This window comes from Macrosteles quadrilineatus, unplaced genomic scaffold, assembly GCF_028750875.1.
Source record: "Macrosteles quadrilineatus isolate MER2022 unplaced genomic scaffold, UCM_ALF_1.0 Scaffold_1__1_contigs__length_201487025, whole genome shotgun sequence".
Classification (NCBI taxonomy): Eukaryota; Metazoa; Arthropoda; class Insecta; order Hemiptera; family Cicadellidae; genus Macrosteles; species Macrosteles quadrilineatus.
This window is the reverse complement of record NW_026542594.1, coordinates 25,959,131-26,103,309: the sequence shown is the minus strand read 5'-3', so window position 1 is coordinate 26,103,309 and position 144,179 is coordinate 25,959,131. Positions and strand designations below refer to the sequence as shown.

Sequence of the window (144,179 nt, the reverse complement as noted above, 5' to 3'; positions counted from 1 at the left end):
ATCCCCACTACTAAGCTGTCAGTGTTAAGTCAAAACGATCATGGAGAAGAACAAGTTAGAGACCCTGACGACTCCATGGAAGGTGATGATGCACCAGTAGCTGATTAACAATATGACACGTGGTGGTAACTACCAGTTTTCTTGGTTGATTTTCCTCACAACTTTAACATGAGACCCAGACTCATGATCAATTTTGTAATAGGTGATTGATATTAATTAACTGGATTATTTTACCTTAATTAATTTGTCATATTTAGTTTTTCATTAATAAAATTAGTCTTTTTCTTATAAACTGTCGGTTTTATTGCTTTTATTATGTTCTTTTTCGATTCTGCATCCTAAGAAACATAGAAAACGACACCCCACTTGCTTGGATCCCATAAATAAACATTTTCTCAAAATCACTACCCCTATAAACTTAAAACCCCATAAAATGGTACTTCCACCCCCACAATCACTAGGGACTCTTCAGATTCCAATACCTAATGGTAATTACTACGTTTCCTGCAAGTTTCATGAATGGACTAATTTTTATGTTTTCTACTGGTTTTTTAGTATAATTTTACCTGTACTATATATATATGTGTAATTATATTAAATTATCAAATGGTAATACAAAATACTCTTATTTATCTTAACATAGCTTTCAGTTCACATTTACTTTATTTGATAAATTTATTATTTGTGTTTTGCCACACCACTGATTAAATTAAACCAAGGAAAATATCATAAAACTAAGCAGTACACAGTGTTCTTTTGTTTATAAAATAAATAAAATATCTGTTACTACGTTTACTTAATGGTAAGTGTGAAAATTTAAAGGCAATGGATTATGGAACTGATTAAAACTGGTTTGTAAGTTGTTTGTTGATATTTTTGTAGAGTAGAATCAGAGATGCAATGAAACATATACTGTATTTGCTATTACATTTTTAGTCCTCGACGCTTTGATAATCATATTTGTTTTGTCTGCTGTCTTTAGTGCTAAATTATTTGTTAAAATTTTTTTTATAGTATAGATATAGTTTCTTTAATATTTCAAAAGAATGTATTGATAAGGCACAAGAACATTTCTAAAGTTTATAACAGCTGACTTAGTTTGGCTGGTGATTTATTGTGAGTGAAGAAACTGAAGATTGAAGGATTTGTTATCTTTTATACTTATAAAAGGCAAAGCCCTCACTGACACACTCACTCACTCACTCGCTCGCTCATCACTAATTCTCCCACTTCCCATTTACCTAGGAGTCTGAAATTTGGCACATTGATTCTTTAGGCATTAAATAGGAAAACTAAGTAGTTTTTATTCTGATCGGACTCTCGGGCTCCACCCCAGTGGCTCTGGAGTTTCCCATGTTAACCTTATGTTTTTTTCATATTTAAAAGGATTAATGAATCTTAACAGCTGTTTCAATTAAACAAGTTGGTTCTGTTCTATGATGTTCAATAGCATTAAAGTTACAAGGATTACCAACAGGGTGCAGCACTATTATTTTTTTTTATTTATGACAACAGCGCGAACGAACTTCTACCTGGAGGCGAGTTAGCGTAGAGAACGAGCTAACCTGGAGGCAAGTGAGCGCAGCGAACGAGCTCCAACCTCAAGGTGAGTGAGCGTAGCGAACGAACTTCAACCAGAACGTGATTGAGCCATGCGAACGAGCTCATCTTGAAAATTTAAGAAGTTAAACGGGGCAAAGCCGGGTACAGCTAGTTTAATATGAAGAAGAGTGAAATTTAAAAAAATTTCCATTTAAATTTAATAATAAGTATTTTTGCAACTTCAAAATTTAAATTTATAATGCCAATTATAAATAAAAAGATATGTAATTAAGGGAGATGAAGGTAAATCGTATGTGAAAGTTTAATTCGAAAATTTGGTCAGTTTTTCTCATAATCAGCCTACACAAGATTTAAAATTAATCAAAACCAAAATGGTGGTATCCACTACTTACGAGATTTAAAAATCATAACTTAAACGTCTCTATTAAGGCCATAAAAGTTTAATTTTGTTTCTAAAAGCCTTGGCGGATGTGTAATTATTATATGCAACAGATGTAAAGATTAAAATGTTTCTATTTTGTGTCCTCTTCCCGTTGCAAAGCACGGGTACAACAACTAGTATATATATATATATATATATATATATATATATATATATATATACATATATAAAAATTTGAACGAATGGTGTTTTTGGCCTCTGGAGACATCAAAATGAAAAAGTAAATCGGTCCCGGGCCTAAGTCTTACCATGAGACCTACGGTAATAGCTACTTCCCTATAGGGAAATTGGCTAAAACAAGTTGATCTGCCTAATTTGATCATTATACAGTTTATTTAGTTTTATTTTTCTCTGTAAAAATAACATAAGCATTTTAAATGTGCAGTGTTTTGAAATTTCTCACGTAGCCTTTAATCATACAACAACGCTTCAATACAGTATATAAAATTATTTGTTTTAAGCTCTGCACGATTTTTAAAATAATAAACAGTATCAGTGATCTGACACATGCTTTTCCCCATTAGCCTGTTAACAATCTGCGTGGGTAAGCGATGGGAGTACAGTAACTATGATGTGTTATGGCGAAACTCACAATGTTGTTGTACCATTTGGTTTGTAGGGCCATAACTTACTGTAATAAATTTTCATTAACTTAGTGGTTTGAGCCGTTCTTTCTAAAATCTTACTTTTTGGTTATTTTATGTTTTTATAAGGAAGTCGCATGAGTACAAAAACATATGAACCATTATTGTTACAGCAATGAGGTTGTCCCATTTTGTTTGGGGTTTAAAGGACTGTACATACTAAATTTTTATCAAAATTGTTCGGGCCGTCCGTTACTATCAGGTTTTTATCGGAAAACCAAAACTAATTAAAAATCAAAATTTCAAAAAATGAAAACACGCCTGGAAGTAATATGAATTACTATCCACCCACATAACGAATTTAATCGAAATCGGACAACAGGTGTGGTCTGTAGCTCTGTACACATCCTCAACAAAAGGTCTTTGTCTAGAAAATTATTTACAGTCAAGAGACTCAAAAATTAGTAAAACTAAGTAAAATTAGAGTTGAGACGGAAGGCTGGCTGGAACCAACTGACATATAGTTTACTGGAATTGCGGATCCAACTCAGACGGAACTGGTACGAGACGGTACTGTGACTGGACTGATGTGTGGTAGTCGACCTTTAGTCATTAAAGACAGGATACAGGACAGGCCTACTCCCTTGCTAATTGGCCGTAGTCAGAAATAATAGCACAACATAAAAATTCTGTTTGTACATAGTGTTTCAGAATGTCCTACAAAAATGCTTGCAACAAAGCCCAACGAGATTGGCAGAGAGTTCTGTAATAACTGGTATAATAATTTGTTGTTTGGATAGTAATCAACGAAAATAATATAATGGCTTCATAATTCAATCAGTATTGTGATGTCTCAAGCCAATAATGCTTTCTTCGTGGTAGACTAGGTTGCAGTAGTCTATTATATCAAACAATTGTATGCAACATTCAAAACTGTTGGCAGGTTAAGGAAGTGATTTTTACTAGGCTAACTAAATTTTAAAAATTAATCATTTTGCGTGAAGACCACAATTTGAAACTCTGAATCGTACATTCAATAAACCTTTATACTTTGTACGGTATGTCGTAGCACTGTCGTAGCAACTACTCATGGTTAAATTGATAAATTTAACTAAACTGTAAAATTAATTATAACAACTAATTATCTTGCCAGCTTAACCGCCCAGTGCGTATGATGATAATTTAATCTTTCAATTCGAGCACGTGATGTTTCGTCTAATTTATTTTGGTTATTTCATCATTCTTGCATCATTGTCACCTAGCAGCTGTCCCGTTTTGAACGTGCCGCCGTCGCACGTGCGAAGATATCTTATCACCAACAGCCGATACTCAACGATTTATCATTTATCGCTACAATATAAAGCCCCGCACGTTGTAATGCCTTTGGTTGAGATACGTTTTCACCTGATCTCTTGATTGCAATTATTTTAAAACTCTATCCCGGTTATTCAATAGTAATATGACCTACAATAGTTCTGCAGTTTCATAATCAATACTTCTAGGTTCAGACGTGTATTTGCGATTGGTAACCCACAGAAATTTCCGAATTTAAAGACTTTCGTTTTAGTCCTTTGAAGCTCTTGAGTTTTGAGTTATATACAGCAATGACATTTTGAGTACAGAACCCTTTCATCGTTATATTCAATCGCTATATTCATTGTTATATCCAGTGTTATATTTCATCTTTATGCGACATAGTTCGAGATTTCATATCATTATTTCAATTATTTGGGTTTCATTTACTTAAGTGATTTTTATAAATCGTCTTACAATTACTGAGAATATTAAAAAAATACGTCTTATAACACTTGAAACATAACAAAATTATCAATTACAAGTACAGTATACATGATATTTTTCCTCAAATTTCTTAGGCAATTTGTGGCCCATATTTATCGATTTTTCAATTTTTTTTTATTTAAAGTAGAATGTACAAGGTTTTTATGGATTCTACTGTATGAATGTTCAAGCACGACGTTTATGAAATTTGGTACAACAGTGAACCCATACGTTTAATCAAACGAATTCGCGAACCGAGTCCAAGCTTGGTTGGATTTTGTAGGGTTATTTGGGGAGTAAATGGGGCTGTTTCCATTTTCAACCCTCGAAACGTAAAACTTTACAATATATGAATCATTTTGTAGAGCTTAAAAAACAAATAAAAAAAGCTGTGCATTTTAAATTTCTATGACAATAAGTAAATTATTGGTTCGGCCGCTTAGAAAACGACCTGCGCGCTGCTAAACCAATGCTGGAGGAGGTCGTTTTCTAAGCGGCCGACCAGTTTGTTCTTGCATGCATCTTTATGAAATTTATTTATTTCATACGAAGCTATCAACTTTTTCACAAAACACACACTTCATTACCTTTCCTGTGATTTTTCATTATGACAGTGTATACATTGTTAAAATTGTTGGGAATTCAGTACATGGTTTTTGTCTAGGATTCTGTGTTTCCAAGTTATTAGGTTCGTAGTCATTGTTACACGTGTTCGTCTCGGTTGAGTTATCCTGGTCTGTGACGCGACTTAAAAATATAATATATTTTAATAACCCAATGTCGTGTATTAAGCACCTAAAAGTAGGTCATACTATAAGACAAATGATTTAAGGTAGTTAACTAAATTGTTTTTTTATAACTTTTTAAATACAAGTTTATATTTCATAATTCGAGGTGTTAGGATGGCATATTCCCGGCCTCTTGGTTTGATTGGCTTTAACTTTGTACTATATGAAATCTATAACGAGTTATAGTGTCTTACTGGTGTTAAATAAATCGATAAAAATAATCTTTATCATTGGATTTTGAAGGTCCCTCGTATTTTCTAAATTATAACTTGATAAATATACGAAGATGCAGGTAAGCGTAGTACAGTAGAACTAACACAATAGCAATATCATGTTATGTATACAATAAAATAAGTCTTTTGAAGTATAAATAAAACACCTTTGAATTTTTGTTATAAAATTGTTATGTACATTTCTTAAACGAGAGTGGTATATACATTAAAAAAATATAAAAAAGTCAATACTGGTACAAAATAGCATATATACAAAAATAAGATTCACATTTAAATATAAAAAATTAAATGAAGTACAAAAAGAAAAGAAAATATATTCACATGAGACGAAGTCAAAACTTTAAACAAGTACAGGCAGTTTGTTGACAAATCTTAAAGTCGTAACACGCATACAAATTCAATAACATTATATAAATCTCCTAAAATATAAATACGAAAGTGAAAATGAAACTGTTGTTATTTTTTTCAATCGTATCTTTTTAGAGTTTTAAAATATTGACGTAAAATGTTAAGTAAGAAATGGGAATCAGAAGTTCCCTGTTTTTCTCTGTCTACCTGACCGAACCGTTGTGGCAAATTCACTACTTCTACACCTCCTAAAATGGCCCTTATAATAATCCTTACTAATTGTTGTGACATTTTCATTATGTCAGAGGGTAGGGGTTGTGGCAATTTATCTGCCCTCTAAGTAAGGCCACTTCCTCATAAAATATATTCCAGATTTAATACGAGACACCATTTGTGCGACAAATCACTTGTTTGTCAAACAGGTTGATGTTAATTTGTAATTAATTAAATAAATAAATACGATAAACGATTTTTTACGAAGCTCGTTAAGAGCAAGAACCCCGATTTACAAATTGTGGAAGAAATCGAGGATTTTTAAAAAAGATTAGGTACTTCAGTGTTGTTAAATTTGAAATACAAAATAGCAAGTAAATAATGGTTTACTTAATAATGGTGTTTTTTATCTTGAAGATCAATTATAATAAAAATAATAACCCCACCGCAGCAAACCTGCCGACTAAGTGAATTTCCATTTGTCTGAATCGATTTGCAATTAAATCTATTTAAATAACATTAGGTTTAACGAGTACATAGGTTTGCTGCTAAAAGGAAACTAATAATGTGTGTTTTTAGTAAAAAATGTATAGTTTAGTACAAAAAAGTTCAAAGGGTGATCAAAATAAATTCATAAACAAGCAAACTACAACATTTTACAATATTCTCCATAAGAATAACATAGGAATTTTAATTTTACTATTTTTTAAATTTTCTTCTTTACCAATAACCGTACTAAACACTTTGATATGCTAATTTTTTGTTTTTAAGCTCTTTAAAAAGGTTTAGAGAGAAATTGGGAAATTTTATGTTTTAAGGGTCAAAAATGAGAAAACCCTATATTTGCCCCATAAAACCCCCCGTAAAACCCCGTTCCCATGATCTGATCATGCTGGATCACGAACTCATTCAAGGTTATCTCGCCTTACACCTTTAAACCTAATTTCATCAAAATTTGCCAAAAATTACTCAAGTTATCGCGTTTACGGACACACACACAACTACACACAACGGAACGAATGGTGTTTTTGACCTCTGGGGACTTCAATATGAAAAAGTCAATCGGTCCCGGTCCTTGGTCTTACCATTTGGTAATACCTACGGCAGTAGCTACTTCCCTATAGGGGAATTCGCTAATAAACTTAAATGTCGTTATTTTAGCTTGATCAGACAAAAGACAGAAATCTTTTTGTCGTTGTTATTTTTGGTAGGAATTTCTATCTTTTAATTAATGCCATTTAAAACATCAATCAGGACGGCGCGGCGTTTCATAGATCTTTTAATATATTATTATATTAGGTCACATGTTGGTCTGACGTGAAGTACTACTAGTTCTATAGTTTTGGTGGCTATTTAGTTTCTAGTTTGTTGTAGTAATATTGGTTACAACTAGATGGAAAACGGGTTTACAGTATAAATTTAGTTTAATTTCGTATGAACTAGTTTGAAAGTAAGTACAAACGCTAAAAAAGTGTTAAATGGCCAATCTTTGATCTCAATAGCTAACGATAACGACAAGTGGCCGTTTATTAAGTTATCTAAACTGACTAGTTAATCCTAATGTGTTGTTTACAACTGGATTCCCAGATATATTATGACAACAGTTTTTTTATAAAAACTGTAAGAAAAATTGCTGTTATGTTTAAAGTTAATAAACATTTTTATCTACGACCGTTTTTTTAAATGTAGTTATTTCAGTTCAGTTCTTAGAATTGAAAAGTTTCTCATAACAGCATTGTTTACACGAATTATACACGAAAACCTAACCTCTCTTAGACGTTATGAGTAGTGATTGTTAGTAAAAAAAAAACTGTCGAAGGTAACAATACGAGTGCGAGTGTAAATAGGTAGGAGGTTGTGTAAGTAGAGTCACAGTTCTGTGGTAGAGTACGCAACTCGTGTAAATAGTCTCAACGCGATCGTAAACTAAATACCCCCGCCGCAGCAAACCTGCCGACTAAGCGAATTTCCATTTGTCTGAATTGATTTTCAGTAAAATATATTTTAATAACATTAGGTTTAACGAGTACCTAGGTTTGCTGCTACAAGGAACCTAATAAAGTGTGTTTTTGAGTAAAATATTGATAGCTTAATACAAAATAAATAAATTTGCCAAGTTTGATCAAAATATATCCATAAACAAGCAAACTACAACATTTGACAATATTCTCCATAAGAATAACATGGGAATTTTAAATTTACAATTTCTTTAATCTTCTCCGTTACTAATAATCGAACAAAAATACTTTTATATGCTAAATTATTTGTTTTTTAAGCTCTTTAAAAAGGTCTTAAGAGAAATCGGGAAATTTTGTGTTTTGAGGGTCAAAAGTGAGAAAAACCAATTTTTACCCCATAAAACGCCCCGTAATGCCCCGTTCCCATGGTCCGATCGTGCTGGTTCGCGAACTCATTCAAGTTTATCCCGCTTTACACCTTTAAACCAAATTTCATCAAAATCGGACAAAAATTACTCAAGTTATCGCGTTCACGGACGTATATATATATAAATCTATATATATACATATATAAAAAATTGAACGAATGGTGTTTTTGGCCTCTGGGGACATCAAAATGAAAAAGTAAATCGGTCCCGGGTCTAGGTCTTACCGTGCCACCTACGGTAATAGCTACTTCCCCCGCCCTCGCCTGGAAGTCCCTCCTCGCCAGCCCAGCGGCCCTGCCCGGCAGCCCAGCAGCCCAGCCCCGCAGCCCAGCAGCCCAGCTCCGCAGCCCAGCAGCCCTGCCCCGCAGCCCAGCCGCCCTGCCCAGCCTATCGAGCCGGCCTCAACCCCGGCCCAGTCGTCCAAGAGCCCGTCGCAGCAGTCTGAGCTGGCTCAACTCATCTCCACGCTGAGGAGCATGTTGGTCGTCGTCGAGCGACTTGTTGACCAGTTGACCCAACATCATGCGTAGACTTCGCATCCTCACGTGGAACGCCGACGGGCTTGCCGACAGACGCCATGAGCTGACACAACTCCTCACTGACATGGACGTTGACGTTGCCCTCATCCAGGAGACGCATCTGCGCGGTGGGGACAGGTTCAACGTCCGAAACTACTACACTCACCGGACAGACAGGCCTCTGCAACAACGTGCCAGTGGTGGCTCGGCGATACTGGTTCATCGTCGGGTCACCCACAGACCGATCGTCAGGAACCTCCCGCCTGGCATCGAGGTGACGACCATCGCCCTCCAGCACGACGGTGCAGAGCTGGAAATCTCCTCTGCCTACAACCCCCCAGGGAGACGCCTCGATCCCGGACTCCTGGACTTGCTGCTGCCCCCCGACACCCCGGCGCTTCTGGCAGGCGACCTCAATGCCAAGCACCTGGACTGGGGTTGCAGGAGAGGAAACTTCACTGGAGCTGCTCTCAGGCGCTACCTCACCGCCCACCCTCACATCAACGTGGTTGCCCCGGCCGACCCCACACACTACTCCCGTGCTGGACACCCGCCCGACATCCTGGACATCGGACTGGCTGGCTCGTTCGATGGCCCGATTGAAGTCTTCGTCGTCTCCGACCTCTCTTCTGACCACGTCCCGGTGATCTTCGATCTGCCGCAGGGAGGAGTCCCCGACCGCCCTCCGGTCCGCAGGAAGAGGGTGAACTGGGTGAAGTTCGCCAACCTCCTGGCCAACGCCCCTCGACCGCCTCCCCCGCCACCTGAGACGGCAGAGGAGCTCGACCAGCAAGTCCTGGACCTGTCAACGCTGCTGCATGACACTGTGGTTGCCGCCAGCTCTGGCGTTGACCCGAGGGCCCCCCCACCACTTCCCCAGGGGCTGCGGGAGGAGATCGCCCTGCGACGTCGCCTGAGGAGGGCGTACCAACAGTCCCGCTGCCCTCGAGCGAAGGCGGACTTCAACCGGCAGGCCAGGAGGTGCTCCCGACTGCTGGCTGAGCATCGGTCCCAGGAGTGGGAGGACTTCGTCGAGGGACAGGCTGACACCAACGACGGGATCTGGAAGATCGCCAAGGCTCTGCGCGGCACGAAGACCCACAACAGGCCGCTGCATGGGGGACGCGGGCTCGTCTACTCGCCCGAAGACCGTGCAGAGACCTTCGCAGACTCGCTGGAAGACCAGTTTTCCCCACACCCGGACGTCTACGACGAGGACTTCTGCGAGGTTGTTGACGACTTCGTAGAGACCTACGAGCCGGACTCCGACGACGAGGACATCCCCCACGTGACCGTCAGCGAGGTGAAGGGCCACATCGCTCGACTCCGTCCGAAGAAGGCCCCTGGACCGGACTCCCTCGGGACTCCAGCACTGAAGAACCTGCCGGCTTGGGTGATTGTTGTGATCACCTGTCTCTTCAACTCCTGCGTGAGGCTGGCCCACTTCCCTGACACCTGGAAGTTGGCGAACGTCATCCTCATCCCCAAGCCCGGCAAGGACCACATCTTCCCCGAGAACCACAGGCCGATCTCCCTCCTGCCTGTGCTCTCCAAGATGCTGGAGCGGATCATCCTGGCGAGATTCCCCGAGGAGTTCTTCTCTTCGATCAGGACTGAGCAGTACGGCTTCAGGCGGGGCCACTCCACCACCCTCCAGCTGCGGCGGGTCCTCAACACCATCGCTGGAGCGATGGAACGGAAGCACCACTCGACCTCAGTCCTGATCGACGTGAGCAAAGCCTTCGACCGGGTCTGGCACGAGGGGCTTCTCTACAAGCTGGCGTCCTCCCCTCTACCCGGCTCGATCTACAGGCTCGTCAAGAGCTACCTGACCGCTCGTCGCTTCAAGGTCTCCGTTGGACGGGCGACTTCCACACCACGGCCAGTCTCTTCGGGTGTGCCACAGGGGTCGGTTCTCGGGCCGATACTCTACCTGTGGTACACCAACGACATGCCCCTGGCGCCGAGAGTGCAACTCTCGCTCTATGCAGATGATGCGCTCTTCACTGCCACCTCCGCCAACCTGAGGATGTCCAGGGTGTATGTCCAGCGACAACTGGACATGTTGCTGCCGTGGCTGACGAAGTGGCGAGTCAAAGTCAACGCTGACAAGAGTGAGGCCATCTCCTTCACGAGGTCGAGGAGGCAGGACGATGGTCAACACCTCCACCTAGACGGGGCCGACATCCCATGGAAGCGCCGGGTGAAGTACCTCGGCGTCCTGCTGGATCAGCGACTCACCCTGACTCCCCACGTCGAGAGGGTCTGCGACCTCGCCAGGAAAGGTCTTGGCGCCATCCGCCCGCTGCTCAGGTCACGGAAGTTGTCGACGGCTGCAAGAGTCCGACTCTACACGGCCCTGCTTCGGCCTGTCCTCACGTACGCAGCCCCTGCATGGTACCACCTCACCTGCAGAACCGCTAGACGGAGACTGCTCGTCGTCCAGAGCAAGGCTCTTCGGCAGGCGACAGATTCACCCTGGTACGTGAGGAACTCCGTCATCAGGGACTCCACAGCAGTGACAACTCTCCGAGACTTCGTCGACGGCCTTCGAGCGAGACTTGAAGAGACGGCGGATGACTCTCCGTGGGAACACATCAGGGACCTGGTCGCTGAGGATGTTCCCCAGCTTCGCCCCCGGATCGACGACTAACTCCCAGAACGACGTTGACGTCTACAGGTAGCTGAGCTACCAGGGCTTGGACCCACAGCAGACCGGAAGTATATGCTCCCAGCGAGCAGGCACTTCCCCCAGACGTGGCGCTAGTCGCCACAATCATATGCACTTGGACCTATAGGGAAATTCGCTAAAAAAGCTATCAAATACTCAGTAGGCCTACTGTTGGATGTGGTCGCTGGTTGGATCGGACTGTAGTTCTGTAAACATTACATTTACAACATTGTTTTGACTAATTGTTCTGTAGAAGCAAAACAACCAATGTACGAGTACATACTTAGTAAAATTTCATTGATTCCAGACCAAATAAAATAGAATGATGAAATAAATTTATCTCACACATAATAAACCCCAAGGAATGACGTGAAACGGTTTAATGTTTTCAAATAAAGAATGTTTTTAAAAATTGAAGATCACTAATTCGAATCTCAGAATTATCAAATACAAACATGCCATATTATTCATATCCGAATTTACTACTTTTATTTGTTTCAAAATGGCGGCTCTTTCAGCATACTCATGCCACAGCAAACCTGCAGACTAGGCGAATTTCCATCTGCCCGATTGGATTTTTCATTAAAATATCTCCTTAAAAATGTCAGTCTCATTCTCTATTTCAATTCCACTAATGAGATGTAGGGAACCTAATAAAGACGATTTTTAGTAAAATGTTAATAGCTTAGCATGAAAAATTGCTAAATAAATTAGCAAAGTTTGATCAAAAAATAAACTATGAACAAGTTAACAACAAAATATTACTTATTCTCCGTAAGGATAGTATGTAATTATAAATTTACAGTTTTTAAATATACTCCGTAACTATTAAGGGTCAAACAGCTTTTCGATGTTCTAAATTATTTGTTTTTATACCCTACAAAATGCGTTAGAAATATTTTTTTATAATTATTTTGGAAATAATTGGAAACCCCAATTTTTACCCTATTAATTATACACCGTTCCCATAATCCGATCATGCTGGTTCGAGAACTCGTTCGAATAAAAATAGGTATACAATGTTGTGTATCATTTAATTAAATTTAATCAAAGTTGGATGATTTTTAATAATGTTATCGTGGTAAGGGGTGAATTTGAATGGATTGGGTTTTTGGCCTCTGGGGACATTAAAATGAAAAATGAAATCCATCCCGGGTCTAGGTCTTACCATGAGACCTACAGTTACAGCTCATTCCCCACATGAAAAATTCCTTATAAACAAACTCAAGCGAAAAAAATCGCTTTAAAATATTTATTTTAAGATTGTTACATCGCGATAACTCATATAGCCTATTTCAAAATGGCATAGTAAAAGAGCATGATGATATTTGAAAAGTGCCGGTATTGAAATTCCAAGCATCTACCAAAATTTAAATTTTATCCATATCTCTTTTGGTTTTAAAATAAGTTTATCTCCCGTGAAAAATATTTGTAACAACTGGGAATAATCATCGGATGATAAAATAAACTAAACATTTCATGACATAGTTTTAAAGCCGCTTTCGATAAATGTTTTGTCTTCAAACAAATACACCTTGAAAGGAATATTGTGTTTTCTTGATTTGTAAAAAAGATTTACTCTCAGAGTGAAACCCAGCAAAATGGTATTAAGAAATTCGGGTTTCCCGCTGCTTACGAGGCACTTTCTCGCTGCTGAAACATGGACACTTCACTTCACCTTTCCATTTCAAGATATTCCATTGATCACAAACATTGGCCTTGGACACTTTAAACTAACAGCTAAACAATTCAGAAGCTGTCTGCAGTCATTTCACATATTGACCAGTAGTATGTTGAAGGCTTAAGCATTATTATTGCTTGTAATTTTTGCTAGTGTAGTGACATAGTTGTATACTGTATCACTGTGACGTGACTCCATAATCTCAGTCTTTCAAAGTTGTTTAAAATATGGTTGACGACTTTGTGGGTGTCATACTTGCCACCATATGGATATGGTGTGAATAACAAGTTCCAAACAAATGGTATCTGATAAACAAAAAGCTCAAACTGAATTTCTATAAGAATAGCATTGGAACATTGAGGGGTTTAGGGAATAGTCCTTTGGTAAATTCTTTATGAATCGTATTTACCTTTCCTATAGTTAACCTGAATAAAGTATCCCGAAATTCGGCCTTCTAACTAATTCCGAAAGTTGTAGAATTGGAGATGAATCAGTTAGTCAGTGATTGAGGGGTTTGACTTTTTAAATGTTCATGTTATGTTGTGTATATAGTAATTGTCACTTTTGAGGGCTTCTGTAATTAATGTCCATAAAAACCTTAATCTCCGTTTTTTTTTTCAAAAATATTTGGCAAAAGGTACTTTGATTTCTTTCTATACATCAATATATCACTAGGGAATTTTAATATTATTTAGACCTAGTATTTATTTATTTATTATGTAAATATTCATAGTTTATATGAAATTTATTCACTCAACAAGTAAAGACTTATACTTTAATTGGTTATATAATTTTATAAAAAAGTATATTTGTTTGAATTTTTTGTAGTACAAAATTAGATTTACCTGATAATGGTAAAATGTTGAGCGCACCAACTTGATTTCTTAGTCCAACTATATTATTTTATCAATGCTAACACACAGCCGCAAAATGGTTTAAAATAGTTTTAGAGAATTTGCCAAACTATAATAGTTTCCATCTTATCAACGAGACAAAGCTCGTATTTCGTAGTGTAAACACGAAACATTTGCCATAGTAGGTTCCATTTGATTGATCGTCCGCAGCCACTGACCATTGACCCCTGATCGGTAAACACCCAACACCTACACCAGCTGATTGGTAATCAACAAAACAGCGATCAGCTGGTCTACTGGCCGGCCACGTGACATTCAACAGCCGGGTTCAGTTTAACATTCTGGACTGGTTACACACCGCATCACTTCATCTTCAATAACGGACGTATTGTTCATTGGTGGAGGGACAGGCATTACACCGATGTAAACAGCTCAACCTGACTCGGGCGTACAGTAGTTGTTCATAGTTATTTTACCATGAATAGTTATGATAGCCTACTCGTATAATAAATTGCATAAGCTACTTTATAGTCTTAGCTAATATTTAACTTTACTAATAAAGAACCTACTTGAATTATAAAGACAGGAGGTAGTGGTTTATGGGTGACACCACAGTGTGCTAAGCAGAGAGCACAGGATTAAGGCGGCAGTTTGGCCTCCAATATTACCTACTTTACTATTTTCACTTTAAGATATTTTGATCAATTTGTCTTTGCTTAACAACATAATTGCACGAAACGTCTTGTCGATCAAATTGAACTCATTTTGCTAATATTTTGACATTGATCAAACATGTGGGCGTAGCTGACACATTTGTATCCACTTAACCTTAGTTAAGTCAAGGATGGTTAAAAATAGCGACTCCAACCAATCAAAGCTCGATTGATTTGGTCACAAGGAAGTTATCTCTGTCATAATTTCCAACAAACAACATCATACTATAGATTGAATGTTTTGTTTGTTTATTTCTGAGATAAAGATTCGATCCGGATTGAATAATGTCATAATTTTAGTCTTGAACTTATTAAGGCTACATACACTAAACAATAAAATTAACCTTATTACCTAACTTCTGACACTTTGTTTGCAAGATATAAAGAAGTATGCGTTTACCCGATTTTTAAAATTGCGGAAAAGAAGTAGTGGTAAACCTAAATAGCAATACGCAATTTTAAATAGTCTATAGTTTAAAACTATACTTCCAAAATACTGTACTACACTTCAAAACTGTATATATAGCTGAATCAAAATGGTGGATAGTTAATACAGTACTACTTTAAAATAATTTGCTAATGCGTCAGATATTCAGTAAATCGTGTTGCACTTGTGTGACTTGTAGCTGTGGTCGAGTAAATTATTTAAATTAAATTAATCAAATAATTAAGTAATTCTACGAATTAAAATTCTGTAAATGTCATATAATTGAGTACCATGATGAACTAAAGACTAACAATTTTAGATTAACAGAAAAACTAAATAATTCAACTAAAGTAAAAGTGTTATAAATATCAAAATGTATTCTATTTCGTGTTCTCGGTCTTCCCGTTGCAAAGCACGGGTACAGCAGCTAGTAGTTGATAAAAGAATGAAAGAGAGGATGTTCTTTTATTATGACCAGAAATTAACCAAACTGTAAAAGTAAACAATTATCGAATGATCTATTTAAAAAATGATGATGATTATGATCTATTAATGAAAATTAAAACAATCGAGAAAGTATTAAGTAATATCAGAAGAAGTAGTAAACTCGTCGAAGCAGTGTTGTTTTTTTATCTTATCAACGTAGCGGCTCCAACGATTGTTTATCTCTGTGAAATTGTAATGTCAATAATATTTTTAGCTTCGTAGTCAACAGCCGCAGTTTTTCCAGTTTCCAGCAGTAACTTCCAGAGTTCAGTCAAGCACTTACAATACCGAAAACTGCGTTGTTTCATAATCTGTTCATAATACAGTATCAATAGTCTCATAGCAACAACGGCACTGAGTGTAGGCTACTCGAACTATCTATGTTTTACTGTAATTATTGTGGACTATTTGATTTGATTGAGCTTGGTGTAACCAACATACAAACAAAGACCGAGGATACTATTATAAAATGTATTATCACTTTATTATACTGTATATTGAAGGGAATTAAATAACATGAAATAAATAGAAGACTTTTTGTTTTAGCTAACACATAACGAGGATAAATCTGTTAAGAGGATGTTTATTGTTCAGTGAATGCTACAACAGTATCCAACGTTGGGCCCGATACAACCACACGCACAACCACAATAAACGTGTCTGGGTCTAGTAGGCCTATGTTGTGTACCGGTAACGACTTCATACTCATCATCTAGTCGCTTGCAAAGTGACATTTGGGAAATCCATCATGTATATTAGTAACTATCCAAACGTTTACTCTAGCCATTTTACAAGGGATTGGCCAGTAGTGAACTGATCCTAAAATAGCTCAACTGATAGATACCTTCATTAACTATATCGAACATTCTTCGAATATTCTACTGATACCCTAGTTCTGGGAACAAAGATATTCTCAAATTTGATGAGAAATACAATGTGTTGAATGTCAATGTATTTATTACCCATTCCTGATACTCTATAATGTATTTTTATTTTGAGCTCTTCCAATTGACCTATTTAGTATTTTCGTTGGTTACTCACACATCCTCATCGTGTGTGCACATATTTTTACACACAGTGCAATTAAAAATGCCAGTCACTAGACCTACGAACATTATGAAAATGACATGCGATAAAAACGAGTGTTTGAATATTTGAGCTTACGTTAAATTTAATCGTCGTTTTAACTTAACTGACTGTATACAATTTTGATTTTATAATCTCTTAGAACCTAGCTAGTGAGCATTGTTCGTAACAAAGTAAAACAATAATAAAGAACCAGATATCCCAATATTACGTTTATTTTTAGCTGACTAATTGAAATAATAGCTTTGTTTACTCTGGGGAACCAGTTAGGCCGTTGACTTAGGCCTAGTGATTAGTCTGGTCGATAATTGAGACTTAATTGGTCGACTAAGAGCTGTAGAACTAACCTAAATACCTATCCGCCGCAGCAAACCTGCAGACAAAGCGAATTTCCATTCTTATTGGATTTTCAATAAATGGAATCAAATCAAATCAAAATATCTTTATTCCCGAATAAATTTTTGATTACATAAATACAACATGTGTATACAGGAAAAATGATTCCCAAGTAGGTCTGTGTTTGGTAATGATAGGAGGATGACCGTAGCTTGGCAACCTCCTTGCCTTTAAGCATACTTAAGCATACTTCATAAAACAGACCTGTTTTTATTTTGATGAAGCCGACTTTTTGTTTTAACGTCATTACTTACACACACACACACATATATAAAGAACTATGATAACTATGTGATATAATATTAAAATAAATAGTTATTTATTTGGAGATATAGCCTCTGGATCGTTATTGAACATAATTAAATCTAAGGCTTACCATACGATACAATTTATTTTATAGTGGAGACCTAGGTTTGAGATGGAAACTCCAAGTAAGAGATGGAAAACTAAAAGTTTAGCTAGCCTATGAGCCAAAGGACTGACGATAACGTTTAGACGTATAAACCTAGGTCTCCATTATAAAATAAATTGGATCGTATGGTAAGCCTTAGTTAATCTATCTATTTTATATTATTGAAGTGATACAATAAAATTTTATGTAAACGTTTAAGGCCATTTATCATATAGAAATATAGGCATATGGCACATCAAAATGAAGCTTAGAGTGTTTAGATTTGCCGAAAAGTATTGAAATGGACGAATTTCCTAAGGGCTCTGCCCCACAGGCTGATTTCCAAAGGGCTACGCCTGGCATGCTTTCAATGTTTAAATGATTTAATTTAACTAGTGTACATGTTGCTCGAAATCGAGCAATTGCAAAGAAGTACAGGAGTTATTTATAAACAAATGACTTGTTTAAAAACTATAATAACAGTCATAATTTCCGATGATTTTGAAAGAGTCGACTAAAAGATTATTAACTAACGGAAATACTCACAATTAATTTACATAACAGTCCTATTCCAGTTTAAGGGGGTTAAATTTTTTACTAACAAACTGCACAAGGGCGGGAAAAGGTAGGCTTACAATATAAGTCAACGAATAAAGGCTGTCAGATGTTATAATGTACCTTACCTAAGTTATTTAGCCAATTTGTAGACAATAAGGTCTAGGCTACTTTAAACTCTACAGAACAGAGTTAGGCAAAAACTGGCAGAACTCTGAAATGGTGTTATTTATCATAGGCATACTCATATGCCAAATCCTTAAAATAAAAATTCAATAATTAATAACTTTATCATTAAACGCAAACCAACAACCAAAACTTTACACATTTTTAATACAACATAGATAATTTACGCTTTGACTGTTTACAATTAACATAATGTTCTTCTTCTCACCTTCAAAACCGGAAAATCTGTTTCATAATCGTTGAAATAGATTTATAATAAAATAATAATCTATCATAAAGTTTAAGATTGAATAAACCTACCACATAGTTGTTTTTTTTATCAACTGTCTGAAATTGTGAAATAGGCATTTGACAGTTCTGGTTGTTTGCATTTAAATGTCAAAGCAAATGTAAACATTGTGAATTTTCTCATGTATCCATGGAGACCAATTTTATTAATATTCCATTTCTAACAACAGCTGGAGTTTCAAAACAATGTTTGTTTTCCATGTTAATCTTATGGAGAAATACGAAACTTTAAAGGGCCCCAGGGCCTCACTCTCTAATTATTTACCTAAAAAGAAAGTTTCCTGCACAACTTCACGTTACGCTCTTTCCAATGACACAAAAAACATGTCAATCAGTTCAGTAGTTTCGGAGGAGTAATTGTCACAAAAATCCTGCTTGCGTATTAAATAAGTACTAGAGGTCATCCAGTGGTCGAAACTCGACCAAACATTTGTAATGTACAGACTTCTCTATTTTCACCCCACACTGTAAATAAAACATGTGATTGGTGTTTCTTCAATTTGTTTTGATTTTCTGTTTATATTTCGTTGTTATTTCGTCACCAGCATGGAAACCCGTAAAGCTCATGTTAATTTTTTTCAAATTTCAAATTCATATCTTGTGCTTATTTCTGAGCCTATTTTAATTTTAAAGGGATTCTGCACACCTACAGAAAAATATCTTTCTAACAGTATGCGAACATTTTTCCTGCGATGCCCACAAGCTGAGAAAAAAGGTTTTAAAGAAACATGCTTGTCTAATTAATATACAGGGTGGTAAAAAAGTCCCTGGACAGTTGAATATTTTAAAAAATAATGCAGATAGAGCTATAATACTTGGTACAAAGTTACAGGGCATAAAACTCTATTTTAACACATATTCAGTGATCCAATAACCCTTCAGGGGGACGGTATTCAAGGAGTCAGAAGAAAATCTTTAACAGAAGCATAGGTCAATATGCACATCAAATTAAAGGTATTTTTTTGTAGAATACAATGCCGCAAACCGCACTTCAAAAGGTTGATCCTGCGCAAAATGACAGTTGTTCAAAGATTCATTTAATTTACATTGCTATTATACGCTTACTCCTCAGGGGCACAGCCCTAAGAATCGGAAGAAAATTGTTAACGTAAGCATAGGTCGATATGCACATCAAATTAAAGGTCTTCACTAGTAGATTACGATGCCGTAAATTCAAGCTCAAAAGAATGCCTGAGTAAAAAATGGCAGTCGTTCAAAGATTCAAAATGGCGGATTCAAGAAATCTTTGAACATCTGCCATTTTGCGCAGGATCAACCTTTTGAAGTGTGGTTTGCGGCATTGTATTCTACAAAAAAATACCTTTAATTTGATGTGCATATTGACCTATGCTTCCGTTTAAGATTTTCTTCTGACTCCTTGTGGGCCGTCCCCCTGAAGGGTTATTGGATCACTGAATATGTGTTAAAATAGGGTTTTATGCCCTGTAACTTTGTACCAAGTATTATAGCTCTATCTGCATTATTTTTTAAAATATTCAACTGTCCAGGGACTTTTTTACCACCCTGTATAGATATGATAGATTTAGTTAATGAAACAGCTGGTCAGTACAATGAACTGGCGTTTGTTTATTTACTCGAAAAATATGTTTGTGTTGTGAGCTATGTAGATTGAGGAGGGTTATGTTTGGTTTTAAAGTGAGGTTGTATACGTTTTGTAAAGTATTGCTCAAAGTTTCATTTTATAATTTAAGAGTAAGCTACATGTCAAGAGGCTTGACTAAAATTTAAGAATTAAGGAACCATGTTATTCATGAAGCATCAATATGAAGCAATTGATGGTATTGCTACAAGGTATGTTGCCATATTTTTAGGGATCTATTAACATCAAAAGTAGGGGTTTGAAAGTAAGTAGGTTTTCGCTGTTTACGCCTTTAAATCAGTTTATATTTTCAAAGAGTTGCTGTATTTTAAAACACACATCATCACCACTTTAATAGCTCTCTAGGTCACATTTTCGTCCCGTTGCAAAGCACGGGTATAGCAGCTTGTATCTATCTATCTATATATTAATAGGCAAGCATGTTTCTTTAAAACCTTTTTTCTCAACTCGTGTGCATCGCAGGGAAAATCCACGCATACTGTTGGAAAGATATTTTCCTGTAGATGTGCAGAATGCCTTTAAAAGTTAAAATAGGTTAACAAATAAGCACAAAAAATTAATTTGAAAACTTCAAAAAATTAACATGGGCCATATGGGTTGCCATGATGGTGACGAAATAACAACAAAATGTAAACAGAAAATCAAAACAAATGGAAGAAATTCCAATCACATGTTTTATTTACAGTGTGGGGAGAAAATAGAGAAGTCTGTACATTAATTATTTTTGGTCGAGTTTCGACCACAGGACGATCACTAGTACTTATTTAATACGCAAGCAGATTTTTTGTGACAATTACTCCTCCGAAACTACTAAACCGATTGTCATGTTTTTGATGTCATTGGAAAGAGCGTAACGTGAAGTTGTGCATGAAGCTTTCTTTTTAGGGAAATAATTATAGAGTGAGGCCCTGGGGCCCTTTAAAGTTCCGTATTTCTCCATAAGATTAACTTGGGAAACAAAAATTGTTATGAAACTCCAGCTGTTGTCAGAAATCAAAAGTGAGAAGAATAGCACATGTTAATTGTAAACAGTCAATAAGTTTGTTAATTTAACAGTTTGCTACAAATATTTGCTGACTTGGTTGATATATTCGTTAACACCAGTAATACTAAGCAATTGCTCGAATTCGAGCAACAGGGACACTAGTTATATATAAATTGTTAGTTTCATTGTTTCACTTAACACTGAAGTACCTAGGTTCGATAAAGAACTTAGATATTAGCAAGGTTACTTTACAATTGGCACAGACAAACAGTGATTATATACATTTGCGATATCAGAAATTCTCAAGATGAGGTATTGACCTACATATCATAAAAGCTGTTCCACATGTTCATAAATGAGATTCTTTCAAGAAGATCTAGCTTCTTCTATGAGCCTTATGGATTGTATTACAATTCACATATATTATTATTAAATTATAACTAAATTGAGCGATGCGTAATTACGTATAAAATGGTATTTATTCTTGCGTAAGAGTATATATTTAACAGACTATTTTTTTACAACTGTCTTTTGGTCTAAATATTACCTAGATCCGTTTTATTATAAACCATACACATTGAGAAGGACTACGAGTCAAGCAACAGATTTTAAGAGCCATACAACACTACTGTATATCTCTCATACACACGAAGGGTTAACTCGTTATTGATATATTCATGTAATATATAGGACACATTGAAGTATACTCACTATTTACATGTACATTTTTTAAACATACACTTTATAATTTAAGTAGGTTCTTTATCAGTAAAGTTTTAAGCGTAGGTTGATAAGCACATTATACTTGTTCTTAGTGACTTAAAGCTTAAATGTAAAATGACCTTTTGATGTGCTTATTGACCATCCTTACATTTATGAGTTTCTTCCGACTCAAGAAGTCAAGTGACTTCAATAGCCTCCATCTTGGTTATCTTTTGGAATATCCTGTCTCGGGACGTGTCCACCCTGTATGCATCCTATTACAGCTCACAGTTGTTTGAGAGTTGAAACAAGATACAATAATCAGCGTTCTAGGAATTGTGCTTCTGCTTCCGCTAATCTCAATGCTGCATAATCCCACCGTTTGATGACTAGCCACTCCAAGTAATGACTACGGCTTCTTTGAAATCTTCGAGAGTCATGGGAAACGTAGCATAACGTAACATGGCGGTTTACTAATACGTTTGTGTTTTGAGTAGGTAAACTACATTATGTAGTTTATACATTTATTCTCTAGGCACTCCTGTACCCATCAGTAGACCTATTCATGTATGTGTAATGTGTTGTCTAATCATGTAGGTAAAAAAAGCCTCAACAACTAAATCATGTAATCTTTGATATTAGTTAATTAGGTTCTGGCGTTTTGCACGCCCGTGACTGTATTTGTGTCGTCGACCAACCTAGGAAAGCGTTTAGGCCATATCTTCATATGCATATCAAGATGAACCCTATCACGGTTTTATAGTTTTATATCATACTACTAGGACTAGGTGATTTTGGCCAATCCTACGTACGGGATTTGGTTGTAAAACTGAATACAATTCAGAACAGTTACCTCATATTTCTATCATTCTATTATAGGCATATACGATATGCACTTTTAACCCGATAATTTTGCAATAAAACAGCAATTTCGACTATTTGAAAAGCCTGTGTTAAACACTTCCCTTAACTCTGAACTCTCTCAAACCCAGCAATAAGGTTTTTCGATTCTTTGGTACTACTGAGATAGTTATGGTGTGGTATAAATCTATTTTGGTTTATACTGACACCCTGCAGCTTATTGGACAGATTTCTAGAAACCTACTACACCAGTTGACATTTACATTACTAAGCAAATTATGGTCTGCCGACATAGGTACTCACATTCGAAAATCGAGAAAAAAGTATCAACTCGTAAACCACTATCTTGAGTCCTTGGAGGCTAGCTAACAGCTGCTGAAGAGTTATTTATCGTCGAAAAATATTTGTTCAAACACCAAAGTGATTGTAATTTTAATTTCTAGTAAATTGTGGTATTAGAAATGTTCTTTGTAGTGTTGTTATGTTTCCCAAGGAGTCCATGGAAGCTAACTGCCATCTTGGATTTGCCGCCATAAGATCAATGTTAATTTCGTTGATTTCAAACAGCCGCTAAAGAGTTATACATACCATCTGCAAAACACACAATTAAAACTAATTTCAGCATTAGGCATTAGGACTGGTTTTAACATTATTTATTGTGATATAAATACTAAATATTTTAATAATGTAGGATGTGAATGTAATCACCATTATTTATTTTTTCAATGGGAAACTCACAAGATTTGGCTATTTTTACTCTGTACTAGTATGATACAATTTAGGTTAATCATATAACATCACTGGCTTTCGCTATCTACGTCATTCTCAGCATTGATGAACAGTCATTTTACAAGGTTATACAAGGTAAACAAGCTGTGAAATGCGCCACAGAACTTATAACCTTCAAATAGCTTACTAAAACAGTAACACAAAGACAAAATATTACTAGCAAGTTGGTGAGAAAATTATTATACGCAGAACGAGTTTCCCCTCCACCACCGAAGCGCTTTGTGTCGGTTACATCAGAGTTGTCTGGGTTTGCCGCTTGGCGTCTCTCTGTTCCAGCCACAGTAGTACTGGTGTTGGTGTACTCGTATCTCGTACTGAGTCTACTACAGTGTTACAGTCCAGTTGCCTAGTTGCTAGTCGGAGGTGTTCTGTTCTGTTCAGTGTCCAGAGAGCCATCAGAGTTGTTTGCAGTTCCAGACTATCCAGTGTTGTGTGTAGGGTACGCTGCCTACGTGACTTTTACCACGCGATAAACAGCTGTTTGCAGGTCAGCAATACACTTTGTTTTAGAGAAATACTTTATCACATTTTTATTACTGTACTTCTGTAAGAAAAGCGTACGGTAAGCAAATAAATAAACACACCGTGTAGAATTTAACGATAAAATCTAAATAGTATTTTGTAAAAACCGGTACAATTTTAGGCAAAATTGCATAGTTTTAGGAAGATTTTAAATTTCATCGATAGTATTAGCATAGATAAAACATACCTACTAGTCTATGGTATTAGCAGATAGTACGCCTTGGTATTAGCTGTGTGTCATTTGTAAATTTTGCAATGGATTCTATTAGTGATATTTTTTTATCGTATTTATTACTATTTATTATAATTTAGTATTAGTAGTTTTTAGCGAATTTCCCATATAGGGAATAAGCTATTACCGTAGTACTCATGGTAAGACCTGGACGCGGGACCGATTTTTTTTTTCATTTCGAGGTCCCTAGAGGCCAAAAACACCATCCGTTCAAATTCATATATATATATATATATATATATATATGTGTGTGTGTCCGTTAGCACGATAACTCGAGCAAAAATGATCCGATTTTGATGAAATTTGGTACAAACGTGTAAACCTACGTTTATTCGAACGAGTTCGCGATCCAGCATGATCGGACCATGGGAACGGGGGTTTACGGGGGGTTTTATGGGGTAAAAATAGGTTTTTCCCATTTTTGACCCAAAAAACATAAAATTTAGCAATTTCTTTCCAAACTATTTTGTAGAGCTTAAAAAAACAAATAATTTAGTATATTGAAGCGTTATTATGCGCCTAATGGTTACAGAGAAAATTCCAAAAAATTGTAAATTTAAAATTCCCATGTTATTCTTATGGAGAATAAGTAAATTGTTGTAGTTTGCTTGTTTATGAACATATTTTGATCAAATTTGGAAAATGTTTTTATTTCTTACTAACTATTAACGTTTTACAAAAAAAAAAACAGTTTTACCCTCCCTGATGCAGCAAACCTAAGTACTAGTTAAATAGAGAATAAATGTTATATTTTTAAGTAGACATTTCAGTGTAAATCCAATCAGTCAAATGGAAATTCGCTTAGTCTGCAGGTTTGCTGCGGTGGGGGTATTTAGTATTTATAAATATAAGTTACTGCGTGGTGTACCTTTTATCATCTATGGTGCTACGTGAAAACTTAAAATAAATAACATTCAAGATTAACCCCCTTATGATTAGGTACTTTGATTTGCGACAGTTCAACTATAGTATTTTCTTCTTGACCAAATCTGCATATACCTATTAAAAATCAGTAGGCCTACAAATTGGCTGCAATGTACAACGATAAATATTATGTACTGTACTATTAATGCCAGTACTATTGCAACTCTTTCCTATCATTCTAATGGGTTTTTCGTAACATTTTCTGTTTACTTGTGATATGGGGAATAACGTGCCGGTATAGTTTTTATTGGAAAGTAATCCCAGTTACTTCTACTCTGTAAGATTGCAAAACTAAATACTGTTCCTAATAACTAGGTAGACGGGCTGTCAGACGACAGATATAAACACAAGCGGTCAAGAACAACAACGTTTGACTGATAAGAGAGTTATTTGTTATCGTTCACTACTCCGTATGGTGCAAGGTCACACATCTTGGCATAATTTTATCAGTGAGTAGTAGCAATTGGGTGGATAATACCTCTTAAGTATTATCATTATATCTACCCAAGAGCAACATTCTGAGATTCTGCAGTCGCAAGTTGGATCAGCTACTTCGCCAATATCATAATTATTTAGCAAACCTAACTATAAAGCTATTGATGTTTTTGTTTTTTACCTGATTTCTCTAGGGAAGTAGTTAGTATTACCGTATGGGACACGGTAATACCTAGGCCCGGGACCGATTTACTTTTTTATTTTTATGTTTATAGAGGTCAAAACACTCAATGTTCGTTTAAATTGTTAACGTGTATGGCGACATAATCTTTAATGAGATCGCGAACTAGCATGATCAGGTCTTTGGAACTGGGTGATATGGTGTTTTAAAAATAATTGTTGAAAATTGGGGGTTTAAAATGTTTAGGCTACCGGCCTTGAATAATAAAAACTCCCAATTTTTATTACACCCATCGTTTAATGGGCTTATCCCAACTCCGCGCGGTGGTCACTTCAGATCCCTTGCGGCACATGTCCAACTCCGTGCGGTGGTCAATTTTGGCTCTCACAGCCCTGACGGCTGAGAGTTTGTATTTGAAGTTTGAAATTTTTATAAATATGCATAATTTAGAACTGTACGAAACCACTGTAACTAATTAAATACATTAAATAAAGTTAACCAGTACAAAAGAGAATAGGCCTACTTATGTTTAATTTGAATTAACCTATCATTAATCTAACCTAACCAAACCTCAAAAAGTAGCTATGAACAAATAAAAGTGTAACCGGAGTTTGACTGGACCCTTCGGGGGCTATGAAAGTTTTCCTCGTTTAAATCTGACCACCACGCGGAGTTGGGCTATCCCCCGTGTAATAAATTGCGTAGAGGTTAATAAACAAATAATTTTCTATATTGAAGCGTTGTTGTACAAAATTAAAGGTTACGGAGAAACATTTCAAAAACTGTAGTACTACATTTAAAAATCTCCTGTACTCTCATTGAGAAAAAGTTAACTCTGTCGTAGTTTGTTTGTTTATGGATGTATTGTGATCAAATTTGACATTTTTTAGCGAATTTTCCATATGGGAATAAGCTATTACCGCAGGTCTCATGGTAAGACCTAGACCCGGGACCGATTTACTTTTTCGTTTTTAGCTCCCCAGAGGCCAAAAACAATATCCGTTCAAATTCATACAACGTTGCGGAAAATAGGGTACATTTAAATCAATATCAGGAGAAAAGTATACGGTTTAAACCACCACCACCACCACCACCACCACCACCACCTCCACCACGCTTTGCATTGAGTGTGCTGATGGAGAACTGCAAATACTGTAGTAGGTCTAGCATCTCGGGTACATTTTCAAAGGATTTTCCATTTCTTTTCCATGCTGACACAAACCTTTTTGTGCAATTTTTCTTCATCAAGATGAGTTTAGGAAAGTGGATCGAATGTCTGTCTGTGGGTTGTGGGTCAAGGCGGTTGACCATGAATGGAACCAGTCCAAACCAAACCCAACCCAACCCATCGACATCGCCCCAGCAACACTACCCATCTTACCCATCATGCAGCACTGCAGCAGTCTCGTCTGTCGCGTCGATATCCGACAAAATAGTGTTGTTTAAATAAGTATGGAAATTGGTTAGTTCATTATGCAGTGTGTATTAAGGAAAAAACAATGCGTTATTGACTTGCAGTGCTAAATATGGCGGCCTTACTGCGATTTGCCGTCGGAAGGACCAAATAGCCTCCGTCCGGTAGGGATAAACAAAGTAATTAATGGAATATAATAAGCCTTCACGAGGAAACAGCTGCTTTAATCATAGGGTGGAGTAGGTTTATCATATAGTTGACTGGAGCCGCCATATAGTCCAGTGCTAGGGCAATCTAAAAATGTATTCATTTTACAAAATCCTTCATACAAAATTTGGTTTTTAGGTGAATGCTATATGATTTTCTTGTAGCATATTTAATGATGAGTATATTTAAATTTTGATACTGTATAATGAAAATCTAGGTTGTAGTCTAAATCTTATGTTTAAAAAAATTATGGGTGTTCTTTTCCGAGTTAGTTTGGCTCTTCTATCCCACAGATTTTCATGGTTGAGGTCTCAAATTGCACAACCAAAAGGAACTCAAAATGCACGCACAGATTTCACATAAAGCATCGGCATATATTTATCTACTGTATTACTCGACCAAAAACATATATTTCATATTATTCATTCTGATAGCCCCTGGACTACGAATAATGACTTTATAGGCTTACCTCCCTCCGTCAGTAGTCCAAAATTGTGTCTTAATTCAACTAATGTTGATCAAAGCTGACATGTTTCGTTGCATTGCAACATCGTCGGAGCACAGACAATATAATACTTTGCATTGTCTGTGGTCGGAGCTTTACTTCAAAAACATCAAATAATTTAAACATAAAATACAACACGGGACACGGAACATAAACACGAAATAACACGATAGCGCTATCATGACACCGACACGGCTTCAACAACCGCTTCCGTGCCGTGTCATGATAGCGCTATCGTGTTATTTCGTGTTTATGTTCCGTGTCCCATGTTGTATTTTATGTTTAAATTATTTGATGTTTTTGACGTAAAGCTCCGACGATGTTGCAATGCAACGAAACATGTCAGCTTTGATCAACATTCTGACGGAGGTAAGCCTATAAAAACATATATTTGATTTATTTTCGAATTCTTACTTCAATTTAAGATGTATTTTACCAGTTAATTATATAATCGTTTATATTTTGGTCTAAGAACCTTTAGGGATATACCGGCTTTCATTTAAGCTATTAGTTATCAAATCAGATGAGTTTCAAGCAAACGTAAGGTGAACGACCAACATTAAAAACTATTTTTATAAGGGTTTTCTATTATTAAAAATCAATAGCTCAAGTATTGTTTATGTTTTTTTATATGTTTTAGACTCAAAATAATCAGTAAATTATAGGCTTTAATTTGAGCTATTGGTCGTTTGAATCATTTAAGTTCAAGATCTCGTTATGGAGCTCTTTCAAAAATCTTAAATTTGATTTTTTTCTCGGGTATGATACTTATTTTAACGCTGCGGAGCAGCATGGGGCCACTAGTTTTGTTTTAATGTAGTTTGGATTAATTATTGTATGACAATGGCTCAGCTAGTCAGCTATCTTTTATTATCTTACAAAATCTTATCGTCAATATCTTTTGCGTCATTCATTGATAGTGTATTAACGTCTGCACCGGCGGCCTTATAGGTACTTACGTATTATCACAGAAAACATATTACTATAACCGTATTATGCCGACCACACCACACCTAAGTGTAACCTCTCATAATGAGGGCATCACAAACTAATTGCAGCATATTGTTTCTCACGGTAATAGTAACACCATAGTTGAGTTGGTTAGTAAAGATTTACCTACTAGTCAGTGGTCCATTGTTTATAATTGTTATCACGAATGCTGTTAAACCGCTCGCACTGCAAAATACAGCTAGGCTTGCGACACGCAGAACCAATGTTATCACACACACACCGCTGGAGTTGAGCAACAGTGTATCTGAGAAGGGCGACTTTCTATGGCAAATATGTTTTACGAGGAGGCAGAAAATTATGAAAACAGGAAAATTAATGCCTGAAGAATTGTTTGGGAGGGTTCAGTTTATTTATTATTTATTTTAGTTTATTTTTTGCGAATTTCCCATATAGGGAATAAGCTATAGGTAGGTAGGTCTCATGGTAAGGCCGAGACCCAAAACCGATTCACTGTTTTTGTTTCTTTGTTTTTGGATTCCCAGAGGCCAAAAACACCCTCCTTTCAAATTCATATATATATATATGTCCGTTAGTGGGATAACTCGAGCAAAAATAATCCGTTTTTGATTAAATTTGGTACAAACGTGTAAACCTACATTTATTTATTCGAACGATTTCGCGAATCAGCATGATCGGACTATGGGGACGGGATTTTATAGAGACTTTTATGGGGTAAAAATTCTTTTTTTCCCGTTTTCGACCCTAAAAACACAACATTTCACAATATTTCTAAACAATTTTGTAGAGATTAAAAATAAATAATTTTGTATGTTGAAGCATTGTTGTATGCCTAATGGTTACGGAGATACCTAATTAAAAAAATTGTAAATTTAAAATTCCCATGTTATTCTTATGGAGAATAAATAAACTGTTGTAGTTTGCTTGTTTATGGATATGTTTTAATCAAATTCGACAATTTTGTTTTATTTTCATACTAAGCTATCAACACTTAAATAAAAAAAAAACACCTCAATACCTTCCCTGTAGAAGCAAAGCTATGTACTCATTAAAATTATTGTTATTTAAATAGGAAATAAATCTGAACATTTTAAGGGAATGTTTTAGTAGAAATCCAGCCAGATCAATGGAAATTCGCTTAGTATGCAGGTTTACTGCGGCGGGGGTATTTTTATTTTTTTCTAAAAACCGGGTCCTTATATGCGTGATAAATCATGAGACATAACCCAAGCTTCATAAGTTAATATTAACTGTTTAGCCTTAACGGTTTGCTGTGTACACAAGAAAGTCTGTATTTTGATGTAACACTACTTCTCAAAACTTATTATATTGTATAATACCCCACTGCAGCAAACCTGCCGACTAAGCGAATTTCCATTTGCTTGGATTGATTTTCAACTAATCTACTAAATTAACATTTATGTTTGACGAGAACCTAGGTTAGATTCTTCAGGGAAACTAATAAAGTGTGTGTGTTTTTTTTATAGAAATATCAGTGTAAAAAAATCCGCCAAGTGTTACTAAAATATAACCATAAACAAGCCAACTACAACATTTTACAATATTCTCCTGAAGTACAACATGGGAATTTTTAATTAACAAATTTTAAATTTTCTCCGTAACCAATCACCGTAAAAACACTTATAATACTTGATAATATACTAAATTATTTGTTGATATACTAAAGCTCTTTTAAAAGGTCTGGAGAAAAATTAATAAATTTTGCGTTTTAAGGGTAAAAAATGAGAAAACCCCATTTTTACCCCATTAAACCCCTCGTTAAACCCCGTTCCTATGGTCCGATCATGCTGGTTCGCGAACTCATTCAAGTTTATCCCACCTTACACCTTCAAACCATATTTTAACAAAATCGGACAAAAATTACTCATGTTATCGTCTGGACGGACACCCCCCCCCCCCACACACACATATATATATATAAATTTGAACGAATGGTGTTTTTTGTCTCTGAGGACATCAAAATGAAAAAGTAAATCGGTCCCGGGCCTAGGTCTTACCATGAGACCTACGGTAATACCTATTTCCCTATGGGGAAATTCGCTAAAATGTAGTTGAAATCTCACAGAACTGCGAAATTTTTTACGTACATTTTTAATCATAGAATAGAACACTAATTTCAAGGCACGATTTTACAATGTGGGAAGTATAAAAAAAGTATAGTATAGAAATATAGAAGAACCAACGTTTATAATGTTTTGAAAAGAGAAATAATTTATGGCACATGGTCTTAATGTGACGAAATGTTAAAAAGATAACAATTTTTGCTCGTCTTCACACGAATCATTTTTCTAAATAGTCTCCGACGTGAATAATTAGCTAAGCATTTTCCTTATATGTAATCACGAATGTAACGTAAAAAAATTAGTTTGCTGTAATAAAAAAAAATTACAGATATGGCTATAGGTATATTTTAAGTTCATATATTAAGTTAGTTATTTTTTGCTTTAATATTGTTGAATTTGTTTACAGTATAGCACCAGTTAAGTTAATTAACGATTCATTATTAATTTATAGTAAAGGCCTCAAACACTATAACCTACACCGGGTCGGGATGGATATAAGTCCAGTGCAGTGAGACACTGTATAGGCTACCCAGGATCCAGAGCAAGTGACTAAGTTTCAGGTTATGTTTTTCTGTTGCAGATGAGTGCCTCTGGTATCGAGAGAGCGGCGAGTAGATACAGATAGCACGTGCCGCTATAAGAGTGCCACAGCCTCTGAGATTGTCATACTCTGTGAACATGTCCACCAGTTCACTGTGCGTGTGCTGTGTGTCAGCGATGCTACTTCAGCTTCAGTCTGCCTCAGCTGCACCCTTCATGTCTACCGGTCTCAGACAAAGTAAGTAGGCCTACTGTACAATATTATCTGCTCTTACAAAATTTAAACCTGGATAAATGTACTTACTTGACCTATTGTTAGCATAAATTGGATGGTACCTTCAACTCACAAAACGATCCAAATTTAGCTTATATTCAGTAAGTACCAAATAATTGTGTAAATGTGCTAAATAATAACAGTTCACAACAATATTTCTTTCAGGAGGATTAAAATGTAGTTAACAAACTTGGAATGATATCGATGTTTTTGATAGTCTAATACTTAAAATTAATTTTCAATCATATTAAAATTTTACTAAATGTAAACATATCATTCCATAACATTATACATACCATTCACTTGAATAATTAAGTTTGGCAATACATTTAGTCTTTTATGAAAAGTAAATGTGATTTGTTATTTGTTACCATTTTATCCTGAACCTCTCTTTCTGTCTAGACCAGTAATTTCATCAAGTCGTTTGTACAATTTTTGGTAAATTGATATAATTAATGCAGTAACTATTTGCCTTTATAAAAAAAATATAATTTTGCTAACTAAGAAATAAAAAATACATAAGAATAAATAAATAAATAAGAAATACTTAATACATATGGTAATTTAAAACCTTTTAACAAAAGCTAGATAAAAGGCCTTTTGAGTTTGCTTAGGCAACTAAATGGTTAAATTTCCTTGTTTTTTAGTAGTGATTTCTATATACTGTACCCCAATGCATGTATAGGGTATCACGATTTAGTTTGCTTAGTTAGTAAATGGAGAAAAAAACATAATTTTTTTTGGATCCGTAAATTGTTGGAATGATAAGAGTTGTATTTAAGTATGTTCCAAAGTAACCTTTTCCTGTAGTTGTTATGTCCCAAAATGGTTTAAATATTTTCAGTATTCATAATATTTTTATACTTTATCAACATTTTTACTTTCTTTATTGAAATACCTACAACAGTGGGGGATCTAGAACAGTCACAAAGGGGGGCGAACCGGGGGGTCTGGGGGGTTCGAGGGTACCCCTACCCGAAAAAGTTGTGTAAACTAAGTCTCCAAAATGGCAGTTTTACCATTTATTTGTCCAAAGTTAGTGTGACAAATTATTTTACGCAATGTGTTTGCACTACTGTAATACATGCAGTAAAAAATACATATATGGATGCCCGAGAGGGGGGGGGGCGATCGCCCCCCCTCTGGATCCGCCACTGGAATACAATGCAAACCCCCTATTATATTACACACCCCTATTATACACTTAAAATATAGACACACTATTCTACATACCGGTAATGAAAATATACCATCCTTGCCTTCAACAAACCAAGCTCAGCAAAGTAATAAGTAAAGCCCAAAAATTGAATTACAATACAACAATTTCAAAGAAAAAATATTGTCATCAAATTAAAGATTTAACTGGAAACTAAAGTCAGTTTAAGTTGGTCATGAAAGTTGTAGAGTAATTGAGTCATTTATTATTAAATCATTGCAATTCAGTTAACAGAATGAGTGTGTGTTATGTATGTGCATAGACAAGTATGTGTCAGGAAGACATTTATGGATCACCTGCCAATAAACTATCTGATAAGTTAAAACTTCATATTCAATTGTTTGCAATTGGCTTACACATTAATCCTGTCCTATGTTTTAGATAAGAATAATTGAGTGTTTGTATCAATAAGTGTGCAAAAAACCCACTTGTAAGTTTCCTTTATGGATGACAATTTTAACAGTGAAAATTTATATGTTAAACTGTTTACCATATTTAATACTATAATTGTCGAAATTGCTGTAAATTGCAAAAGGTTTGAACTTACTGTATTTTGATTTCAATTTTTGTATAGTCATCGCATAGTCATTAAATCAGTCTTTAAACAATACAGTAAATTCACTTGTAAATGATGCTGCATTTCAGTACTAGCAAATATTATGAGTAGTGATAAATTATTTTGTTATTCATAATTTCAAATGAATTAATTGTGAATATATTTTAGAGTACAATGAGGTTTTTTTTCTTCATACTACTTTGATTGTATTTATTTCCATCAATTCGTATCAACTAATTGTCTTGTAGAGTGTAGTTCTATAAGTCTCTTATTGATTCGTTTGTTTAATACCAATGCTTCTTTTAGGTTTGCTGAAGACCACAAATGTAACAATGGAAACAAGTAATAACTCATGGAATATTCTAGATGAAAATAGGAGCGCAAACACAACAGGTAATTTAATGTTTTTAGTTAATGTTCTGTAAATAAATGCTTTTTGGAACAGTTTTGGAGATTTTGAAATTATTAAATCACTCCCTACTGAACTTGTCATGCAATCACTTTCTTTTTAAATACTTAATCCCTTGCAACAACATTATTGAGCGTATTTCTACTACATTTCAACAGGACTGATATAATTCTCATTCATACAGTTAATTCATTACAGAGCAGAGACCATTTCAATATCTCCAATTGTAATTAGACAATATGTGAGTCAGTAGTATTAAGACCAAAGCATAAAACTTGTCTTTGGATATCAGTAAATTATCATATTGCTCTGACCGTAAGTACTGTATTTATAAATTTTTTTTCAAGCACTTAATTTCCTAAATTTTAAAACTTAAGGTAGGTATTACCAATTATTTTAATTTATTTGGCAGTTTTCAGAAGTAGTCATGTATAACAATAATTTGATATTTCAGTGTAAACTAACATTTAGTTAAAAATGTTGTTGGATTTAGTAGATTATATCACTTATCTCAGCTTTTTAGTATAGCTTTTTAGTATAGCCCTAACCATATTCCTGGAGTTAAAAATGTAAAAATGTGAGTATACATCAGATATCTTATTTGAAATAAACTCTAAATAGTTTAGCTCTAAATTCAACTCTTAAATGCAGTATAAAGATTATGTATAGTTCACATTTCTTCTTCGGTGCAATCAACCCGCATAAAATTCTATTCAAGTACTCATTAAGATTATTAACTTTATTTTGCAAATTAATTGTACAAGCGAAAAATTAGCTTCCAAACAGTATCTATTTGTATGATTCGTCTTTGACTATATAAATTATTAGACATCCCATTCCCATCCCCGTAAAGGTTGTAGCTGTAGTTTCAGAGTGAACATGGAGGTAGTTGAGTTCAGCCAGCAGAGTGTGCTCATGTCAATTATTAATTGCTATCCTTTATCAATACAGCATATTGTAAACCATAGAATCTTTTATTTTGTAACACAAAATATCAGCCCATACACAAGAAACAAATCTAATGTTTACAGTGTAGTAAACTCTTTAAAGGTCCATTCTACCAGCCATTCTACTATGTTATATTATAAGTAAAAATTGGCTACAGCTGGAACTAAAGATAGAATATCTACTGATTATCCAAAAATCTAAGTTTTCTTACACACATTTGAGCTTGCCTTCTAACAGTTAATGCATTACATTCACAAGTTTTAACTTCTGTATTCTAACGGTATTTTTTTAATATTCAGCTCCGTGAGGACCCAGGCCACCCAGGACGGAGGCTCGTCTACAATTAAGGTTTAATATTCATACTCAGAGCTTTCAAGGCAGACACAGTGGTAGTTGATCTCTCGTTAGAGTGTTGATGCCGATTTGTAAGTACAATCACACAATAGATTGGTTGCGTCACTGGTTATTAGTCAAAACAGTCAATTTGACTTCTGTCATCGCTCAACTCTGAGAGATCAAATACATACTGATGTTGCTTTCTATTTCTGTTGCTTATAGTAAGTAGAATAGAATAATCATTTGGTAAAGTGTTTAAAATCTAGGAGTGTTTTATCAGTTTTGCATGACAATTAATTTTTATACTTTTGCATGTAATTTGTGAAAAAAATAGTATTTTTACATTACGAAGATATTTGCCTGCAAAGATTCACTTGAAACATTCATCTATTTTGTTAGCCCTTTTTACTTTGAAAATAAAGTTGGATTTTTGATCAAATGCTTTGTAGGCCTATGTTTTATATTTTTCTAAAAGAATGATCCTCTCTTGATCAGACTGTTAGGATCATGCATTTTATAGTTTGGATTGAGAATGTAGTACTCAAAATAGTGTTTTGTATGTTACAGATGCTGCTACAGTCCATGAGGTCGTGGACATGTGGTCTGTGATGTGGTATCTCGGAGCTTTTGGGGGACTTGTGACGTTCTTTCTCATAGTCACCTGCTCCGAGTGGTGCTTCGGTAACCACATGTACACCAGGCACGGCATCAACGAACTCTACATCAACGCTTACCAAACAAACTTTCACGAGGCGAGAAGAGTGTCTGACTCCCCTCCACCTCCATACGACCTCTTCGCACCACCGTCGTACTCCGACCTCTTCGGAAAAGTTCAAGACACCAGGAGAAAGAGCAAGATCAGTGTGTTCATCATACCCATTCATAGAAGACAGAGTGCGCCGGCTGTTTAGACCTAGGAGTGATGATTGCTTAGACCATTGATTCTCAAGTTGACATCAGCGAGTGTGAATGTTGTGTGAAAGAATAAGCCATGTGTATTCTAGTCTTCTACAGCTGTGTAAAGAGTGGCCTTAGCAATAATATTTTAAGTATTTAAACTGTTTGAGGGTGTCCTCGATGTTTAAAGTTCCTTGTCATGGTTTAATATGATTGTAAAAATTAATAATATGGTTATAGCTTTAAAATAATTAGCTAATCATCCAAATGTAAATAGGTGAAAAATCGCAATCAATTCTACTATAGTCAAAGATTTTTATAAAATTAGTTTATTTGAATAAGTGGTTTTGTTTAGGACTTTTGTGATAGCCTTTTATCCAAACAATCCAATTAAACCATCTTCTCTGTTGCCATCTATTTAAATCACAATACTAAATAAAATGCAAACTGAACGAGAAAAACTGTTTTAGTTTTCATACACTTTCTTACTTTTCTATTACCATACATTCTACTACTACTTTAATTATGTTTAAAATAAAAGCAATTACGAGATATCAATTTGTTTAAATATTTTGGCCCAACATGATTTTCCTTAACTATAAATGACATTCAATAAGATTTGTATGAATTTATATAAATTATATCCTTCTGTATATGATTGTAAGTTAGTCCCGATTGTGTTTAAACTTCTACTATTGTTTCAGATCAGTTCATTAAACAGGTATACTACTTTGTTTATAGAAAAAGTGTCTTATTAAAATAAAAATTGGTTTTCATAAACTATTAAGAACTATAGTTAGATACCAAAACTCTATAAGTTTTTTCTTATTGTCTTGAGATAGTGTTTCTACTGTTTCCTATTTCTACTTGTTATATCATCCTATATTTAATGAACTCGTTGTAAAATGCAGTGTATCATACCAAATTATTCTATTTTTTTCCAAAATTAGAAAAATGTTACAGAATATCCATAATGGATACACTACCTTATACACTATCTTATATTTCTAAAAATAACCTTGGCAGCATGAATCATACTGGGGCTTATATATTTCCTTTTTATTTGTATATTTTCTAATACAAATACCAAAATATGTTCAACTTTACACACAATTGTATGATAATATTTTATTATGTGACATTAACAAGTGACGATAAAGCAACTAACTTTGTGGAAATCTGTTTAAACTTTTCACAATCTCAAAACTTATAAAGTCTGATCAATTGGTGGTGGTATGGATTTAAATGTTTGTAATTTTAAACTCTCTTTAGTTCTAAACAATAAAGTGTAGCCTATATTAGGCATTATTTTATACTAAACAAGACTAGTAATTTATTTATTCCTTGCCATTATGAATAGAAAAGTGTGTTATTATGAGACCAGAAATCAGTATTCAGTGCAACAGTTGTCAAATTTTAATAAGGTATTGTCAAGTAAAAATTAGAGTTATAATAACTTTGGTCTCAATAAGCTGTCCACTTTTGATAAATTGATTATGAGGTTTTAAAAAATGAAAAAAATACCCCCGCTGCAGCAAACCTGCAGACTAAGCGAATTTCAACTTGTCTGATTACATTTTTACTAAAATATATTTCCATAAATAAGACATATTTATTCCCTATTTAAATAACATTAGATTTAACGAGTGCTTAGGTTTGCTGCTACAGGGAAGGTAAAAAGTATTTTTTGACCATACGTCAATAGTATAGGGTGAAATAAATAAATTTGCCAAATTTTATCAATATATGTCCATAAACAAGTAAACTAGAAACAATTTTTATTTTCTCCATAAGAATAACGTGGTAATTTTAAATTACACTTTTTTTAAATTTTCTCCGTGACCGTTAGGCGTACAACAGCGCTACTAAATTATTTCTTTTTTTAAGCTCTACAAAACGGTTTAAAAAGAAATTGCAAATTTTTTTGTTTTTAGAGTCAAAAACGGGAAACCCCCATAAAACCCCCATTCCCATGGTCAGATTATGCTGGATCGTGAACTCGTTCGAATAAACGTAGGTTTACACGTTTGTACCAAATTTCATTAAAATCTTATCATTTTTGCTCGAGTTATCACACTAACGGACATATATATATATATATATAAATATTAAGAAACTATATATATATATAAATTTGAACGGATGGTGTTTTTGGCCTCTAGGGACCTCAAAATGAAAAATTAAATCGGTCCAGGTCTTACCATGAGTACTACGGTAATAGCTTATTCCCTATATGGGAAATTCGCTTAAACATCTCATCTGTATAGAAGACTATAGGAGGGTTTTTTAACTAAAAAAATTGAAAGAATGTTTAAAAATGTGAAAAAGTATGATACAAAATAGTATGGTGATATTGAGAACATTTCACAAATTTAGTATGGCCCATACTACATCTTTAAAAAAATTATTTTTAAGATTTTTTAACAATCTCGCTCTCCCCTTCATTTTATTTTGCAGTCATTAAAATCTATAACTCACCCCCGCCACCCACACCAAACCGGAAAACAAAATAAATCTCCATGTGCCTGATCAAATTTCCACTAAAATATTCCATGAAACATGTAAGATTTGTTCCCCATTTAAATAAAAAACTATAGGTATAGAGAGTACTAGTAATTGCATTTGCTACCTAGCCTACTACAAGGCATGCCATAACAGGGCTGATGCCATAAAGTGTGCTTTTATTATAAACTAGCTGGCCCGACAGACGTCGTCTTGTCCTGTGGTTTTATGTCAAACTAGCTGTAACCCGCGGGCTTTGTCCCGTTTAACTTCTTAATTTTCAAGATGATCTCGTTTGCATGGCTCAATCACGTCCTGGTTGAAGTTCGTTCGCTACGCTCACTCAACTTTAGGTTTGAGCTCGTTCGCTACGCTCACTCACCTTTAGGTTAGAGCTCGTTCGCTGAGCTCACTTGCCTTCAGGTAGGCTCGTTCGCTACGCTCACTTGCCTTCAGGTTAGCTCGTTCGCTACGCTAACTCGCCTCCAGGTTGAAGTTCGTTCGCTATGCTCACTCACCTTTTGGTTGCAAATTAGCTGTCATAAATGTAAAAGAAATAATAGTGCTGCATCCTGTTGGTAATCCTTGTAACTTTAATGCTATTGAACATCATAGAACAGAACCAACTTGTTTTATGAAACAGCTGTTAAGATTCATTAATTCCATTTCTCATAAGGTTAACATGGGAAACTCCAGAGCCACTGGGGCGGAGCCCGAGAGTCCGATCTGAATAAAAACAACTTAGTTTTCCTATTTAATGCCTAAAGAATCAGTGTACCAAATTTCAGCCTCCTAGGTAAATGGGAAGTGGGAGAATTAGTGATGAGTGAGTCAGTCAGTGAGGGCTTTGCCTTTTATATATATAGATGCTTGTTCATTTTCAAGATCAGCTCGTTCGCATGGCTCAATCACGTCCTGGTTGATGTTCGTTAGCTATGCTCACTCACCTTTAGGTTTTTAGTGTTTTCTACAAATGTTTCCCACTCATAGCCGCATTAGGTTGTCTATAATAACGATTATAAATGAAAAAAAAAACATTATTTCTATTTCTATTACTGTATGCCTACTTGGTTGTGTTCTATGACTTTCCTATGTTTCCATTGTTTGCAAATCGGCTCTTTCAATTATTGTTCAAGAAATGTAGCACAGTGTTAACTCAGTTTTATTTTTAGTATATCAAAATGTCCAATATTTCTCGCTTTTTTCCATTGTAATTTTAATAATTACACCAACCAAGTATCGTCTACAGATGCAATACGCCAAAAAATATCGTCTACGTGCAATCTCTAAAGAAGTGGTAAAAAAAGGCAGAAACCAACTTGTACAATAGATATAAGTTGACTCCATAAGAAATCATTTTAAGAGTTACCGTGATATTAGGATTTTCCACTGATTTGGTAATAGAACATTATATTGCAAAACATGGCACGATTCAGAAACAAAATCGATTTTAAAATCAGAAAAAAACCATTGCAATTACGTCATTTTGACAAATTTAGTAAATCACAATTTAAATATTAACAGCGGTTTCTTTAAAAAGTAGTGTTAATGTATGTATATGGTCGTAATGTAAACAAATCTGAAGAGGGAACTTTAAATGCCACTGGGGCAGAGCCCCGAGGGAATTTACCACTTTTCTCTTTTGATGGCTCATCTACAGACCAAGACCTTTCTTTAGAGACCACTACCAAGTTTCTACGCCCAGCCGTTCTCTGTAATTAGCTGTGACAAAAACCTGTTTTCCTCCATAAGAATAACATGGGATGGGAATTTAAAGGCCTCTGGGGCAGAGCCCAAGGAAATTTACTACGTCTCTCTTTTGATGGCTAATCTACAGACCAAGCCCTTTCTTTAGACACCGAGTTTCAATTGGTTCGGTAGTTTTCTAGTTATAAACGCTGTAACTAACACAACTTTCTTTTATATATATTACAGTACTAGCTGGCCCGACAGACGTCGTCCTGTACCCTAATGTGGTTTTATATCAAATGCTCGTTCAATTTCAAGATGAGCTCGTTCGCATGGCTCAATCACGTCCTGGTTGAAGTTCGTTCGCTACGCTCACTCACCTTTAGGTTGCAAATTAGCTGTTGTCATAAATTAAAAAAATAATAGTGCTGCACCCTGTTGGTAAACAGAATCAAATTGTTTGGTTGAACCAACTGTTAAGATTCTTTAATTCCATTTAAATATGAGTACTTATAAGGCTAACATGGGAAACTTCAGAGCCACTGGGGCGGAGCCCTTTTGACGGATCTGCACCAAACTTCACACAAACCACCCTTGAATAATGCTTAACAATGCCTGAAAGTTTCATCACAATCTGTCGAGCGGTTTCGGAGTACATAAAGGATAAACAAACAAACATATACATTGGATTTTATATAGGCTATATAAAAGATACACACCATAAATAGCTTAGTTTGAAATAAATAAATTTACCAAATTTGATCAAAATATATCCTTCAACAAGAAACTTTTTTTAAACTAAACATCCCGAGGTCGCAGGATTGTGCGAGTTTATTAAATTACGTAGTACAGTTTCCGAATGTACCTAGGTGTTTCTAAATACTGTACTTAAGGACGGCATTGCCCCATAGGCAACCCGGCAACCGATATATTTGGGCATATTTTGGTAATAACCGATACGCCCAAGCACGCAGGGCTACAGATCAAGCACGTTATAATCCCCCATTTCCTCCAATTCTCTGTGAACGTCAAAGCTTATTTTAACGAACCTGGGGCCCTATTTTTGAAATGTTTGACAGTTGAGTCAATCGTCAGCACTCAACTCAACCAACAACAGGATTTGGTATTTTTGATATCCAACAGTTTGGAAGTGAGTTGGGAATCACTAGTTGAGAGCCTCGTTTGGGAAATGTAGGGCATACTGTGACCGCACGAAATTCAGATGACGTCATTTTGAACCAATCACAATGCAGAGTTCTTGCGATCTTCAATTTAACCTATTCTTACTCTAAAATCTGGATCAGCTAATCTCAATCTACCACATTTCGAGACACTGAGGTAAACTGTCAACTCCGTTCTTGAGAGATTGAAGTTATGTCTTGCTTAATCTTAGTGATTGCAAAAGTACCTTAACTTATATAAACTTAAGTATTAAAAATAAAATTTACTATGGATGTTTGTTTTAGGGTGTAGCTAATTATAAGTTTAGGCATATCCCAAATACATTATTATTTGCTTTCTTCGTCTCTATTTCAGAACACATCACCTTATTTTAGTTTCCTTCATCGTTTTGTTTCATGTTATTTTTAATTGTGTTTTTATTTAGGTTAAAGCGGCTATTTGCCATTGCACTGAAAGCATACCGTATCGTAACTTAAATTAATTTGATCCCTTTATTAGGTGAATGGTATTAAAACAAACTATGATATTGTTTCTCTCTACCACAATCTTTATACCTCAACTTACATCATAGGTCTAATAACAATAATTATCTTATAATAAGTTCAATTAGTATGCCTAGTCTATTTAAAACATACCAACAAGGATAAAACCCTTCAGTCTAGTATTGACACAGTAAATAAAATTAAAATGCAATTTAATTATTCTACAGAAAATAATCGCATAAAGTATTGGGTGCTTGCTTAAGACATTGAGAACAAATACATAACCTCTAAATTGCAATTAGTATATTAAAGCAATAACAATATGGCGTCGACTCAAAAAGAGCAACTATTTGCCGAAAGAGGAAGAAGAAAGTGCAGTCAACCGTCCACTCAACAGCTCGATAGGTGGTGAGTAGTGTAACGTCTCAATGACTTAAATCTGAATTTCATTTAATTGTATTTATTTTATTTTGTATTTTTATCAAAGTTTCTCAGGGATGGGTTCTTTGCCACGTGACTGATTTTATCCTAACTGCAGAATGTGTGAAATGTGAGATATAATGTTAAGTTATACAGAGCCACTATGTGTAAGTGTTATTTGGTCGCAGCACTCTTAAAATAAGGTGCCAGACAACTACCATGCGTGCTTGTTTAGTGTTAAGCCGCAGCACCAGCGGTCAGCCGGGGCCTGACAAATGCTTTGTATGGAGTTAAATTGTTTAGTGCCACTACTTGTAAGTGTTATTTCGGTCGCAGCACTCTTTAAAAAGGTGCCAGACAACTACCGAATGTGCGTGAGTGTCAGTGTTGAGTGTTAAAGCCGCAGCACCAGCGGTCTGCCGGGGCCTGACAAATGCTTTGTGTGTAGGCCTATTCTAATTTCTATCCTACTTACTTGTCTAATTCAAATTACCTTATTAATATTTCAAATGAGTACACAATTGGGACTGACCTTATTCTTTGTTTTTATTTTCTTTCACAAATACAAATTTGATTACTATTAATTATTGTTTTATTTGCGCCTGGCAAATGGTTTACACCCGCAGCGCTGACTGTCAACTCGTGAAGTGAAGACTGGTCCGTGGACTGCTGTATTTATACCCGATTTGGTTGCTATGGTGACCATGGAATGTTCTAGAACTTTAAACCCAGATGTTTCCACCAAAAGTTATCTTCCTTTTCCGGCAGCCTGACGTCATCGCTGCCCGCTTGATCGTCGTTGATCCGACAGCTGCTGTCGGCTGGAGCTCGAGCTGTCAGAGAAGCTATAGTAGACTAATAAACAAACATTCAAACAAATGTAATACTGTAAATAAATATGTTTTAATTATTTAGTTAGTTGTTATATTTACATGTCTATCCCTTTATGTGTGAAATAAAATAGTAATGTATATTTATAACTGTAATTGTGTTGCTGAAATATTTTCAATGGATAACCTAACCTAAATACGGTAAGTGGGTAAGCTAACCTAGGTACGGTAATTGGGTAGAAATATTATTGGTTACACCTATTTACAAAACAAACTATTAGAAACATTATTACATTAGTAATTTAATAAACATTAAGAAATATTTAAACTATGAAAAATGCGAGATAGGCCTACTTTTATTACAATTGATCTAACGAAAACCTAACCTAGCCTAGGCATAACATAGCCTAAAACGGTTACCGGTAAGTTAAATTGAAACATTACAGTAGTTTTGGTTGGATAAGTCCACCGTCAATCGTTTCAAAAATACGAAACGATTGGAAATAGAGTGACTCAACACTCAACTCAACAGTCAACCATTTCAAAAATAGGGCCGCTGGAACGAACTCAATGGGCTCACTGCACTGGTGTAATAAATACAAATTTTTCTACAGTCGCCCAACAAAGTTGGCTTCCTTGTACTGATTATAGTACAGAAAGCTGCTAATTGCTGTATTTACTTACTTTATTACACCATTTTTATACTTTGGTGCACACCAGTATTCCAGTATTCCATCCAACCATACAACACAAAAAGCGTCGTTTTATTATGCACGTAATCCGTGTACCGCGTGTACCCTTGGAAGTCCGCACGAGTGAGTACTACGACTATCTGCAGTACTATCCTGATATAGACCAAATCGTATATACCAAGGAAAATGTGGTTTGGATTCCACTATAAACTGTAGGTCACTATGTATGGTCGCCATTTCATTGAACAGTATTAACAGTAGGTTGGCAATACTTAAAGATTCTACTACTATGATCAGCTGATTGACTTCTGACACTACGTGTTTATATTATATTTTCGATTTTCGTTCAACGTTTTGGTTTGAACATAACCAAAAGTGTAGTATTTGAAAGAATAATTATAAGTGGGCCTAACATGTTTGAAAATAATTAACTCAGTGAAAGTTATTGTGAATACCATGTGTACACCAGAAGAAATAGTAGAAACTGCAAAACATGTTTCATAAACCTATTACCTGAAAAATCACGAAAGAAGTATGAACGAGCATACGAACTGTTTTCTGCTTCTTGGTGAGTAATGTAAGAAAGTTAAAAAAATGTCAGTATAGTAGGCTAAATTATAAGTTATAAAAAAAACACCTGATTACATACATGTTTATTCTGTTTATACGTGTACTCTCTTGAGAATAAATAGCACTTAAAGATACTACGACTACAACAATCAGCTGGTGCGCAGTGTTTCCCATTGGGAGCGTTTCATAAGGTCCAAATTTCATAAAGTCCAACGTTTTTAAAATATTAAATAAACAGGGCGTTTCACAAGGCCCAAATTTCATAAAGTCCAGAACTATAACATTCAAATAATCACCGTTTCATGATGTCCAAATTTCACAAAGTCCAACGTTAACATATCAAATAAACAGAGCGTTTCACAAGGTCCAACGGTACAGTCTGGGCCAGAAGTCTCTACAGTGGTTGCCACAGTCAGATAGCAGGCACCGTCCGCCGGCGCTCAACTACTGATTACTGACGTGCATTTAATGATTGGAGAACACTTATCTGTGTGACTAACCTGACTAATTAAGTGGGTAAGCTAACCTAGGTACGGTAATTGGGTAGAAATATTATTGGTTACACCTATTTACAAAACAAACTATTAGAAACATTATTACATTAGTAATTTAATAAACATTAAGAAATATTTAAACTATGAAAAATGCGAGATAGGCCTACTTTTATTACAATTGATCTAACGAAAACCTAATCTAGCCTAGGCATAACATAGCCTAAAACGGTTACCGGTAAGTTAAATTGAAACATTACATTGTCCCCTAATTTGAAAAATAAAAAAAATATTTACATATATACAAAACATTAGACAATACATAGTCCTTTTTTATTTTGAAAATTACTCCTCTATTTCCATATAAATTGGTCTTAAGTCCAAAATGTCTTCGTCGTCATCTTCATCTATTTTTATCAATTTATACTCATTGATTTGTGGCTCAAGCCAGTGCACTAGATTCACATTGAGAATCATCTCTTCAAATATTATTCTTAGTTCTTCATCATCTATCCTTTTTAAATTGTTCTTTCCTTCTTCTTCTCCTTTCTTCATTTCTGCCTTCTCTTGTTCTTCCTTCTTCTTTTCCACTGTGATTTTCCTTGTAATCTTCTCTTCTGTTCTTCAACTTCCATTCTTTTCTTCTCTTCTTCCAATTTCTTCTCCTTTTCCCTTCTTTTCATCTCTTCCTCTTCCAATTTTCTCTTCTTCTCTTCTTTCATTCTTTTCTCTTCTCCTTTTTTTTAGTTCTTCTTTCTTTTTTCTGAGTTCTTCTTCTAACATGTTCACTACTTTCTGGGCTGTCTTAATTTCTTCATTTTCCATGATTTCTGCAAATTGTTCAAATTCTACCTTCCACCCCAAATTTTCTTCTAATCGCTTCATCATATGTTGTCGTTGCAATCTTGCCTTTTCTCTTTCTTCAGTGTAAATCTTCGGGCCAACACATTTTACTATTGTTTCTTCTGACACTTTTGTAGCCTCATGCTTTTCTTCTAATTGCTTCATCACACTTTGTCGTTCTAATCTTGCCTTTTCTCTTTCTTCAGTGTAAATCTTCGGGTCAACACATTTAACTATTCTTTCTTCTGATGCTTTTGTAGCCTCATGCACTAACATGGCAAAACTTCTGTCATTATGTTTCTCCCACATCTTTCTTCCTCTGTCTCGGTGCTTCCCAGCTCTTCTACTTCTTTTAATCTTGAACATCTAAAAATAAATGTAAAAAAAATTAGTTTGTATTAAAATTTAACAGGTAATTATTTTTCAATGTAAATGTGTGGGATAGATATATTTCTTTAATAAATTTATGTGATATGGTCCTTTAAAATGCCCTGTGTAGTCGCAGAACAGTCTGTAAGTATTTTGACCAATTTTTTCTACTACTTCATAAGGTCCTTCATAAATGTTAAATAGTTTAGCTGTTTCACCATAACCGGCATTTGATGTTAAATTATTTTTTAACAGAACTTTGTCTCCTTCGTTGAAACTAGTATGTTTTATCTTTTTATTAAATTCGTTTGCTCTATTTGTTTGTTTCTTCAAAATCCTATCTCTTGCTATTTCACACTTTATTTCCCAAGGTACATCTTTGAGTTCAGGCATATTTAAAATATCTGACCAAAAACGTTTGTTTCGCTCATTCAGTTGTAATTCATTTGGTGTAAAACCCGTTGTTTCATGAGTTATTTCGTTCAAAAATTCATTAATAATAGGTATATGATTTGCCCAGTTGCTTTGATTAGAATGACAATATGTTCTCAAGCATCTATTCACTTCTTTATTTATTCTTTCAGCCAAATTACTCTGTGGTCTTCTGACTGCAGAAAAGATCGGTGTAATTCCATTATCCTGTAGAGTTTCAACCCATTTTTTACTATTAAACTGTGTCCCATTATCAGATTGTATCTTGTGAGGTGTCCCATATCTAGGGATGTAATCTCCAAATACTTTTAGCGAATTTCCCTATAGGGAAGTAGCTATTACCGTAGGTCTCATGGTAAGACTTAGGCCCGGGACCGATTTACTTTTTCATTTTGATGTCCCCAGAGGCCAAAAACACCATTCGTTCAAATTTTTATATATGTATATATATATATAGATATATATATATCTAATATATAAAATTCTCGTGTCACAGTGTTTGTCTGCAAACTCCTCCGGAACGACTTCACCGATCGTTATGAAATTTGGTGTGTAAATTCTGTAGGTATGCGAATCGGACGTAAACTATTTCCCGTTTCGAAATTCTTAAAAGGGCTCCGCCCCAGTGGCTCTGGAGTTTCCCATGTTAACCTTATGAGAAATGGAATTAATGAATCTTAACAGCTGTTTCAATTAAACAAGTTGGTTCTGTTCTATGATGTTCAATAGCATTAAAGTTACAAGGATTACCAACAGGGTGCAGCACTATTATTTCTTTTACATTTATGACAACAGATAATTTGCAACCAAAAGGTGAGTGAGCGTAGCGAACGAACTTCAACCTGGAGGCGAGTGAGCGTAGCGAACGAGCTAACCTGAAGGCAAGTGAGCGCAGCGAACGAGCTCCAACCCAAAGGTGAGTGAGCGTAGCGAACGAACTTCAACCAGGACGTGATTGAGCGATGCGAACGAGAGAGGCGAGTGAGCGTAGCGAACGAGCTCCAACCCAAAGGTGAGTGAGCGTAGCGAACGAACTTCAACCAGGACGTGATTGAGCGATGCGAACGAGAGAGGCGAGTGAGCGTAGCGAACGAGCTAACCTGAAGGCAAGTGAGCGCAGCGAACGAGCTCCATCCTAAAGGTGAGTGAGCGTAGCGAACGAGCTCCAACCCAAAGGTGAGTGAGCGTAGCGAACGAACTTCAACCAGGACCTGATTGAGCGATGCGAATGAGATCATCTTGAAAATTAAACGTAACGGTACTTTCTTTCCATCGGTCTGTCTTAGGGGAAACCTATAACTTAGGCGATACGAAGTTCGCCGGGTCAGCTAGTAGATTTATATATATATGTGTCCGTGAACACGATAACTTGAGTAATTTTTATCCGATTTTGATGAAATTTGGTTTGAAGGTGTAAGGCGGGATAAACTTGAATGAGTTCGCGATCCAGCATGATCGGACCATGGGAACAGGATTTTATGGGGGGTTTTATGGGTTAAAAATTGGTTTTTCTCACTTTTGACCCTCAAAACACAAAATTTTCCAATTTTTCTCTAAACCTTCTTAAAGAGCTTAAAAAAACAAACAATTCAGTATATCAAAGTGTTTTTGTACGGTTATTGGTTACGGAGAAAACAAAAAAAAAATTAAATTTAAAATTCCCATGTTATTCTTATGGAGAATATTGTAAAATGTTGTAGTTTGCTTGTTTATGGATGTCTTTTGATCGAACTTGGCAAATATATTCATTTTATACTAAGCAATAATTATTTTACTTAAAACACACTATTTATTAGTTTCCTTGTAGCAGCAAACCTAGGTACTCGTTAAACCTAATGTTATTTAAATAGACAATTGAAAATCAATTCAGCCAAATGGAAATTCGCTTAGACGGCAGGTTTGCTGTGGCGGGGGTATTTTTATTGCAATGTCGGTTGTTGCCCTTTTTACTGGATATAACTTCACAAACTTTGTGAAAATGTCAGTAATAACCAAAATATATTTTACTCCACCTATGCTTGTGGGGAAAGGACCAGAAAAGTCTATGGCTAATTGATCTCCTTTCTTGTTACATTTTATACCCTTTATAACACCTTGATTTGTATAATTTGATGTTTTGGCTTTTTGACAGGAATCGCATGAGGATAATAACTTCCTAATTTTTCTACCCATATTTTTAAATATGAAAGTTTCTTGAAGTATCAGTAAGCATTTCTTCGCTCCACAGTGCAAGTGGTATAAATGACATTCCCATATCAGTTTCTCTTCTAAGTGTTCAGGAACAATTATTTTCCATTCATCTTTATGTTTCTTAAACAACACTTCATTATATAATAAATATTTATCATATCCTTCACTGTTTGATATTTTTGAATCATATATTTCTTGTAGTTTCTGATCATGCCTTTGGTGTGTCTTTATATCTTTGAGCTCTTCAATCATCTCCATATTGACTTGTCTCTGGATTATTGTAATTGCTAACCCAGGATCTATTTTCATTTCATGCTCACTGCTTGTTTTCTGTCTGTTTGTTGTATCTGCCACTATGTTTTCCTTTCCACTACAGTGTTCTATAGTGAAATCATACTCTTGTATTGCAAGTATCCACCTGGTTAAACGGGAATTTAAAAGTTTACATGTTTTTAGAAAAGTTAACGCCTGATGGTCGGTGATAATTTTAAGCTTTGCTCCTAAAACTAAATATCTTGCTTTCTCTAAACAAAATACTATTGCTAATAATTCCTTTTCACTTGTATAATAATTGAGTTCACTTCCTTTAAGAGTTCTGCTCATTACCTAATTGCTTTTTTCTCTCCAATGTCGTTATATTGGTAGATGTGGCCTCCAACAGCATAATCTGAACTGTCCGTTTGTAGGATGTATTCCTTGTTTGGATCTGGGTGTTTGAGTATACATGTATCCAGGAATAATCTTTTAGTATTTAGGAAAGCTTGTTCTTCTATATCGGTCCAAATAAACTTATTCTTTTTTGATGTAAGTTTTAATAGTGGCTGTATCGTCTTTGAATATTGGCCAACAAACTTGCTATAATAGTTTATCATTCCAAGGAATCCTTTTAATTGTTTTGGGTTACGAGGTCTTTGAAAGTTTTCTATAACTTCAAGCTTACTGGGATCGGCTTTAACTCCTTCAGTGGTAATAATAAATCCTAAAAATGGAACTTCTTCTCTGCAGAATAGTGATTTATTAAACTTAATGGTCATTCCAGCATTTCTAAACTTAGTAAATATAGTTCTTAAATGAATAAGGTGATCTTGAAATGTTTCGGAGTGGCATAATATGTCATCAATGTAGACCATAGTGTAATCTTCAACTTCATCTCCGAGTACCAAACTTAGTGCTCGCACTAAAGCTGCTGAAGATGTAGCTAATCCAAATGGTGTAACTTTAAATTGGTAAACATTTCCTTGAAACATAAATGCTGTGTATTTTCTAGACTCTTTAGCCAGTGGTACCTGCCAAAAACTTGAAGTAAGATCAAGTGTAGTTAGCCAACTTGTGCTTCTTCCTTTTGCCATTATTTCATTTACTCCTCTATTACATTCATGGTCTGGAATAATCATACTGTTTATTTTTCTTGCATCTAAACATATTCTTATTTCATTATTCTTCTTTACAACTACTACAATTGGGTTTATGAATGGGCTATTACTAATTTCAATAATGTCTTCTTCAATCACTTCATTTAACTCTCTTTTCACTTCATCTTGGTACTTAAATGGTACCGGATAATTCATTTGTTTAAAAGGTTGATTCTCTTTTATTTCAATTGAGTGTTCCTTACATATTGCATCTCCCAGACCTTTCTGAAAATATGTCTCTAAATTCCCAAAGTAAGCCTGATAATTGTTTCCTTTCTTTATCATATGTCTAATTCTATTAATTTCTTCAGAAATTCTTTCTGTAGTTAATAGATTGTCTTCCTTCTCATCCATACTTTGAGTGAATTCTCCTGTTTGTAATATATTGCATCTTATGCTTTGAATGAAATTATTGTTAAATTTGATGTTTTCTTTTCTTATAGTAGCATAGTTTTTATTTAAATTTATAACCATGTTCAGTTCTTTCATCGTATCGATTCCAATTATTATTTCCTTAATCAAGTTTGGTATAATCAAACATTGAATTTGTGTACTTATTGAGCCTATTTTTGCATTTATTAAGATAATACTCTTAACTCGCTGGGACTTCTGATTCACTGCTGTAGTTATTATAGTATTTGTTAATGGAAATTCTTCATATTTTCCTAAATTGTGTTTATTTTTTAAAAACCATTCCCTTTGCATACAAGTAACAGTGCTTCCAGTGTCTAATATACACACTGTACTTACTTTTTCAAAATTAATGTCAATTTCTGGTACATGATACATGTGTTTAGTTTCTTCAACATTATTGATGTTGTCATTTAGTAAGAATTCTTTGTCGACATAAATATTATTTATAGGCCTAATATTTTCTAATTCATTTTGCACTGAAAATTTATTAAGTGTCTTGTCCGGTGATGTCAAAATTTCCCTTAGGCCTGCATTATTTCCAGTGCTATCTAGTTTAAATATTTTTGTTTAGGTTCTTCTCGGTTACTATCCCCTGGTTTTTGATTGTGATTGTTACATATTAAATAAAAGATTGGTAAAATAAAATAGGTGTATTCTGAATTGAATCCTAAATAACAATGATTGTAAACAAAAACAAAGTTAACTTATTAAACATAACATATGGTATTTTGTTAAACATACAGTATGTTAGAAAAGACACATCAATTTTCCCCCTTTAAAGTCTTGATCGCAGCATTTGATCTACATGTCGTCTGCATGTTACTCCGTTCTCCAGTTCAACGTTGTAATGTAGATTTCCATAGATCAAATGCTGCGGTCAAGACTTTAAAGGGGGAAAATTGATGTGTCTTTTCTAACATACTGTATGTAAAAATACCATATGTTATGTTTAATAAGTTTACTACAAGGGTCAGACAAAATGGAGTTTCGGAAAAGTTACATCAAGAGATGGAAATCTACATTACAACGTTGAACTGGAGAACGGAGTAACATGCAGACGACATGTAGATCAAATGCTGCGATCAAGACTTTAAAGGGGGAAAATTGATGTGTCTTTTCTAACATACTGTATGTTTAACAAAATAACATATGTTATGTTTAATAAGTTAACTTTGTTAAACATAACATATGGTATTTTGTTAAACATACAGAGTATGTTAGAAAAGACACATCAGTGATCATAGCTGTTTTTATTTCCATAATTATTTTGGAAATGATCCCTCCTATTTTCATTTTCCTTTTCAAAATAGTGTCTGTCCCCTGATGGCCTGTGATTAAATGAACCTCGTTGATCCATGTTTCTTCCTGATGGTCTGTGACTGTATGAACTTCTTCGTTCTACATTCCTTTCTGCCTCGTTCCGTATAGATTCGTTAATTTCTATCGTATCTTCTCTACTTAACAGTTCCTCCATTTGATGTATTGAAACTATGTTTTGCACTCTGGAGGCCTGTTGAATTGTTTCGTCAAAATGTCGAACAAGGCGACGAACTATTTCCCTCTCTGTGAATTTTGGTGTCATATTTTGCAACAGTATTACTCTGTCGATGAAATACTCTGTTCTTGTCAGTCCCCTCCTTGGTATGTATTTTTCTAAGTCTAATTTAGTTTTAATCCCATCTTGAATCTCCTCATTCCAATATTTGTTCATAAAATATTTTTCAAAGTCTTCAATATCGTGTACTGAAGTCCTAACTAGATCCCACCATCGTGCTGCAGTTCCTTCCAAGCATATATCTAAGATTTCTTCTAAATTCAGTGATTGTTCATCCTGTGAAAGCCTTCGTTCATTTTCCCTGTTATAATAGTTTTTCAGCCTAGAAAGGAATTGATTTGGGTTTTTTGATTTTCCATTGAATTTTGGTAAGTCTTTAGCTATGGTGCTAGGACATGTGATATGTAGGCCTACTGGTTTCCCACTATTCCCAGCTTTTAACTTTGCCTCAAATTCCTTATTGATTCTTTCCTGATTCTCTTGAATCATTGCGATTCTTTCCTCAATATGGTTGTGTACTTCTTCCCTTAATTCTGTTATTTTTGTATCAAATTTGGATTCGATTTGTCTTATTTCGATGGTCAGATCCTTCCGAACTTTTTCTATTTTTTGTTTAGTTTGTTTAAATTGTGACAATACTTGTTCTTTAAACTCTTCAAGTGTCTGTAATATAGGCCTAATTATTGTTTGGTCCATGTTTGTGTGCTGTGTTCTACTGGGACTTGTTACATTACTATGATTTAGATTGTCGCCAGACGCTAAATTTTGATTGTCGATACTGTATAAGTCATCTCCGGGATTGTCATTATTAGGGTTTAATAATTCTTCCATATTGATTTCGTCTAATTGCCGGCTCATATTTAAGTGTGCTTCTTGTGCTCTAAGTGTAGGTGTTATATATTTTCGTAAATTATATCTCTGCATTAAATAATCTATAGCCGTGATAAAATCAAGCCACCTAGTTGGGTGCCAATTTGTAACGTCTCAATGACTTAAATCTGAATTTCATTTAATTGTATTTATTTTATTTTGTATTTTTATCAAAGTTTCTCAGGGATGGGTTCTTTGCCACGTGACTGATTTTATCCTAACTGCAGAATGTGTGAAATGTGAGATATAATGTTAAGTTATACAGAGCCACTATGTGTAAGTGTTATTTGGTCGCAGCACTCTTAAAATAAGGTGCCAGACAACTACCAAATATGCGTGCTTGTTTAGTGTTAAGCCGCAGCACCAGCGGTCAGCCGGGGCCTGACAAATGCTTTGTATGGAGTTAAATTGTTTAGTGCCACTACTTGTAAGTGTTATTTCGGTCGCAGCACTCTTTAAAAAGGTGCCAGACAACTACCGAATGTGCGTGAGTGTCAGTGTTGAGTGTTAAAGCCGCAGCACCAGCGGTCTGCCGGGGCCTGACAAATGCTTTGTGTGTAGGCCTATTCTAATTTCTATCCTACTTACTTGTCTAATTCAAATTACCTTATTAATATTTCAAATGAGTACACAATTGGGACTGACCTTATTCTTTGTTTTTATTTTCTTTCACAAATACAAATTTGATTACTATTAATTATTGTTTTATTTGCGCCTGGCAAATGGTTTACACCCGCAGCGCTGACTGTCAACTCGTGAAGTGAAGACTGGTCCGTGGACTGCTGTATTTATACCCGATTTGGTTGCTATGGTGACCATGGAATGTTCTAGAACTTTAAACCCAGATGTTTCCACCAAAAGTTATCTTCCTTTTCCGGCAGCCTGACGTCATCGCTGCCCGCTTGATCGTCGTTGATCCGACAGCTGCTGTCGGCTGGAGCTCGAGCTGTCAGAGAAGCTATTGTAGACTAATAAACAAACATTCAAACAAATGTAATACTGTAAATAAATATGTTTTAATTATTTAGTTAGTTGTTATATTTACATGTCTATCCCTTTATGTGTTAAATAAAATAGTAATGTATATTTATAACTGTAATTGTGTTGCTGAAATATTTTCAATGGATAACCTAACCTAAATACGGTAAGTGGGTAAGCTAACCTAGGTACGGTAATTGGGTAGAAATATTATTGGTTACACCTATTTACAAAACAAACTATTAGAAACATTATTACATTAGTAATTTAATAAACATTAAGAAATATTTAAACTATGAAAAATGCGAGATAGGCCTACTTTTATTACAATTGATCTAACGAAAACCTAACCTAGCCTAGGCATAACATAGCCTAAAACGGTTACCGGTAAGTTAAATTGAAACATTACAGTAGTTTTGGTTGGATAAGTCCACCGTCAATCGTTTCAAAAATACGAAACGATTGGAAATAGAGTGACTCAACACTCAACTCAACAGTCAACCATTTCAAAAATAGGGCCGCTGGAACGAACTCAATGGGCTCACTGCACTGGTGTAATAAATACAAATTTTTCTACAGTCGCCCAACAAAGTTGGCTTCCTTGTACTGATTATAGTACAGAAAGCTGCTAATTGCTGTATTTACTTACTTTATTACACCATTTTTATACTTTGGTGCACACCAGTATTCCAGTATTCCATCCAACCATACAACACAAAAAGCGTCGTTTTATTATGCACGTAATCCGTGTACCGCGTGTACCCTTGGAAGTCCGCACGAGTGAGTACTACGACTATCTGCAGTACTATCCTGATATAGACCAAATCGTATATACCAAGGAAAATGTGGTTTGGATTCCACTATAAACTGTAGGTCACTATGTATGGTCGCCATTTCATTGAACAGTATTAACAGTAGGTTGGCAATACTTAAAGATTCTACTACTATGATCAGCTGATTGACTTCTGACACTACGTGTTTATATTATATTTTCGATTTTCGTTCAACGTTTTGGTTTGAACATAACCAAAAGTGTAGTATTTGAAAGAATAATTATAAGTGGGCCTAACATGTTTGAAAATAATTAACTCAGTGAAAGTTATTGTGAATACCATGTGTACACCAGAAGAAATAGTAGAAACTGCAAAACATGTTTCATAAACCTATTACCTGAAAAATTACGAAAGAAGTATGAACGAGCATACGAACTGTTTTCTGCTTCTTGGTGAGTAATGTAAGAAAGTTAAAAAAATGTCAGTATAGTAGGCTAAATTATAAGTTATAAAAAAAACACCTGATTACATACATGTTTATTCTGTTTATACGTGTACTCTCTTGAGAATAAATAGCACTTAAAGATACTACGACTACAACAATCAGCTGGTGCGCAGTGTTTCCCATTGGGAGCGTTTCATAAGGTCCAAATTTCATAAAGTCCAACGTTTTTAAAATATTAAATAAACAGGGCGTTTCACAAGGCCCAAATTTCATAAAGTCCAGAACTATAACATTCAAATAATCACCGTTTCATGATGTCCAAATTTCACAAAGTCCAACGTTAACATATCAAATAAACAGAGCGTTTCACAAGGTCCAACGGTACAGTCTGGGCCAGAAGTCTCTACAGTGGTTGCCACAGTCAGATAGCAGGCACCGTCCGCCGGCGCTCAACTACTGATTACTGACGTGCATTTAATGATTGGAGAACACTTATCTGTGTGACTGAACTATGTGTTAACACATTAATGTGCAAATCAAATTTACATTTTTATATTTTTAATAGCTTTAATTCATGCTTTCAGCTGAGTTTCTTAACTGTTCCGTCTCTCAATTAAAAAACCATTACAAATATCGGAAGAGATCATTTTACCGATGACAAATTTTAAAACGTATTGTTTTATAAGTATATTTTCTAATTCGTATTATCATAGATTATCCTTTAATCTATGGTGTTATTTAAGTTCGAATCATACAGTTAGTAAATTGTTGAATTCCGTGTTTTGTTAAGTGTTACGTGTGCTCTATGGAATTCAATTTAGCTCCAGCTCCAGCTGTATTAAAGAAAAAGTTGCCTCGACTGTCAGCGTCAGCTGCTACTGCTTACACAAAACAGAAAACACAGCAGACGGCAGATTGTGTGTTTTTAGTCTACAATACTTTGATGTGGTTGTTGAGTTGTATCAGTTTTTGTCATTAATATGGGTAATACTGATACGAAATTGAACTTTAGAAAAGCAGTTGTCCAACTAACGTCCAAAACCCAGGTATATGAATTTAATTTGGGCGGTAAAAGTTAGTCCTGAAACTTAAAAACAAATACTAGATTTGACTAAAGTTACTCAACCCTCTTTCTCTTTATTTATTTCTTTACAGATTTTTTAGTTAATCAATATTATGTAGCCGGCTTGTTTCTTATTTTTTACACATAAATAATACTAGTTTAAGCTTTTTGAAACTGTCCGTCTATTCTTATATTTTAGCTTATACTTTTTGGAAATGAAAGGCATTGAGTGAAGGCATATGTTAGCTTGTAAGTTAGGTTTATTTACTTTTTTTTAACTTTTCACATTTGATTTGAAATAAGACAAAAGCCAAAATTTGACTTTACTAGAAATTGGACATATTATCAGTCGCAACATCCAAGTTCTGACCCTCTAAACGCACATTTTTAACAGATTCATATACGTACAGTATAGGCCTATCTAAACGCTATCTATAGGCCTACATATCCAAACGCCCATTGTAAACGTATCTAGAGAAACACCTTAGCATCATCTTAAAAGCTAGAGTTTGATTAAAGGTTATATTTATGACTTTTTGAACTTTTTGTGATGGATCTCAAGCCTTTTTGAATTAAAAATGCAAATATAGAAGAAACATCATACTGTAGGCCTACTCAACATATTTTTATTAATTATTTATATGTATAAATCCTATACTTTGAAACCTATTTAAGTTATGTTGGTATGTTTTATCTATGGTAATATCAACAGCAGGTCCTGGCAAAGGCAGGTGATCTTAGGCAGTAACACAGATAAAGGTCATTTGGTTTGAAATAAACAAAAAGTTGGGTGAAGCTGCCTTAAAATAATTCAATTTAGGGCTTAACTTAATTAGGTATTTATAATTAGTTTTTAAAAGTAGGCCTAACTTAATGGAAATGTGTAAACCGTTCTCTGTTTTATCAAAAAAATAACCCCTGATCATTTTCTTGAAAGAAAAAATGTGTAAGTTAGGCTTACCCAAAAATGTAGGGTAGAATAATTTCTTGTTAGCTAGTCTTGCGTATGTTGTCAGCTACGGTATTTATTTATTAATCTTTAAAAGGCCCTACTAAGAATAAAGGTATTACAAATCTAAATATTGATTTGTAATTATAATAACTTGGGTAGCCTACTATAGGATTTTCATTTTATTTTAAAATATTATTGGTTGAGAAATCAAAATGTTGTTTATTAAAAAAAACATCATTACTTAATAATTTTAATACCAACTTATTACATCGTAAAACTTAGGACATAAAGGAGTAAGTTTCATCAAGATCTTTTTCACACTGATCACCATTAATTTCAGCCCATTGATGCATCAGATGATAGCTTCTGGGATCAGTTTTGGTCAGAAAACGTTACAAATGTTCAAGATGTATTTACTCTAGTGCCTGCTCCAGAAATACGAGCTTTACGTGAAGAAGCACCTTCCAACTTAGCTACACTTTGTTATAAGGCTGTTGAAAAATTGGTTAAAGCTGTGGATAGTAGTTGTAGAACCCAACATGAACAACAAACTGGTAAGCATTAATAATTTTAATCTACTATATACTCCTCTATACTTATATATACTCTACTAAATTAACAAGCTAAGTGAATTTAGAACTATGATATCAACCATAGAACATTGATGGTTGATATACTTGGCTATTTAGTATAGAGTGTAATAGGGGTTGAGATTTTGTCTCACTTTCTTTAATAAACTACATTTTGTTAGATAAGCGTTTTACAGCTCAAGGACAGCAAAACAACTAGACTTCCTAATTATTTAATATATAACTTAGGCTCTTTGAAATTTTTACATAATGCACAGAGAAGTAAGGCACCTACCGTACAGAGGAAACATTCAATCATGGTAGGCCCTACACTTAAATGGTGTCTAGACCTATATCTATCCTATACCTAGTGGATAGACCTATATCTTTTATCAATAACCTGACACCATTATGATGTCCGAAATAACGGTCCAAATCAGTTTGTTATATCACTGGTCTAATGATGTCATCAACAATCAGATTGTAGCCCCTAAACTCCAAAACACCATAGGTAGGCCTACTTCAGAGAAACATGCTTAGAACTTTGTTATGAAATGCAATTGTAATTTCCTGTCAAAAGCTGAGTACAGGGTACAACCTATATTCTCCTCCACCTGGTGTCAGTTCAACAGGAGCTACAATACTTGTCATCTAGAGACTTGTAACAAAAGACATGATTTTTCCACACGTTCTTATCGGCTAAGTATTGTGACAATTTTGCATCTATAGCCTATTGATGGAAACCGTCTACAATAGAAGTGAGGAAAGTATACATAAAACGGCACTGTTGGTTCTTTAACTGACATCTCCACAGTCCTCTGTAGCGCAGAAAGGTGTTAAATTATATTTCAATATGATCCTCATTCAATAACTTATCCTCAATTTCCTGTTAGCCTATCAAGATATGTATAGCTAATATAGTGTAACAAAATGCAGCATTTTCGGGCATAATCTGCTAACTAACGACTGCTACACATTTTTCAGTACTTAACTGTGCCCGGCTGCTCACAAGAGTTTTGCCTTACATCTTTGAAGACCCGGAGTGGAGAGGTTTCTTCTGGTCTAGCCTTCCTGATCAATCTCAAGGGGAAGACAAGGAAGAGTCAATGCCACTGGCTCACTCTCTACTTAATGCGATTTGTGTAAGTTTTACATTTCAACTAAGAATAATTTGTTTTGTGAACATTGATGGTTGATATACTTGGCTATTTAGTATTTTTTCCTGAGGTATTTCCTCTTACTTTCTCCCCCTACACACAGTATATGGAGAAAATATTGTTTTTGTCTAAATTTTTGAGTTTGAGTTTTGAGTGGATATAAGCGTTTTGTTTTGGGTCCCCCTGAACCCAAAATGGTGGTTTAAAAAAAAAACCTGAATACCTTAGGAAAAAGTTGGTATTTAGACATGAAATAAGTGAACTCAGTACTCGACAGGACAGCCTGTTGCACTTGCCAAGGACAAAACTGGAAACGGGGAAGAAGGGGTTTAGATTCTTTGGCCCAAAAAAGTACAATGCTTTGCCACCCACTTAAAAAGAGTACAGTTGTAATAGGTTTAAGACATGTGTAAAGGAAATGTTTACCTAAACTGTATAGATAATTTTATTTTTTATTTTATGAATAGACTATTGTATTGTTTTATTTACTTAATTTGACAAAAGTTGTCATGAAAAACAGAGTTTGTACTTTGATGAACGCTTGCAAATAAAGACCTTATTTATATATTTATTTATTTATTTTATAGTAAGGTTGTACCTAATCCATAGAACCTCCAGGCCATTTCATTTTTTCAAAATTTAAATTTTTAATTGTGATTTTTTTCCCATAAACACCTATAAAGTAACGGGAAAGTCTGATTTTCTCAAAAAGGGCGGGACGATTTTGATATAGGAGAAAAGCCGGGTTTGATTAAAATAATGTGTTATGGTCCTTATAATTCCAAACAAAATAGTGCAACCCCCCATTGCTGTAACAATTACGGTTCAAAAGTTATTGCAACTTTTGTGATTTTTCTATATCAAATATCATAGAACTCCCACAGCTTACCCATGATAAAGGTTGTTGACAAACTTGGGAGAAAGTATATGTTAGATTGCTGATACCGTTTATATTAATTTGATTTGGTCAAACAACTATTCAACTATTGTAATAAAATATTTATAGTTCAGTGAAAAGGATGTTTTTAGTGTTAAGCCTCATAATTGAATTATCTATACAGTAGTATTTTCAATATCTGCCTTTTAGTTCTTAATGTTAAGAGGCGGTCGGACAGAGATTCTCGGCTGCCGACACTGGCCGTCACTTTAACATGGAGCGCATTTAATAATTCCTCGTTTTCTGGTCTATCCGTGTTCCAAAAATTATTTCCCACACTCAAAACATTGTAAATGTATGTAGGATTAAGACTGTACAATATAAAAATCATAATGTTTAATTATAAGCCGGATATAAAATAAATAATTTCTTACATTTCCCATAAGGAATTGCAATACTTTCTGCTAAAATATAAAATGACTGGCACTATAAACAATTCTAGTTCAAACGCCATATTGAAGAGCATATATTCATTAGTGTATTGAGTGTGACAGATTTATTTTTCGATGGTTAACATTAAGTTTTGTATTTTTTTGTAAAAGCTTGCAAAAAATCCTCGCTTGCCGACTGAGTACTAGTTCGACGATGTCCCGGCCGATGGCAGCACAGTCGATTGTGGACTACAGAGCACGTTTTCAAACCGCGCCAAATAAAATTCATTTAAACTGGCCACAGATCTGTTTAAATAAATAAATAACGTTATGTCGTTACATCCCTGATGTATTATAATGCCAAGGAAATGATGATATTTAATTCACAGGAATCTAAGAATCTAATATTTTCGGACTGTGTATTTACCGTATGTATTAAAATATTACTGTCATCAGAGATAAAAGTAGTTCTACAACACCCGGTTTGATACAAACTATTCATCAATATAAAACAAGTTCTGTTAGAATAAACGTCTCTTTTGGTCATACTTAGTACGTTGATTAAGGACTTAGCTGTATAAAGATAGCTGCTGCAATTTACACAATTTGATACAAACTATTTGTCAGTAAGAAAACAAGGTCCAGTGGAACAAAAGCATTTTCTGACATACGTGGTATATACGATTAAGGTCTTCCAGGAACCAAATCCACCCTCCGGACCAGCACTGCGTCGTAGCCAAGCCGGCTTCTGACTCATGGATTATCTTGGAATTGCGATGTCCCGTTTTAGGTCTATAATATTTGAGCTAAGATAAAACCCCAAGTGCCCATCCGAAATCCTTTTTATATATTAGAGGCACAGGATAAGGCAAAATCTAGAAAAAACAGCCAGAGCCAGATTGCAACTTCAAATGGCTTTGAAACGTAAAAATACGACACATAGGACCTACTGTTTTTATTTTTTTATATTTAAATCCTTCCATCTATCTATAGAAATAAAATACAGTTTTGTCTGTAGGCCTACATTGCTTAGAATCATGCAGTTTCTGGTTATATTATGTTTCATAGCCTAAGAAAGCCGAAACGAGTCTTATCTCAATTTCTGTCTGTCTGTCCATTCTTTCATTCTGTCAGTGACGCCAAAATGTCATTTTACGCGGCCTACTCCTAGAAAACTAGAATACCTTTTCTGTATTTACTGGATTAGTGAGTTTCTTTGGCTATAAAAACATGGCCCCGCTTCTTTGAAAACAAAATAACGAACCATCAAAAACCCAATTTTGTTCGATTTTTGTCAAATTTTCTTCCAATGTTTACTATTAAATTTTATGAAATAACGATCAGCTATTTGGATTAGTTCTCACTTCTAGCTGTAACATATGATATGTTTACATTAAATACTGTTTACAAATACCGCAACCATTTCCGATCAAGTTTTGTAAGCACATCCAAACCAAGTGGGATTAAAAACGTTGTGCCGTACTTAGCCGGTTTAATTAATTGCAAGTGCAACGATTGTTCTTGAGTTTTGATAACCGGGGAAAAGACCGTGAATCAGTGTTGTATAGTGCTCAGTGCTGGGAAACTTGCATGTTTTAATCATCTTCACCATAACATAAAAAAAGTTTCCACTCATTGCGCTTCAAGGACAGTTGTGTTAAAGTGCAAAGTAAAAAATCACAACTGCAGTGGGTGATCGTGGATGTTGCTACGATCTTGGAAGATCTTTCTGATTTCGCTGTGATCGTAACAGAGGTTGAACTTACAGATGTAGCTAAACTCGCTTTTCCTATGTGTCACTTTTGGTTCCTACTTACCTCTTTGTGCTGCAATCGTTGGACCATACCGCAAATCTTGGCCTATAGCCCATCTCTTGGGTAGGCCCTACGTAGACCTAATTATTCACAACCACATTTCGACAACGATATCGGTACTTTTCCCTAGAATACATAGCCTTCCTACTTAGGAAGTAAAACTACAAAGGTCCAAAACCCCAGATTAGTGCGTTTTTTGTCACATTTCCTCTGAATGTTTTTGCTAGATATACCTATCATCGTTGAGAGATTACGTAATCTTTCAAATAAGAACCCTTTGTTTGGATAAAGGTTTTTTCTTCAAACTGTCATTAATATGTTAACATTAAAATCTGCTTACAAATAATGCTATAATGGGAAATAACTTTGATTTTCGAAAAAAAAATCCAAAACCAAGGGAGATTAATAACTTCGATACTGTTTGAATAGGTTTGAATAGGCGAAACATGTTGTGAGTTCTACTTACTACAATTGAACTGTTGACGTAAAGGTGCGTACCTCATATTAGTCTAATTAAACAGTTCAGGGGCAACATCATGAATTTTAATTTTACTTCGATACTGATACCAAGATACCACATCAAGTGAAAGATTTTTTGGGCAAACCATAATGAATTTTTAAAGTTAACGTATCAATGTTTTGTGGACTGTGCATTTATTTACTTATTTATATATTTGCCAACGGATTTACACCAATTTTACAGTTTGATTAGGATTAGGCCTAAATACGATTATCATAAAATTTGATCACAACTTTTAAATAAATAATTTTGTTTGTAATTTGCTTTGGTTAACGCGTAGCAAATCTCCAAATTCAATTCTGTATTTTTTGTGAGTATGTCTGTTGATAACGCATTAATGTCCTTAATTCTCAGTGTTTCGTGGAAAAGACAAGAGCACCTTTGTAAAAGAAAATTTCAACCTGAATAAAGTGTGCAGTAGTGAGATTGATGTAGTATTTTAACTATTTTAAACCAGTGTGAAAGGTAAATTTCAATTACAGGCCTACGTTAGGGCTATGCCTCATAGATCTAAAAGAAATTCCTTCTATCAATAGATATAAAATATGGACTAAGACGATCGGGTGACATTATATTGCGAAGCATTTGTATATTCAGTCTTTTGTAAACATTCAGTATTTTTCATAGGTATTTTATTGTAGTTTAATTAGGGACAATATTTGTAATTTTTTTATATAGGTTCGAGCATATACTTTAAAGGTTTTATTTATACATTAAGTATTATATATTTTTTTAACGTTTAACATTTATTTTTACGTGATTTAATGTTTGTAGTTTGTGTACATATACCTTTTTATTTTTTACGGTCTACTAAACTGTGAATTTTCTTTGTAACCAATAATTTTACAAAAACACTTTGATATACTGAATTATTTTGTTTTTTTAAGCTCTTTAAATAGGCCTGGAGAGAAATTGGGAAATTTTCTGTTTAGAGGGTCAAAAATTAGAAAAACCAATTTTTACCCCATAAAACCACGTTCCCATGGTCCGATCATGCTGGTTTGCGAACTCATTCAAGTTTATCCCGCCTCCCGCCTTACACCTTCAAACCAAATTTCTTCAAAATCGGACAAAAATTACTCAAGTTATCGTGTTCACGGACACACATATATATAAAAATTTGAACGAATGGTGTTTTTGGCCTCTGGGGACATCAAAATGAAAAAGTAAATCGGTCCCGGGCGTAGGTCTTACCATGCCACTTACGGTAATAGCTACCTCATTATAGGGAAATCGCTAAAATGTATGGGATAGGCCAAGTAGTTACATTATTGAGCCCAGTAGCACTAGTATATTATTTATAATTGATAATACATTATCATGTATTTTTATATTGAAATTAAGTGTATAAATCAAAATGTCTTACTGAAAGTGTTATTTGTATGTCCAAAACTTTTTTGTGTGGAAAATTAGCATATTGTGCGGTGACGATCTGAGACCTGCTGAGACGCAAAGGGTGGGTGAGTGAAGGTAGCAAACCAGTGAAAGTGAAACATCTCTAGCCCTGAGTGAAACATGCGGTGGGACAATAGACAAGGGCAAGGACACTGGCTGAGGGTAGTCGAGTTGATGCTTTCAAGTTTCTAGGTAACACAGGGTTGTCAACAATCTCAGATCCCGTTATGCGACAGTCACGAAACTGGTGGCCAAGGGTGGTACTATTACAAAAGTCTGTTTTGGGAGGACTGTGTTGTTGCTCGTGACGCCTGCAAAATATGGGATACGGGGCTCTATCCGACCGCCTCTTAAGAGAATACTGTATGTGGTTTCAATTATTGTAATGTATCCCAGCTAATAAGTACGAAACACTATCAAACTTAAATCCCTGTTTGCGTACCGTATTGTGTGTAAAGCTTCATTTGGGAAGAATTTTTGTTTACTAAAGCTGATTGTAGTTTAGTTAATGAATTTATTTATTTCCAGGATCTATTGTTCTGTCCAGACTTCACGGTTGCTGCAAATAAAAAATCAGGCCCAGTGAGTATTTTTTACCCTCTTTTAACAAGTAGGCTAATCTTAGATTAAATTACAACGATCATCCAGTTACATCGAATGTCATGGTATTACTAGGAAGTAAGAAGTAGGTCCAGGGGCCCAAATTGATTATTTATTTTTTTAGAGCAGTCAATTGCTTATTGCTTTTACATAAGATGTTTATGTGCAATAAAACACTATGAGGACTCTTAAAGCATTTTTTACTAACACTGTATATATGATGTCTGGTCAAAAAGTATCCGACCTTACATTTTATCTAGTAAAACAACAAACACATTGAGCTGCACCCTGGCGCATAGATCGAGGCAACTGTAATGCACCTCATGTGACCTTGAAATGGTGTCAGTTTGTTGTCGGACACAAAAAAAATGTGAAACTAGGTACTTAGTGTTTGTAGCTTTTTTGTGCTAAACAAAATGACAGAACAGTCGGAACAGCGATAGGCCTACTGCATTAAATTTGGCCTAAAACTGGGTGATACCCAACTACAAATGATTCTTAAGATTCAGCAAGCCTTTGGAGAAGACACTATGGGTGTAACAAAGATAAAAAAGTGGTACAATAGATTCAAAGATGGCCCCACTTTGGTGGACATTGAACCTCGTTCTGGGAGACCATCAACAAGTTTAAACGATCAAGTTTGAGTTGTATTGATGGAGGATCGATATAGCCTAATAGGCCTACTCTGTTCGTGAACTTGCGTTTGTACGGGAATGATACCAAAACCAAGGCACAGACATCCTAGTGGAAACACTCAACATCCCCACGGCCAAAAAAAGCAAGTTCAAAGCAACATACTGTCCGCAAGAGTAAAGAAGTCCCCTGAGCTCTGGCCTATTGGTAATTTGAAGGCGTTACACTTGAACGTTTTGCGCGACAATTAGAGCCGTCTTCACTGTACTCTGCTAGTTGTTAGGCTTTATTTTTTGTAGGTAATAGCTGTATGATTTTTATAAATATATATTGTAATATTTTTTGCATAGACATACAATCGAAGGAAACCCATTTTCTAGTGTCACTAAGGCAAATCAATTACCTTTCTACTTTATGGTTTTTGTTTAGTTAAATGTAACAATTTATATATCTATATATATATGATACGCTGAGCCAAATTTTGTGAACAGAACTCCTTCCTCATTTATGAACCTATTTTGATGATTAAAGTGTCAAAAAAATAGCCCTGATCGGTAGTTTTGCAAAGTGGTTTTCATTTTTTGAAATCTGAATTATATTTGGGCATGATCTTCCATCAAAGTTGGGTTTTCTCCCATAAGATTGACATGGGGGAATCAAAGTATTTAATTGGAATTTTCGTCTCCACTAATTTGGGAGAACGGCTGGGCGTAGAAACTTGGTAGAGGTGTCCAGAGAAAGGTCTCGGTCTGTATACTGCCCCTGACAGTTATAGAATAAAAGCCAGGTTCACTGTTCACTACAAGTATATTCCACTACACCTAACATTCCGAAGAGAGATTATATTGAAAAATATATGTAATTGATAAGGCTTACACAACTGACATCCGCATGTCTTGCGATTCCAGATTTAACAGTAACCCAGCTACCAATTTATCAAAACAGGGTTATTCATTTGCACAGAAGTACGGTATGATGACCGACGTGACGAAGGAAAAAATAAAACTTACATAGCTTTATGGTGGGCCTCCGTTTGGATTAAGAACGTGCCTTCTCAACAAACAGATGTTTTTCTAAAAAAAAGCATAGATTTAATCTGCATAACATTCATGAAATCGTGGAAGTGTTTACCACAAAAGATCCACCAAAACATTTTTTTTTAATATTTAAAGGTTCCTCCAAAAGCATTCTTCATATCCTATACTCTAATACGAGCAATGTTTGCTTGTATGTATGTATGCTTGCACCAAGATCTCGAAAACGGCTCCGACGATTTTCTTCAAATGTTGTAAATAGTTTATTTTTGGCCTAAAAACGAGTTTACTGCAGTTAGAACTGCCAACAAAAATCTAATTACGTAGAAAAATGAAACTGAAAGTCACATTTTTTTAACATTAGTCTTATGGGTTGCTAAGTAACCATGTTGGTTGTATTGAATAACAAGGAAAAAGTAAACAAAAGACTTGTAAGTAGTCTATCAACAGTATACTAGCAATTACAAAATACAGTACAAAAGAAAAAACATCAGTTGTTACTATTGAGCAAAGATTATACTGAAGATTACTCGGTACATTGTAGCAGGGCTTTTTATCTATGATTGTAATAAAGACTAGAAGTGTGGAGTGTGGGAACTGTTTATAACGATTAGATTAAGGTATCTGCAATCCTAAAATGCTATGGGATTGGAGGGAAAGAGGTTCACGACGTAGGAAGTGGTGAAGGAAGTAGTAAAAACGAGCTGTCCGGAGTGTGGGAAGTATTAATGACGAATAGATTAATGTATCTACAATCCTAAAATGCTAAGGGAAGGGAGGGAAACAGGTCCACGACGTAGAAAGTGGAGAAGGAAGTAGTAAAAGTGAGCATTCCAAGTGTGTGAACTGTTAATGACGATTAGATTAATGTATCTGCAATCCCAAAATTTCATGGGAAGGGAGGAAAACAGGTCCGTAACGTAGGAAGTGGTGAAGGAAATAGTAAAGGCGAGCAGTCTGGAGTGTGGGAACTGTTTATGACGAAGAGTTTAAGGTATCTGCAATTCTAAAATGCTATGGGAAGGGAGGAAAACAGGTCCGCGACGTAGGAAGTAGTGAATGAAGTAGTAAAGGCAAGCAGCTCGGAGTGTTGGAACTGTTTATTACGATTATATAAAGGTATCTGTAATCCTAAAATGCCGTGGGAAGGGAGGTAAACGGGTCCACAACATAGGAATGGGTAAAGGGAGTAGTAAAGGTGAGCAGTCCGGAGTGTGGGAACTGTTAATGACAATTACATTAAGGTATATGCAATCTTAAAATGCAATTGGAAGGGAGGGAAAGAGGTCCGCGACGTAGGAAGTGGTGAAGGAAGTAGTAAATTCAAGTACGGCAGTCCGGAGTGTGGGAACTGTTTATGACGATTAGATTAAGGAAGCTATAATCCTAAAATGCAATGGGAAGGGAGGGAAACAGGTCCGCGTCGAAGGAACTGGTGAAGGAAGTAGTAACGGCAAGCAGTCCGGAGTGTGGAAACTGTTAATGACGATTAGATTAGGGTATCTACAATCCTAAAATGCTATGAGAAGGGAGGAAAACAGGTCCATGATGAAGGAAGTAGTAAGGCTAGCAGTGCAGAGTGTGGGAACTGTCTGTGGCATTTATGTATCTGCAATTCTCAAGTGGTATAGGGAAGGAGGGCAAACAGGTCCACAACGTAGGGAGTGGTGAAGGAAGTAGTAAAGGTGAGCAGTGTAGAGTTTAGGAGTGGAGTAATGTATCTGCAATACTAAACTGCTTTCAGAGTAAACTAATGATTTTCCCCGAGCAAAGCTCAGTCCCCAGGTACTATTCTTCTAAAAGAACAGAAACCAGTTAACATATAACAATAACTCCTATGACGTATGACGTATTGTATAAGAAATATGTTATTCATTGAATGATCAACCATATTTTTGTAACTAACCCAATAGACAATATTGTTTTTACACTTTTTTATTACCCATTAAACAATGCTAAATGCTCAATTTTTTGTCGTCATAACACTGTCTAATTAAATCCCTCTCTCCACTATGTATAGTAGCACCACTTTTCTTTAAATCCATAGCTACAAGGACCTTAAAAAAAAAACAAATTCACTACGCGAACACACGAGACTGCACTGAATAATAGGACGTGACCACATTATGATAATCCACTTACCAAAACAAAGATATGAGTAATTATGTTTACAACAGTTGTTTACAGACAGACATCGAGGCGAGGCGCCCAGATGCTTAGCGCCTGCAAATAGTGCGCGATAACCTCCAAACATAGCTGCGTATCGCTCTGGCTCAAGGGACTTCTTTACTCTCGCGGACAGTAAAAGTCATGCTGATTTTTTTAAATGTAATGGGGTAGTTTATCAAGAGTTTGCACCTGAGGGACATAATCTCACTAAAGAGTACTGCAAGTCTTACACCGCATGCACAATGCATTGTGTCGCAAGCGCCCCGATTTGTGGCCACAAACTCTTGGTGGCTTCATCAGGACAATGCTCCAGAGCATTCTTCCAATATTGTTCAAGGGTTCTTGGCAAAACATGGCTTTCCTGTGCCATGCCCAGGCCCCCTACTCACCGGATATGGCACCGTATGACTTCTGACTGTTCCCTATCTTGAAAATGCCGCTTAAAGGGACCCGATTTTAGAGCAGAAATGAGATAATGCAAAATGTGACAGCTCTTCTGAAGTCCATTAAGAAGAAAGAGTTCCAGGATTGTTTCCAAAAGTAGTAGGAGCGCTGGAATAAGTGTGTAAAGTCCCAAGGAGACTCTTTGGAATGAGATAAGATGTTAAAACAAATTGATCAACATGCTCGGATACTTTTTAAACAGACCGATGTGTTTGTGTACTTACTATACCACGTCAATTATAACATAGCCCCGGACAACTAGTTTTGAAACATCAGTTAAATTTTTAAACCTCTTGTCTGCACTCACAAACGTGGAGTTATTGTGTACATAAACATTTGCACGGCCAGCCATAACACAATTATGGACACGACACAACTCAAGTGTAACTGCAGGAGAAAATAATGTCTCCAAGACTATGGGAGATGTGGTGCACGATTTTACTGTGATCATGGAGAATAATGATGGCTAATAATCATGATTTTGCTGCTATATTTGCAATATTTACGGTTTTTCCATTAGCCATTTATTAATCTGGCAATTTCACTAACTGGTTACTTTGTAACAAGTTTGGTCTGTGTTTGTAGGACAAGGCTGAGGACCTGCAGGCCATTGACAGTTGTGAGTACATTTGGGAGGCAGGGGTTGGGTTTGCACATTCTCCGCCTCACTACCCCCTCCATGACTCTGCTCGCACTGAGCTACTCAAACTGTTGCTTACCTGCTTCAGTGAGACAATGTATCAACCTCCTGTAGGTGAGTGGAGAGCAAGGCTACTGAAAAAGAGGTTGCCTCAGTTGCACATATGACGTTAGTGCTGCTTTTAAATTCACATAGCTGCCAGCTGTCAAGTTCATTGTTATTGTTGTTTGTTTTTCATTTATTTATTTTCACAGAACTTACAAAAAAAAAAAAAAAAAAACAACAATAACAAGTGGAAGCTAGTAGTAAATTAGTAAATAAACCAGAAGCACATTTTCAGTTATCAATTTAATCTTATTTTGTTTTGTCCATTTAACGATTTGCTGGTAGGTAATTCAATACCTTTGTTTTGTTTTTGGTGGCAAAAGATTAGCACAAACAGTTTGTGCTCTCATTTTCATCTCGTGAACTTCACTTTCACTAACTGACATTTTTAAATCAGTTTAATCTACCTTCCTTTAACTTCCACCAACTTAGGTTAAGAATACGCGAGTATCAACAGGAACAAGTCGGATTAACAATTAAAATTGTCAACTGATCAGCTGATCAGCTGATTAGTTGACGTTCAAAGCATTTTACAATTGAACTTCTTTTCTCTCAATCCTTAAACCTCTTTGGTCCGTTACCCGTGTTGTTATGAGAAAAACTATGCTGTTATGAAATTAAACTATTAGTGATGATCAAAACCAGAAATTTCGAATCTCAAAACCGAAACCAAAACTTTTAAAAATCGAATCCCGAATCTCAAAACCTTAACGCGAAACTTTTTTACTTAGCTGGTTACATAGGTCAAGGTTACAAATATAGGTAATAATAAAATGTTAAGTATGCAATCAAAACTGAAAGAGATCTACTCCTGACACTGACATAACATAAATATTTATCTGATAATCTTAAACTTAAATACAACATTTTTTTATAAACAACCAACATTAAAATAAATTAAACCCCTAACACCAACATAAACATAAATATTAGATTAATTAGAACATTTAGTAGTCAATATTTCTCTGTGTTATGAAATATTGATGTGAAACTGAATTGTACGTCGTTCGAGTTATAGTATTTAAGATGCCTTTTGAAGTTCAGAATACAATTTACTTGTTTCATTACTTTTGATGGTGATATGTATGCTCTATTGCTACGGACTTGTGTGGAAACAGTGTTATTTACAATAATAATGACACAAAAAATGTCAGCAGTTTTAAAAATAAAACTGCCAAACTCTTGAATTTTGAAACTTTTGAATCTCGAAACTTGGTGATCGAATCTCGAAACCGAAACTTTTCCAAAGTTTTGATGGTTTTGAGATTCGGTTTTGACACATCACTAGAAACTATGCTGTTATGAAAGTAAACAGCTGTTAAGTGAAAATTTTCAATTCTAAGAACTGAACTGAAATGGCTAATTTAAAAAACGGTTGTAGGTAAAGTTATTTATCAACACAAAGATAACCATTACATCTAAAGCTTAAATAGCAGTAACTTGTGTCACGTCAATTAATAATATAGTCTATTTTCATATAAATACTTGCAATAAATACTTAATCTACTCAGATTATTAGGGAAAAACCTTAACTACTTTATGAAATACTTTGCAACCAACAATTTATAATTGGCTTTTAACGAAGAATAAAAATTCTCAGACAACTTCCTGTCTTCCAAGGCTATTTCTCATTACAGCACAAATAAAAAGGGGGCCTGAAGGCAGAGCCCCCAGCGAGCACAAGGTGAATCTGTTTTTAATCTGTGGTGCACTAAAAAGTCTGTACAGTATTGTTCCGGCCAAATTACTGCCATCGGTTCAATACTGTATTTTCCTCAGTACAAATTCGGTTCAGTACAGCCTACAATAATTAGTAACTTTCAATCCACTATGGTAGACAAAAAGTAGGTAGTTTTTCTCAACTCAACAGTAAAACTCATGAGACAAGCAAGATTTCACAATGGATTTACTTAGTTGCCACACAATGTAAGCAGACGGCAAGCACACTCATTACAGTAGACTCCCTCTTATCCGGACACCTTTTAACCCGACATCGGTTTAACCGGACTACACTCGGTAGAAATGATATCTCTTTAACCGGACAATTTTTATCAGCGCATCGGTTTAACAGGAATAGATCGGCAGGAAGTGGGCGGTACTGAAACGACTGTTCTCGTGGAAAAGATTTGAGACCAGTGGTCACGTGTCTAAATACGTAATAATCATTATTGGCTTATACAATATGCTTAAACGGTCCGTTTTAACGAGTTTTTGGGGACGTCGGTTTAATTGGAAAAACTGTTATCCGGGCTGGCCTCGGTCCCGAGGAGTCCGGATAAGAGGGAGTCTATACTTCTTCTTCTCTTCTCTCAGGGCTATGCATATCTAAGAAGATATTTGGCCACACCAACAAAGCCTCTCCATCTTGCTCTATCCTCTGCATCCTCCTCAGTTGCTCCTAGTTGCTCCATGTCTTTCTTTAATTGGCTCCACCATTTTTGTTTTGGCCTTCCTCTCGGTCGTCTTCCTTCGGGATTTCTTAGTAAAACTAATTTGAACTGATTTTGCTCCTCTCTTCGTAAAACATGTCCAGCCCATCTAACTCTTCGACACTAAAATTCACACACCACATCTGGATCTCTGTAGAGTTCTCTCAGTTCTCTGTTGTGTCTCTTCCTCCATCCACCACCTTCATAAATTGGTCCATAAATTTTTCTTAAAATCTTATTTTTGAATGTGATTAACTTCTTTTCTTCTTTTTTATTTGGTTTCCATGTTTCAGCTCCGTATAATAATACTGGGCTGATTATTGTCTTATAAATTCTAACTTTGGTGTTTTTGACAGTAACTTAGAGGACATCAGTCTGTTGCAAGCGTAGAAACATCTGTTTGCCAGATTTAGTCTATTTTGAATTTCTATTTCTTCTTTATTTTCCCTGGATAAGATAACCCCTAGGTACTTAAAATGTTCTACTTTTTCAAATTTATGGTCATCTACCTGCAGTGGGTCTTGGTCTATACCTTGATTTCTTGAAAATTGCATATATTTGGTTTTCCCATAATTTACTTTTAGTCCTAATTGTCTTGTTTGTTTTGTCCATAAATACTTTTGTTAGTTGGCGTAGGTCCTCTAAAGTTTTTTGCAAAAATGACGACATCGTCTGCAAACGCTAATATGTTAATTCTGGAGCCAATTGAAATTCCCTTATCTATTGTTGCCACTTCTTGTAGAGCTTCTTCTATTGCTAGGTTGAAGAGGATTGGGGAGAGCCCATCCCCTTGCCTTACCCCTGCATTTACTGTAAAGGGCTCCGAGACTCTCCCATTTACTTTTACTGTACATGTGGAATTCGCTACAGTTGTTCTAGCAAGGTTTATAAGTTTGGTTGGGATTCCAAATTTGTCCATCTTTTTCCACAGTTTCTCTCTATTTATGCTATCATACGCTTTTTGGAAATCAATAAATATTGCAAAAAAACTCCCTATTAAACTCCCAATACTTTGATATGACTTCTTTAAGGATAAATATTTGATTCATTGTGGACCTGCCTTTCATGAAACCAGCCTGATGATCTAGGATTAGTTCATTTGTATATTCTTCGATCCGATTTAATACTATCTTTGATAAAACTATGTACGGTATGCTAAGGAGTGATATGCCTCTAAAATTACTACATTCTTCTTTCTCTCCTTTCTTGTGAATGGGGACTACTATTGCTTCCCTCCATTCTTCTGGAATTTCTTCTCTCTCCCAGATTATTTTAATCAGTTCCCAAAGCTTTCCTATTACTACTCCCCCTCCCTTCTTCAGTATTTCTGCTGTTATCCCATCTCTGCCTGGGACTTTATTGCTCTTTAGAGCTTTGACTGCTGCTTCAACTTCTTCTCTGGTTGGTGCCTCAACCTTTGGTTGAACGTGATAGTATACGTCATCGTTATCTTCTTCTGATGCAAAGTCCACACCATCTACATTTAGTAAGTCGCAGAAATATTCTCTCCATCTTTCTATAACCCGTTGGGTTTCTGTAACAACAATGCCTTCTTTGTTTTTCACTCCATAAGGGTTTGGAGTGTAACCTTTTTTGAAAAAAGAGGGAGTCTATACTGTATAAGCCAAAAGTTATTTTTTTAATGGGTTATCAAAGTAATATAAATACTTTCAAAGTATTACTATGAATGTTATTTTATTACATTTCCTTGCTCTTTTTTGTTATTTTAGTTTATATGTGAACATGTCTCGTTAGTTACGGTTGTATATGTAATGTACAGACCTACACACAGCGCCCAACAAGTGGATACAATACTTGACGTCAGCGGAGAACCGTCATGCACTGCCGATGTTCACTTCGCTGCTCAACACTGTGTGTGCCTACGACCCTGTGGGCCTTGGTGTACCTTACAACCATCTGCTGTTCTCAGACGCACGTGAGCCTCTGGTGGACACTGCACTGCAGATACTCATAGTGACACTGGACCACGACACCAGCCAGGGTGATGATGTGAGTAGCTAAGGTTGCCTGCTACATATTTTTTCAAGGCCAATCCGGTTTCTTGTTCTAGAGGTCAGGCAAAAGGCCTTCTCATTTAAGTTTTAGTTGAAGATTCTTTAAAACACATTTTCGGTCTGTAACATTTTATTGTGCTCAATTCAATTCAATTATTGAGATGGGGGTGCCACCCAGGTGTGTATTTCAACTCAAATATGAGTGAATGATGAGTGTAGAATGGAGTGAGATGATCTGTGTAGCTTTGTTATTGTTACTGACTAAGACCAGCTGTTAGGAACATTAGCCAGGAACATTTATGAAAAGCCCAATGATCAAGGACAGCTGGGTCCAGTATCAAACAATTAAAAAGTTTCATACTTTTCTCAGGATCGAACCGGCGACCATATGTTCTTTCTTAGATAACTAGGCTGGCACTATAAGCACTGAGCTACCCAGCTAGTATAATATGTGATGTAAAAAGCGAAAGGGACCTCTTGTCGGTGGTGCAAAATTTAAAAGTGCGGCCAATATAAGTAAAAGGTTCCAAACGAGGACGTTATACGCTTTCTTCTGATACCAAAATCGTTTTGTAAATAGGTATGAAAAAACTGTTTTTATGCGTATTTGAAATTTTCAAAATAGTTTTTCTCAAAATGACCCTTTTCCATAGTAAAATTTCAAAGTCCTATAACTTAAAAAAAAAAACAAAAAAAAAAACTTAGATGCATGGGACTTGCATCAAGTAATTTGGAATTTAATAAGGAATTCAAATATACATATATATATACAAAATTGAATCTGTATATATATAAAATCTGTTTTGTATATAACTCAAAATCGAAAATTCTCGACAAGAGGTACCTATTTGCTTTCCACATCCTATATGTTGATGAAGTAATACATATTATCACATCTAAATAACAGTAACAGCTGTTTGAGAACGTTGCCTCATACCTCTGTAGGTACCCATGATATTAGCATTAGGTACATCTGTGATGATATGAGTAGACCAACCACATTCTATGTACTATTCATAGTATATTCATAGTACGATGTGCTACAGCCTATTATAGAAACTACACTGCAGATACTTGAAGTAAGGTTTGTTTTCGTGGTACATTGCACAATCGTCACTTCTTAGTGTGTGATGAGCTACTGGGACAATTCTATCCAGGACTTCATTAGCGTCAGCCTTTTTGGTGCAGTATGATTATTGTTTGAATTCTATGTCTATTTGCAGACTACAGCACCAGACAATCTGTTCATCAATTACCTGTCCCGTATACATCGTGATGAGGACTTTGCTTTTGTTCTCCGAGGCTTCACTCGTCTTCTCAACAATCCTTTGGTCCAGACCTACCTACCAAACTCTACCAAGAAAGTGCAGTTTCATCAAGAGTTGTTAGTGTTCTTCTGGAAAATGTGTGATTATAACAAAGTAAGTCCTAACACGGTTATGAACATTTCATTTAAATTAAAATCCTTTACATGTTGATGTACTAAGCTGATGTTCCACTGTACCAATCGAGGAGTGTGTCGGTTTTTGTACCTTGGTGCTAGACCAATAATTGATTGTCCAATGTCAATACCAGATGAACCGACCAATTGGCGCCACAATCTAACAATGACAAACCAATTGAAAAACCACAAAAAACTAAACCTAAAAATAGTTTGTTTAGCTTTTTGAACGTGATGTGTGTAATACAATACACCATCAGACAAAAATAAATGGAACAAAGACTTGTTTTTATTTTCATAGAATAGAATATAAAATACTAGCAGTGTACCCGTTCTTCGTACGGGGTTGGCGTATAAAATGCTTATTGCAGTTGTACTCTAGCTTTGCGTTTGCAATGGGGGAGGATAAGGCTTGAGAGAATTTTGTTCTTTATATTTACGGTATGCTAAAGTAGAGTGTAGTATTACTCATCTACCATAGCCATTCTGTTTTACCACTGCACCTAATCATTATAAAAAAGTAAATTATCAAACATTCACAAAATATCAATTATTAGGTATTTAATTAAAACATAAACATTACTGTAAACAATCCTACTTTGACAGTTCTCATTACAGCTTTTTGATGCTGCTTACTTCAAATTAGCTGTTATCATAATTGCAAAAAATATAATAGTGCACTCTGTTGGTAAACCTTTTAACTTTTTAATGCTATTGAATATCATAGAACCAACTTGTTTGGTCGAATCAGCTGACAATAGTTATTTGTGTAACTATTGGGAAAAGTGGCACTTTGCTGCACACGAGAGCAATGTTTACCTTTGTTGTTGTTAGGTTCAGCTGACAACACAAATAGGTGTCCTAGAGAAAGTAGTACGCGGTCCGTATCACTCCGCTATTTTTCCTCGGCAAGAAATGTGCTCCGCGTTTTGAGAATATAGTTCCGTTTTTTTTTTTGTAATTTTAAGTGGTTTCCGCGCCTAAAAAAAATGCTTTAAAGGTATTTTCTTGTTTATTAAGATCGTAGGAATGTTTTAAAAACGTTTAAAAGAAAAGTCCAGAAAGTTCAGAAATACCGAAACTATAAACACAAAATGACAGGTTAAATCGTAGTTATAATAGTCAATCAGCTGCTCATAGTATTATTATCTTTAAGTATTGCCAACCTATTTCCAAGCGTACACGGATTACATGCATAATAGAACCACGCTGTTTTGTGTTGTTTTGTTGGAATCCTGATGTGGGGCAAAGTATAAACCGTACGACAAAGTATAAACCTACGGCAAAGTATAAATATGCAGCAATTAGCAGCTTTCTGTACTATAAACAGTACAAGGAAGCCAACTTTGTCGGGTGACTGTAGGAAAAATTATTTAATTCTTTTTAAATGTGAATACCCATAACGTTAACATAGGAAACTCCAGAGCCACTGGGGCTGAGCCTGAAAGGAGTTTTCACATAACAATATGCCTATATGTAAATCGAGAGTGTGAGCTATCATTACCCCAAATTTCAGCCCAATCCGACCAGTATTTTTCGCGTTTACTTGTCACAAACATCCATTCATACATCCAAACTTTCTCATCTATAAGTATAAAAGAGGATGTTTGTATATATATTTGGCAGTGATAAACTCAGACACCGCCGAACCGATTGCCACGAAACTTGGTACATACGTGTAGAATTTCATGGAATATGTTTATACACCATCAATTTCGTGATCCGTCCAATCGGCTCCGCCCCAGTGGCTCTGGAGTTTCCCATGTTAACCTTATGAGAAATTGAATTAATGAATCTTAACAGCTGTTTCAATTAAACAAGTTGGTTCTGTTCTATGATGTTCAATAGCATTTAAGTTACAAGGATTACCAACAGGGTGCATCACTATTATTTATTTTACATTTATGACAACAGCTAATTTGCAACCAAAAGGTGAGTGAGCATAGCGAACGAACTTCAACCTGGAGGCGAGTTAGCGTAGTGAACGAGCTAACCTGAAGGCAAGTGAGCGCAGCGAACGAGCTCCAACCTAAATGTGAGTGAGCTTAGCGAACGAGCTCCAAGCTAAAGGGGAGTGAGCGTAGCGAACGAACTTCAACCAGGACGTGATTGAGCCATGCGAACGAGATCATCTTGAAAATAACCACCATTGTCATTAATAACCATGAATGAAAATAACCATTAATAATTAAGCTAGCATAACCTAGGATTAATATAAGAGCAATAATAAAGAATCGGTTATCTTTTGTACTATATGTGTTTCATTAGTTGTCGTACGTATTTTAATTTAGTTATAAGCACTTCATATACAATAAGACAATTAAATGTTACGGTACTTAAATTATAAATAGTCAAAGGCAAGACAACGTCTGCCGGGTTCAGCTAGTTTATAGTATTAGTAGGATTAGTAGGACTGAAAAACTTATGAACTTAGTATTTTTTCACACTAAAGCAGATTGGTGTACAGAAAAAGTGTAACTTTATATTTTTAGATAAATACCTGACAAACCCATATATTGATGGCTAGATTTTTAAATTAATTTAAATTTTCTATGAAATAAACATCTATAATATTAAAACGTGATAGGGTTTTTTTATTTCACGATTCTGAATCAACCACTTGACGTATTTTCATGATTTTTGTGTTGAAAGAAAGATAATTTTTAAGAACTAGGGAATGTCGAAGCCATAATTATAGGTTAGGGTTTCAGTTTTTTTGAAATTAATTTTTAAATTTTAAAAAGTCTAGCAGCAGACGCTAACATTCTACTCTAACTTTTGGTATAGTAACAGCTGTAAACATTCCGCGTTTTTCGACACAAATTCAGCTTTTGGATGAAAATGAAATGACCAAATGACATACGTAGAATTGCCTTTTCTATACTATGTGTAATGCTATAACCATTGATACGTTTATTATATCGCTAAGAGGATGAGAGTTTATTTAAATATACAAAGTAAAATAATAGATGTTCTAATTTATTTTTTTTGATCAGTCTTTAAAATATTTAGTTTGTTTTAGTGAAATATAATCTATCTATACTATTTTAAAGAAGAGTTGGTGTCTGTGTGTGAGTCTGTGTGTGTGTCTGTGTGTTTGTATGAGATAATCTCAAAAACTACTGAACCGACTGGGCTCAAATTGCACACAACTGAAGCTACAGCTCCGAGGATACATAATATAGAACTATTCCCGCTTCGATATTGTCCTAGGGCTCTGCCTCGTGGGCTTTCAAAAATTTGAGGTGAGAGATTTAAAAGTATTGATTGATGGTATCCATGGTAACAAAGAACAAACCTACAAAGTTTAAAAATGTAAACAAGCAGAACTCACAAACTGTCAAATGAATTTTGATTTCACAATGCCACACAGCTGGTTCAAACATATTAAAAATACTGCACGAATATTAGAACAGAGAGGGCAAGGATTATAAATTTAAAATAATGATGTCACTAGCCCAGGGCCGGATTTCCCAATAGGCCCGGTAGGCCCGGGCCTATGGGCGCAAGCTCCCAGAGGGCGCAAGGCCGAGAGAATTTTTTGTATATCTAAAAATAAAAATAAATAGTCATAGTTGATTTAAAAAAAAAAAAAAAAAACTCTGCTCGCTAATACAGCATTCTGATTCTGAAGTTGATGAAAAGAAATAATTGTTAGAAGATTTAAACTTTTTTCTGAACTACGCATCAATTTCATTACAACATTAGTACGGGAGGCTGTAGGGATGTTGACGAGCGCCCGAGCTGTACTGTACGCATCGTATTGCCACTATGTTGGCTCGGTGCTACTGATTGATCGGAGTAATTAGGGGCGCATGCGTGCTAGACACTGTTACCACCAAACACTCAAAACAAATAACTCACAAAACAAAAGTTATTGACTAATCTTTTGATTAGTTTACAAAAATCTGCAGGATCAAGTTAAAATATATAATACGTCGTGTTGAATATTTAAAAAAATGATTAATTTATCTTTAAAATTAACGAAAAAAATATTAATTTTAGTTTGCAACAGGTTTTTGACTAATTCAATACCCCCCAAAGCACCATTAATGCTGTAATTTTCTCCTCAGACCTAAGGATCGGTATGGTTGGCCGGAATATGTTTGGCTCTGTATTGCTTTGGAAATCTATAACCTAGATGCAGTACCAACATAGATTAAATATAACTCAAGTCGACTTCCTATCACTTTGTTAATTCAAATTCTTTTTCGTGTGTAGTTCACGTTGGTGACACTGGACGATAGTTTTGACGTACGGTACTTTTGTTTCTATTATTTTTAGGTTAGTTCTATGATTTGTTTTAATTTCTTGTAATATAACTAGGAGACGACCTATTGTTTATGATTATATCGTTTTATTTAGTATAAACTAAGTTTATATAACAAGAATTGTTTTCAGCTAATCCATAATGATGACGAATCTACTAAAGGAGTATGTTTCATCTATGGTATCACGTACTGTATGGAGTTCATGTTTTTGGGCCTGAAATTGGAATCAATTATCAATGGCCATGTTTTTTGCAAGAATGCTCAGTGGATTGAGTTGTTTTGTTTCAGTCCCACAAACATGAGCATTTACTAAAAGCATACGATTGCTAAAAGTGTTTAACACGGCATTTTGTTAAGGCTAAATGGGTCAATTCTTCAAAAAACTTGCAATGACAAAATTCCGAAAAGGAGTGGTATTCAAGCAATTCACTTAGGCCTATGAACATGATAACTTTGACCAGACTAGGGGGCGGAAAATTATTTGGGCCTAGGGGCGCCTAAATGCTAAATCCGGCCCTGCACTAGCCCTATTGTAAACATTATTTAACATTACTTAAATGGAGCTGTCAAACCATATGTTATTGTAATTTTATAAGTATATGATTCTTTCAGTTACTTCATTTGTTTATGTTTATGATCTATTATACTGAGTCTGTTCTAATATTTGTGAAGTGCTGTAATAATGTTTTACTGGGAAAAATTTGTTGTAAAAGAAATCATTTATAGATACCGGTATAGGAACTAATTAAGATTCTATAATCATTGCAGTATCAACCTAGGTCCTTATCCTGAGTTTTATGAGGTTTATTTCTTTGAATTATTTTTGTGTAAACCAGTAATATATAATCCCCCTGCCGCAGCAAATCTATAGACTAAGCGAATTTCCATTTGCCTGATTATAATTTCACAAAAATATGTTAGAAAATTACCCATAATTTTCCATATTTATTTATACTAGTTGCTCTGCCCGTGCTTCGCTACGGGGTGAGAATGCAGAAAAGAATAATTCGGTTTTACTTTAAGATACTATAATATACTATGAGAAACAGTTACAACACACTTACCAGGAAACATAGGCAAAAGCTCAATCCTGCTTATTGATTATTTAAATCAAGATCTCTAAATGTATTACAGTACTATCATTTTATAAAGTGTATAGCATTTAAAATGTATGCAAAAGTATAATTCATTGACCACATGGCACCAAGAAACGATTCTCCTTGTAAACAAATAAAATTAAATAGCAGAACAGAATTTCTAACAACAGCAGTCGTTTCATAACAATATTTGTTTCCCATGTTAATCTTATGGGGAAATACAAAACTTTAAAGGGCCCCCAAGCCTCACTCTCTAATTATTCCCATAAAAAGAAAGTTTCCTGCACAACTTCACGTTACGCTCTTTCCAATGACACCAAAAACATGTCAATCGGTTTAGTAGTTTCGGAGGAGTAATTGTCACAAAAAACCTGCTTGCGTATTAAATAAGTAATCAAATCAAATCAAATCAAATCAAAATATCTTTATTCGTCATCTGTACATGCTTGGTACATTGAATAGTGTCAATGAATAGCCTATATTACATTTAAAATATTTGTAACATAGGCCCTAAAATTAAATATGTAATAAAATAAAATTAATAGTACAAATTTTTAAAATATAGAAAAGAACTTAAGTTACAGAATGGTTTTAAACATCAGCACTAAATGGACTAAATTAAATTAAACTAACTAACCAGCACCTCTATAAAAATTATCTAGTGAGTAAATAGCCCTTTCAGTCAAGAAACTTTTTAATGCACGTTTGAATGAATTTAAATTGTTGTTATTTTGAATATAACTTGGTATGTATTTCAAAAATTTTGATCCATTATAGGTTGTTTTCTTTTCAAAAAATTTTAATCGATGTTGATCAGTCTGGATTTCATTCCCACTTCTTGTATTGTAAGAGTGTGTTTGATTGTTTAAAGTAACTTTTTCGTATTGGATTTTACGTAGATGATTGAATCATAAATGTACTGTCCATAAACTGTTAAAATTTTTAGGCCTTTAAAGTGTTCTACAACAGATTCATCTTTTTGCAGTTTTAACATCTTTCTGATAGCTTTTTTTTGGCTTCTTAAAATCATATCTAAAGAAGTTATGTTTGCAGAACCATAGATGCATAAACCGAATGATATGTGTGAATGGACGAATGAAAAATAAATTACCCTTAAAGTTTCAGTATTACAAAGGCCTGACATTTTTGAAAGAGCATGTATCCCTGAATTGATTTTGGAAAGTACTCCTTTTATGTGATCATCCCAACTCAGGGTTTCATCAATCTTCAATCCAAGACAATTTGTAGTATTTTTTCTTTCTAAAATTTGACCCTCAAAGACCAACTGTGGGTAATGTTTGAATTTATTTTGAGGTGTTCTAAAATATACAAAATTTGTTTTATTTATGTTCAATTTAAGGTTTTGTAGTGAGCTTAGTGAGCTGACAGATTTATCAGCTGACAGATGTTTTAAATAGTTTATTGAATTTTGGTTGCTATGGAAAGAAAAATAAACAAAGAGACATTCTTTTAGGCTTTTCAACCAAAGTGGTTCATTTTTATTTGCTCTAAACAATTAATTGTTAATTACTTGTAAAAGTATGATAAATTAAACAATAATATTTAGTGAAAACCTCTAGACTTTTATTTAAAGTATTTATCCTATTTAAATGAGGTTCTTTTCACTAAAATTGGTGACCCCGATTTGAACACATCAAATAAGAGTCAATGAAGAAGTATTGGCAAGACTAAAACTGATGGAAGAGCAAAACCAAAATCTCAGAAAACAACTTAATGATGTATTTGGAGTTGACTCTGAACATTCAAGACAAAATCATGATTCAGAAGAAGATCTTTTGGTTAATCCAATGAATCAGAAAACTCAAGAATGAAACAATTCAGTAAATCCAAGACCGTCTGAAAACATAACTTCAATTCAATCTCCACAATTAAAATTTCCCCATTTTTGGCGTGAGAAACCAGGACTTTGGTTCATACAGATTGAGGCAATTTTCTCTTTATGGCACATTTTTGATGAGAACCTTCGTTTCACACACGTTGTTACACACTTAGATGAGATGACTGCTTCCGAAATAGAGGATTTACTCTCAAACCCAAATCTGGAAAACCCTTACACGAGCCTGAAGAAAGAATTAATAAGAAGATTATCAGTCTCGGAACATAAGAGAATTAAACAGTTACTCGTAGAAGAAGAACTCGGTACAGATACGCCATCACACTTTCTCAGAAGACTGAAATCGTTAGCTGGCAGCAGCGTTCAAGATGACTTGCTGAGGATCATCTGGATGCAGCGACTTCCTGCGCATATTCAAGGCATCCTCCAAACCCAGTTAGGCGCTGGGGTCAGTACCGAATCATTGGCCATTACAGCGGACAAGATTCAGGAGGTTCAACCTTTGAGTTCACCTGCAATGAGCTGTGACGCTATTTTGTCAAACCGAGGTAAGCCAACAAATACCTTTTCTCAGAACCCACATAGTCACAACAATCTCAATCAAGGAGGAGGTTTTGAGGCAATTTTGGAGAAACTTTCAATGCTGGAGGAGAAAGTCAACTGTCTTTCAGACGACTTGATGACATATAAAAATAGTAAGTTCAGATCGCAAAGTCAGAGCCAGCCCAGTAAACAGCATAGTACCTCACCCCACAATGACATCTACTGCTGGTATCATAAACGTTATGGATCACGAGCCACCAAATGCGTGACTCCTTGCACTTATCCTTCTACAAAAAAACGAACTAGGCAACTAGATGCGGTGTCGACTAGTTGTCATGTGCCTAGACGCCAAACTCATGAATCACCCGGAGTTGACAGCAACCACAGCAACAGGTTACAAGTAATTGATAACAATTCAGGCTATAAGTTTCTGATAGACACAGGTTCAGACGTAAGTTGTATACCACTAAATTTAGTCAAAAGACCCTTAAAACCATCCGGGATAGAACTCAGAGCTGCAAATAACTCTGAAATACCCACTTATGGTAGTTTATGTCTCAACTTAAATATTGGTCTACAAAGAACTCTAGTCTGGAATTTCATAATAGCTAAAGTAAGCACTCCAATCATTGGTTCTGACTTCCTAGCTCACTATTCTTTATTACCTGATTGTAGTAACGGTTTCTTAATTGACAACATTACAAAATTAAAAAGTAAATGTCAGTTCATGAATACTCAGCAATATAGTATTAAATTAATTACTTCCGACCCATCAAACTATCCACTGTTATTGGAATTTCCAGAAATCACAAAACCTTTAGGAGGACCAAGATTTATTCCTCATAACACAGTGCATTACATAAATACGACTCCTGGCCCACCAGTCTCATCAAGACCAAGAAGGTTAGCTCCAGATAAATATAAAATTGCCAAATTAGAGTTTGAATCGATGGTAGCAAATGGAACTGCTTGTCGTTCCAAAAGCCCATGGTCATCACCACTTCATATGGTACCTAAAAAGAATGATGAGTGGCGACCATGTGGCGATTACCGAGCATTGAATGCCCGCACTATTCCAGATTCTTACCCTGTTCGACATATCCATGATTTCTCAAATTGTTTACACGGTAGTAAAGTTTTCACTACCAATGAATGAATTTATTGAATCTTAAGCTAATTGATTACGACTCAAGATTTCACCATTAAAACCAACAAATATCAAGCTGTGATAGATCTTGTAAAGGCATATACCCAAATCCCGGTTAATAAAGAAGACGTGCCCAAGACTGCAATAACGACCCCATTCGGTCTCTTTGAGTTCCCGTTCATGTCTTTCGGTTTGAGGAATGCTGGTCAAACTTTTCAAAGGTTTATTGATGAAGTCGTAGAGGGACTAAGTTTTTGTTTCCCCTACATTGACAATATCCTTGTTTTCTCAAAAGATCCTGTCGAGCACGAAGAACACCTCCGTATTCTGTTCAAGAGGTTAGTCAAATATGGCGTCCTTATAAATGTGAAGAAATCTGTATTTAACACTGACTCGGTAGTTTTTTTGGGATATCAAGTCACCGCTGACGGAACCAGGCCTGTGCCTGATCGCATTGACGCCCTTCAGAATTATCCTTTGCCACAAACTGCCAAAGGTCTTAGGCGATTTTTGGGAATGTTGAACTTTTACCGCAGGTTTATTCCTCACGCTGCAGAATTTCAAGCCCCTCTCCACACTGTCCTTTCGTCATTAAAAGGGAATCAGAAAGTCCCTTGGACCGATGTATTGACTGAAAAATTCAGTAAATGTAAGGATCATTTAGCCGAAGCTACATTACTTTGTCATCCCAACGCTAATGGTAAATTAGCACTTTTTTGTGATGCATCGAATACTGCAGTAGGATCAGTACTACAACAATTGAATCAAGATGGAATATGGGAACCTCTGTCCTTCTTTTCCCAAAAACTAACACCTAAGCAAGCCAGTTGGCCCGCTTATTATAGGGAATTGTTTGCCATCTATTCGTCTGTTAAACATTTCAGACATATATTAGAAGCTAACTCCTGTACTGTCTATACTGATCACAAGCCCATCACTTTCGTTTTTCAACAAAAGAAGGACAAACTACCTCCTGTTCAAACTAACCATCTTTCATTTATCTCACAGTTCACGACTGACATTCAACATGTTTCTGGTGCTTCAAACATAGTAGCAGACAGTTTTTCTAGGATAGAATCTATTTCTGCCAACAAGACTAGTAAAATTGATCTGCATCTCTTGGCAGATTCTCAATCTAATGATGAGGAACTTAAGTCTATTCTCGAAAACAGTACTTCACTTTGTCTTCAACCAGTTCCAGTTCCTGGCTCTGATGTTTTCGTCTACTGCGATACAAAGAACGGTAGAGAACGATTGTATATCCCCAAATGTTTACGCAGAGAAGCGTTTAATTCAATCCTTAACTTAAGTCACCCTGGGATAAAATCCATGAATAAAATGTTAACTACAAGATATGTTTGGCCTTCAATAAATCGTGATTGTAAAGAGTGGACCTTGTCCTGTCGAGAGTGTCAACGTTCAAAAATTACTCGTCATGTTCAAACACCTATCAACGATTTCCCTTTGCCAAATTGTAGATTTGAACATATTCATGTGGATATCATCGGCCCATTACCCCAAGTTGGAAATCTTCGTTACTGTCTTACAGTAGTAGATAGCTTCACCAGATGGCCGGAAGCACACCCCTTGCAAGGTATCTCTGCCGAAGAAGTCTCGTTAGCTCTTTTCAATTGTTGGATATCAAGGTATGGTGTTCCCTTGCGAATAACAACAGACCAGGGTAAACAATTTGAATCTGCACTCTTTGCTGAGTTGGGAAAATTGTGTGGATTTTCAAGATTAAGGACAACAAGTTACCACCCGTGCGCAAATGGCATGGTGGAACGTTTCCACAGACAACTCAAGGCAGCCATCATGTGCCACTCCGCCTCCACGTGGGTCGAATCCTTACCCATAGTGCTTCTTGGAATAAGAAATGCTTTCCGTGTGGATATGAACACCTCGTCTGCTGAAATGGTTTTTGGAGAGGTTTTACGCCTCCCTGGCGAGTATTTTATGCCAACAACCCAGCTAGCACCCTTAGAGGATCCGACTAATTTTGTGTCTCGATTACGACTCAAGATTTCACCATTAAAACCAACAAATATCAAGAGACACGGCATTAACCGAAGCTTCATCTTTCGTGATTTGGACACATGTTCGCACGTTTTTCTGAGAGTAGATGCTGTGAGAAAATCTTTACAACATCCATACACCGGACCTCATCCAGTGATCAAGAAAGACAGTAAAACTATCACAATAAAAGTGAATGGTTCTATTGTTAAAGTTAGTCTTGACAGAGTTAAACCGGCCTATGTCCTTCAGAATGATGAAGTTAAGCCCTCAACTGTATCTGAAACTTCAAAGGATGTGGATTTTCAAAAGTCATATACGACAAAGTCTGGAAGAAAAGTGACATTCAAGAATCCAATTTCAGTTTGTCCTTGCTGTTATTATTTTTTTTTTTTTATTTGTTTTTTTTTTTTGTGACTTTTTGGAACCCTCCAAAACTCCATGGACTTCCAGTCTTCGTAGGGGGCTCCTGTAGTGAGCTTAGTGAGCTGACAGATTTATCAGCTGACAGATGTTTTAAATAGTTTATTGAATTTTGGTTGCTATGAAAAGAAAAATAAACAAAGAGACATTCTTTTAGGCTTTTCAACCAAAGTGGTTCATTTTTATTTGCTCTAAACAATTAATTGTTAATTACTTGTAAAAGTATGATAAATTAAACAATAATATTTAGTGAAAACCTCTAGACTTTTATTTAAAGTATTTATCCTATTTAAATGAGGTTCTTTTCACTAAAGTTTAATTGGTTAAAATAATTTTCTATGTTTTCCAATTCAATATTTGAGAGAAGTTCAATTTGTTCCGTGGTTTTCCCAGATATTTTTAAATTTGAGTCATCAGCATATAGACATAGACTACTTTTGATATTAGTTAATGTTGATTCTATATTATTCAAATAACAAATGAATAAAAGAGGGCCTAATATGGAACCCTGGGGTACTCCATACTTTACTGGCTGAAGATTAGATACAATTTTGTAAACTCTATTCTTTTGTGAAATATGAGTAATTTCCACACATTGAAATCTATTGTTTAGATATGAAGTAAACCATTCCAACGACTTATTAGACATGCCCAATGATTTGAGTTTTTTGATTAAGGTTGAATATTTAACACTATCAAAGGCCTTTGATAAATCCATAAATATCCCTAAGGTGTGTTCCCCTTTATCTACTGACTCAATTATGGCACTAACAAAATCTGCTGCTGCTGTTGTCACTGACCGGTTCCTTCGAAAGCCATGTTGAATATCATCTAGAAGTTTATTGTTATCTAAAAATTCTGTCAACTGATTACAAACAATTTTTTCAAAAACTTTTGATATATTTGATAACAGTGAGATTGGTCGATAGTTAATTATATTATCTTTATCACCTTTCTTTTTAAAAATTGGGATGACTTTTGAGATTTTTAATTTATTTGGAAATAGTCCTGATATGAAAGAAGAATTGATGAGGTGAGTTAAAACTGGGCAAAGGTATTTTTTGGAGTTTTTTAATACAGAAGTAGGAATTTCATCCAGCCCACTTTAAAATTTACTTTTGAGAGAGTCGATGACACGACTGACCTCCAACTCATCAACAGGTTTTAGATGAAATTGCGGTTTTATAGTTACAGAGGTACTGGTAAGCTCATCTCCACCAGTTTCATGTGTTGCAACATCATTAAATCTGTCTATATCCTGTACAATGCTAACAAAATAATTATTAAATATATTACTAACTATTTTTGGGTCAGATTGATTGTTGTCTTCGTGCTTAATGAGTCGCAGTCAGATTGGCACCACGACAGATTGGCACCATGGTGTTTTAGCACCCGGCGTCACATTGGAACCTCGTTGACATGAGGTCATGAAATATCACCCCACGTCAGCTTGGCACCACGACAGATTGGCACCACCCCTTTCTAGAGGTTCCAATCTCTCGTGTACTGTTACGACTGATTGGCACCTCTGCGGCCGCCGTCAGCTTGGCACCGCGACAGATTGGCACCACCCCTTTCTCGAGGTTCCAATCTGTCGTGTACTGTTACGACTGATTGGCACCTCTGCGGCCGCCGTCAGCTTGTCACCACGACAGATTGGCACCACCCCTTTCTTGAATGAGGTTTAAAAATACAACAACGCAGTTTTCTGCGTGCAATATTGAGTGGAGCTGGAATATTAATCCAATCCTTCTCTAAAGTCAATACTACAACTGTTCCTCGTGAATGAGATTAAACTACTTGCAGTATTCAAGTAGAGACGGTAAATGTACAAACATACATGTTATTACATTTTCTACAATGAGATTCTGTGATATAAAATTACAAACAAATCTGTTTACTTTTGCAAGTAACAACTACTGATTGATGTTAACAAATCCGAACAGTTAATATTTCTTGTGAAATTATTATTATAGGTTAAAAATAAGAACAAAGAACTTTGTCAATACTAACACCAGATTTTATTTTAAACAATAAATAACTTTTACACATATTTACAATTATACATAATTAAGTAGTTTTTGCAATAATGCCGAACATTAAAACAACATTTCAAAATAAAAATAATCTAATCATGAAAAATACTATACAAAAAACTATACAATGATTGATATTTAAAGAAAGAAACTTGAAAAAGTGAACCAAGACAAATATTTAGCCCAGTCAACAAAGCTCAAAATATGTCCCTCAGCGGGAAAAAAATGGTGTAGTCCCGGATTTTTGCACAGTTGTAGGGGATACCCTCCTGAACAACATACTAAGTCCTGACCGATGGGGTGTGAGCTATTGTGGGAGGGGGGTGTAAATGCACAATCTTTCGGTTTTCTGTAAATATCTCGAAAACGGTGCCCTCTAGCGGTAAAATGTACTGATACAAAAATGAAGAGCATTAAATTTCCAACAACATTACACAACAACATTACATTGTGTTTCTAAAATCAACACTTAACGAGATGCATGGGTCATAAGAAAAAAACATTCAGAGTAACTAGTATTACTGTGGTAAAGTGATTGTTTTATGCTACATCAAGTTATATAAACTGATAAAAATGTGCAAAATACTCGTCTATGCAGTACAGCTGTGGAAAAAATTGAGGGGAGAGGCAGTCAGGCCGGACTGGAAGCTGAGAGACCAAACAGTGGTAACCATAATAACATACTGTAATATTAAAACTAAAATAAACTTGCATAAAACGTTATATTACACCTGTGTTTTGGGATCCCTCTTGTACTTTATAATAATAATAATAATAATGTATGAACAGCTGATAGGTTAATGTTTAAATTTTTTTTTGTAAACAACTTAGATTTCACAAACAACCATCAAAATGCTGTTGATTTTTCATTAACTGGTTAAATTAACAAACTTATAATCTTATTGATTTAATAATAGTGTATATATAGTTACCACTGTTTGGTCTCTCAGCTTCCAGTCCGGCCCGACTGCCTCTCTCCTCAATTTTTTCAACAGCTGTACTGCATAGACGAGTATTTAGCACATTTTTTATCAGTTTATATAACTTGATGTAGTATAAAACAATCGCTTTACCACAATAATACTACTGTAGTTACTCTGAATTTTTTTTTCTTATGACCCATGTATCTTGTTAAGTGTTGATTTTAGGAACACAACGTATTGAGCATTATTGTTGGAAATTTAATGCTCTTTATTTTTGTATAAGTACATTTTACCGCTGTTGGTAAACTTATAACTTTTTAATGCTTTTGCATGTTATAGATCCAACTTTTTAAGTTGAAACAGCTCAGTAAATTCTTTAATTCCCTTTAAATATGAATACTAATAAGGTTAACATGTGGAACTACAGAGCAACTGGAGCGGAGCCCTAAAGGATTTTTGAGATAAGAATATGCCTATATGTTAATCGGGAATGTGAGCTATCATAATGCCAAATTTCAGCCCAATCCGTCCAGTAGTTAATGCGTGATTAAACTTCAAACAAACAAACACACAAACTTTCACATTTATAATATTAGTAAGATAAGATAAGATAATGGAACTTACAGCCAAATTACTCATATTAATTTGTAAGGGCAATTAATTGTTATATTAACCTTCATAAATATTCAGAAATTTAATAAGAGATTTATCAATTTGACCAGGGTTTAAGCATATTTCCTATAAGGATAAAGTAGTTACACGATGGCGTATGGCCATTATAACTTTTCGTTTCAAAGTCCCCATAGGCTAAAAACACAGCTCGATAAAATGAATATGTATGCATATGTGTGAGTACGTTTTATTTTATTTCTGTACATATTTAAAATTGTTTTCAAAATTTTCTTGAAGTATAATGTTTATAACTAACTACTGTATTTCAAATAAAATCTTACAGCCTTTAACAGGGTTTCCATGTACAATTACAATAATATGAGTATTAACGCAGGGATATTTTTCAAACACAACTCCCCCCCTTGACCTTGAAACTTGATGGTCCCTTGATTCTCATATTGTCAAAACCTCCCCTACAACAGACCTGCAGCCTAGGTAACCATAAATACAAACCATGTTAATAACGCTTGATTACCCAATTAGTCTGCCTGACTGGACGATGCGCAAGTCGGACGTTGGGGCGTGATTAAATTTGTCGTCCCCCCGCTGGCGACCCGGACTTATGTTTTTTTGATGCTGCTTGGTTAAAATTAGCTGTTGTCATCAATTTAAACAATTAATAGTACTGCACCCTGTTGGTAAACCTTATATCTTTTTAATGTTATTTACTATCATAGAACCAACTTTACTTGTGTAGTTGAAACAGGTGGCAAAACTATTTTATTCCTGATCTATAAGTATAAAAGAGGATGTTTCTATATATATATATATTTGGCAGTGATAAACTCACCGCTGAACCGATTGCCACGAAACTTGGTACATACGTGTAGAATTTCATGGAATAGGTTTATACATCATCAATTTCGTGATCCGTCCAATCGGTTCCGCCCCAGTGGCTCTGGAGTTTCCCATGTTAACCTTATGAGAAATGGAATTAATGAATCTTAACAGCTGTTTCAATTAAACAAGTTGGTTCTGTTCTATGATGTTCAATAGCATTAAAGTTACAAGGATTACCAACAGGGTGCAGCACTATTATTTCTTTTACATTTATGACAACAGCTAATTTGCAACCAAAAGGTGAGTGAGCATAGCGAACGAACTTCGAACCTGGAGGCGAGTTAGCGTAGTGAACGAGCTAACCTGAAAGCAAGTGAGCGTAGCGAACGAGCTAACCTGAAGGCAAGTGAGCGCAGCGAACGAGCTCCAACCTAAAGGTGAGTGAGCGTAGCGAACGAGCTCCAACCTAAAGGTGAGTGAGCGTAGCGAACGAACTTCAACAAGGACGTGATTGAGCCATGCGAACGAGATCATCTTGAAAATTAAGAAGTTAAACGGGGCAAAGCCCGCGGGTTACAGCTAGTTTTTTTTTAACTATAGAAATATTTCCTGCTCGTAAAAATTCAGACAAATCCCTTTTCGTATGGAATTTTTTAAAGTCGGGGCGTCCTCCCCCTATAACAGGTAGACGGGCAATCCTAATCCCTTGTTGACAAACAACAGTGTCTTTGTTACGGGCGACCACCAGGGACTGCTGGCATCCTCACGGGGTCGCCGGAATGGTCGCCCCCGGAAACATCACCCCCCAGACTAAACGTGACGTCACGAAACCAGACAATCAGCTGGTATAAAATATATGTCCGCGACCGGAATCGTTCCCCCCCAAGGGCTTGACAAGTAATTTATCAAAATCTAGTTGATGTGAACTAATTATGTTATTAATTTTAATTCAAACAAGTAGAAACGGAAAGGTCTTCCCCAGAAAGGCATCCCCTATGTACACCCCGGAATCGTCCCCCCCTGAAACGCTACCCCTAGTAGGGCTGGACCAAGGGGCTGGACTGCTCGGCAGCCTACCTGCTGCCCGCTCTGCCCGTCCTCCCCAGTCCATTGTTCTGAGGGTCGGCCGCTCGTTCATTATTATTGTCGCTTGGACAACAGCTTTTCCACAGAAGAAAATTGCAGACGCTGTGGTGGAATATCAATCAGTAGATTTAGATGTGTATGAACTTCTAAGACAACTAAATAATGCGAGCAAAGATTGACTTTAAAAAATTAGAAAAGAAAAATTAATGATTCTTTTATACTTAATTCATAACCAACGATAATGCGTAAAGTATATATTTTTTATGTTGCATTAAATGGTACTTATCAACATCAGTAAACTTACCTTACACCCTATGGTAATTGTTAAGCAACACATTTGTTAAAAATAGAATAATTTCTAAATGTATTAAAAATGAATCGCATTGCTTTAGGTTTGGCCCCGATTTAATTAATAATTTGAAAATTATAAACAGATTATTAAATAAGAATAAACATAATAATATCTTTTAGGGGATTAATCCCTTAAACTTATCGAAATAATTAATTGTTAGTAATTACAAATATGTAAATGATACTATTCTAAAGGTTATGCCAAAAAGTAACTTAATTCAGAAACAGCCTAGGCTAGTTTCATATCACTGGAATAGAGTCAAAATATAATGAAAGTATAATCAAAATATGAGAATCACTTTAAATCGAGAAGAGGACTTGCAATCAGTGTTGATATACCAATAAATATGTTTTGTTATAAGATGTATATGTTTAGAAAACCTTTTTGCTACTGAAGTTTGCAAAATTATGTTTCATAATTACTAAGGGGAAAATACGTGAGTTCAAATTTTTAATATGTAATCAAAATTTGAAATGTTGAGCTGTAAACTTGTATTACATCGCTTAAACGATAGTAACATTCGTATATACTCCAATTAATGTATCACAAAGTGCCAATTATAATTAAAAATACCCCCGACACAGCAAACCTGCAGACTAAGTGAATTTCCACTTGCCTGAATGGATTTACGCTAAAATGTCTCTGTAAAAATATCACATTTTTATTCCCTATTTAAATAACATTAGTTCAATATATATCAATATCAATATCAATTGATATGGGGACGCCACCTAGGTGCGTATTTTAACCCAAATATGAGTGTAGAATGGTGTGAGATGATCTGTGTAGCTTTGTTACTGACTAAGATCAGCTGTTTCATTAGCCAGGACCATTTATTTAAAGCCCAATGATCAGGAACAGCAGGGTCCAGTTTTGAACCATCAAAGTTTAACGAGTACTTAGGTTTGCTGCAACAGGGAGGGTAAAAAAGGTGTTTTTTTGTAAAATGATAATAGTTTAGTTGAAATTAATGCATTTTCCAAATTTGATTAAAATATGTATATAAACAAGCAAACTACAACAGTTTACTTATTCTAAGTATAACATGGAAATTTTAAATTTACAGATTTTTGGAATATTTTCCGTAACCATTAGGCGCATAATTAACGCTTCAATATACTAAATTATTTGTTTTTTAAGCTCTACAAAATGGTTTAAAAAGAAATTGCTAAATTTTAAGTTTTTAGTGTCAAAAATGGGAAAACCCAATTTTTACCCCATAAAACCCCCCATAAACCCCCGTTCCCTTGGTTCGATCATGCTGGTTCGCGAACTCGTTCGAATAAACGTAGGTTTACCCGCTTGTACCAAATTTCATCAAATTTATGAATTTGAACGGATGGTGTTTTTGGCATCTAGTGACCTCAAAACGAAAAAGTAAATCGGTCCCGGGTCCAGGTCTTACCATGAGTACTACGGTAATAGCTTATTCCCTATAGGGGAAATTCGCTAATACAAATTTAGGATTTTGTAACAAAAAAAAATATAACTGAATAACAATTTAATATTCTACAAAGTGTCAAGGAATTTATACAGTACCGGTACAAACTTCATTTACAATATAATTTAAAACAATAAAATATATCAAAATCAAGAGCACAAAAAAGAAGAAAAAAACAGAAAGATAAATTTTTTGTGTTACGCACTTTAAATTTGTGTGTTTCGTTTCTTATTCTTATTTTTATTTCTTTTTATAAATAAACATTTTGCTGCTGTAGTACCTTTACCTATTTGGTAGTGTTTGGACTTCTTATATGGGAAAAGGTTGAAAAATATGTTGATAATATTTCAAATTATCAAATCAAATACAGTCATTTTAACTACGTTAAAAATAATGTAAGTAAATAATTAAGTATATTTTCTTAAATTGTTTTTGGCAACAAATAAATCATTAAAAACCTGGTAAACATTAAAGACCAAGAGCACAACAAATAAAGAAAGCAAAAAGAAAAATCATTTGTGTCCTAAATGAAAAATGGCTTTAATACAAAAAATAACGTTTTACTAAGTTGTAGAATATGCCTACGGTTATCTGTAAATATCAACCTATGCTCTTATTTAAGATTTCCTTCTGACTCCTTGCGGGATGTTCCCATTATATGACAGAAAACTGACAGTCTTTAAAACGTTGTTTATAGGTGTGGCGTTTATGTACCAAATCTTATTGATTTATCTATTGCCGTTTTGAAAATATTAAGCCCATGCGGGACTTTATAAATACACCCTGTATATATGACCGTGAGCGCGGTAACTCGGGCAACAACGCTGCGAGTTTGATGAGATTTGTTACAATTACAAACGTGTAAGCCTAAGTTTATTAGAACGAGTTCGTGAACCAGCATAATCGGACTATGGGAACGGGTGTGTCTGAATTGCGAACACCTCCAAAATGCTGGAGACTGACCATAAGTCGCCAAGATTGCGCACAAATATTCGGAATCGGGGAAAATGGATGAGTCACTGTTTCTTGTAATTTATGGAAGATTTAATACAATTGTTTTAAATGTAATGTTTTAAGACTTGACTTGGCATGTACAAAAACGCAAAGAGTGGAAAAGTAAACGGATAAGCAAGAATTCATATGGGTGGGTTTCATCGATTTCCACTAGAGTGTGCAATTAATTGTGATATATTATATTTTTAAACGTGACAGAGTTTTTTTTTCATTTCAGGATTCTGAATCAACCTTTTTCGCGATTTCGTGATTTTTGTGTTGAAATAAATATAATTTTCTAAGGAAGGGAATGTCAATGCCATGATTTCATTTTTTTAAGTTTAATTTTTTTAGTCTAGCAGCACAGCCACCTCTAGAGGTGGCTGTGCTAGCAGCCGACGCTAATAATTTAAAGTCGTTTCAGTGCTGTTTTAACTAACAGCTGGTTTCAAACTGTCATTGACGTTTTTATGTTACAAGTATTAAATATTGATCGTCGGTGTTTGCCCGAATACTGTTTCAATTTTAAATGTTTTTTTCCTACCGTAACGGATCTTCGTATTCAGGAAATCTGTAGATTTGAACTATACATCTCTAATACTTCTACCCTTGGGTAAAATCAAGATTTGTCTGAAATCAAATCTGTGTAAGTAGGCCTATAAGTTTATGCCATGAAAGTTATGTCATGTTTGTAGAATGTGTGTAGTCTATATCGATATACCAAAATTTCGAGGGTTATAAAAATGTGAACTGGTGTAGCAGGTCTCTAGAAAACACTGGGGAAAATCCCCTACCATATTTTGAGCTGATTTTATTGTTAGTGCAACTTCAGAGTATATTTTTTACAAATTACATTAACATTTTCAAAATCTGTTTAAAACTCAATGAGGCGTTCTGTTCACAAATTAACCCCTTCTAAATTAATTAAGTACATAGGCTAGATAACACTGATAATTATGAATTATGTTAATGTACGAATTATGGTAAAAAGATGGATCTGACTTTAGTAAATAACTAACTAAACTTTTCCTTGACTATGTTAAACAAACGTATTTGGCTCAGGTATTCTTGGGAGGGATACCTGAAGTGGGGAAGTCTAAGCTATTTTACAAAAAATACTTCCCGCTATAAATACAGTTGTACTCTACGAATTAATAGTCTGCAAATTACAGACGAATTCCATAAATCAATACTCTGAGAATAGTGGATACTATACTTAGGATTATGTTCTCTTGCAAACTTTTAAGTTATACGTATTAATATTCTGCGAACTACAGGTAGATTTAAATGTGTAACTTTCAAAACAATGGGCGACCGTTCATGGAATAACTGTACTACTGTACTTCAATGTCAATTTAGTTATTTAATATCAGCAGTGTGAAATCATGAAATAAAGTGAATGTGACACTGTTGCTTGCTTCTCTGTCAACGCAAACGTAAACAGTGTGAGCTTTTTCCTGTTTATTGCCGAAGAAACTAACCAATATTTACTTCACCAATAGTCCTTCACCAATATCAAATCAGGAATATTCTCAATGAATTTATTTTACCATAAAATCCAGACAATTATTTAAATGTATAAAAATTATATACAGCATTTATTGCTCAATGTTTACAATTTAAGAATTGGGAAATGTGAAAATATGTGTGTCAAGTGTGTACTGTATTATGATGTTGAGTGGTTGAAGCATGCTCATATTAATACGAGTTGATTCCTTACTTAATTGTCACTATTACTATAAACATTTTATTTCATTTCCACGTGTTTCAAATACATTTTATACGTTGACGGAAAAAAACTATATGTAATTTATACATCATTTTATGTATAAAATTAAGGGGAAATGTCTAGAGAAAGCACAATATCAAAGTGTTAATTTGTATTTATCTTAATATCCACAACATTTGCGTAATAATACCACATCCTTCCCATTCTTGCGAGTTCAGTCGAGCGGTGGTAATATGGGACAGTCTCTACCCTTGTGAACAATAGCTGGCTCGAGTCACGAGCCCAAGCCCTACAGCAGGTATACCGGGGGAGATCATGGCAGGGGGGGACCTTTCCGGGGTGTGCATTTTGAAAACGATCGGGGTTAACGTATCCGGTTAACATCAATTCTAATTAGAAAATCTGGTAATTGTTTATGATAAGTGAATATAATTATCTAATTAATACGCAAACTCAAAAATAACTCGTCATATCGACGAGTGCATGCTGCAACTGAAATTGAGTGTCCGCGGCCGGAAACATCACCCCCCGGTCTCTGACGTCAATATGACGTAGGGGGGTGATGTTTCCGGGGGCGACCTTTCCGCGTCCCCTCCTCACGCTATTCAAATTACGGGGATTTCTATATTTGAGTCTGCAAGTTATGTGGCATTTCCAACTGTCAATTTGGTCTTCAACATCAACGTTGACATTGACAAACAAGCGGACGTACAGAGAATTTGAGGAAGCCGGAAAACTCCACACTGGGAGGGTTTCGAATATTTTTTCAAGAACCTTTTATAAGATGATCCTTTTTTTGAAATAGGACAAAAACTAGCGTCAGTGCTGTGACCCTTGAGGCATTTAGGGGTCGTTTTTTATTAATGACAGTTCAGTTAACTACACCACACCATCTGTTTCTCAATCCTAACATTTGTAAAGTAGGCCGACTGTTAGGACCAAGCCTTACTCAGTAGTATTTTGATTTCGACTAGTTTTTGTTATTACTGTTGATCAAGATTCCTTAAATAAAGCGTAGGCCTACTAGGAAAACACATGCGAATTGTTTATGTTAACACGAAAAACAATTAATATAAAACGTATTTTATTGTTATGTTTACAGAAACATTGAGCGAACTGTACATTACAAACTAGATGACCCGGCGAACTTTGTACCCCATAAAAGTAAAAAAAAAAAAAACAAATCAACCGGCCACCTTTATAAGCCTTTTAAAACAATCACAGACAACATAAAACAGCTGATAATGACTTTCAATTACATTACCTGTCAAATGTTTAATCAGCTGTTTCGAAAATATTTAAATTAATGTATGCATATGGTCAAAATCCATCATATTTTTCTTCATACGCATAACATACATATGTGGGGCTTAGCCCTAAATTTAAATACTGAACTGAAGATACATGTGTTAATTGGGTTAAAGACGAATCCAACAAATCATAAATCATTAAAAAGATCCAGCCGGTCTCGAGTTACAAACTGCTTAACTAACACGACATCATGGCATGTAGCCTATATCTAGATGCTTACTAAGAAAGTGTTTAAAAGTATTTTCATTGTGATTTAGCCTCCGGATAACCAATATTTCAATAAAGTGGTTTAAATACCTGCATAAAAGTTATCCACAAAGTTATCGGCCGTGTCTTCAATGTTAAATGTCCGTGTTTTGTGTTTGTGACTATATTATGTGCATGTTTTTACGCCTTTTGACGACCTTCGCAAGAAGAGAGAAAATGTTTTGACATCCTGATCGGCCTGATGAAGATCCCTATTGTGGATTGAAACCGGTTGCCATGAGCAACATTGTGGATAACTTTTATGCAGGTATTTAAACCACTTTATTAAAAGTATTTTCTCTCAAAGTCCTGATATGAGGCAGAAAATCCATCATAGCGACCACTTTCAATTTCCATAGCTTTATATATTTTAATCCACGTAAATTTCACGCCTAAATAACCCCATTTCAGAAGATTTGCATATTCAGTGTAACCATACCTCGAGTTATACATTACCTGATTTTAGAGTTTTGGTCCAAGAAGGAAGTACCGGTAATTATTTTATAGAGCAAGCCTACTTGCGTGCAACCGCATCTTGTTTACAAAAAGGTAAATTAAGTAATAATTTACAGCATCTCAAATATATCATAACTTATCACTCTATAATGCATAAAAAATATAATTTCATTGAAATAATATTAGTTAACTGAATGATAAATTGTCATATCTTTGACAAGCTGTAACTTCTGAATGAAAAAAACCTTTTTTAACCAGGTTAACGCACACCCCCCTTCCGAAAAATGACTGCAAGGTTTCATTCAATTGTGCCAAATACTTTAGTAGGTATCAGACGTTTTCCAAATTATAAACTTGGCATAATGGTTTAATGGCATAATATTAAAAGCCTTGAGGAACTGTAACTTTGATTAGATGGACCATTTACGAAGCGGTTAAAGTTAATGTTATTATCAATGTGTATGCATTAATTGACATGCATCAAGTATTAACACGTTTCTGTTTTCAAACATCAGACTAGTAAGTAAAACGAAAAGGTGGGCCTATTGAGGGCAGCGGTGCCAATCTGTCGTATACTGTTACGACTGATTGGCACCTCTGCGGCCGCCGTCAGCTTGTCACCACGACAGATTGGCACCACTCATTTCTCGAGGTTCCAATCTGTCGTGTACTGTTACGACTGATTGGCACCTCTGTGGCAGCCGTCAGCTTGGCACCACGACAGATTGGCACCACCCCTTTCTCCAGGTTCCAATCTGTCGTGTACTGTTACGACTGATTGGCACCTCTAGGAGCGGTGCCAATCTGTCGCGGTGCCAATCTGACGCGGTGCCAATTAGACGCGTACCCTGCTTAATTACAAAATTTTCTATTTCTACCTTTCTTTTATTTCCTACTTCCGAGTTTATTATTTTCCATACAGTTTTAGGAATATTGGATGATTTTTTAATTTTATTTTCAAAAGCAGTTTTCTTTGCTTGCTTAACATTTTTTGGTTCTTTTTTGCTTCTTATAACATTTTTTTTCTCATCTTTTAATGTCTGCGTTACCCAGATATGTGCAATTGTATTCTTTTTTACTACTTTTTTTGGAAACGCTTGATCAAAGTAATATTGTAGAATGTCAACAAATTTATTATACTTGTCATGAACTTGGGCAAAATAAACATCTAGACAAGATTCATGATTAATAAGTTGATTAAATAATAACAAATTTGCTTCTGAAAAATTACGGCATTCTTGAAAAGTGTACTTGTTTGATTTAGGAAGTTCAGCAGAACAGGCAAATTCCAACATCTGACCATCATGATCAGAGAGAAGTGTGACAACACCAGTAACTGACATGAGATTAACGTGTGATTTCTTAACTAATATATTATCTATAGCTGATTCTGTTTCAAAACTCACTCTGGTTGGAAAATCAACTAGATATTTCATGGCATGATTTTTTAGCATATTTTCCAACATTAACTTATTTTTTTTTGTCTGGATTTGTGCTTGGTAAAACATTGATATTCAGATCTCCTGCCCAAATTATAAATTTATACTTTTTGTCTAAATAATCTACAAGTGCACTTAATCTATCTAAAAATATATCCACAGAAGAGGAAGGGGACCTATACATTCCCACGACAACAAATTTGAAATTTTGAATCTTATATACTGCAGCACAAAATTCAAATTGTTTTTCCTCCTGCAAATCATCTAACAAGTGGTGAGGAAAAACCACCGGTTGACCCTTCAGCCCACTTTTACTCAAGATCACGACACCTCCATTTTTAAATTTTGTTCTACAAAAGAAAGAATCAACAGTATAATTTTTAATATTTAATCTATCTAGTTCACATTCTTTCATATCAATGTCCGATAAAACTATAACATGAGGTTGTATCTCCTCTAAAGTTATTTGCAAAGGATCAATACCATTTTTTAAGTTCCTAATGTTTTGATGAAATAATTTTAGTTTCCCTTTGTGTTTAACAGAACGACTTATCACGTTACCATTTGCGATTTCTGGAGTAAGTAGTTTAAAGGATCAGCCGGTGTGTCAGTTTTTAAGAAACCATCTAGATTACTAGAATCGCCATCTTTATTACTACTATTTTCACTAACACTAAAGACCCCTTTACTTTCACTGCTCTGCTTTTTCACTACACTCACAACACCAACACCAGAGGGAGGAATACTTTGTGCAATCTGCTGATGTGTAGATGTTGCTGGCAGGCTCCTCTCCGATTCATTTGGGGCGATCTCTTCAACATCTGATAGCAAACGGTGAAGAACTGGTTCCTCAATTTGGGGCAGGACTTGAAAGACAGTTGGCTCAAAATTTTCTTCCAGATTTGTTGTTGGACAACATAACAGCCTGTCTTGATCTTCAGAGGTAGCCATATGTGCAGTATATGAAGATGTTGTTTTGTCCGGGGTCTGAGTGGGGTTGTCAGTATTCTTCATGATTGAGATTTGATGCTTTGATGAAGAAGGTGCTGGAAGTGTTGGAAAATCTGTTACTGATGTTATTAAGGGTGCTGTTCTTTGCTGATTATGCTGGTCTGAAATTGCCCTTTCTAAACGATCTACAAGCTCCAGGTGACTAAAACCGTTGTTAAAAACTCTTTTTGAATTTTCCTTGCAAATGACAATCTTAACCAAAGCCCCAGTTTCCTGTTGAAATTTGATCAGATTTGTCATAAAATGCTCCGGGGAATCTTGATCTCGGACGCAGCCCATGGGTGAGCAGATTAGTTGGCAGAACTGCTTTTGTTTAAAGTCTTTTATTAGACTTGCAAAGGCCAGATCATAGTCTGTTAAGCTTGGTTTAAGATAATACTTTGGTTTCGTTACTAAGCCATACACTCCCGGTCCATTTTTAGGTTGCTGATAGGATAGGTGGCTATCTAATAGGTTTGAGTGTAACGGCCTGCCAAACCTTTTCCTGAAACTTACTGCCACTCCGGCACTCATGTTTCTGTCATCATTGAGGTCTGCAGATATACAGTGAGCGAATGCTGTGCGCTTATCATTAGAGTGATATTTGAAGATGTCCATTATGTTGTGAACCATTATTTTAATTTTATTTTCTTTATCATTATATTCCCTTCCCTGCATCTTTTTTGTGTTCATCTTCGGTATGTTTTCAGGGCATTTTCCTTCTGCCAATGTTTTTGTCAATGTCTTGAGTATTTCTTTAGCAAATTTCTTTTTTCCTCTTGAATTAAAATGTAAACCATGCATTGTGTAATGAGATCTTTGAAAATTATTGATATCTAAAAGATAAACATTGTTACATCGTACCGCTAATTCCTCAATGTAGTTATTTATTTTCAATATTTCTAAGTGAATATGCTTGTTCCACTCAACATCAAATCTATCTGGTATAGTTGATATAATTATAGTTTTATTTTTATTTTTCTGGAGTGCAATTAGTTTGGATTCCAACTCCATGTACAGTTTATCTATATTTCCATTCAGGGAGTCGTTAGACCCACCAAGTATTACCACATACTTATTTCTCGCTTGAGCAGCTGTGTCCAACACTTGCAGCAGTCCCGCGTTCGGCATAACCATACTCTCTGATGCCATAACACTCCCATCACTCATCATGTTAACTTTCTCAGAAATCCCTCTTCCTTGGCTGTCAGATATTATTGAGAGTTTTTTAATGATATTAACCCCCGACACCTTCTTAGGTGTGTGGAGCTTTCTTCTGCAGGAATTCGCCAACTTGTTAGGAAGAGTGGTTGTCATCGGTTCTTTTGCAACAGCAGGTAACACCAACAAAGATGTATTAGTGGAGGCAGAACCATCATGAGTTTTTTCATTGTTTTCCAGGATAGCAAACTTGTTTTTACATGGGATCGGGATGTCAAGCTGTGAGGCTTGCAGTTTTGGGGCCCCATCCTTTACGACTGTCCATTCATCATCATCAGACTTTTTCTCTTTTGATTTTGGTTCCTGGTTTGATTAAGAGTTTATAGGATCCTTATTTACAAAAGACTTAGAGGGTGTTATTGAAGACTTAGCTGTCTCGTTAGCTTTATTTCTATCCACCAGAAACCATTCTTCAAAAGATGACAGCTGGGGAAAGCGGAAATAGTTCAAAATATATTTTGCATTTACAAGCACATTAAGCCCACACTCATTGGAGTTGCGTTGTTGTTGACAGGGCATTTCAACAACTGGTCCGATTCCAAGATTTGAAGATACAACTATTGCAGATTTGTTATTACAGTTACCTAATGAGTCAAAGTGGTATGACTTCTTTGAAGCACGGTCACAAAATAGGAGGCTCCAATGTGAACCAGAGCTCATTTTACAAGGGTCCATAGAGTCATTGATGCAACAGAAAATATATTTGCATTGATCAGAATTCAGGAAGGGAAAATCTTCTAGGGCTGTTTTGTTGGTTCTGAATTTAAGCATGTGAGTTTCAGGAGGGCCAAGAAAAATTATGTCATTTCGAGTTCTGGAAGCACTCTCAGACATTGAATCGAAATAAACTGAAAGGACACAGTCATCAGCCCACTTGTCTTTACGCCAAGACTTTTCTCTGTTAATTAACATGGTCACATTTGAGTGACTTAGAGACAGCTGGTCTTTTAGGCTAGACAAGATCGTTTGTAGCTTGTTGTTTTCTGATTCCAGGACTCGCTTGGCTTCTTGTTCAGATTGCAATGTTGTCAAGAAATCACTATTGGCTCTTTCAATTTGACTTTCAGGATCCAAGATTTGAGGGGCTGTCAGCAGTTCACATTGCACAGAACAATCTATCATCTTATGTATGTAGTCGGGAACAGGGAAAATTTCCTCTGTGAATCGCATTAGACGAGTATCCGATTCAATGGAATGGTCAAGTACACATTTCAGTTGTCCTTCCAGAGTCCTATTATGTTCTTTTAGTTGCCTGTTTTCCTCTTCTAATTCTAATAAAGAGGGTGGAATTGATTCTTTAGATTCAGAAGATAAGCTGTCAAAAAGCTCTGAGGTAGAAATAGGTTCTGTAGGAATTAGTTATAGGTGTAGATGCAAAGAGGTCCACATTATTTTCGTTTGTGTCTATTGACTGTATAGGTGATTCACGATTTGAGGCCTTAGGTGATTGTAATGACCTCATAGTAACTGGATGAGGTCCAGTGTGTTTACTATTAGTTACAGTTAAAGTGGATTTATTTGCATCCGTTTTAACTACGGCGTTACAGTTCCTACCAAGGCATCTCCATGTTATTTCGCCACTTTTAGCCACATAATTCTGTCTAAATTTATGATTATTAAAAACAATATTAGGCTTGCCATTTTTTGTCTGCTCTATTTGAAAATCCATAGGCCTATTAAAGGTTAAATTACCTTATGCTTTTTGCTTTACAGTAATAGCTTTACTGTAAAACTGTAATTATCCTTGTTTTGAAGTTAGCAATACTGAGTGTTAATAACAATAAGCTATAACCATTGTTGTCAGTTTGTATAGTCCAGCTCAGATAACAGATATGAACTTTGTGGTCTGTAGTTGCCACAACTGATAAGATGTAGTTGCCTGAAGATCAGTTTGTTTTTATTGTTTTCCAGGAAATTACTACTCTAACCAAACTGTATATTTTTTATTTTCCTTGAGCTTTTTTATGAGTAAAATAAAATCACTTGAAGTTTTCAATTTGTTTATTTGTGAGTAAAAGTCTTTTATTTTACTTTAGCTTTCTTGGTGATGTGTGATTAATGATATTATATACAGTTAAAATTAGGCTAGAAAAACATGTGCCTCTCTACATACTGGAAAGTGAGTACTTTAATTAGTAAATATCAAACTACTTTAAAAATAAAGTGTAAGATTGATTATTCAGTAACTAGAATAGTACTTCACCAATGTTTTTACTGCATGCAAGTACAATTTAACTTTGTAGGGCCTAATTCACTAAATACTTTAAAATGTTGAATCCATATCACTGAAACATGTACCATCACAAACCTGTTGTTATGATTTTTTTTGTTTTTTTTTTATTTTTTTTATATTTTTTTTACTTTATTTTTTTTTTTTTTTTTGCAGTATATATAGATTTTCCTTTTTTTCTATTTTTCGGTTTGGAACTATTGTGGCAGCTTTTCGTTTACAGTGCAAACCATTAAACACATTCTTTTATTATACCTTAACCCTCCGAGTGTCCATAGTTTAGGCCTTAATGTCCGCCTATTTTTGGCGCATTTGCAAGGTTTTATTAAAACAGATCTGAGAAGCTTAAAACAATGTTAATTCTACTGTTCTATATACCATTTTGTTTGGAAAATCATGGGCTTCAATATTATACATAAAACATAAGACACATTTGTTTCAAAAAAATTTTTAGGTAAAAGAAATATTTTGGAAAATTAAAAAAAAAAAATAAGTTCGCGCTCAATGAAATTGTATAAATTATAAGCCTATAAATATTTGAAAATAGCCACTTTGTTCTAAATTTTATGAGGATTACAAATATACAATAATATAAGGAAGTAGATTTGCAAATAAATAAGTTATGGGCAAAAAACAGATTTCAGTACATAGCGTTTAGCTAAGAATGCATAGCCTAACCATAGCTAGCAATCTGGCTGATAATTTACATCAATATCACTACCTACTTCTTCAGGATCATCAACCAGCCCTTCAAAATCACTAAAATCTTCTTATAATGCACCACGTATATCATTACTTTTGATTTTTAACACTAAAACAATGATAAACGTAATAAAACACATCAGTCATCGGTCCGAGGGTAACCTAGTTGCTTACAAATACGCACGTCAGCTGTCTGCTACAATTACGATCGGCTCGGAGAACATAAAGCGCTTAGAGACAGACCTCTGGAGAAAGCGTAGAATATAACGAAAAGAACGATACCTAACTCGATCCAGTTCAATCCGATTCAGTCAGTCATAGAGCCTTCGCCGTAAACGATGTTCGTGCGTCGAAAAATCGACGCGTGACACTTCACAAAGTGTGTCGCGCGTCGATTTTTTGACGAGTGACGCTCGGAGGGTTAAAATCCATCATTGATTTTGTATCGTAGGTAGGCCAAGCCTAAATAAGTATTGACAGTATGAGTTAACAAAAACGTACTATTATAAAGTTAAGTAATACAGTTAAATTTTGTTTCTAAATTAAATGGTAGGAGTGAAACCATTTGGCATTTTCAAAGAACCTATGTGTCTCTTTTGCATACTGACCCGTTGCAAGGCACGGGTATAGCTGCTAGCAAATACGAAATAGTAGTGCTGATTTGCAGTAGTAGTTCAATAAAATAACAAGCGACCGGCTGACCGGCACTACTAATTGTGACCAACGGGATTGATTTATTTAGTATCTTATATGCATTAGAGTTAATCATGTACTACCACAAAGTCTTCTTTCTACATCAATTACAATTCCATAATACCCCCACTGCAGCAAACCTGCAGCCAACGCAAATTTCCATTTGTGTGACTTTATTTTCTATTAAATCTAATTCAATAACATTAGTTTTAACGAGTACCTAGGTTTGCTGCCTACAGGGAGGGTAACGAAGTGTGATTTTTAGAAGAATATTACTGTATTAGCTTAGTATGAAATAAATAAATTTGCCAAGTTTAAAAAAATCTATTCATAAACGAGCAATATTTCAACAGTTTACTTATCCGACTAATATTATAGCCTAAGTAAGAAAGTTTGGACATATGGATGTATGGATGGATGGATGGATGGATGGATGGATGTTTGTGACAAGTAAACGCGAAGAATACTAAACCGACAAGGTTGAAATTTGGTATGACGATAGCTGACATTCCCGATTAACATATTGACATATTCTTACCTCAAAAATCCTTTCAGGCTCCGCCCCAGTGGCTCTGGCCATAGAGTGTCTCATGTTAACCTTATGAGTATTCATATTTAAAGAAATTTTTCAGCCTTTTCAACTGCACAAGTTGGTTCTATGATATTAAATAGCATTAAAAAGTTATAAGGCTTACCAATAGGGTGCAGCACTATTATGTTTTTTGAATTTATGACCACAGCTAATTTGAACCAACTAGCAACAAAAAGTTGTGGTACACAATGAGAACTTTACTTTTTTCCATGGTTTAGGTGCAGTGGTAGAACATTAGGGCTATGGTAGATGTGTGTTACACTATAGGATACCGTATAAATTAAAAGACCAAATTGTCTTAAACCGCGTCTTCTCCCACAACTGCAATAAACATTTATACTTATATGCAAACCCCGTACGAAGGACGGGTGCTCTGCTAGTTTGTTATAACTAACAGCTGGTTGAATAAAAAATATTTTATAGATTTATGAGGTTAGTTTATTTACTCTGAGATTTTGTCATTGATTATAGGAAATAAGCAAGATTCTGTAACCATTGCTGTATACGAATCGAAGCTCACGAATCTTTAAAAGAAAGCTTATGAAAATTATTTTACTATTTGACTTTTTGAGGAAAGGTTGGGGAAATAACAATGATCATATGTTTTAACTCATCTTGGTAGCTTTTTCTTTACTATCAATTTTGAACTGCTTAAACTATGCCTGAATTAGTAATAGACACACTATATATAGTTTTAATGGACTACTCGATTCCCGTACGTAGGACGGGCCAACAGCTTGTTTTTATTTACTTTAGGAAGTTCCAGAATAATTTGAATGCATGGCACGGTTGTGTTCAGTTTCATCTAGACTTAAGATTACTACGTTATATGTTATATCTATAAACAATGTCTGATTATAACTACAGTAATGACCTATGTTTTATTGCAGAAGTTCCTGTACTATGTGCTGAAGAGCAGTGATGTTCTAGATATCCTTGTCCCAATATTGTTCCATCTCAACGACTCCAGGGCTGACCAGTGTGAGTGTTCCTTTGAGTAATGGGTTTTAAATTTTAAAATATAAATTTGTTGCATTTCATATTAAAACATATTTATTGTAAACGGCATATTTGTAAAATATTTGATATTTTGCAGTTTGTAAATGTATGTTTCGACACAAACATGTCCTAAGCATGACGTGTCAGACAAAAAAAATATATAAAAAAGAAAATCAAGGCACTTATTCCTGCAAAAATCAGCAAAGTGTTTTCTCGGATGATTATGTAGTGTGAAATGAACAATAGTTTATTATGTATCTGAGTAATAGTATTGCAATAGTATTTGTCTAGGCTATTTGAGTGGGGACTTCTGTTTTAGTGGCATTGTTTCAAACCATACACATACCTATATTTTCAATCAGAGTTATTTAAGTTTGTATGATAACAGTATCTTTGTTTCTTAAAATTAGAAAAAAATTCAGTTGATACATTTTACATTTTTTCAATTAAGTGTAAATGTTTGTTAACAGCTCGAGTCGGACTGATGCACATAGGAGTGTTTATTCTTCTTCTTCTAAGTGGTGAAAGAAACTTTGGCGTTCGTCTCAATAAACCTTACACTGCCACCATCCCCATGGATATTCCTGTTTTCACAGGTTAGTGTTTTTGTGTTGGAGTTACACTATTTATAATTCAGTCCATTCCTGTATAACAAAATCAACTTACTGCCAAAATTGTTAGTCAAAAAGCACTCTTATTCCATTTTACTTGATTTTGGCATAGTCATAATTAGCTTAGCCTATTCCTATTGTAATATTTGTTTCACATTTTTCTAGGTACTCATGCAGATTTACTAATCACAGTATTTCATAAAATCATTACAACGGGCCATCAAAGGCTGCAGCCCCTGTTTGACTGCTTGCTCACCATCCTTGTAAATGGTGAGTTGACTCGTACATGGTAAACAGACTGCAAGTGACAAAAATATGGCTTGTCAAAGCTGTACTTTTTTATGGCATATATACCGGGTGTCCGAAAAATAACTCCCTAGTTTTGATAAACGATTGTTTATTGTAGAGAATACATATTCTTATATCTAATACATGAAATTAAAGAGGGTTTACTCAAGTTTATTTTGACATTAGTACACCTCGATATGTGACCCATTTGTAGCTCTACAGATATCTAACCGGTATTCAATCTCTCTCCAAGTGTTAGTTAACATATCAGGTGTCACTGATTCTACTGCAGCTACGATTCTTTGACGAAGATGGTCAATGTCACGTATCTTTTCTGAATAAACCCAAACGAGCGTTTAAGGCCGAGCGCACACGTTTTTTGTAATGGGGCGGCGCACCGTCTTGCTGGAATATTACTAGTCCTTTTTCCGCCTCGATGTCATCCACCTGTGGAAACACGTACAGTTCAAGCATTTCACAGTAGATATCGCCATTTATAGTGTTTTCACAAAAAATAAAAGGTCCAACAATTCGATCGTTCATTAAACCGCACCACACATTAACCTTAGGCGAGTCTCGTTGGTGTTGAACAATTTCTCGTGGCTTCTCAGACCCCCAAATTCGGCAGTTGTGGCGATTTACAACCCCGCTAACATGGAACGTTGACTCATCAGTGAACAAAACATTGTTCAGGTAGTTTGGATTCTCATCAATTCTGTTGAGAATGTCCACAGCAAAATCTAACCTTAAGCGTTTATCATTTGGTTTTATTTCGTGGACCAGTTGGATTTTGTACGCATGTAATTTCAGTCTTTTACGTACCACGTCGTAGACAGTAGATCTTGGTAATCCCAATTGTAGACTACGGCGCATTAGTGACGTCTTAGGGCTGCGTTGGCATGAGGCTCTGATTCTCTCTACATTCTCCGCTGAAACAGATGGCCTACCCGGTCGTTTTCCTTTTAAAACACTTCCCGTCTCCTTAAATTGTTTTAACCAACTGCGAATTGATTTCAAATCAGGTGCACTGCCACCATACTCACTTCTGAAGTTACGTTGCACAGTAGTAACAGATTTTGTTTCCACTAACCAAATTACGCACTGTGTGCTTTCTGCTGTGGAGTAGCCATTGCACTGACTGACAGTCAGACAGTCGAGTCTAGCGCTCGGCGCGGCGGCGCAGCGCGTGGTGTAACTACACGCTCAAGGTCAAACAGGTGTGCCAACCTTAATACCAACGTACGAAACTAAAACTTAAGAGCATACTCAACAGGCCCAAAGAATTATTTTTGTCCATTCTAACGAATACTGTCCTCAGAAATTTGATAAAACTAGGGAGTTATTTTTCGGACTCCCGGTATATATATATATGTGTGTGTCCGTTAGCGCGATAACTCAAGCAAAAATGATCCTATTTTGATGAAATTTGGACCTACATGTGGTTTTGAACCTACGTTTATTCGAACTAGTTCGGGAACTAGCATAACCGGACCATGGGAACGGCGGTTTACGGGGTTTTTTATGAGGTTTAATGGGGTTTTACCCATTTTTTACCATAAAAACAAAAAAATTTCCCATATATAGGGAATATTAGCGAATTTCCCATATAGGGAACAAGCTATTACCGTAGTACTCATGGTAAGACCTGGACCCGGGACCGATTTAATTTTTCGTTTTGAGGTCCCTAGAGACCAAAAACACCTTCCGTTTAAATTCATATATATATATATGTTTTGATAGCTCTGTTCACTTTTTAGGGCTACTTTTTCAATTAATAAACAAAATAATAAAAACCAGAGTACCCTGAAATTCATTTTTATTTAAACTGATACGTATTTCCGCACTAAAGCCATGATCACAGTATGAGCTATATAAAAGTATGTAAACAAATAAATATATATATGAATTTCCTTTCCGGGTGTATATGTGTCCGTTAGCGCGATAACTCGAGCAAAAATTATCTGATTTTGATGAAATTTGGTACAAACGTGTAAACCTACGTTTATTCAAACGAGTTCACGAACCAGCATAATCGGACTATGGGAACAGGGGTTTATGTGGGGTTTTATGGGGTAAAAGTGGGGTTTTCTCATTTTTCACCCTAAAAACAAATATTTTTGCAATTTCTTTTTAAACCGTTTTATAGAGCTTAAAAAAAGAAATAATTTAGTATATTTAAGCGCTCTTGTATGCCTAACGGTCACGGAGAAAATTCAAAACTAGTGTAATTTAAAATTCCCATGTTATTCTTGATGTGTTTAACTGATGTACTGACTTTAGACCATATGTGTATGTGAATTAATGATCACCTGTTATTTTGCATTTGTTTTGTTTGTATCAGTTTTTCTGTTTACATAAAAGTATGAGTTTGATTCAACTGAACTAATTTACTTATTATTTGAAAATATAACATTGGCGACGAGAAAAACGAAGAATGGATGGACAAGAGTTAAATAATCTAAAGAAAGCACGAGCAGTAGTAAAAGGACAGTTGAAGAAGGCAGAAAGATTCCAGTCTCAAGGTAGTCTTACAGTGACTGAGGTGTAAACTCAAAAACTCAAAGCAATTGCTGACCAGTGGGAACGTTACAAAAGTATTCAGGACCAAATTGATACATTAACCGATGAAGAAAACTTGCACCATGAAATAGAATGTAGATGTAATGTCGAGGATAAGTATTTAAATCTTACAACAAAACTTCAAGAGTTGATTAAGAATGAATGTTCCAACACTAGGTCTACACCACTTCACCCAATCAGCAATCCATCTGAGGCGACACATAGTTCAATTCCCGGGTCCTCATTGTCGGGTAGTATAAATTTTACACCTTTTCACCCGGAGGAAACGGTTACAAATTTCATAAAGAGACTTGAAATATTCCTACACCTTAAAAATCTAAGTACAGATGATAATGCTAAAGTTTACATGCTACTACACGCTCTTACACCCCAGTTACACCAACAACTTTATGATTTATGTGCACCTGAAAACCCACTTACAAAAGACTACAGTGAGTTGGTTCAGATACTAAAGGATTTTGTAGAACCACAGCCAAGTCAATGGGCTTTACAACACAAGTTTATTTCACGTACTCAACAAGAACATGAATCCATAAATGAATTCTCAATAGCATCGGATCATGCTAACGTAGATTTTTTATCTCGGTTCCCAACTGAGCATGCTTCAACTAAAGGCAGGGACAACTGTGACCTTTTTCAACTTAGTCAACTCGATTCTTTTCAAATTAGTAGTTCCACAATTTCTAAGTCAACAGCCCACATCAAAGACCTTCAACCAATACTACATGCACTTGAACAAGGTGAATCAGTGGAAGCTTTTGGGTACCATGACAATGAATTAACACTTCAAGACGGATGTATATTCAAAGGATGTCGAGTTCTAATACCACAATCCCTTCGTCGGAAGGTTCTTGATGAACTTCATATTGGACATTTAGGCATGGAGAAAATGAAATCCCTAGCCAGAAGCTATTGTGCATGGAAGAATATTGATCGAGTCGAGATATAGAACAATTGGCAAAATCGTGCAAACAATGTCGTTTGAAACAAAATGAACCAAGAAAGGAACAAAATCATCCATGGCTAGCTCCCCAGGGACCATGGGAAAGGTTGCATATAGACTTTGCTGGTCCAATGCAAGGACAGTGGTACTTTATTATTGTGGACGCCTTTACTAAGTGGATTGAGGTTATACCTACTAAGAATACTTCTACAGAATTTTGCACAAGAGAACTTAGAACACTATTTGCTAACTTTGGTCTTCCCATGATTTTGGTTTCTGACAATGGAAGTCAATTTACGTCTAGCGTCTTTGAACAGTTCCTATTAGAAAACGGAGTGGTACACAAAACAACTGCTCCTTACCACCCTTCGTCAAACGGGCAGGCTGAGCATTATGTTCAGACTGTGAAGAAGTCCCTAAGAGCAATGGAAGACGAGGGAGGGAGACTAGACGTCAAACTCTTCAGAATGCTTATGCAGTTACGTCAAACCTCAAATTCATCTGGCTGTGATGCATACTCCTTGATGTTTGGCAGGAAGATTCGAACACACATAGCTCTTTTACATCCTACACGTAAACAAGAAAATGAACATGTGAAGCAAGCAACACGATATTTTAAGGAGGGAGACAGAGTACAAGCGAGAAATTATTCAAACTCAAAAGACAAGTGGAGTTTTGGAAGAATATTGCAAAGGGAAAGCAACCTTCTGTATAAAGTACAAATGGACGATGGAACTGTCTGGCGGCGTCATGTTGACCAACTACTCAAATGTGAAATAACGTTACCAAAACATTTCAGAGGGGAGAATTGATGTGTTTAACTGATGTACTGACTTTAGACCATATGTGTATGTGAATTAATGATCACCTGTTATTTTGCATTTTTTTGTTTGTATCAGTTTTTCTGTTTACATAAAAGTATGAGTTTGATTCAACTGAACTAATTTACTTATTATTTGAAAATATAACAATTCTTAAGGAGAAAATGAAAACTGTTGTAGTTTACTTGTTTATGGATATATATTGATAAAATTTGTCAAATTTATTTTTTTTATCCTACACTATTGACGTATGGTCAAAAATTACTTTTTAACTTCCCCGTAGCAGCAAACCTAAGCACTGGTTAAATCTAATGTTATTTAAATTGGGAATAAATATGGCTTATTTATGGAAATATTTTATTAAAAATGTATGAGACAAGTTGAAATTCACTTAGTCTGTAGGTTTGCTGCGGCGGGGGTATCATTAATTTCTCTCTGCTTGAAAACGTTTGTATTAAACGCAAATTTGCACTGTTTCATGTTTTATTTTTCATAATTCTTTCAAGAAATCCTAAAGAACAATATAAAAGTCATTTGGCATTTTCAGCAATAAACATAAGACGCCTTCTGGTAAGATATACTTCACCTATTTAAAAATTCCCTATACAAACTTTTATACATACTCTCAACTCTATCGTAGTCACCCTCTTTTCCTGAACTCCTTCAATCGCCTACATTATTTCATCGTTATCACAAACAAGACTTCAAAGAATTTAAGATGCATGCTAGAAAAATTGCTTATCTAAAGTGTAAAATATTATTTCTGACAGCATGTTTGTCGTATGAATTGACACCTAAAGGACTTCAACCAAAATTCCGAATGGGAGCTCTCCCTCCTGTAGTCCAACAAGATGTAAAAATATGTGCTATGAAAACCAACTTTGAAATAACTAAATTAGTATTACAATCTCACAAAGATTTGGCCAATACACATGGAAAACAGTTGAAAAAACAATATGACACTATGATAGTTTATTTTCCTGACACTCAATTCCTTATGTTTAGAAGCATTAAACTGTGGGCTGAGTCTTCCTACACCTTTTAGAGAGATGTTTAATAATGAAATTAAGCCACCACTGTTTGAACAGAAACCTTGTTTAGCTGATAAATTAATTCTTCAAAAACCTAATGTCAACCAAAAAAACCATGCTCCACCAATGTCAGTAAAACCTACAACTAGTGTTTCCTCATCAATCGAAGCACATATTGAAAATCTTTCAAAGTGCAAACCTACAAAAGAAGAATGTTTAGTTCTGTCCAAAGGTCTAACATTTTCACCGACACCAAGATACACCACATAAATTTAATATCCGACTCTTTAGAATTTGCCCAAAAAATACGGAAAATATATTATTATGAACAAAATTCTACCACTTTAGACAGTAAATTTCCTCCTCCATTATTATTTAAAAAAAAAAAAACAATTCTTGGGAACCTGATCAATTATTGCCTGATCGTGAAATCGAACAATTTATCAATGTAGTAACATCAAATTTATCAGATCCTTCATTTCCCGACAGTTTACCCAAAAATAAAAATCTTACAAATCAAGAGTTTTAAGAAATCAGATCCTTACAGAATAACAAAAATATTGTAATACTTCTTGCTGACAACAAAACAGCATAGTTATTTTAAACAAAACTGATTAGGCTATATTAATGAATGTGAACTGCAAAAATACAAGATTCTTCAACATATAAAGAGCTTGAAGATGACTGCTATATAAAATTCAACGAAGACGTAAAAGAATTAAAAAAAATACAGCAAACCTGCCGACTAAGCGAATTTCCATTTGCCTGGACTGATTTTCAATTAGCCTAATCTATTTAATTAACATTTATGTTTAACGAGTACCTAGGTTAGCTGCTACAGGGAAACTAATAAAGTGTGTTTTTTATTAAAATATCAATAGCTTAGTATGAAATAAGTAAATCTGCCAAGTTTGATCAAAATATATCCATAACCAAGCCAACTACAAAATTTTACAATATTCTCCATAAGAATAACATGGGAATTTGAAATTAACAAGTTTTTGAATTTTCTCCGTAACCAATCATTGTACAAAAACACTTTGATATACTAAATTATTTGTTTTTTTAAGCTCTTTAAAAAGGTCTGGAGAAAAATTGATAAATTTTGTGTTTCAAGGGTAAAAAATGAGAAAAACCCATTTTTACCCCATAAAAACCCGTGTTAAACCCCGTTCCCATGGTCCAATCATGCTGGTTCGCGAACTCATTCAAGTTTATCCCGCCTTACACCTTCAAACCAAATGTTATCAAAATCGGACAAAAGTTACTCAAGTTATCGTCCGGACGGACATATATATATAAATAAAGATTAAACATTAATAAACTTAGTACATTAATAAATTAGGTATATACATATTTAACAAATTGTGTTTTTGGCCTGTGGGGACATCAAAATGAAAAAGTAAATCGGTCCCGGGCCTAGGTCTTACCATGAGACCTACGGTAATAGCTACTTCCCTATAGGAAAATTCGCTAAAAAATGCAGTCCGAATGAAAATTTATCTTTGGTACTCGTTAAAACTAACATTATTTAAATAGATTTTTATTAATCCAAACAGGCAAATGGGAATTCTCTTAGTCTGAATTTTTGCTCCGGTGGGGGTAATGTTTCTTTCAGTGAAATCAATTGTTTGTTCTTAAAGTTTAAACATGGATTAATGTGATTTAATGAATGTTTATATGGTTGGTTTAATTTTTTCCACTTTCCATATCTTTCCACTCTGGCATATTCCATTTCCATCTCGGGATACTTTGAATCCTGTTGAGAACTGCTACCTCCAGATATTCATTATAGCTCAGTGGTAGTCATGCATTAAAAGAATCTTTAATATCAACTAGTTGGCGGGTTTTTTTCTCTTTTACAACTTTTCACCGCAAATAACTGATCAGTGAGTGTTGTCTGTTCAGTGTCTCCATATCTCAAGACTCTCAGCATGGTTGCCAGTACCAAACTGCTACATCTACTCGAGGCCTTCAGTACTCCTTGGTTCCTCTTCTCCTCTCCCACCAACCATCATCTAGTCTTCTTCTTGCTAGAAATATTCAACAACATTATTCAGTATCAGTTTGATGGTGAGTATTAAGTAACCCAAATAAAAAAATGTTAGAGTCAAAATTAATAAAGTAGCCTATAGTTAATTTTGAGTTTAAATATTTTTTTTTAATAGGCATAACCTACAAAAGAGCCATCACTATGGTCGATTATGTAAGACCTTGCAGGATCTTTTTAAAAAATCACCAAACATAACCTCAAAGCTGGGAAACTGTCGTCAGCCGATCAGCTGGTTTTAGCATTATTTGTTTGAGAAACCACACATCTCCAGGACACGTGTGGTTTCTCAAATAAAGGAAACTTCTTGCTACTGGTAAGTGTCATTAGAGACATTGGATTAGTGTGGTTTCTACATAAAACGATGTATTTACATAAGAAGAACACATTTCAGTTAAAAAGTGAAAATGACAAAAAAATGGATATATGTAGTTTCTCAAATAAGTGATTTTTAAAACAGCAGCTTTTAAGGAATGTACAACAGATATTGATATTCCTCTTTAACCCAACAGGCAACTCAAACTTGGTGTACACGATTATCCGTAAGCGTCAGGTGTTCCACTCGTTAGCCAGTCTGCCCAGTGATTATGGCACCATAGCCAAGAGTTTGACAAAGAGGTCAAGGAAGCATGTTCCGTCGACGACAGAGCTGGACACCGGCCCAGAGAGTCCCAGCATGGAGGGCAGCAGGCCGGCACTACCTGCCGAACCAGGCACCCTCAAGGTAGGTCAACAGTTGCTTAAGTAGTTGTAAGCATATGCAGCAGAGAATGCTAAAGCTTACTTCACTCTAGTCTAAACTCACACACTAATAAGAGCTTTGAAAGCCAGTAACTTTTAAACCTGTGTTAAAATCAAGTTGTTGCCTAAATACTGGAAATCACCAGTTGGACTTGAGTTTAGGCTAAACCCCAACATGTGAACCACCTTATAATTTTTCAAAAATAATTTGAACCCTGAACACTTTTTTTTTAGTTGAATGTTTAAACTTTTGTATCAATGAGGGAATGTCCACTTTCAATTTTCTTTATCTTGTTGGATTAACCGTAGAACAAGATATTTTAAGGGTAAAGTGTTACCATTTAGTTTAAGTAGTTAGGTAAAGAGTAAGTGTTACCATAACCAAGCGTTGTGTGGCTGGATTTTTCAGGCCACACTTCCTGATACTCCTGGTATAGAGAAGATGACAGGTCAGGAATCTGGTCATGTGATGGGAGACCCTGACTCACCTGAGGATCTTGACAGTGTCAGTGCTGCCACCGCGGTCAACGGAAGAGCTGACACTGACGCCAGTAGTACCAACACAACACAAAACACCAGCAAACCACTCAAATCAGCTCCTCAGAGCCCTGTGAAGAGCAAAGCTCCCACAGTGCATCGATCCCCCTCTTTGGTAAGATTATTTTTTAATTTATTAGAGATTTACCGGGTTGGAGTTTCTATGCTTTGAACTACAATTTTGACTTTTTATCCATGAAAGTCAAAACCTTATCTGTATCATTTGTTGGGCTCTGTTCAAAATACTTGTTAGATAAGAGAACATGTTTATAGATACAGTGCAATGATGCAGTTGAGATTTAACATTGGAAATCACAAAGCACACATTGTTTGTACAGGAGTATTTTTTTTTTTTTTTATGAAATTAGGCCCAAGTCAATTTGTATGAACCACTTACACTCTCTTTCCTCTCACTTCTTGCTCTTTAAATCCTACTTTAAATTTCCCTTCAATGAAATTCATAAAAAAAAACTTAAAAACTGAAATTCTCCACTAAACACTCTTTACAATTACCTGATTAGCTTTTATTTGTTTCAATTTTGAGTTTTATGAGTGCAATTTATGGCTTAGTGGGATGATATTATCTGACTATGCATTTCAGTAGATATCCTATTCCCATGTTAAACCTGTAGGCAGACTTGGAATAAAAATGAAGGTTTAGTTGAATTGTGTCTTTTACAGAGAATGGTACTTTGTTACAATTACTTACTGATTTCTGCCAATCTGGAGGCATAGGTGCCCATCTCCCTACTTATTACTGTGCCATTCTCCCCCCAACCCTCCCACCCACCCTAACTTAGCAACCTGGCTCCTTTCTCCATAACCTATAAAAAAGAAAGAAAATCACAGTTAACTGTAAATACAAAATGTTTTAAGTCACGAGAGGTGATAAAATATTAGTAGGCGCTATATTTGAGTAATGGTCATGCCCATTAAATGGAGTTTGAGAGGTTTTGCTCATCCAAACCAGATATAATAAAATATCCACGAACTGGCAAATGCAAGACCAGCTAGCCACTATGGGACTGAAGAAAATGGAACAATTTCTCTCTATGCGTCCTCCCTGTGACTGTGGTCTTCAAATCTGCCTGCATCATAATGTTGTCATGATCGCGGTTGTATTGAGATCACCACTGCCATTGCGGCAAAATTTTTAACATCTTCTGCAATCACGGTAAAACTGAGAGCATCTCCCACGATATTGCAGCAATATCTTAACATTCCCCTGACTCACCTGAGGACCTTAACAGTGTCAGTGGTCAAAAAGGCATCATCATCATATCCAGGGATCAAGGCAAAATTAAGAGCATCTCTCTCTCTTACCATTGCAAAGATATCAGGTTGTTGTGACGAACAAATGTAAATGATAAAATACCCAAAACTGTGTTGCAAGTGTTAATATAGTGACTATAATATAAATAATACAATTACCTCGTCACAGCTCTAAAGTTTTGTTTATTAAAAAAACAGGAATAACAGGAGGTAATTTTATTATTATATTATAGTCATGAATTTAGCTCAGGGGCTAAATCATGTCTATTGATTGATATAGTGTATGAATTTAACAAAAATACTTTATAAATGTTAAATGGTAAATAAAATCCCTTCAAAAATTGCGGTGGTCACAATGCTCTGCTGGGCACCCCGGGCTGAACGCACAACTTGTAAGAGTAGCATCTCTTTTCTGACTTTAACAATCATCCTGATTGAACTTGTGTGTGTTACAGCCCAGCAGTGCAGGGGGACAATGGGTTCCTACCTCAGAGTGGGTCGCTTCATGGAAGTCCAAACTGCCTCTGCAAACCATCATGAGACTACTGCAGGTCCTGGTACCTCAGGTGGAGAAGATCTGCATTGACAAGTCAGTACCTAGTCACCCTGGCTCCACCATACAGTTAATTTCCAATTTAATAATACAGATTTTGTGATGAATAGGTTTAACAGCACAGAATTTATATTTGTGTATTAAGAGGGCAAAGTACATCATTGGCGCTCGAGAACTGTAGATGGCTGCACAAAGCTTTAGATTAGTGTAGCCTTACATTTCAAGAGCGGCAATGACTGTGCTTGTAATATACCCAGGATTTTTCCTACCACCATGATTAACTTATCATAACACAAAGATCAACTTCTAGTTGTATATATAATGTCATTTAGGCTATGTTTGGGTTTGCTTTTTTAGGTCATGCTATATGCTTACCGGTTGTTAACGTACCTGAACCTGTTAACGTACCTGGCTGTGGGTAATGGAGAAACGCCAACAGTGAAATCAGCTGAATACCGAGCGGGAATGATCCATTCCCACTCTAGAGCGTAAATGAGCTGTTTTGCATACTGTTTACAGGTGTGGCAATGCGATTATTTCCATGGAATGGTAGGAAAAGCTAGAAATACATCTAATAACACTTGAAATTAGGGATGGACGGGATTTTTATTTCCTTCCCAATTTTATTTGTATTCCCTTTCAGAGTTTTTTGAGGAGAAGAAAATTGTATTTTAGCTTGTAAGCTTTATGTTTTATGACCTTTGACTAGTTATATTCTTGACTGTTGCTAATACATGTACAATGTCAATAGCAAATAAAGATTTCTAATCTATTCTATTCTATTCTAAACAATCATAGTTTTTTTATTGTATTTCTAAAACTTGACAAAGGTTACTCGGTTAGGTTTATTACAGACTAGCTGTGTTCCCGTTCTACGCACGGGGATCAAATAGTAGTCAGTTGAAACCTTCTTACATTAAGAACAGCAGTTGGTTTGTATATTTTCAGATATGCTGGCAAAACTATTATGTATAAACCTTCACAAATACAGTAGGCTATCTGACAGTTTCAAGCAAAAACAAATGCTTCGCAATGAAATGTCACCCGGATCGTGTTGGTCCATATGTTAAATCCAATGATTAAACTAAAAAATGCTTTATAGATCTATGAGGCATAGCCCTAAGGTAGGCCAATAATTGAAAGTTACTTTCCACAATGGTTAAAAGTATTTAAAGTACTACCTCAACCTTACCATTTAACACTTTAATCGGGTTGACATTTTCATTATCAAAGGTGCTCTTGTCCTTTCCGTGAAACACTGAGAAATAAGGACATTAATGCGTTACCAACAGACATACACACAAAAATACAGAACTTAATTAGGGAATTTGCTACGCTTTAAGCGTAACAAAGTACATATAAAATTAGTATTTGAAATCTTTGTTAATGTCATCAAATTTTATCATAACAATTTATATTTGCTTAGACCGAAGATGACCCGAAATGCTGTCGAGGCCACGAACTATTGATACATAAACAATGTAAAGCGTAAAAAATTCATGGTGGTTTGCTGAACAAATGTTTTACTAAAATGCGTTATCATTTTATTAGCATAAACTAACATTTTGGAATCCAGACAGAAAAGGCAAAACTTATACAGTTAAGACATCAATTAAATTGAGTACGGCTGTAATAAATAAGGTGCAACACCAACGACAACTAATTTGTAAATAACAGTGATGTGTTGGTACGTAAAAACTATTCTTGCTGCTATCAACGGTTCTAAGGAAAAGAACCAGTACCATTGGCGTTGTCAACATCAACACTTTGGGGGTGACAAATGGGGGTCCTCCGGGGGGCTTGGGGGTGCTCCCCACAGGGGGTCCGGGGGTCCTCCCCCGGGAAAACTTGTAATTTTCAAAGCCGTTTGGTGACTTTCTAAAGCCATTTTTAACACCTAAAACCGTGCCCAACTGTCCATAAACTCCCATTTCACCTGTTGTTTGTCATGAGCAAATAGAAATCTTAAAAATTAAACTATGACGATCGCATTAATGAATTTCAAAACACACTGTAGACTACGGCCATATTCTCCTAAAAGCCGTTGGGTGACTTTCTACAGCCAGTTTTAACGTCTAGAACTGTGTGCAAAACCTCACATTTCCCCATTTATTTGTCATGAATAAGTAGACATTTTTAAAACTAACTATGACGATTGCATTCATAAATCTCAAAACATATTGTAGGCTACGGCCGTATCCTCACAAAAGCTGTTTACTGACTTTCTAAAGCCATTATTAATGTCTATGTCCAACTGTCCAAAAACCTCCCGTTTCACTTGTTATTTGTCTTTGTCATGAGCAAGTAGACATTTTAAAAATCAAACTATGACCAACTTGCATTCATGAATTTTAAAACATAGGCCTACTGTAGACTACGAAGCCATATCTCCTAAAAGCCTTAGAACTGTGCCCAATTGTCATAAAACCTTCCATTTCAATATGCCATGCAAGCAAGTAGACACGTTTTTTAACCTTACGTTTTTCTTCATTTCATAGATCTGTCACAATATGTAGCCTATAGTATCGAATTCAGTAATAGCAATGCCTATATTAACTTTAACACTAGTGTTTATATAGTCAATGGTAATGGTTGATTGCTGATTGATGCCTATGTAAAGTCAGTGGCTAGCAGACAGTTTCACAACTGTATAACTATGAGTATGGGACATAAGGAAATCAGCTGTTTTCCCGTCCTCGCTCGCGCACTTGGCGCTCGCCTTTGCCCTAGCATGTCTACAGCTGAATTCGGGATGGGACAAAACTGACTTTTCAAATATTGGGGGGGACGCGTCCCCCATGTCCCCTATTGCGGCAACGCCCGTGACCAGTACCATAAACCAACGTTTGCAATTAATAATAATAATAATAATAATCTTTATTGTCATTCAGCAACATAAAATTACAATAGACAACGTCAGAAGTTAGGACACAAATGTGACATCATGCTTAAATCTATACATCATCCTATGAAACATTGAACATTTTGTTGCATAAACTGTACATACAGGCCTAAATATTTAAATTTAAAATTCTAAGATTGAATGCTTTACACAAATTTATACAAAACTTAAGTAAATAATGCTTCAAAACTAAACAATTTGTAAATATTCAGGAAATTTATAAAAATATTTTTGGTCATGCAGGCTGCCTCCTGGTGGCCAATAGTGTTAAGAGTTCAGAGTAATTATTTGTGTTTAAAAAATCGTCTATAGAAAAAAAGGCTTTGCTAATTAGCCATCTTGATAATGTTGATTTGAAAAGGTTTATGTTATCAATTTCTCTAAATGGAATGGGAAGTTTATTGAAAAGTTGTAATTGTAAATATTTATGGCTTTTTGTGAATTTTGAAAGTCTAACTGGTGGGATGTACAGGTTGTTTGATTGTCTAGTTGAGTGGTTATGTATTGAGTGGCATTTAGTAAAATTTGTAATGTTTTGTTTAACAAAGACTAAATTATTAAAAATATAAATACTTGAAAGTGTCATTATATTATTATTTATAAAGAAAGGTTTGCAGTTGACTTTATTTGGTATATCAAACATGATCCTCAGGGCTTTTCTTTGCCAAGTAAACACCCTGCTGGCCCCACAGCTATTTCCCCAGAGAATATTTCCATATAATAAGTGTGTATGAAATAAACTATGGTAAACAGAAAGAAGTATGTGATTTGATACACAGTTTTTTAGTTTTCGCAATAAAAAACAAACTCGTGACAACTTAGATATTACATTGTTGGTATGTTCTTCCCAAGTTAATTTTTTATCTAAGAAAATACCTAGCAATTTAACAAAATCTGGATTTTCAATTTGGTTTCTACGTAGTGTAAAACATATTTTCTCTGTCTTATCACTATTAATTTCAAGAAAATTACTCTTAAACCAATTATTACCAATATCGATCATGTTATCAATTCCATGGATTGCTGTGTTAAGATTGTCAGAAGGCCAAATAAACGATGTGTCGTCTGCATATAGAACTGTTTTACAAGGCATAGCATTTGGCAAATCATTAATATATAAAATAAACAATACTGGCCCAAGTACTGACCCCTGCGGCACCCCAGCAAGAACCTCTTTAAAAGCTGATGTTTGTTTGCCGGAAGCTACATATTGTTGTCTGCCACAAAGGTAGGTTTTAAAAAAATTTAGTTCCTGGTTTTTTATACCATAAAAATCCAATTTCTGCAAAAGTATGGTGTGCAGAACTGAGTCAAAGGCCCTGCTGAGATCCACAAGGGCCAGACTCAGATAGTTGCCAGATTCAAATGTATCCAGAATATCTGACACTATGGATTCAACAGCTAAAGTTGTGGAGTACCCGGGTCGAAAGCCAAATTGATTGCTATTCAGAATTTTATTATTTGTTAAAAAATCAAAAAGCTGTATTTTAACACAATTTTCAATTATTTTTGAAAAAACTGGAACCATTGAAATGGGACGATAATTGGAAACAGAAGATATATCTCCTTTCTTGAAAATTGGCACTGTTTTGCATATTTTCAGACAACTTGGAAATGTGGAATTTAATAAGGCAATATTAACTAAATAAGTTAAGGGTTCTAGAATGTATGGAGCTATACATTTGACAATTTTGTTAGAAAAGCCATAAAAATCTTCAGAGTTAGAGGAACTAAGTGATCTTATAACTTTTAAAATTTCAATTGATGTTACCGGATTCCAGGAAAAATTGGTATTAGAAACATTTTCCTTATCTAAAAAGTCGTAAAAATGTAACCCACTTCCCCCTCCATTAGAGAACTTGTCTAAAATTTGTTTTCCTACATCAATGTAATAGTCATTAAATTCGTCAGCTGTAATTGGTGGATCCGACTTTTCACTTTTAAAAAATAAACCACTTTCTGACTTAACAACTTTCCATGCAGCCTTACATTTGTTTTGTGAACTATTAATAAATTCCTCATTATATTCTATCTTAGCGGTTTTAATTCTAGTTTTATATTTGTTTTTGTAAGATGATAGACATTTTTTTAGGATGTCATTGTTTTGATAAGCTGGTATTTTAGTCAAATCCTTGAGGAGTAACAGAGTATCCTTCATTTTCTTAAGTGACTCATCAAACCACAGGTTATTTTTTGTACTAACTTTGTAGTCCTTTCTTACTCTCTTAGATAGTCTAGGACAGTGATAATTGTAACACTTCTGAATACAGTCAATGAAACATTTAAAAGCAACATTAACATCAGCAATCTGAAAAACCGGCTCCCAATTGATGACACTTAAACTATACAAAAACATATTAATCCTTTCTTTTGTTAACAATCTAAAAGAAACTTCTTTGACTATATCAGGCACATATAAACTACTTGAAAATGCAAAATGTAAAATAGGGTGATCAGATATTTGTTCTTTCAAAACTTTACACTGAAATAAGTTTGGCTCAATGTTAGTTGCAATATTGTCAATACATTTGTTCCCTTTGGTTGGGTATTTAAAGATATAATATAAATTGAACGATTTTAAGACATTGACAAGCATTTTTGTGGGATTATCATTCTTTAAAAAATCAACATTAAAATCTGCCCCTAAAATTAATTTACAAGATGGTTTTTTTTGTAAAACAAATGTTAAAAGGCTCTCTAATTGATTAAAAAATAAATTACAATCAGAATCGGGGGTTCTGTACAGAGATATCAAAGTTAAATTGAAATCCTTAATGTAAGTGCATGATGCTTCTAATGAGCCAGTGTGAACAAGGTGTGAAATATCTATCCTATCATATGAGATATTTGTACTTAAAATTATTGAAGAGCCTCCATGGGGATCATCCTCTCTGCAAAAGGAATCTGTGAGAGTATAACCTTGGGGAATGTACAGCCTAATTTCATCTCTAAGAAGCCAATGTTCATTCAATAATGCAATATTGCAATGGGATTCCTCCAATACTAAAGCCAATTCACTTAACTTATTCCTTAAAGATTGTACATTTACATGAATTAAATTTGAATTAAATTTATTGGAGCTACATCTGGGATTATTTGTGACAGGGCCTAATGCAGTGGAGGATCCCCTATTAGAGTATCTCCTAAAAAATGAGAATTTACATTTTCTAAAACACTAGCACTGGTTTCACTTTCATTGACACTTTCGGTACACAGTGACACAGAAGGTTGTTGAGGGGCTGTTGATGATGAAGTACCGGCTGCCTTTGTAGGTTGAGAGGAGAGGGTGTTGGATTTGCAGGGTGAAGTCACAGCTACAGTTACATCTTGCTTGGTTGTCATCGTGTGTGAATTATCAACCGCAGAACTTGGATTGTTGTTACAGGACGGCAGAGGAGGATATTCTTCCATTGACTGTAAATGTCCATTATCAGCCAAAAGGGGACGTCCGTTGCCACTAGGCATGCCTGTTTTGCCTCCAGAATCTTCATTTTGTCGTGCTGATTGAAGTAACACTATGAGTTTCCTAAGGTGTTTCACAAAGTCTCTATACGATAACTTATTATATAATTTCTCCGAAGCATTTTCATTGTAGGTAACAATTGTAATTGATGCCCCTGTTTCCTGTTTGAATTTCAACAGATTGTTGATGAAGTGGTGTGGTGAGATGCGGTCCCGTGTACATCCTAAAGGGGAGCATATCAGATTTTTTAGCTCTTTCCGTTTAAAGTCTTTGGCAAGCTGATCAAAAACTGCATCGTACGTAGCATTGTATTTATGGTAGTTTTTCGAATTTTGGTAGTATTTTTGCTTTGTTACTAAGCTGTAGATTATGGCTCCCTGTTTGGATTTTTGACAGGTCAGGTTTGAATCGCAGTAATCTGAGTGACTTGGCTTTCCAAACTTTTCTTTAAAGACTGTAGCGACACCTTGACTCATCTGTTTGTCACTATCAAAATCGGCGGAGATACAATGAGCAAAAGCGTTTTTGCTGTCACCTGAGTACAATTCGATCACAGTGTTCATGTCAGCTTCCAATAGCTGTACTCTAGGTTTTATTGATTGTAATTGTAACAGGTTACTTTGGAGATTAGTTGCAGATGACTTTCTATGCTGAGGTTGACTGGAAGTTCTGATGTGATTCATAATAAGTCTGGCTAGTTCTTTTTTCCCTTTATTATTTAAGTGTAGGCCGTGAGAAGTGTAGAATGACCTTCTCAGTACCTGAGTATCGATCAGATGGACATTTTTAAATCGTGCAACCAGTTCACTTAAGTAATTATTAATCCTTTGGATTTCTAAATGAATTGTACTGTTGTTAGGAGCATCATGTCTTTGCGGAATAGTGCAAAGTAAAACTTGTTTATCTTTGTCAAATTCTTGCAACTTTTTCTCTATGTTTTTATAAATATCCTTTGTTGTGTTGTTAAGGGTATTGTTAGTTCCTGCGAGTATAGCTATGACATCACTTCTTTGCTTTAATGCTACATCCACCACATGCAATAGTTCGGTATTTGGCATTACAAGTCCGGTTGTTAATATATCGCTGTTACTCATATAATGAATTACTTGAGACACCCCTCTACCTTGGCTGTCACTGACTATGGAGAGTTTCATATGATGTTTTGATATCTTCAAAGATTTTTGTCTTGTTGGTTTTGTACTGGAGTTTACTTTCCTGACAGTGAGATTTGTTTGAGGTGATACCTGTACGGCTTTTTCACAAAACGTAACTTTTGTTTTGTTAGCAATGAGTGAGGTAGCTTTAGCATTGGAGTTAATTAGGTTTGGTTGGTGGGACACTTCATGATCATCAGATTTTTGGTTGGACTGGATGTCTAGCAATACATTATAAATGTTTTCTGTTGATATAACTGGTATGTTGTTTGTTTTTGGAGGACTGATAGAACCATTGTATTTAAATTTGGCTGATTTAACAGTTGACCATTCTACAGACCCCGTTTCACAAATGTTGTCACCTTTGTGATTTGTATTTGGAGGGTAAATCATTTTTCTTAGAGTTTCTTTGGACACGCTCATATATTGACCTTTGTGAAACCATAAAGCCAGTTGGGCTCTTCTTGTTAATATTATAGACTCAGGAAAAGGCTGTAGCATATTTTCCAATGATTCCAATGAAGGTGTTATACCTTGCATTACACTAGCAAGTACCGTGTCAGCTGCCAAAAGCATATGGATTCCACAACCATGATTGTTGGATTGCGGCGGGGTTTTCACTCTCTCAAATTGAAATAAAGCAGTTGACTTTAAAGAGGCATGCATTTTTTGTGCAACTGTTTGAGCATGACTGAGGTTATAGTCACCTTTTGAGTCCATATGAAAAAAATGGTTATTTCCCTTATCCCAGAGTAAAAGACTCCAGTGTGAGCCAGAACCTCCCACTCCTTGGACAGATGACGAGTCATTGACAGGAATAAATACTAAACTCTTGTCCTCAAGCTTAATAGGTTGTAAGATGTCCATGTAATCTTGTAAAACCTTGATCGCAAGTGTTATAACTGGGCTCATAAAGTGTATTTTTGGTTTTTCACTGCCTAGGGTTGAATTTAATATGTTAAAATAAACTTGAACCGCATCGTCAGTTACCCATTTAGATTCCAAAAGTGATAGGGAAATGTTTTCATTTAATTCTATTTTTGAGTTCTTTATGTTTTTAGTACAACTGTCATTGCTTAGATTCTCAGAAGATACATTATGAGTTGTACATGAGGCCTCATCCAACAAGACTGCTGTAATCTCCATTCCACTATCCCTATGCATCATTAGATGGGGGTCACTAATTGTAATATTATTTTCTTCATCGCATGATTCGCTAATACTAAGCATGCTTAAATTACTAGAAGGAGTGGTACTTGCTCCATTGGGCCCATCTCTATCCAAATTCAACAATATATTTGTATCAGAACTTTTGTCTAGTATGGAGGCTTGAGAACTAGCAATGCTACTTTCATTCAAAATGGAATCATTTTTGGATTTTATTTTAATGGAACTAAAATTAAAATCTTCAATTTTCAAATTAAGTTTGTGGTCTTCTAAGTACTTGGATAACTCTTTTTTCGAACGAAAAACCTTACCCCTCGGTGATGTGATGTAAACATCAATTTTCCCAGCACTGAGACCTTTTTTCCTAACAACCTCCGCTCTCTTCCATCCAGAGGGAATTGTTTTATCCACATCAGAGTTCATATTCAGTTCCAATGTATGAACAAATAAAAATCCAAAACAAAATTATCTTTTTACAAATTCAGAGTGTAAACAATAAAATAATAAACAGACTTTATTTCCTAAAGGCGTCCATTCAAAACTGACAAAACTATATTACATATCCAATGCTGTTAGCAGCTTTAAAATAAAAATAAGTGGCTACTCAATTCACCACTAGTGCTAACTTTGTAATGGCAATATTTGTTAAAAATTATTGTTTCTTCAGTATTGTGATTCCGGTTTCAAACAACATGTAAACAAGGAAGTAAACAAACTGGCAGATAATAGGTGCCCATGTCCAATGGATTGAAGCTCAGAGATAAAGTCGACCCATCCCGATGTAGATAAGGACTCAAGCAGTGCAACCCTCTTATCTGATCTGATAAGAAACCCAGCCTATCTCTTTACCTGCATAAACTAGTGATTTCACAGTAAAACTTTTATGTTTTTCTCATCTTACTCAGAGAATAAAACCGGTTTCAGAAATATTATTTTTATAAATCACGCACTGAAATAAAACTCACACAGCTGTACACAATTGTAAGTAAACAAACTATTATTTCTTGTAAAAAAACTTTAAAAACCAGAGAGCACATTTAACTCTGCACTATTGACTTTGGGTCTTCCCCCTCCACTCATTAAGAATTATAGTATATCCGACCAATTAAATGCGTTAATCAAGTCCCGAGGTTATTGATCTCTTGGTTTTGGATTTTCTCGTAAAATGTTATCGGCAATCAAAGTTATTTCCCTGTTAATTGCTTTATTTGTAAACAACTTTTAATGTAAACTTATCCGTGTCAGTAAAAAAAACAAAAAAAAACCAACCTTATACAAACAACTTAACGTTTTGTTTATTGACAGATTACGTATTCCCTAAACAATGATTGGTATATCATTAGAAGGAAATGTGACAAAAATCACACAACGCTGGGTTTTTGGATGTTTGTAATTTTATTTTTTAAATAGATATTCTAGGGAAAAGTACCGGTATCAAGGATCGTCGTCGAAAAGGTTGTTATGAATAATTGGGTAGGCGTACGTACTTAAGAGATGGGCTATGGGACTATTGGCTGTATTGTCCAGCGATTGGATCATACGGTGAGTAGGATCAGAAAGTGACAGATTGGAAAAGCGAGTTAGGCATCATCCGTAAACCTCTGTTACAATCACCCACTGCAGTTGTGATTTTTTACCTAACACTTTATACAACCGCCATAGAAGTTAATGAGTGGAAACCTTGTTTGTAAGCTATTGGCGACGATCATTAATAAATTTAAGTTTCCCAGCCCTATACAACACTGATTCAAGGTCTTCTTTCTGATTATTCTCAAGAACAAGTTGTACTCAAGAACAATTTTATACACAAAGAATGTCTGGTTCCTGACCTGGATGATGCATAGTTATTTAATTTCATTTACGGTTACACTATATTACTGTATTGCACTTGCGATTAATTAAATCCGTGATGTATGAAAAACGTTTTTAATCTTACTTGGTTGGAATTTGCTTTCAAAACGTGATCGGAAATGGTTGTGGTATTTGTAAACAACATTTGTAAACATATCAGTGACAGCTAGAAAAAAATAATCTTGATCAGTATAGCTGTTCGTTATTTCATAGATGATTTTGTGATAAAAATTGGACGAAAACTTGAAAAAAATCGCTCAAAACTGCATATTTGAACGTCCGTAATTTTATTTACAAAGTAGTGAAGCCATATTTTAATGGCTAAAGACACTCTCGCCAATCCAGTGAATACATTAAAATTACTTGAATCTTGATAGGTACTCTCGTTTTTCTGGAGAAGATAGCGTAAAATGACATCTTGAGTGTTACAGACAGAAATAGAGATGAGACTCGTTACTGCTTCTTTAATGTATAAAACGTAAAAATAACCTAAAAATATATAATCCTGAGCAATGTACAGACAAAACTCTAATTTTATTTATAGAGATGGTAACTAATACCATATGTTAATTAGGTTTTTTTGAAGTAGCTAATTCTCATGACACAAATCAGTAGATAGTTGTGTAACTGATGTATGTATCTTGAAAGGTATCTATTACCTATTACCATCCAATTATCTATTACCTACTACGTGTACAATGCAGTTTTCTGCTTGCGATGTTGGGTGGGTCAAGCATATTAACCCAATACTTTTCCAAAGTCAATGCTATACCTGTTTTACGTAGATGGATGTCTCCTTGCAGTATCTAAAGTCAATGCTGCATTTGGTTCTTGTGAATATGATGTCTTTTTGCAGTATCCAAAGTCAATAGTTCATCTCGATCTCATAAATTAAATTTATATTTGAGTATTCAAAGTCAATGGTGTATTATGGTTGGCATAAAGGGCATGCCTATTTAATGTATCTAAAGTCAAAGGTGAATTAGCCTAATTGGTTTTCAATTTGAAGTACCTATGCTCAATGGTATTAATCTGATTGTTCTTCCTTTTTGTTCTGTATTTGTAATGTGCTGTTTTAGTTTAATTTGTTGGGTTGAGAAACTTATGTTACAAAGCTTTTGTTTATCTTTTGTTGTTATCTTGCAAATTATATCATGGCAACCAATAAACCCATAAGGCCCATGTTTACTTTCTAAAAGTTATACTCACATAGAGATAAACCCTGTTGTCCAATTACCACTATTTCAGATTTTCACCTTCCTATAGTTGGTTACTATGGCAGTGCTAAATTTTGTGTAGATTGGTTCAGCCATTCAGGAGGAGTATTTGAAAAACAAAAGCAGGAGTGCAATATAACACAGAGTGGGGATAAGAGCTTCGCTCGCTCCGCTCAATTACTATCAGTTGTATCATCTCCAGCAACTGCCTTTGACTACCTTGATGGCTTGGCCAACATGCTGTGATTTCTAATCCGATACCCCATACTAAAAAAACTTGCATTAATATAATCCTTGATTATAATTTGATGGATTTATTAACTAAGAGTATGACAGTAGAATCCCTCATATCCGAACTTGGAATAACCAACTCCTCAGGATATCCACCTAGTGTCCGACCGTCTACTTGTTTACTGTCTGGGGCGATTACACCCAGGGCCGGATCTAGGAACCGCGAAACCCCGCAATGCGGGGGGGCCCAAGCCCTTAGGGGGCCCTAAGAGCTCGTAAAAATTAAAATTATTTTAATGCATATAAACATAATTGAATAGGACGGCAAATTTAGTTTTGACAGACAAATAAATATTGTCAACATCAAAGCTAAAGTTAGAATTATTAAGTAAATTTAGACTTGTGATTTTACTCGTCGACAACTCGGGACCTCGCCCTAGCTAGACAGTTCAATCTCGCCACTTTCAGTCAGTCCATACTCAGTCAGCTCAGTCCAGTCAGCACGTCAGCTGCATATGGTGAGCTTCACAGATCCACTACAGTCCGATCGGACCGAGCGACGTGGACGACGAAGTGTCAACTAGCACTAGCACTCACTCTCACAGTTGAGCTGAACAATAAGTCATAAGTCTGTCGTGGTAAAGGAGGGACTTACTTGTACTAATCTTTGTAGCGTTATCTAATGACCTAATTCGAAGGCGTTTGGGACTCCGTCCAAACAGTAGTTTAAACTATTGCCACGACAGGCGCTGGGTGCAGCGAGCGATCTCAATCGGGCGTAGTGAAACTGCCCCGACGTTTAGGGTACTTTTGAAACGATGAAACTGCCCCGCTCATTAAAAAGGATTAGCAAGGGTCGCCTCGCAAGACTAGAAATGCTGAAATTGCCCCGAGCACCCGGTCAGGTAGTAGCTACAGGATTGGGGATAAAAGGGAATTATTTTTGTCTCTGTGCCCTATCAGTGACTGCAGTCTTCTAAAGCTGCCGTCGACTGCTTTTCCTGCCAAGCCACAATTGTTTCTGTACCAATACCTAACCCAACCTAACCTAACCCAACCTAACCTAACCTAACCTAACCTAACCTAACCCAACTTAAGCTAACCTAACCTAACCTTAAAACAGCTAGAAATTCCTGATATTGGTGGTAATTATTAGAAGACTGCAGCACAGAAAACGTACTACTAGTAGTACGTTTTCTGTGACTGCAGTCACTGACAGAACGCAGGAACAACAATAATTCCCTCTTTTTGTTTCTGTACCAATACCTAACCTGAAATAAGCTAGTAATTCCTGATATTTTGTGGTAGTTATTATAAGACTGCAGTCACTGACAGAACGCAGGGACAACAACAATTCCCTTTCCCCCAGACCCGTAGCGGCTACCTGGCCGGGCGCTCGGGGCAATTTCAGTATTTCTGGTATGGCGAGGCGACCCTTCTTGATGCTCTGTAATGAGCGGGGCAGTTTCAGCATTTAAATCTTACCTAAAATATTGGGGCAGTTTCATAGTCCCCTCTCAATCTGTCAACGCAATTATTTAGAGATCAGTCAAAATAGTGAATACTACTGTAGTTTTGTGAGGTTATGTTTATCGTGCCGTGCCGCCGGTATTCTATAGTTGTTAAATTAAATAATTAATTAATATACACAGTTGTACCTGTACCTCTGTTTCTTTTCGTTATAAGTGTAGTTAAGTGCGAATTAATGAACAATGAATTAGGTGAAAAACATGTCTACGAAGTATGCTAGTGGTGAGGTTGTAAGTTTTGAATAGAGAGTTGAGTTAAAACTGCTAGCTAGGCCCGCCAAAACCTGATTTAGTTTATAACCCAATCTCAAAAGTCATGCAAGAGCAGAAAAGGATTTTCTAGAAATTAGATCAAAACTAAAAATTAAAACTAGGTTTAAATAGTGCAAGTTAAATTATGAAATAGAAACCACAATAGAGGATTAGTTGTTATGTTTTGCAATATCTATTCATATTTTAATATAGGCCTAGTTCTATTAGGATAATAAATCTGATCTATTAAATAAATTTAGTAAAAACTATTTAAAAATATACTTTACTCTACTCTACTTATGTCTACTTGATCGTGACAAACAACAGGTGAAATGGGAGTTTTTGGACTATTATTGGACACAGTTTTAGGCGTTAAAAATTGCTTTAGAAAGTCACCAAACGGCTATAAAAATGTGAAATTTTTCAGGGGGGGACCCCCGGACCCCCCTTTTTCTCTTGGGGGGTGCTTCACACCCCCCCAACCCCCCGGAGCCCCGTACGCAGCTGTAGGGGCCCTTGGAGGACTTTTGCAGGGGGGCCCATATTTTGTAGATCCGGCCCTGATTACACCGAGCCCAATCATTGCAGAGACTGCAAGTTACGCTCACGGGAGTTGCCGCGGTCGCGGGTGACAATTACCAGTGTTGCGGAGACTGCAAGCTGTGCTCACGGGTGTTCCCGGTGTCAGGAGACATGATAACCGAAGTCGCGGAGACTGCAAGCTACGCTCATGGGAGTTGCCACAGTCACAAGAGACGATTACCGATGTTGGGGAGACTGCAAGCTACACTCAGAGGAGTTGCCGCGGATGCAGGGGACGATTACCGAAGTCACGGGAGTAGCTGCAAGTTACGCTCACAGATGTAGCCGCGGTCGCAGGAGACGATAACCGATGTCGCGGGGAATGCAAGTTACGGTCACGGGTGTTGCTGTGGTTGCAGGGGATGATAACCGAAGTTGCAGAGAATGCAGGTTATGCTCCTCCCAATATCCGACCTTTTGGCCGTTCCAAATATAGCCGGTCATGGTCGGGTATGAAGGGTTCTACTGTAATTTAAACTCTCTATTTCACTATATTGTTTGGTCAATCATTACAATGTACCTTATTCAATATTGTTTAAAGGAACAACTTCAATATTGTCTTCAAGTATTATTATTGTTTAATACCGTAAGAATCATAGCAGTACAAATATTTGATTTCTTTACTATGCTTTTACTGTACCGGTATAATATATTGTTGCTATTTTCTTCCAGGGGACTGACAGATGAGAGTGAAATCCTCAAGTTTCTGCAGCATGGAACTCTAGTCGGACTGTTGCCTGTCCCTCACCCAATCTTGATACGCAAGTACCAAGCCAACTCTGGCACTACCACATGGTTCCGTACCTACATGTGGGGTGTCATCTATCTTAGGTAATTCATCGTTTATTTACTTATGTTGTTAACAGAGGCTGACGATTGGTTTAGACGTAAACTCGAAATATACCTACACATTTTTGTAAATTGTGTATAAATTTATTTATATTATGAGTAGCCAACAAATCAAGATTAACATATCTTAGGTAAGTCACAATGTTGGCTGTCCTTCACCCAATCTTGATACGCAAGTACCAAGCCAACTCATTCACTACACATGGCTCTGTCTGTACTTACATGTGTGGTGTCAATTATCTTAAGTCACAATGTTGGCTGTCCCTCACCCTATCTTGATACACAAGTACCAAGCCAACTCATTCACTACCACATGGCTCTGTACTTACATGTGTGGTGTCAATTATCTATGCTTACCAACATTGGACAGTCACAATGTTGGCTGTCCCTCACCCAATCTTGATACACAAGTACCAAGCCAACTCATTCACTACCATATTGGTTCTGTATCTACATGACCAGGCTTTAGAGTGTTCCCTTAAAAAAAAAACTTAATAAATACCAATGACACAAGCGCAAGAGACATTAAAAAAAATATATATATAATTCTGTGATAAAAAGTTTTGTTAGAATAAAAGTGATGAGTCAGTAAAAAAGTGAGTGACCTGCACTATTTTAATTTGTTCTAGCTATATTTACATTCAATATCACTATAACTAGTGTACCTGTTGCTCGAATTCGAGCAATTGCGAAGCATGCGACTCAAAGATTACGGAAATACTCACGATCTACACAACAGTTAGATAAAATCAAAATCTTTTGTAAATACCTTTTTTTTTTCAAAAAGCTGATCTTGTTTTTTAGTGTTTTTAGTGTAAAAAAACAATATTTCTATTTATTTTACTTGGTTGTGTTCTATGACTTTTTCTATGTTTCCATTGTTTGCAAATCGGTTATTTCAATGATTGCTCAAGAAATTTTGCATATTGTTAATTCAGTTTTGTTTTTAGCCTATATCTAATTAGTTAGGATTTATCGCCATTTTCCATTGTAATAATTACACCAACCCAAGTTTCGTCTACAGATGTAATATGCCAAAGAATATCACCTACGCACAATATCCAAGAAGTGGTAAAATAAGGCAGAAACCAACCCATACAATAGATACCTATAAGTTAACTCCATAAGAAATAATTTTAAAAGTTACTGTGATATTAGGATTTTCCACTCATTTGGTAATTGAACATTATATTGCAAAACATGACACGATGCAGAAGAAAATCAATTTTAAAATCAGAAAAATTCATTGCAAATACTGTTACTTCATTTTGACAAATTCAATAAATCACAATTTAAATATTAACAGCTGTTGCATTAAAAAGTAGTGTAGAATTATGCATATGGTCGTAATGTAAACAAATCTGAAGAGGCAACTTTAAAGGCTTCTGGGGCAGAGCCCCAAGGGAGTTTACCTCTTTCCTCTTTTGATGGATCATCTACAGACCAAGACCTTTCTTTAGAGACCCCTACCAAGTTTCTACGCCCACCCGTTCTCTAAAATTAGCTGTGACAAAAACCCCGTTTTCCTCCATAAGAATAACATGGGATGGGAATTTAAAGGCCACGGAGGCAGAGCCCCAAGGGAATTAACCATGTTTCTCTTTTGATGGCTCATCTACAGACCAAGACCTTTCTTTAGACACCTCTACCGAGTTTCTACGCCCAGCCGTTCTCTCAAAATAGCTGTGACAAAGAAAAACAGTTTCAAATTAATATATAGATAAGTTATAACTAATAAGTAATATCAGATGGTTTTGGCTTAATACTTTTGTGTGTTCTAATGCAATATTATTGATTTAGTGAGTTTGAAACAAACAAGCTCTTATCAGAATATATTCTCTCCTAATATCGCACTATTTTTTATATTTATTCAGGCACTTAAATAACCAAAATTTCATTTACCTGTGTATGTTTCAGAAATGTTGATCCTCCTATTTGGTACGACACAGATGTAAAGCTGTTTGAGATCCAACGAGTATAAATACAAGATTTGTGATGGTGGTTGAGTCAGCTGTCTTAAAATAGGTACCTTATTTAAGTTTTAAAAAAATTTATACTTTCAACTTTTTTATTCTTTCTTTCCTGCAATTATTTTTGACTTTGTAATCATTACAGGACAAAATTTCCTCCAATATTCTTTTCATTCTAGAAAGAGCACAATTATTTGTTAATTGTTACAATAAAAAAATAGTTAATTAATTAGATTTGTTGTTAAATAATTTTAATTTGTAACATTGACTGTGTATAGTCAATATTTGTAATGAATTAGCGGACGATTCAGTTAAAAATTATCTACATCATGATAACAGTTGTACAATTTATGAACCGTACTTCATACATTTGAAAATCAGTACATTTAAAAATGGCTTGAACCATATTTTCATAATAAGTAGAGCTTAAGGAACTTGTAGCTTAAAAGATGCAGGGTCTTTAAAACTAATTGTTAAACATAGACATAGTTGTTAATCATTTTGGTTCTGATTGCTAAGTAGTTTTTTTTTTTTTTTTTTTTACGGACTGATCAAGCTATTTACTGCAACAATGTGCAATGTGTTTAGTTCATCATTTATATCAAGCAAGGATAACAAATTGCTTGCAAGAACTGCATCCACATCCAAGACTGCTATATTTCCTACATTAACTTGCATCATTTTTGTTTTAGGATAGGGAAAACTATTTATCATTCATTGTTGTTTAGTACTACTACATTCCAAATAAGACAATATTATGGTATTGCTGTTACTTCTGGATTTAGATTGTGATCAACATTCCTTTACTAAGTGTACTCTGGCATTTCTTTAATTAAAATTACTGCATTTTTTTACTAATTTAGTTTCTTAGGATAAAATGTTAAACTGAGTAAAATGTGATACAAATGAATGAGGTGTATCCTTGAAATGTACTAGGTATTTTAATGTTACCTTTACACTAATTTACCTTGAGGAAAAGTTATAATGATTAATTTTTACCTGCTTAAAAATAAATAAAGATTAGTATGATTATGACAATGACTGAATAATATTGATATCACTATATGAAGGACGGGACACAAAGCTATTTTGTCCTAAAGAGTTCATATTTTCAGTTTTATCGCAAGCATTGAAAATTGCTAATGATTATACTTTATTTGAGGTAAAATCAGTTCATTAAACTGTATGTAGTTTTGACCCCAGATAAAGTTATTAATATTGAAATGTTTATTCATCATTGATTTTAGCTTCTGTACTGACTCATATAGCTACAGGTGAAGTGGTCCTTTTATCGTGTATTGTGCATTATCAAAAATGTTATTGATAATGTTTTAATTTAATGAATCAGATTCCTTAATAGGTAATTAAACATGCTTTTTAGCATTTGTTTCTTTATGCGTACGGTAGTGCAAGATAACAACACTTTTGTTTTAGATCTGTATGTTAGAGGTGTTAGTTTTGCTAAGTATTTTTTTGAAGTATAGTTAATTGAGTATAAAATTATATATGTGAGTTTGTTATAGTATAATCGTTTTTTAGCATTTTAATTATGGATTTCTGTTTGTTTATTTATGTTTGGTTTACCAATTAATCAAATCTTAGTATTCATATTGTAATTAACAGGGGTGTGGGAGTAAAGATTTGTTGGGTCATGTAAACGATTTGATAAAACTTTGAGATTTTTTATGAATCAATGTACGAGGATTGTCTGCAGGCTAAAGTCAAAACCATTTAGCAAGCTATTTCAATGTGAAACCAGTTCCGTGTTCTTTGCTTACATAACTATCCTAACTGGATCCAACTCTTATGCAAAGATTATTCTTGTCATAGTAGTTTGTTGATAATGATAGGAAGGAGGAAAGATCAATGCTCCTGTTAAGAAATAACTGTGTATAGTGGGAAAAGGGTCAACCCTTGACTATTACAATCCAGTGTTACTTGATAAAAGGAGTATGGAGGATTGTGTATGGACGTTAAATGTGTGAAAATTACTTAGCGTAAATTGCTTAGGGAGTTTGATTAAATAACTTCTTCATCAGCATCGTACATGTTTATTAAATTTACTGAAAGAACCTAAAAATATGTCTAAAAACATTATTGTAAAATATATTTACACTCATAATGTTGACACACAAGATGGTAAATACATATAAATTATGTTAGTAGCTTTGACTATCAATACAACTGTATCCAATAGTCAATGGTAGTAGAAATCGATTTCAATTGGACCCAATAGGCGAATGACAAGAACCTCGATAGCGTCCCTACTTAAATATATTATTGGCTACCGGAAGATCCAGTCAAGAAGTTTCTATAAATACAACTTGAGTCAAAATTAACTTGTTCATTAATCAGCTTAGTTCTACTTTTCCATTTTTCCTTGTAAATATATAATTCTTCCCAAGCATTATTAAAACTTGATATCATATAGTTGATATAGTTCACTTCAACAACTAATACTCAAAATAACCTAATAATTAATTTTTTCTAATGAGTATTCAATTCTCCCCAGGCATTCACACGAAGGGTCACGGTATGATCACTTGGATAAAATCCATTGGTTATTTGAGGCATTTGAACCCAGGACCTCGTAGACCAAAGTCCGAAACTTTAACACACAACCAACTGGCTCCCTACTGTAATAATAGCAGGCAATAGAACTTTTTGTATAATTAATCTCTTGAGGTTGAATTAATTGAAAATAAAAAAACACGAAGGACCCAGGACATAATTAGTTTATGCTAATCATGCAAAGATAGGCATTTTAACTAGATACTGTGTGTTATTAAATTGAAATAAATCTTAATCTCTAGGGGCGTGCTAAGCTTGCCATTAGACCTCAAAGGGTTCTGTTAAACATTAGCGCTTAGTTAACTATAACTGGCAATTGCGGCATTATCACTTAGATAAAATCCATTGGTGACTTGGCGGGGATCAAACCTGGGACCTCAGGGACTGAAGTCCCGCGCTCTAACCACTACACCAGCTCGCTCCCCCTTATTACATGTTAACTATAGAAGCTAATCATGTTTACTTGAATTCTTAATCTATGTTGACAGTCAAGATACTTGCTTAAAGCTTGACTTCTTTATTCACACACCCCTAGTAATCAGTTTCCATTTTGTAAATTAATTAACTTCTTCAGTATATTACATGTTATTAATTTTACGGAATGTAAATAAAAATACGTCTAATAACACTTGAAACATAATGATACATGCAAGACGAATGGGCGTAAAAAATCCTATGTACTTACGCCTCTTCTTCTTGTAAGCGACGTCATATTTACACCTATACTGATTTTAATACGACAGTAAGTATTTAGGAACAGCTTATTGTGCACACTCATTCACAGGTCCTCATTCTCCATCAAATCCCAGGTCCTTGGTGAACCATGAGATCTTTTTGACTATGGTAACTTGTTCTTCCCTTTGATCTCCAGTCGATAGGCCAAGGGATCTCATACGCAGACCTTGCAGGCTGAGCACATAAATATCACCTGGAAGGCTCCTCCTCCTCTCCACATTTCCTTTATAAGAGGCTTTCAACTCGAATTTCCATCTTGTGTAGATGTCTGTAAAATACCCAATGGCTGCTAATAAAGCCAACCACCTTCCGCAGGGTCTTCCTATTCAGCCCAAGGGCATCTGGCGCTATCACACTGGTAGGTGTCTGCAGCATTCTCTTTGACTGTACGTTGCCTTCTGTTCTTTCCCAGTTCCTTCAATGTTCTATGCCCATCCACTGGCAAACAGCTCTCTGTGCTGTGTTGTAAGCAATACCACACGTCGGCTCCGGACCCATGAGCGGGCTTTCAGCTCCTTTGTTTGCCCACTTGTCACCACCCTCATTGCCAGCAATACCTTTGTGTCCTGGAACCCAACTAAGGATAACCTTGTTGTTCTCTCCCAGGGCTTTCATGGCCTGATGACAGTCCCGTACTGCCTTAGAGGTAAAGTCAAAACTGTCAAATGCCATTTTGCTTTGCTGTCCAAGTTCATGTATGTGGTGAGGCTTGTCAGACCACGCTTCAAACACACTCTTGCACACTCGGACAGGGCAACAACTTCTGCCTGGAATACAGTGGCCAGTTTCCCCAGGCTTACTCAAAACTGTGCCTTGGGTCTGACTCCATATATTCCCACCCCAATGCCTGTTGGCTTTTTCGAGCCATCCGTATACCAAGTGATCCCCCTTTTCATGTATTCAGGTTCACCTTTATCCCAGGCAGCCCTGTCAACAATGTTGACATTTTATGGCTTTTCTAGATCTGTGATCTTCACCATCCTGTCTGGTAGCATTTCCAAGGTGTCCATCTGCACCTTGTCCACAATTCTTGTATGTTCACTGGAGGCATTATACTTCCAGTTGCCATTGCAAAACATTCTGTAGGTTACCATCCTTGCCTCCCGTTTCACAATGATGTGTGAGGTGGCAGGTTTAGCACAACTTCCAGGGCTGCAGTTGGAGTGCCTTTCGTGGCTCCTGTGATGCTAAGGCATGCCACTCTAATCATCATCAGATCCAATAGACGAATTACCATTATCTAGTCTATTCATTCACCTATTGGATCTGATGATGATGATTGGAGTGTCTAATTGATAATCGATCACCACTTACCATCTTTTTTACCATATTGTTAAACCAGTATTAATAAATGTAAGTGTAAATATATGTTTCCAGTGTTATTAGATGTATTTTTATTTACTATCTATAAGTAAAATTGTTTAATTCTGTGAATTTATCTAGGAAATAATAAGTAACATATAATGTGTCTTAACATTTTGTCTTAAGAAATTTAAAAAAAACAATGATTAAGTTTAGTTTTTTAATCTTTTCTTAAGAGTTAATTGTAACTCAAAAGTTGAAAAAAAACATTTTTTTATTATTATATTAATTAGTTTCTAACTATTAGGCCTATAATACTAAAATATCCTTATTTATTTACAAAAAAAGTATTATTGTCAATCGGTTTAATGTTTTGAAATCTGACTGACATTTAAAATATAGTGATAATAATTGTTTCAAATCATATTTTGTAAGTAATATTCAGTTTTATCAAGGCCACACTTTTTATCTATATTTAATGAATGTTTAACCAAAGATATGTTAAATTTAATGCATAAACAAGACTCCATGAACCTACTTGACCCGAAACATCGGTTTCTTAGTTTTTACCTAAGCATATTGTTGTATAATAACAAAAGTGTGTGTGAATGTAAAATAAAGAAAAAATAATGAATAATAAACGTTTTATAAACCCTTGCAGTAAAACCACCATTCCAGCAGCTTGCTATCATTTGAAACAGAAAATACATCTGTTGGGATCCACACTTATGTTGAGTTTTATTTTGTTAATTTTGCTGAATACTATATAAAGACAAATTTGAGTGAATGTTTGGTTACATCAAGGACGGTCCCAAAATATTTTTTATATACATAAACTATTATACCAGGGAAACATTAATAATTTTTATTGCAAATCGTTTTACCAAATTGAAATTCATTGTAGTCTTTACACTTGTAGCGAACGAAAGGACTAATTACAAAGTCTAACCTAAAACTTGGGATCGTTCAAGTCTGACTATGTTTTTGTACGTTATGAAAAGTAGGGAAGATCGGCAGACAACTTACGCTTTCAGCCATATATGGCAACGGCAGTGTCCGATGCTGACGTTCGACGTTCGGCTGCATTCTTCTTCTTATTTAATTTTTTGGCATTAATGTCATAATTGATTTTAACCCAGATGATTGAAAACTTGAATTGGGTATTGGATAAAGAAAATAAGTTGTATCAATGGTCAAAGTTTAAAAGGTAGTTGAATATTAATTTATCAGCATTAGGAATTTGTAATTACAGTAATGTAATTTCCCCAATGATTACCGTAGCAAATTTTCAAAACTTTAAATTAGAGCACCTGATATCATATATTTTAAGAGTAACACAACCCAATTGGCATGTTGCTAGCCACAAAACAACAACAAAGTGGTAGTGTCTCAGACTTAGATGCGGAAGGGACGGATTTAATTCCCGGCACAACCACAAAAACGTTGCACAAAAACTTTATCCTCACGTTGACCCCTTGTAAAATGCCACTGGCACTGGCGTAGAGAAAAATGAGAACACTGAGAACCAATTCTTCAGGCGGTAGCAGTGACGGGACACCGACGCAACGTTAGTTGGGTAGTGTACTTTGTGTAAGTTAACTGTTACTGACTGGGCAGGTATAATGCAGTCGTGTTTGGTGCAAGTTCTTAACACTTCTTAGATAAAATAAGTTCTCTTTTTCAAAATCTTGGTCTAATTTTGGACATTTTCTGTTAAGCATGCACATCGGCGCCAGTTGAAAGGGTGTTTTCGTAAATCAATAATGCTTGAATGTGTTGTAATGTTGTGGTATTCCTTTGATATTAAAACCACAAGTCTCAATAATGCAAAAACATGACATAATACAAGTTTATTTTTAGACATTTCTTTGACCTTTAAATAAACTGGGAAGCTTGAACACATTAAACTAATATTATTTCCAAATTTTTTTTACCCCCCAGGCCCCCCGGTGACCCCCCCCCCAAAATGTATGTCTAGGACCGCCCTTGGGTTACATTAACATTACCATTAACGCCCAATAACTTATATCACCCTTTGCAGTTTAAAAGATTGAACAACCAAACTAAAACAAACAGATCCAGATAAGTTGATGTTTTTCCAGATGGTATTTTGAGATAAGGTCCATTAATTTGTAAAATCAACCAAATTAAGCTTAGCTTGGTTCGATAAAAAAAATTAATAGCTATACAGTAATTGTATACAACCTCATACATCCTTAAGCTACATCTCTCCAACTGCAGTGGTGTATTGGGGTGGGAGTGCCTTCTAAACTGAGTTCCAAATCTGCACTTTTATAGAACCCACACATTAAAAGGCAACCCGTATTTCCTTTTGCGACAATGGTGAATGTGCCCACAATAGAAAATTTACAACTACACAACTGTTTAACTGTAAACATTATTAAAATATAAATAAACAATATCAGCAAACTGACACATTCAACCAACTGAATGTTGTATGATATTTAAGGTAATACCCTCGTGGGCAAGCTAGTATATTTATTTAAATGTCCATTAGCACAATAACTTAGGTAAAAATCATCTGATTTTGTTAAAATTGTGTACAAACATATAACCCTACCCTACATTATTCATACGGGTTTGCTAACAAGCATAATCAAAATATGGGGACATGTTTTTTTGGGTTTTTTTTAGGGTAATACAGTAAACCCCTCTTAACCGACCCTAATGGGACTAGACCTAGTTCGGAGAACTCAAAAGGTTGGTTAAAACTGGCAATCCCTAAAAACTTAACAAATTAAATGCTATTCATTTGGAATTATATAATCACTAGCAGAGTACCCGTCCTTCGTACGGTATTGGGATATAAATATAAAATGCTTATTGCAGTTATACTCAAGCTTTGTGTTTGCAATGAGGGAGGAAACAGTTTGATAAAATTTGCTTCTTTAAATTTACTGTATAATGTTCTACCACTTCACCTAAACAATAGAGAAAAATAAATCATCAAAAAAACACAAAATATCACAAATTATTCATGAAATTAAAAACATAAACATAACTGTAAACAATCCTACTATAACAGTTAGTTCTCATTGTGTATCACATTTTTTTTTCTGCTTAATTTGAATTATCTGTTTTCATAAGCAAAAAA

At 35.4% G+C, this 144,179-nt stretch overlaps 2 protein-coding genes across 3 annotated transcripts; both read left to right on the top strand.

Moving 5' to 3' along the window:
- Window positions 1–23,844: 23,844 nt before the first annotated feature.
- Window positions 23,845–36,753, top strand: LOC129005498 (uncharacterized). The gene is made up of 4 exons (XM_054434406.1): window positions 23,845–24,033; window positions 31,600–31,797; window positions 33,912–33,998; window positions 35,866–36,753. The coding sequence occupies exons 2-4, from the start codon at window positions 31,698–31,700 to the stop codon at window positions 36,207–36,209; spliced, it is 531 nt and encodes a 176-aa protein (XP_054290381.1). The 5' UTR covers window positions 23,845–24,033; window positions 31,600–31,697; the 3' UTR covers window positions 36,210–36,753.
- Window positions 36,754–56,290: 19,537 nt separating this feature from the next.
- On the top strand, window positions 56,291–141,213 carry LOC129005449 (protein HID1). 2 transcript variants are annotated; one of them, XM_054434346.1, is made up of 16 exons: window positions 56,291–56,380; window positions 57,690–57,903; window positions 58,903–59,060; window positions 64,641–64,694; window positions 69,578–69,746; window positions 74,097–74,176; window positions 75,405–75,602; window positions 107,754–107,844; window positions 108,333–108,458; window positions 108,639–108,743; window positions 116,045–116,209; window positions 116,699–116,910; window positions 117,337–117,579; window positions 119,192–119,325; window positions 134,310–134,468; window positions 136,404–141,213. In XM_054434346.1, exons 1-16 carry the CDS (start codon window positions 56,315–56,317, stop codon window positions 136,465–136,467), a joined length of 2,238 nt encoding a protein of 745 aa, XP_054290321.1. In that variant the 5' UTR covers window positions 56,291–56,314; the 3' UTR covers window positions 136,468–141,213. The 2 variants fall into 2 exon arrangements, with proteins under 2 accessions (XP_054290321.1, XP_054290315.1); XM_054434340.1 differs by having other exon boundaries at window positions 73,947–74,176.
- Window positions 141,214–144,179: the final 2,966 nt, after the last annotated feature.

Excerpts from the sequence above, each read along its gene's own strand:
- LOC129005449 (XM_054434340.1), top strand. The coding sequence starts at position 56,315 with ATGGGTAATACTGATACGAAATTGAACTTTAGAAAAGCAGTTGTCCAA. Across the intron at positions 116,210-116,698 it reads TATTCAGTATCAGTTTGATG|GCAACTCAAACTTGGTGTAC; the intron begins GTGAGTATTAAG and ends TTAACCCAACAG. Across the intron at positions 134,469-136,403 it reads TGGGGTGTCATCTATCTTAG|AAATGTTGATCCTCCTATTT; the intron begins GTAATTCATCGT and ends TGTATGTTTCAG.
- LOC129005498 (XM_054434406.1), top strand. The coding sequence starts at position 31,698 with ATGTCCACCAGTTCACTGTGCGTGTGCTGTGTGTCAGCGATGCTACTT. Across the intron at positions 31,798-33,911 it reads GTCTACCGGTCTCAGACAAA|GTTTGCTGAAGACCACAAAT; the intron begins GTAAGTAGGCCT and ends TGCTTCTTTTAG. Across the intron at positions 33,999-35,865 it reads TAGGAGCGCAAACACAACAG|ATGCTGCTACAGTCCATGAG; the intron begins GTAATTTAATGT and ends TGTATGTTACAG.